The sequence below is a fragment of the Pholis gunnellus genome (genome assembly GCF_910591455.1).
Source record: "Pholis gunnellus genome assembly, chromosome: 22".
NCBI lineage: Eukaryota > Metazoa > Chordata > Actinopteri > Perciformes > Pholidae > Pholis > Pholis gunnellus.
Window position 1 is genome coordinate 8,699,753 of NC_136549.1, and position 144,179 is coordinate 8,843,931.

General features: G+C 44.4%; 3 protein-coding genes across 4 annotated transcripts; 1 reads left to right on the forward strand and 2 right to left on the reverse strand.

Moving 5' to 3' along the window:
- Positions 1 to 9,507: 9,507 nt before the first annotated feature.
- ppp1r3aa (protein phosphatase 1, regulatory subunit 3Aa) lies at positions 9,508 to 16,309 on the reverse strand. Its single transcript, XM_079184057.1, has 4 exons — positions 15,478 to 16,309; positions 14,514 to 14,572; positions 14,080 to 14,165; positions 9,508 to 13,474 (listed from the first exon to the last, which is right to left on the reverse strand). Exons 1-4 carry the CDS (start codon positions 16,254 to 16,256, stop codon positions 10,250 to 10,252), a joined length of 4,149 nt encoding a protein of 1,382 aa, XP_079040183.1. The 5' UTR covers positions 16,257 to 16,309; the 3' UTR covers positions 9,508 to 10,249.
- A 13,795-nt stretch (positions 16,310 to 30,104) lies between these two features.
- foxp2 (forkhead box P2) lies at positions 30,105 to 120,202 on the forward strand. Its single transcript, XM_079184058.1, has 18 exons — positions 30,105 to 30,199; positions 30,845 to 30,910; positions 62,662 to 62,848; positions 80,762 to 80,851; positions 90,262 to 90,399; positions 92,078 to 92,167; positions 94,127 to 94,304; positions 95,663 to 95,966; positions 97,891 to 97,995; positions 104,125 to 104,212; positions 106,033 to 106,116; positions 109,693 to 109,903; positions 110,938 to 111,041; positions 111,247 to 111,348; positions 113,824 to 113,945; positions 114,223 to 114,292; positions 115,252 to 115,577; positions 119,775 to 120,202. Exons 3-18 carry the CDS (start codon positions 62,672 to 62,674, stop codon positions 119,917 to 119,919), a joined length of 2,334 nt encoding a protein of 777 aa, XP_079040184.1. The 5' UTR covers positions 30,105 to 30,199; positions 30,845 to 30,910; positions 62,662 to 62,671; the 3' UTR covers positions 119,920 to 120,202.
- A 9,738-nt stretch (positions 120,203 to 129,940) lies between these two features.
- On the reverse strand, positions 129,941 to 132,683 carry LOC306714136 (uncharacterized protein). Of its 2 annotated transcripts, XM_079184088.1 has the most exons (9): positions 132,572 to 132,683; positions 131,581 to 131,622; positions 131,443 to 131,497; positions 131,104 to 131,193; positions 130,898 to 130,933; positions 130,649 to 130,821; positions 130,464 to 130,528; positions 130,209 to 130,309; positions 129,941 to 130,099 (listed from the first exon to the last, which is right to left on the reverse strand). In XM_079184088.1, the coding sequence occupies exons 3-9, from the start codon at positions 131,447 to 131,449 to the stop codon at positions 129,993 to 129,995; spliced, it is 579 nt and encodes a 192-aa protein (XP_079040214.1). In that variant the 5' UTR covers positions 131,450 to 131,497; positions 131,581 to 131,622; positions 132,572 to 132,683; the 3' UTR covers positions 129,941 to 129,992. The 2 variants fall into 2 exon arrangements, with proteins under 2 accessions (XP_079040214.1, XP_079040213.1); XM_079184087.1 differs by having other exon boundaries at positions 131,104 to 131,497.
- Between the last annotated feature and the right edge of the window lie 11,496 nt (positions 132,684 to 144,179).

Genomic DNA, 144,179 nt, shown 5'->3' on the forward strand with positions numbered 1-144,179 from the left:
TTTCCATTAACAGAAAAATCATCATCAGTATGTTGTCTGCGTGGGACTTCTCAAAGATAGACTAACCTGGCATAACAAGAGCAAATGGTTTGCTTTTGAGGAAAGATATTGAAAACTAATTCATAACATCCAGACAAATTGCTTGTTGTGTTGAACCCCTTTCATTAACAAGGCACAAAGAGAATTTGACGGGGATTCTTCCTCGGCGAGATAAAAACATACATCACTCTGTGAGATAAACCATTCTCAGATACGCTTAAAAATGAGCGGAATGATGAGATTACAAGAGTTTGGCTCCCTTGCTGTGGATTGGAGTGTTTTAAAAGTACGGTTTGTGTCTTTAGTGCCTGCATGTGTGCAATAGTACGCTTAATCATTTTCACAAAACTGAAACACACACTTCCACAGCATCCAATGAACTGCGCAGCGAAGAAATTGCTTTTTGTACCACAATTTAGAGGAAAAACAGTAATTTTATTATCTATTGGTCTTTTATAGGACAATATCATTTGTCTGTGCTGTGAAAGTCTGGTGCAATCTCTCTCTCTCATACGTACACACTGATGAGGTAACATATTTCTACACAGAAAACGTCCTCTCCTAGCGCCTTATTAACTCTGAAGGCATGGTTAGCAGGTCTCATGTTGTACTCTCAGTATGTGGCAGTGTGTGCATGCATACACCACAGCAGAGGGTGTGTGTGTGTGTGTGTGTGTGTGTGTGTGTGATCTCCTATTGGGAGTTCTGTTGCGAGAGCATTAATCAGACCCAGGGGACCTGGGGCTCAGACAGGGCCTTCTACAAGGCATGTGTGTGTGTGTGCTTGTGCTTGTGCTTGTGCTTGTGTGTGTGTGTGTGTGTGTGTGTGATGTGGGATGTGGAGCAGTGTTAGAATGACTGCTTTTGACAGACATCTGATGAGCGGACCCAAACGGAATCTGAATTTAATGAAATGTTTTTTCGCTTGTAATATAATAATTTTATTTTAAATGGAAACAAAGCAGCATCTCTATTCGTACAAAAAAAAATAAAAATGATTTAAGTCGCACACACTCACATGCGTCAAACATATTGTCATAAGACACTCACATAGAGGCGGACCGACACAGTCTTTCGCTGGTGATCTACGGTAGCGGAGCAGTTTGGATACACAGCGGCAATGTGCACTTCTCATACTTATCCTCCTTTCTTTACATCCTTTAGAATCCATCCATCTGTTCAACACCCAACATCTCACATATTTATCCTCTGATTTTGTCCACATTCTATTCCATCTTTCTTTCCCAACACTTGCCTGTTCTTTACCTCATGTTTCCACATGCATGTAGCTCCTCATAAATGATGCCTTTAATTTCCCTCCCCTGCCCTCTTAATCCTTCTCCTCCACCCCTGGCAGTCTGTTCCATCTGTGTCTCACTCTCATCCATTGTCCGTTGTTAACCTCACATTGCATGTATGTATGTGTGTGTGTGGGTGTGTGTGTTTACAGTAGCTATAATAGTCTTGTGTGGCAAGTCAAGAGGATTACTGCTGGGCATATCAGTGGGAGAAAAGAGAAATAGTGTAGTTGAGGAGCGAGGGAGGCAGGGATAGGTGAAGTAGGGACACAGACAGGCAGAAAATGAGAGGAAGTGGCTGGCAGCAAGAGCATCAAAGGGATGGTTGGTGTTACAAAAGCAAATGAGGGTGGACAAAATATTCCCTTTCAAAACAAGTCAATTCAACGTTACAGTAATTGCACCGCTGAGATTTTAGATTCTTCTTAAAAAAGCAAAAAATGTCAAAACACTTGTTGCTTAATTTGTCAGAATTTTCAATTGACTTCAATGCCACACACTGAAGACAGAGTGCAATTTCTGAGCCAGATGAAACGTATTTTTGATTTGTTCTGTCAGTACCATGATGTGATTCAATCCTACAAAAAAAAAAAATAGCCTGAGACGATTGCTGCGGGGTGAAATGCAAGGGTAAAATTAGGTAGCGACAGCGGCGAGAGAGGGTAGAAAAAAAAACACAAGTTGAAATGAGGAAAAAAGATTGAAGCCAAATCAAAAGAGAAAGACAGATCATACTCATTGTGTGACCTTTTCCTCAAAAAATGGAGAGACAGACAGAGTGAGTGAGGGAGAAGGCTCTGTGATGAAACCCATTTGTGTGAGCCCGGCTGCCAACAGTATGTTGGTTCTCAATATGGTGCACTCTTTGTGTAATCCTAACTGCCCACACACAGCCATATAATGCAGCACACTAGCAGAGACACACATACTCTACACATTCTGCAGCAATTCACACACCCATACCCCCACACGCCCACACGTGCTAAGGCATCGCTATGGGTGCAGGCACACACATGTGAAGTGCAGGCTTCCCACACATACACACACACACACACACAAGGGTGCACACAAACACACGTGCATGCGCTATGCGGGCACAAAACATGACACAGTTTACCTTGGCTCCAGACTCACTGAATGAATCACCCTGATATCTGTCCCTTCTGTCCAAAATGCTTAGCCGCAAAATCCCATTCTGCTGTAAAGAGCAGGCAATGAAATCATTGGATAATGTTCCTTTATGTCTCTTTGACTGGTCTAACAGAGGACAAGGGCATTATACAAAAAAAGTCATTGTGGCTTTTTCACCATCAGGTTTTCTTCTTTTTTTTACACTTGAATAAGAACCACAATTAAAGTTGCCAGATGGTTTGGGCTCCGCAACAGACATATGTATCTTTAGGCATTACAATGTTCTTAAGAGGCTCCATTACCCGGGCAGTTCCCATTTTACTAGCCTTAAAGGATCCTGAGGGCCTTCAAAATGAACAGACACCGTGAGCTGTGTCTGAGCGATATAAGCCTTTGTATGACCAACATCCAGGATGGAGGGAGAGAGAGAGAGAGAGAGAGAAGGAGAAAGAGGGAGAGTAAATGTGAGTTATATGGTTCTGTCGAATGTTGCTCTGACATTTAGGTCAGGCCAACGCTCTAAATGGCATGCAGACAGATTTACTGAGGGCTTTCAGAGAGACCGACTGCTTGTCTTCTGACTGTCAAACACTCAGGGCCTGCCTGGTCATCACTAAAGCTTTTCTTAACCCTTTGCTTCCTTTACCTTCCATGTCAGTTTCAAAATGTCTTTTTGTCCTCGACTGACCTGAAAGCACTCCTGAATAGCACGCGTGACTGTAGGAGGCTCTCTATGTGCCGCTTTCACATTCAAGTGCTCTGGTTTACTTACCAATTTGCAGAGTTTCGCATTTTTCACTCAGTCTTAATATTCTGTTCTCAAACGTTGGGCGCTCGCAAATGTGGAACAGCAAACCCTAAGCCCAACTAAAAAAGACGGACCAGCCCGAGATACGCTAACTCTTTCTATCACTGCAGCGATCGTGAATTAAGTTAGTTTAAGGGTAGTTTTTGCAGCTGGGTTAGATTAAGGGGAAAATATTGGAATGCTTAATATTGTATAAGCTATAACAGAGTGCAGTCAACCTTTTAGAGAGATATATCTGTCCTTGGGTTTACGTTAAAGCTCCCACCCCAGTTCACCAGACACTACATTAGCGTTAAGTCAAAAGTACAAATGCTGGTGAAAACAGGCCTTTTTATCTTGGAAGTTAATTGCTATGGAAACAGCTTCGGTATACTTTAATCTTTAGAGTCATTTATAACGTTTCAGCTTTGTTGTCTGTGGCGGCTGAGACTGGACTAACCGGAGAGCGATTGTGCAACGTTGTCAAACAAATAATGATGCTCATGCATCGACATTAGTCCCGTGTTCCTACATTAGTCTCATATTTACAACATCAAGATCTCATAGTGATGAGGTTATTGATAGAAAACCACTTTTTCTTTACTAGATGTAATGCAACATGTCTGAGGGTACAGGCACATTTTTTAAAAGCAGATATTCTTTGTGTTAAAGGGTGACCTTGTTACTTTAAGAGAGGGTTTCAGTGTTGCTATGCTTCGGAGTTTCTGCCCTGTCTGTCTACAGTGTGTCAACCGGTTGTCAAGTGAGTTGAGCCGCTCATGTGTTTTTCTGGCATCAGGAAAATAAGAGCGAATTGTCTCCTGATGTTTTTTTTACTTTTAACATTTGTCAAGAGCTAATGTTGCCTGACTAGCTTAAGTGATTGGTTCCATCCGGACACACGGCTCGCCTAATAACAAACACCTGATGCCACTGATTATTGCAAATTCTCTGCATGTTGAGATAGTAAAATACAAAAATGATTCCTCTTTCTGACGACATGCTAAAACTCTTGCTGTTGGCCTCAGTGTCAGCCCCAGGAAATATCAACGATAAACTGAGGTAAACCGGGCGGGCAACGCTGTGTTGTCAGGAAGCAGTTTGAGTTGGAAACTCCTCTTCTTCACAGAAGACAGTTTGGCACGTCACGGCAGGAAAAGCACAGGTGTAAAAAGATGCAGTTAACGACGGCTGGATTCCATTTAGCTGCCTGGGTTTCAGCTACCTGGTATTGTGCATACTGGCTCAACGTCGCACTGCTGTGGCTCACTGGGACAGAACAAAGCCACTGTTGGTTAGTAATTAGTAACGCACACGCTTTTCCTACAATGATGTTTGCTGTGAAAAAAAAGGCAAATAGTAGGCAGACGAGGCTTGGGATTGATTCAAGTCATTCATATGCATTTAGTCGTGGTGGTTTCTGCAATGCACTATAATCAGGAGGAGTGATCTTAACTGTAAATGGCAACATTCAGACTTCAACAATGTCTTCTACTTGTCTATCGTATGGAGCTAAATGAGAGAATCATAATTAAAAGGGCATTACTGTAAACCACAGGATAGGGTTTATACACTTCCTATATTGCCATCCTAAAACACGCACGCAAGTAAATCACTTTCAAATGTGTCTGTCTATGTCAAAATGAAGTATCTTAAAGACTGTGGAAGCAATGAGTGATCTATATACCTGAAGTAGCCGTATGTATTGGATGGATGTTCGGGTTGCTGACTACGTGTTTCCATATTTGTTTGCTTTTGAGAAAAAGTCAAATGTGGGTTTCTGGCCTTGAAAATATTAACGAACAACAGCTCGTGGCTACAATGCTTGTTGTCTTGCAGTGAACAAAGAACTGCCGGGCGCCGTGGTTTTCTACAAGGTTCAGAGAAAGGCCGCCGAAGGGAACATTTTCTCAGGAATGGCATGTCTCCTTGTATTAGTTGGCCGAGTTGCAGGACAGCAGAGAAAAACAGCTCAGCGTGATTCACTCTGCACTGCCAAAAAAGCCCCTCTTCAGCCAGCAGTTGTGATATTATTCGGTAAAATGGGGTGAGAGTATTTTGGCGACACAAAGTTTAAGGTTTAATACCATATGTATTGCTTTTGTCTCCATTCATATGGTGCTGGGCACCAAAAGATTCACCTTTGCACTCCTTCAAGTTCCCTCTCCTTGTCACGCTCTTCTCACTATTCCATGTTTGGTGCCCAGCCGCGACTAAATGTGACATAAGCTCATGCATACAGTTATACAGCATTCCTCATGAGTGAAATATCTGCCCCTCCTCCTCCTCCTCCTCTTCTGCTCATCGTCCTCCTCATTCGTTTCTCACACCTCCTCGTTGTGATGAAACAAACCCAGCCGGCAGCACTGAAGATGACAAACGGCACCGTCATCTCATGGTAATGCAGCAAAGCAAGCGCCGTGGAAAAAAAAAAAAAGCGCCGCCATTAAAGCACAAGATATATCACGGAATGTGTTCTCTAAAAGTGTAATATGTGTTTAAAATGCAAAACAAAGACTGCTATAAGAAAAAAGATATGGTCATGTTTTCTCTGCTTCTTTCCTTAAAGAGGCAAATTATTTAAACAGTAAACACATTTCTGAATGAATAGTTTGGGCAATGCACTGAAACACAGCTGTATTGGCCTTGCGATACCACTCCACTCGCCTTATTCTCAGATGAATATTGCAGCAGTCAGTGTAGTGCAATTAGTGTAGAATGGGAGGTGACGGTGTCCCACGCACGCACAGCTTTCAAATGCCAAGTGACAGCAACAGAATGCCTGGCTGTCTCAGTGATGCAAGAGCCAGCGGACATCTGGGAATGTCGAGTTGCTGAGGGTGGCGAGAGAAGGAGGCGAGGGGGTAACTAGGGGAGATGAAGCTGGCAAGGTTGCGAGAGCGGAAAAGAGGGCGCCGACAGAGAGGCTTTGCGATAAGGCGGAATGTACAGATGGGTGAATAAGAAGTGTCTCCCTAGTCTGGGGGTAAGGGAGAGTGTGGACGGTGCAGTCTGTCTGGTCTCCAATCTGTCAGCGGAGCGCCTCTGTTCCTCCCTCAGGCCGCACAACCGCGGCCCTGCCTCATTTTGCGCTCTCATCCACTCTCGTTCCATGTCCTCATGCACCCTCTTGTCCCCGCCAGTGCACTTCACTGCACAGTGATTTCGCCACGGGGATTAAAAAAAAGAAAAGAGATTGTCATGTGTTTGTCGCTTTCTTGTTTGGACTACTCGTCATGCAAAAAAAATAAAAAATGGCATCTAATGTATAAGGATTATGCAGATGGCGTCAGATGTTTGCTTGAGGTGATTATACGATTCCTGTATTATTTCAGTATCGACCAAAACCATCGGCTAGGATTTCTGGTTTTAGACTGTGTGTGTCTTTTGAAAAGTGGAGCTGCATTGTCATCTGCTGGAAGATACGCAGCATTGCAGTGAGGTTTTCATGAAAGTATAAATAAATGAATCTAATCCTTTGGTGTACAGTCAAAGTATATCCAAAGTGTGCAACAGTATCTTGACATGACATTTGAATTGTGGGTAACCTTAGTAGAAGTGGTATCCTCAAAAGAAAATTTGATTTTCTCTTTGTTATTAAATCCCCCCAAATTATCACAAGACAACTGCAGGGAGAAACAGTAGAGCTTTAATCTCTTAAGGCCGCAGGAAGCTTGTGTTGAATACTAATATAGGAATGCTCTCCTGAGAATATCTCTCACATGATGACCCTTATTATAGTTTGCCTGCATACGCACGTATACCGAGACACATACCAACACAATCCAGTATACACACTGTAATGTGAGAATGAGGAGAGCGTCAATGTCTGATGAGAGGCTCTCAGTTTAGTCACGACTTGTATCACAAGGTACAGTGTGATCCAGAGAGTTAATAAATGTGTCTTACTCTGCCCCCTCAATTACCTCGTATCAACCATGAGTGGAAGCTACCGCAAGAAGATTCTTGAGTTTTAGCACCCGTTTGACTTCAAATGGATCAGAAAAACAGTCCACGATGTGAGACAGCTCTCGAATAAACAACTTTCACTGGATGAAGGGCCAGAATAGGCATATATAGACGTAATTCTGACCTTTTTGATATTGCAAAAGCGGTAAAAAGGCAGATAGATAGCAGTTAATCGTGATTTCATGATGTGTGGATATTAAAGTCTTAACTATTTGTACTTCTCACTGCTATCTGGATTTGTAAATGTGCCACCTTATCCCTCTACCGAGTGCAGCCCTGATTCTGTTCATGTTGACGTGTGATTTAGTAGATAATACGAGTAGCCTTGCCCCTCACGGTAACCCCAGCTCATCAAGACTCAGTCCTTGTTTCTTACTTTCTTCCTGTCACTGCTACTTTTTGTGTGCACTCGCACTACAGTAGCCGTGCCAGGTTTGTACTGCATCCTCGAAGCAGTGCCCCGCGAAGATTAGCCTCGCCTTCACCAGTGCCAACATTGGCTTTTGGCCAGTTTGCTGAAGGTGCCAGCATGGGTTTGGAGCCAGCTTACAAAAGGTCAACATACCCCAGACGGGGATCGAGTGACTTCTGCTGAGCCGCAGTGTCACTCAGAGCGCCACTTTATCGCACACGGTGTCGCACAGGGTGACTTATCTGCTTGCAGTTGATAAGCAGATACTATGTAGAGCGACACAACAGCCTCGCCGGCACTGAAGCATCTGTGTAAATATAGTACCAGGACGAAGTGCATGATATTGTAAAATCCATATAGCTAAAAGTAGCTTAGAAACACTTGTCAGTCATGTTTTGTTGATTTGTGTGCTCGTTTAGGGTTGGACATGGCCATCCATCAGATGCTTGCCGGACGGGTTTTGTCATCAGTACATAGAAGATGGAAGCATACGTAAGTACACTCAACTGACAGGCACATTATAAATACACCCATGGATACATATGGATACATACAGACCTTTTTCCACCCACTCCACATGCTTGAAGATGTAGAAATGTCTGTTTTCGAAATGTGTTACTGAAATTGTATAATTTTTTTCCATTACTCTAACTCGGCAGTGGAATATTATTAACTTCAATTACTGACTTCGCAATGAACAGGCAATACACAGCGTGGGTGTAAAGTATATATAGCTACCAACACATTTGACTTATCATCAAGGTGAGCAGTTAATTAGTTATCTTAATTAAAAAGACCTGTGTCACTTAGAACACATTTTGATAACTGTATTATTTACAATTATTTTCTATTACATCCTAAAAATCCTCAATACCGTGTGTATATAATTCACTTCTTCCTGTGCACACTTGTTGCACAGACTTGCTTGTTGTCATGTGGTTATTTTCATGTTACAGTATGGACAGCATGCTACCTCATACCAGTACCTATGAAGGGTTTCCCAAATGGCATGTATCCATTTAGAAAGGCATCTGGTAAAAGCAGTGAATTGCAATGTGAATCGCCTGAAATGTGTCCTAATGTATTATTAACCTTGTTGTATAGTGCATTTAGTAAGTCACATGAGCAACATGAGCAGGGATAAAATGGACTGTTCGCTATGTTAATTTCACTTAATCCCAGCTCCTGTCAGCAGGCACTAAAAATTGAAACGATAAATGACTCCTTCGAGACAGAGGCAGAGATGGGAGCCTGGTTTTTACATTAAAGACAGCCTGCTAAGGTTCAAAGAGTTGATTTATCCGATACTCAACGTGTAATTCGACTGAAGCTTCCGAAGATTATATTCTTCAAAGATCATAATTCTGACCTTTTTCTTAATGCTACAAGTTCCTCGAAACAACTAAATTACCTTTTTGAAGCAGTCTCCAAATCCAAGAACGAAGAACTGCTGACTGTCCCTCCGGTCTGTGAAGGGTCTTATCTCAAAGTCAGTGACTTATTTTATGAGAAATACTGATAATAATAAAGAGTACGTGGCTGTTAATACACAGTCTGTGAACAAGTGCCAGGATCCTAATACTAAAACCCAGAGATAGCAGATAGAACATGGCTACATATTGGGCACAGAGAGATCTAGGATACTTTTTGCATTTATCAGTAAACATTTTGATGAGGAACTGGTTACTTCTTGTTTTGTGTAATGAAATAAATATACAAATTGTTTCTAAACTCTCTCTGCTGGCGTCATTTGTTATGAGTGGGGCCAACATGTAGTAAAAGAAGTACAAAATGAATCAACATATTTCACCAGACATGTGTAAATGTTGTAAAAGAGCCAAGAAAAAAGTTTAAAGTAGTTTTTCTTTTATTGAAGAAAAGCAAGGAAAGAGAAACATTTCAAATCTCCAATGCCCCACTATTGCAGACATCGTTTGTCTATAAGAATCAAAGACATACTAACTTTGTTCCATTTAGGTGCATTGTAAAGTGATATTGGGCCCATACAACACTGCAAATATACACACATCATACACATAACTGTTAACACTAAATCAGCATTAACTAACGCGTTCATCAATCTAATGTGAATTTCGTCAAAGAAAGAAAATCTTGGATCTGAATGTTCAGATGATCAAATTAAATTCAAGATTTGAAAAGAGACATTTTGTTGTTGATTTTATTAACACAAATGGAATCTCGCCTGATTCACTGATTCAGTGGTTCCCAATCTGGGGGTTGGGAACCACCACAACGGGTCGCAAGAAATATTTAAAGGGCCAGGATTTACATGATAGAAAACACACATTTCTACTACACCTAAGTGCATTTGTCATAATTTCCTCTCGTCATTTAAATAAAAACAAAAACAATCACTGAACTGGTAATAATCTGTAGACTTGCAACAAGTGACATTGGGTCACAAGTAGGAATTGCTTGGTTAGGGGTCACAAATCAAAAAAAGGTTGGGAAACACTGCACTAAGAAGAGCACTTAGAGTTAGAAACAACCAAATATTAAACACACAACCAAACACACGCTAGTGCTGTGGGTAGCATTTCGTTTTATTGCACACATTTTTGTAGCTTCCAATCTTATCTCTAAACTCCCGGACTATCCCTCCATCACCTTGTCTTTCATCCCTCGATGTCCCTTCCACTTATAAAACCACCAGCACAATGAAAACACGTAGAGCGCAAAGAATGCTGGGAAGTCATACAGGAAAACGATGAAGAAGAATCCAGCAACTGTGAGGATGCAGAGTAGACTGAGGATGTATGACACACTCCACCATACGACACTATTGGACTCTTTTAATTTGTCAGAGGAGGAACCCGGATGTGTGTGAGATGTACGGGCTGATGGATTAAAGCTCTCCCTGTGGGAGTCTTCTACTTGTCTGCCTGTGTCCTGACGGGTGACTGATCTTTCCTGTGTTTGAGTGTAGTTTTCCTGATCCTTTGGAGAGCTTTGGGCTGATTCGGTCAATGGCGGCCTTCTCTGAACAGCTACAATTGGGGTTAAATCTTGTCTGAGATGAGCTATTAAATTCAGAGGCTCTGAGAGGAAGTGAGTTTGTTCTGCGGTGGTGAGTGACTGACCTATCTCTTTTGGGGAGTATTCATTGCTCTTAGTGGCTACGGTTTGCTCTGGGCCTCGACAGAGACTTACATTTGGATCTGTTGGCAGATCTGTCAAGGAAAAAACGCCAGAATCAAATGCATCATTGAAGTCCTTCTCAAATGGATCGTGGCAATCTTGTGTAATATCAGGTACATCTGCCAGCTTGCCCTCCTTTCCATCAACAATATCTGTGTCTCTATTAGAGGCCTGTTCTTTCCGACCGAACACCTCCTCCCAAATCCTCCTGACCAAATCGTCTACGAATCTTTCTATGAACATCTCCTCCGATCCAGACTCTATCACTTCAAGTGCGACAGCGTTTTCTGCTGTAATAGGGTCTTTTGTTCCCTCTGACAATTTCCTATATTCAACACGTGGAGAGCCCTCAACTTCTGCTGACAACTCTCGTTCTTTCAATTCAGCTGGTGCATTCTCCGTCTCCCCCTGAGCGTTCTCCGCATTTCCCATCGACTCCCCCGGTACTTCTATTTTCAGCTTTCCAATACTCACCCTCTCATCTTTGTCTCTCTGACTCATATCTTCCTCTGTTCTTTCTAATGTCTCAGGTTGGTGTTGAAGCTCTGCTGAAGTGTCTCTCTTTGCAACGCTCTTCTTCGCCTTCGCTTCTCCTGGGCTTAATTCACAGCCTTCATCCTCTTTCTGACCCTTCATGTCATCCTGGGAATGAGTCCATCTCATTTTTACCACCTCCATGGGGTTCTGGTTGCATTTATCTGTTAGAAAAGGTCTGATTGTATCATGGTCACCTTGAAAGACCTTTTTCATTTCCCTTGATTCCACTGTTTGTCTTGACTGTGGTGCCGGGTTTATTCCCTGTTGCTTCTCAATTATTCCATCACAACTCAAACCTTTTCCTCCCTCACTCTGATCTGAGACTAATACTTGTTCATCTGTTTTAGATTGCACTGCATTTTCCTGTATTTGTGTCAGTGTTGAGTCCTTTGATTTCTCAATGCACTCCTCTTCCCCTGCTCTGATTGACCTTGACTGTTTAATATGCACTTCCGAAATTATTGACGTGTTTCCCCTCTGCCATGATGAATTACGTTGTAAAGCTTTGTCGTAATGTTCCTCATTTAATACCGGAATAATTCCCTCTTCTGCATCAATTGGTGACTTTATTTCATTGATTGCTGTACAAAAGCAAGGTTCCACCTCTGTCTTTTTAGATACTTCCATGTCTTTGTTACTTGATGCAACGTCTTCCCTCTCGGATTCCTCCAATTTGAATTCACTTGCCATAATTTGGCTTTGCCTGAAAGACGTTTGGCTTGAATTGGATTCACCTGCATTTGTCTGTGCAAGTCTTATTTCATTTGTATCACTCTCATTCTCCTGTAATGGATTTTCACTGTTTTGGTTCAGCCTGAATTCCTCATGTTGCTTTTCATCTGCATACCTCTGAGAGTTTTCACACTCCTCTGTTTTCCGTGGCCTAAATATCTCCTCATCTGTAGCCCCTTTATTTTCCATACAGCTACTCCCTTCCTCCATGCCTTGTCTGGATGCGGAAAAGACAAACCTCTCCCCATCCTTTGTCCCCTTTCTGATTGTCCCCCTAAATGCCAGCGTGTCATCCGTCACATTGTGTGCGGTACCTGTAACCTCCCCTTCTCTGCTGGAAGAAAGACCCTCATCCAGCCTCGCTCCCTGCGAGATCCTATCAACGGCGGTGGCATTCTGAGACTCGAGCATTGCCGTCATATCTGTTGTCTCTGACTCCCCTGAGCTTGTTACTAAGTCAGCTGTGTGTGGCGCTAAGGGCTCATCTCCTCCTACTCCTTCTGCTTTCCCTTCTCTTTCTTGCTCCCCGATCGCATGCTTGTGACACTCAGTTGAACTGTCAGGATAGCCCTCGGACACAGGCGTTGCCCCCCTGAGGCAAAATTCCCGGAGAGTGTCTGTTACAGATTTTGACGGTGACCTTTGGGATGCATCTTGTGTCGCTGTGTTGTCATCTCTTGGGCTGTCGACACATGCCTCTGCCGGCTGGTGGTCTTCGGCGTTCGCGGCAACATTAGCCAATGCTATTTGGCAAGTATCTGACAGCAGCTGACATAAAGCTGAGGTGTGCGCATGTGAGGTGGTGGGCGCATCTGCGCCCACCTGAAATTCATGCTCTTGACTGCTTGCTACATATTGAGCGTTGGGCTCTTTATCATTTGAGGGAGACACTAGCGCTGCTGTCTGCAGCCATTCTGACTCTGGAACAGCAGAATGGTCCGTACGGCTTGGCCCATTAAGAAATGCCTGCCATACGTCGCACACGGAGGTTTTTTTATCAGTGGTATCATCTGTACCGTTACCAAAGCTCCCCCACATATCACTAACAGAAGGTGTGTTCTCTATATTTTCCTCTGACGCTTTTGACAGGGTCATTTTAGCTCTTCCGGTCCAGACGTCGTCCATGTCAGCAGCCCCCCACTGATGGTCTTTGTCATTGTTCCAGTCCAGCGTAAGCAGAGGAATCTGGTGGTAGGTGAGCACCTGTGGACTCTCGTTCGATTGTTTCTTTTGGCGTTTATGGAGGAAGCCGGCAGAGTCGCCCCACGGAGTTGTCAAAGGCTGAGAAACCTTCTGGCCATTGGCTGAGTCATGTGAATAAGCCTTTGACGCTCGCTGCCTCCTTTGGGAGAGGAAGTCCTGCACACGTGCCATACGCGCCGCTCTGTGTCGGCTTTTTGTGCTTTCCACCTGTCGAAAAGGCCAAAGGTCAAGCCAAGGGTTAATGCTGGATCTAGTTGAACTATAACTAGATGCTACCAGTTTTGTCGGCCTTTAAGGTCACAAGCTACTTTAAATCCTCATGCTGACTTGATGATAAAACTGGATGCAATGGCCCATTCTGTTTTCTTTCATATGTAACAATACTGGGATGATGAAATGCATTGCAACACTGCTGTAACCTCAGCACATAAGCCTAATTGTGTTTACATCATCACCTTTACTGCACCTTTACAAGCAGGTTGCATTTATTATTAATAGTTTGCAAACTTCAGACATGCTCTCAAGTGTCAGGTCAGCTGACTTTTCAGATATCCTTTTGGGGCCCACTGACCACCGTGTAGTATGACATGCGTCTTCGCTTCAGCTATCATATCTTTGCAGAAACAACACGCATACTTTCTGACTTTATAGTTACAGTTCATGTCTGCAGCTGGAGACATGCTGACTGGCACGGATGGTGAGTTGTGTTGCTGTGAACAGTATTTACTTCTGGGTGAACTTCTCGGTGTTTCATTTTTTACACAGACTTCAAGAAGAGTCTGCTCCTCCAGAAGATGATAAATGAACCTCACCAAAGGTTTGTGTTCTTCCTGGTAAAGTAATGATTGTACATCTGTGCTGTTCTGTCGGTGAGCCTCCTCTGCGTTAAGTGTAGCATCTGCAAAAAACGAAAAAAAAAGAGACAAGGGTCAAAATTTGCTTGCACGCTCACATACACACACACTTAATTCATGCACATGCATGCATGCACACACATTTAAGGAACATTTAAGGAACAATGAACATTTTAAGAACACAATTATATTATTATGGAGGCTATATAACGTGGTGGTAAAATAAATACTGCAACCTGCTCATGAAATCCACTGGAACGGTGAACTCCATGACAGCAGCTAGCTTGTAGTTACAGTGAGGAACAGCACTCCAGGAAGGCCATCATGTTATATAGCCTCCAGAATAATATCTTTTTTTTAAGTGACCGTTGTTCCCCTTTAAGTATACACACCTGCAGCAGCTGTTGATGGGTTACTGGTCTCCCTGGTCTTTTCCTCTGCAGTTCCCATCCTATGGTTGAAAATCAATCAGAAATAACATTACATAAGCTAACAGATGTTTTTTTTTCATTGCAAAATGCAGTTTCAACTTTATGACAAAATGTTGCCAACATTCAAACAGGGGCTGAAATGAAACTCTGTTTTATTCCTGTTTGGCTCTATTTGCCTCTGTGAATGGTGATGCGTGGGATGGTCGAACCATTCCAGCTTTTCAAAGGATATGAGCATTTAAATTACTATAGTCTCATGAAATTGTAAAATAAACGGTCCTCTGCATTTTAACTGAGATCCTCAATCCCCTTTATTCTGCTGTTTTTCTTCGTCTCATCTGTACCGCACCTGCTAAGATTATGATACACAGTAAGAGGCGCACACTAAATACCTGGGATCCTTATTTCCATGCAGAGAGCATATGCTTGTACCAGCAGCCTTTGAAACTGAGACAATATAAATATTAATCGTGTGTAATGTGTTTGTCTGCTGTATTATCCCATTTCCAGAGCTTTTATTCTGCAGCAAGTCAGACCAGAACAAGGGGAATGAATGTCCCTAAAGCAGAAACAAAGCATTTTGTGAATTGGAGTCAAAGAGGAGAAAGTGAGCGGATCTGACTTTCTAAGCCACGGTGAGACGTCATGGAAACCTGGACAGACACCTGACCTTAAATGGGCAATATGTGTTCTGCAGTCCAAACATCCATTACTTAAAAGTTACATAAGAGCTTACTGTAAACACACAATTGCCCTTCCAACTCCCTCCTAATGAGAGAGAGTTTAAACTGGGTCAAATGTCCTGTCAGGGCAAATTAGTTATTTGGGACCTTTTCTTGTGACAAAAATAACTTGTGTGATGTGACTTCCTTCCGCAGAGGCATGTTTAAAAAATAAAAAACGGTTGAGAATTAGCTTCTCTCACCTGATAGCTCTGAGACAGCCCCTCTTGCTCTTGTAGCCGATACTCTTCTTTTGCACTTGAGGCCCACGCTCCTTTACGTGTCCTTTCCGGTGGCAGAACAGCACATAGTTCATTTCCTTGTTATTAGCCCAAAAAGTGCCCACTGAAGTTTCATAGCGTAGACATATCTCCACTCTGGTCCCCTCTATGTCAAAGGGAGGCACCAGAGTATAATTGAAGGTGAATCTGTCTGTTTTCCTATCACTGGATCCAGGCACATACTCCGCTGACAGGTCAAAGTAGCTTGTCCAGCGATCCAGGCTAATCCGGGCATTGACAGACTTGCTGTAGCACAGGTTGACCACCCTGATGAAGCCACGGAGTGTGGTGGTTCCCGGGAGGAGCTCAATGTTTTCGAGCTCAACCATCTGCTCTTGTAGCCTCTGGTCTAGCTCCTCCGGGGATGAGGGAACAGTAAACAGACAGGTTATGGAGAACTCCTCGAAGGGATGGGTCGCCTCATTTTTAGGGGGCTGGCTGACTTCTATCTCTGCTACTTCAGGGTTGTCAAACTCCTTGACTGACACCAGGTTTAGGCCAAATGCATCTGCGAATGACACCTTCCTCCGAATGACCTGTGGGGGCTCCGGTTCGGAGTCCTCGTCCGTTTCATCGTCCGTGGTGGAGCCCATCGGAGATGAGGCCTTCATCCCTCCCTCTTCCCGCTCCCCGTTTCTTTCACTCTCCTCCTCCATAATCTCCCCTTCCTCTTCCAGGCTTGTGCTGTGCAGACCCTCCATAATGCGCGGTGGTCTGAGAGGCAGCTGTCTGCCCGTCCTGCCGTCTGTCTGGCTTGGAGGGTGGCACAGACCAGAGTGCCCCTAGCCTGGCTGCAGTGATACTGTAGAAGGGAGAGCAGGGAGAGGACGTGACTTGACAGATGGAGTTCGGTTACAGCTGAACATTGTGAGTCTGAGCCAAGCCTATTAATAGGACGCATATAACTGGACTAGGGCAGGCCAGTTATCCTCTCAGTTATCCCCGCACAATATGTTTGCTAGTTACAAGATAAATAAAGGGAATTACAGCTTATATAAAGCACTTTAGAGTACAACTCGTGTCTAAACAGGTCCATGTTTGAAATATATTGACAGGGTGTCTATATTTTGCTTCTTCAAATGTGAAAATTGTCCAAGATCCGAGCTAATAATCTGTTTTTTAACTTTGTTGCGGCATAATAAAAAACACAATAATGACATGGCTGAGATGGGACTTTTAATCTGAGTGCGGTGGAACGATACGATGTCTTCTGGTCATGGTGGCAGGTGATAACCGAGACGGTCACGTAACCATATCATTTCATTAGCATGAGAATCCGTGCATGTAAATACACAGCTGGACAGCTTTATGTCAGATGGAGATGGTGCTTCTCTCAGGGTTTGCATGGAATTGGAAACTGAACTAACACTTGCAAGCAATATTCATCAGTGTGAACAATATTTTATTTGATTTAATTTGCTTCAACTTTATTTAGTAAAAATGCAGTTGGTTTTCCAGACTGAAATATCTCACCGTTGATCTCATTGCCATTCAATTTTGTACAGACATTGATGTGTGAATGAATTGTAGTGACTTTGGTGATCCCTCAACTTTTCATCTATAGCGCCACCATCAGGTCAAAATGTTGTTTAGTTCAGAGTTTTGGTTCATGACCAAATGTTAGCGTGCTAACATGCTAAACTAAGATTGTAATCATCAGCATGTTGCCATTGTGAGCATGTTAGCATGCCAACATTAGCATTTAGCTCAAAATACTGCTGCGTTCAGCATCACAGAGCAGCTAGTGCAGCGAGTTACTCGCTGTACAGTAAAGATGCTGTAATGTGTCACATATATTCAGTTACACACACATTGCTGTAAAAAAGTGGCTATCTTTATCCAAGAAACTTTTCAGTTATTGATTGTTCAATGTTAACTATTAGTAACACTGTTTTTTGGAGAATTTACATGTCGTGCAGCAGGATGCTGCAGTGAGTTGACCTGCAGTTGAATAATAAGCAAAGTTAAAGAAGTATCCCCGGCACATTGTCGCCATACCTGCTGCATGGGGAATGCTCTGGAGCTGATTCTGACCTCTGACCTCCATGTGCAGACAGCGAAAAAAGAAAATTCCCCGTTGAGATCGATAATGTCTTAAATTATTATAAGTGCTGGTAATGTGCTTGAAAGGTCTCTGGATTGAGTATCTACAGATCCTCTCGTATCAGTGTGATTGCAGGCAGCCTTCATTCTTTAGGTTCACTGCATCTTGGAACAGAAGACTGAGGATTGTTCTGTTCTTTGGAGCGAGTTGAGTTTTTGTGTGTATGTGTGTGCCACCGTCTCGGATAGGAAGTTCAACTAATCCTCGATGTGCAGTGTAACTATACCCCCAAATCCAGTATATCTTGTAAATAGACTTCAGGGCTGGTTATACAATCCTTCACAGGTAGGTGAGCAGCTCTTTGTCCTCAAAGGACCCTTTGTTCTACGTTTTTTAAGCCAAAGGTTCTCTTGTTACTTTTAATTGCAGTTTTGGACTTTAAATAGTATCAGGAATTCTCATTTGCAACTTTTGTAAAGGCAGATATATGTGAACAAGTGTTAAAAATGCTATATATTAAAAGTTACATACAAGTATTCAAGACACTGCCAACACCTCTATGCATACAGTCTGTAACACTGTAATAATATTCCAAAAGTAATCAGCTGCTACTGATTTTTTTTTAAATTCCATTTTAAGGGTTCACAATTAAACAGTAAGCTGACAAAGTATGAAGAACAACTCGCACGACAAAAAAGGTAATCAAAAGCTAAATCAACACCTCTTTAAAAGCAAACAAATGTGTTTGCTCCAATTATTTAGTGAATTCTATGTCTAATGTATATCAGTAGATGGCACTATGTGATCAGATTAGAAAATATGTCAAATTAGACGACACATCAGCCAAATGAATTTGATCTTCCAGTTTGTGATAATGAGTTCCAACTGTGCAGATTTGTGTTGGAGAAGAAAAAAAAAACATTCAACATAAAGAGAAAGGAGAAATAATAAAACGTCCCAGTTGTTTACAGTCCATTGTCTCATGTTACCTCGGACAGCCTGTTAGCAGAAGTGACCAGTAGGTGGCAGCACGCCACCACAATTCCACCAGACTCGTTTCCTCACTTACTCACTTCCGAGATACAGTTTCCTCCTACTTTTTATTTGATGGATTTTTAATTACCAATAAGGAACTGTTCCACAAACAAAAACACAAAAATCCAATAGATCAAATTATTGCGTGTTAGGCAATAGGCCTACGATACTTCTGTCCCATTTTTACTCCCCGAACAACACTTGTTTTTAGCACATTCATTTTAATTTTTCTCTGACAATTTTTCTTGAAAGCTAGGCCAGTCTTGGGACATTTTGGATATACTGAATAGTAACGGTGCATCATATTCCCATTAATGCCCACCAATGTCGGACAGTTTGATAAGTAAACCTACTGGGAAGGGATCACGCTATTATATGAATATGAATAATAGTCACTAAGATGTCGAGTATTTTTAATGCGTTTACAAAAATCTCCGGGGAAACACATTGGATGCAAACTGTGCTTCTTTCATTAAGGGAAACAAAATGCACAAATCACATTTAGCACAATCAGTCAGTATAAACATCGATATTGACAACATTAAATATAATACAAAAATGTTGACAGTAGAGAGAATAAGACAAAAATACACTTCTTACATTTTTAAAACGTGTCCCCCACCCTTTCTTTTTTTCAGTTGATAATAATCTGGTCATTCATTTCTTGACCGTGAACGTCTCAGCGGTTTGAAAAAAAAGAGAAGAAAAGAAAGACGAGACAGAAGAGAGCAATGCCTTTTAACTACAGTTAAATGTATGATCTCCCATTAAATAGATAAATAGGCCAAATTACCTCGTGAAGGTATGAGAGAGTGGATAAGAAAAAAAAATCCTTCAGTCAAAAAGTACATCTACATCTTCTTGTAATAAAGTATTGATTTAGCAGTGGTTTTATTGGACGACATTGAGAGTGAGTCTCAGGTAGTCTAAACGTATGTTTACATTAAAATACGCAATTGCGTCTGATGATAATTGTAATTCGTAAGATATTACCGTCATTGATCCCCCATCATTTTGCTGTATGCATACACGATCATAAATGCATTCATGTTTCACTGCAAACTGAATTATACGGTGGATGTCAAATATATTTAAAAAATAAAGGCTTATTTAAAAAAGTGTGCCCAAAAATGCCATCCGTGATGCTGAGGTTTAAATCCGGACTTGAAGGATGCTGAAGATATTCTATTTTGTTTCCTGCTTTACACAATCAAAAACATGTTATCTTAATATTATATCGACGTAATTCCCATTGATTCATTTCCCCAACAATGTTTAGCCTTCTCATTTCTTTTTTAGGTTTAAATAGAGTGTGTGAGCGACGTAGTTTACTATACAAATATAACACACAACTTCCTATCAGAATATCAGAATATCTTAAAGATTAGAGAGGAAAAGAATAGGTTGACGTTAGATCTCGGTCACTGTTGAGGAAGGATACCACAGACAAAGTAGACTTGTTGATATATTACAGGAACATCACGGGGATATTTATTGTTTTGTTTGTTTTCATGCTGTTTCCACTTGGAGGTTTTTGCAAGAAAGCGATGTGAAGAATAAACATTCTCAGATAGAGCAACGGGCGCACTCAGCCTGTCTTTCGGTCGGAATAAACCGTCCCGTTACTGGAAGGTTACCGGTTCACTCCCCGACAACAATGCACGACTATCGCGGAAGCTTCCTTGCCACTCAACTCTCAGATATGAGCGAGAAATACCACACCGCGGAACGTTTGAAAAGCGGGAAACAAACTTTTCCTTTTTAATAAATGACTTTTTGTTTACATAGCAGGTGGCCCTGACGTCACACGGGGTCGCAGTACGCCCAAAAATAACAACACACACCTCCGCGCACAAGCAAGTGCCTCCCCTGGGGGTGTGGGGTGTGGGCTGGGGGGGGGGGGGGGGGTCTAGTCCCAAATATACTTGCTTGCTGGGATACTGCTTGATGTGTGTTTGAATCGCAACGAGAAAAGAAAAAAAAACAAGCCGCGTCTTCCTCGCATTGCGCGTCATTCAAACAGGACTCGGTGTACTGCTTTTCCCTCTGTTGCATTAGTAATAACAGCGGCGTTGACGGGAGACAGCAGGAGAGAGTGTGTGTGTCTCCGACAGCGGTGCCCAGCGGAGGAATATTCGAGCTTTTTTTATTTACTCTGCAGCTTGTTGTTCATCTGCGTTATGGTGAACTTGGACAGTCACGTGTGAAGACATCTCTGCAAACACAGAGAACGGCGGCGACTCCTCACCTGGTGTGCCCCTTTTGACTTTTTTCTCCGCGAGGAAAATAAAAAGAAGGCTACCTGCCATTTTTTTTTGTTGTGGTAAGTTTTTCTGCCCTAGAGCATGTTTCCTCTCCGCACTCTTTAGACTTTTTTGAAATTAGGAAGCGGACCGCCGGCCACAAGTTTGTCCTGTGTATGTCTCGCGCTTTGCGACTTGACTTGCGACATCATTATTTACACGTTGCGCGTGGACTTCCTGTGTTTTTTTTTGTTTTTTTTAATTACCGAGCGGCTGTTAACATATTTCACCCAGGCTATTGTAGATCGCCCTTTTCATGTTGGACCTTTTAGACAGCTCTGTCCAGGCTTTGCCTGCTCTGATCGCTGCACGCTGACTTCTGAAAAGGCGAGTTATTGTTTCCCATCTGCACATTGTTTTAACATTTTCATCCAAGTTGTAAACGCGGCTTGCAAATTGTAGCGATTTGTATTTACCACCAAGTGATGAATGACATCTAAAACTAATTTTGAAAGAAGTTGTCAGAAATGTGCTGAATTAGGTAATATTCGGCTGTTGGTAACCTGACATTTTAATTTGATCTACTCACTTTGAACAATATACAATGTCAGATTACATCTGCAATAATGTTCCTGAAAACCATTTTGATATATATTTAGTGTGTGCTGTCATGTATTGGTTATTGTTAAATTGCAGTAATTACTTACAACAAGTAAACAGTGACATAATTATGTGTAATACATCTCGTTATTGTTAAATCCTATACAGATTACATATGGCATATTTTCTTATTTATTAAATAGTCCAGGAATTCTGCAGTTTTGAAATTCCTTCAGTGTTGTAGCCATGGCATTTTCATCTGTGACACACAAGGGTGGCATATAGTTTTAAAATATCTTTTCTTATCGGTCCTCTTGTTTTGAAAATAGCATTGTCACAGTTCCTTAAGGTCAAACCTCTACACAAAAAAAAATGAAATGCATAAAGCACACGATGCACTTATTTGTAATTATCAATGCTTCATCTACATAGTCAATAATCTGTGATTATCAGCAGTCAACACCTTACCGTGCTTGCTTGCTCCATTTTAATATTCCATTTTTGGTCCAGAACCAAACAGGGATGCTGGTAGAATGTATCAGAATTCATGATGATTGATCTAAAATCCTGCCTCATTAATCAAAGCAGTACAAGCTCATAAAGAGCTTCTGCTGAGTCTCTCTATTTCACTCTCTGTGTCTTGCCACTGTTCTCTTGCAATCACTGTGGCCCCAAAAAAAATCAATAGATGTAACTTCTTTTTTTTTTTTTTGGTAAAGAAAAAGGCTAACAAGGCAGTGAGGACTGCTGAACTCTTCGGGCCTGTCCTCTGATCAGCTTTCACCCCTGGATTAGCTGAAGCGACCCTCCTTGTTCCAGCCGCAGGGTGCACAGGTGTTCCCTCCTCAGTTATGCAGGTGTGGGCCAGTCCCCCCCCCCCCCCCTTCACTCAGCAGCTCTCACTCTTCAAAGGCCAGGCGGCAATAAATGCCCCTTGTGAAATATGTCATAGACGGTGCACAATCAGCCCCTTTGTTGAAGAGCCCCCCTGTAATCATTTCTTAAAGCATGTTTAAAACGGTGCTTGTGTACTTGCTGTCGGGGTGTGGGGGGGGGGGCTGCAGTAAGTAAGGTTACTTGCATTTTGTGAAAACAGAATGCATTTTTTTTTTCTCTCTCCCCAAGGCATTGGCAGAGCTGGAGAGAGAGAGAGGCTTGCCATTAGTCTCCCTCCAACACTGACCGTTGTTGGGAGCAGTGCACTTATTACCCCGACTCTCCCCACTCTGCGTCCGTCCTTTGATTGCTGCATTTATCATCGGGCAGTCGTGCTCTACATTATGGTAATAGGAAAATGAATGTCCTCCACAGGATTAATGTGTACACCCTGTCATACGTTTCAATCATTTATCAATATTAAGATTCAGCTTTCAGCTCAGTGAACACTGGTTGATGCATGATTTTTATCTTTAGATATGGAAATTGTTGCTTCCACCTGAGCTGAAGCGGGAAATGCTTTGCCATTTAATTCTTTTTTTTTTTTAATTCTGAGAGTCCTATGAAAAGGCAGTGCTGTGAATGCAGAGACTGCTCTCACTGATAAACACAGACTTCATGCAAAATGGCGACTCCAGGATCACATTCAAGAGTCCAGAAAGGGGATTTTCTGCACAGATCACATCCATTCTGTTCGGAGTCCGAGTACGTCTTAGGCAATGAAACACTTGCTCACTTTTGGATTAGCTTTTTTTTGAATTGCACCATCACCCATCCCCCAACACCTCTGTAATGAAACAGACTGCTCGCTCAGCCCTTGAGGTGTTACTGCATTTTTTGGGGGGAGAAAAATGGGTAAGAAAAACCAAGGGAGTGGTGCAGCAGCTTCACTTTTTTCGAAACATCTCACTGAGCCCATCCACGCGAGCTACACAGTGAGTTTTCAGATACCGCTAACTTGGCCCTGTTACTAAGCTTCAAGGCAATTAAATGGCAAATGTTCAGTTTTTTTTTTTTTTTTTTTATCCCAGTTAACTTCATAGAAATGTTTCCATGACAACCTCCATGCAAGTTAAAGCAACCAGAAGTGATCAAGTTCTTTTTTTTTTCTTTTTTTCCTCCTCCCCTTATCCCCCCCTCTGGTTCCCCCCCCCCCTGTAAGAATGGAATTTGTGTTGACAGTTTTGGCCTTTAATGGCACTTTTGTGCCGCGCAAAAGTATTTGTTTATGCGGATCATATACTGCAGGCTGTCGGCTTCGGAGAGATTGACTTCTCCAGATAAAAGAGTGCATTACATGCTTAAGAGGCCACCCCCTTTTGCACTGTAATTATCCACATCACGGTAATGATGTTTTGTGTGCCACAGTTACTAAGAGTCTTGAGACAGCTCAGACTTTTTTTTAGTTACGCTCTCTGGGTCACTTCTTAAGCCCGACTCGACTCTTGTTGTGAGGGAGAAACGTTGTGACTCTTTTGGCTGGAGAAAGCCGTGCAGGGTGGGGTCAGGGGATGGGGATTAGAAGAGGAGATTGCAGGCTGCCCACACACTCAACTATCTGAGCAAAGAGTCAGCCGGTGACTTATTTTCTTCACGCCGGCTCAATCGTTTCATCTCAGTTCACGATCACACGCGGAATTAGTTTTGAGTTCATTTTTACGGGTTCCGCGTTTTTGCCCGGCCAAGTTTTGAAAAGACTTTTTTTGCGGTTACGTATTTACTTAGACCGAAACAATCAAGTGTCAAAACATCTTGCACAGATTGTTTCTTGCAAATATCACCTCCTACGTCATCCTGCCTCCCTCCCAAGGATTGTAAAAGCCGCGAGATGTGTAGCGTTTGGCTGGTGCGCGTGACCTCGCAGTGTGTCAGATTCTGAAATGGAAAGCGACATGCATGTTGAGTTCGAAAGCAAAAAACGTTTGGTTTGCTGACACAGTATTTCTTCAAAGCTGCGTAAGATAATTTATGCCTCTTCATAAGGTTTAGAGTTCACCTCTTGGCACCGTCGTCTTGACGCTGACCTTGTAGTTAAAAAGTCTCCCGTTGAGCTGACACTCCAAGCAGCCATAAGCTTGGCCTGTGACACTAACTGACTTGTCGGTGTGTTTATCCAATAAACTATGTAGTCATTTGAATCACAGTACACCAACAGCAGCCACAGACTGTTTTTTTTCTCCCTCTACTGTTTTTTTTCTTCTTCTTCCCTTGTTGAGTTAACAATTGCATGTTTACTTGCTGGTCAGTGTGGTGTGAAGGCACGGCAGCTTTTATACGAGTCACGGTCAGATGAACAGTGTCCTGGTGTGAAAAAATGTGTTGGTTTTGTGAGGTCTTGCCCTGAATTAAAGATAGAGGGTCACTCATGGTAAAAGGCAAGGTCGCCGCTGCTCCGACCGCATTCAGCCGTCAGCCTGTCACTCGTAAACAGTCAAACCTCATGTGAGACAGCGCCGTGGGCTAAAAGCGCCGGCTAAAAGTCGACCTTTGTTGAGCGGGCCTTCATCAAGACCTTCTCTGGCATCTTTTAGCAGTGACTCCAGCGTTTGATTATTCGTGGTGTGATGGATTCTGGCTGCTGCACATTTGACAAAAAAAAAAAAAAAACCTTCTTTGGGTCAATCCCAACCGGATTAACGATCTAAAATATAAAGATGGGTTTTTAATGTATGCATTGGCTATAATAGCCGAGCTTCAGCCACAGACCGTTAGTATTTCTGACCAGGATACAGAGGCATCAATACTTAACGCTGTGGCTGTTAACTGTGCCTCACATCTCCAAAGACCTTCCCTCTTTACCCAGAGAGACCCAGAGAAGAAGAAAGGACAAAAAAATGTTTATTTCTAACATGTTGTGAGAGAAAAAAAACATTACGGGGGGGGGGGATTCGTGACAGTAAGAGTTTTTGACAGGCACATTAGGCTGCAGAAAGAGCATCCAGCTCGGGGCTGAGGGCATATGGTGCTGCCTTCTGCCGGCGTAGCTCTAGACCAAGTTACAACACTCGCGCAGGGTCACGACTGTCTCAGGTTTGTTCCTTCTCTCTCACTCGTCTAAATAAAAACAGGAGGAGAAAAAAAAAAAGGGGAAGTGTGGGGGGGTTGGGTGGTGGTGGCGGCGGCGGCGGCGGCAGTGTTGAGTGGGTTTGGCGGGCAAAGGGGTGTTGTACAGTAGCTGCATCTCTCAGTAAAGGACAAAAGGAACGCTTCCAGTCGAGCCCTTTGGGCCAGGTCGTAATTTGGTCCAAATGTGGAGGAGAGACATTTGACATTTTCGGAGATGCATCACTGTTAGTTTGGGTTGTTTCACGGCAACACAATTTTTTTTGTCTCTGGCATGGCAAACAGGGATTTGCATGAATCATAATAGCAGTTATCTGGTTCCAAGTATAGTATAGTGTCGTGTTTTCATCTCCTTTCACCATCTGAACACCCAGCGTGTGCTCTTAGAACACAACCCCGAATCCTACTCTAAACAATTACCTTGTTTTCACCACATTGGCTCTGTTGGGTTTTTTCTACTCTGTAATGTGGAGAGGATGGACTTGGATAATGTGTAGGATGACGCAGGGCTCTGGTCTGAAGACAGCGGATCGGTGGGAGGGTAATTACAGGCTACTGTGCAGCTTTCTGGATTTTCCCCGGATCACGGCTATAGGCCTCGAAGCTCAGCCTCCATTGCTCCTCTCTGAGAAGGAAATCAAATAGCTCCAACATATGGAGGCAGCAAAACAATGGTTTATTTTTATGATATTTGATGAGTGGTTTTTAATTTAGATTGTCACTTCTGGCAAGCAGCAGGGCAGATGGTGCAGACTTGAGTGCCCATTAGAGCCTAAATACCTCCAGGCAGCTGTTGGCCATAAACTTTTTTTATTTTAGTTTTTTCATGCATGCGTGTTTGTTCTTTTTTTTCCTCTGTGCGTTTTCTCTCTTTAACATGGCTTGGGTCAAGAGGAGTCAAACCTGTTACAACACCTGTTTCTACATATGCAAATCTGTTGTTTTGTCATTTCATTAGGCAAGGCGAAAAGACAAGGGTCCCTTGTGGTTGCGAATGCGACTGGCACCGGGCCCAGTTGGCATGCTGCACAGCAGAAAGATGCTCGAGGCGGGGTGAGGGGAGGGACGAGAAGTTGGGTTTCCGTGGCGGAGCGACTCAGCCGTTGGATGCCTTCACATTACAGCTCAATCCGGATGATGGGTTCCAAAAAAAAAAAAATTCCAAGGCCAAGTTGTCTTGGAATTGAGGAGGGGGGGGGGCCCCCATTAACCGTCTTTGTCTTTTCTGTAAAGAGTAGCGGGAAGTGAATGACGGAGGACATGCCCAGTAGCCCCCAAAAAAAAACTGGCACACGCGTGTCTGGCACACGCAACACGCCCCCTCTCCCCCTCCCAGTGTCCCCCCCCCCCCCCAACCTCCTCCTCCTCCTCCTCAACCCTTCATCATCTGGCACTCTCCCGCAGCGCTCGCCTCTTAACCACATGTGCCAGTGCCGGGCCTGCTCTTGCTCCAGGGCTAATTGTTCACTGGTAAACTGCATGCTTGTTGGTGGGGGTCTCCCCTTCATCCAGGCACACTGCTACAAAGCAGGGTGGTGGGTGGGTGGGTGGGTGGGTGGGGGTGCAGATCATGATCTCTCCATGCAGTTTATTTTCGCTGTATAAGTCTGAAGATTGTCGGTTGTAATCCAGCCTGTGCTCTGAATGCAACAAATACACCGTGAAATTAAAGGTTATTGGAGGAGCGTAATGCAAAAGCTCTGTTCGAGATTACCAAAGCTGTTTGCAGACCTGGGGAGAAGGGGGGGGGGGGGGGGGGCGGCAGCAAAGTATGCTGTTTCATGTTTATGACAGTCAGTCCAAGAAGCTCCCTCTGAGATTGGATATGGGTTTTATCATTTTAACAGATATTTATTGATATTCTTTGACTAGCCTGCAGTCCGGTTGTAAAGAAAAAGGACACTGCATTGAGGTTGATTTTGAAGGTTGCTTAAAGTTGATATTACATGTTGAATTTGTGCTCTGTTTGTTTTCTTTTCCACTCGTCCTGTAAATCTCAACCCGTGGCCGTGTCCGGTAATCCGTTACTTGTTCAAATCAAGTGCTATTGTAGTCAATTTCTGAGTGCCTTCCTCAGCCTAGACCAAAGAGTCAGATGGATGGATGGAAAGCCCTAGGACTAGTCCCGGTTGTGAGTTAATCTCATCTGATAACCGAGGCCTTCCTCCTCCTCCCTCTCCTGTCTCTCCTTTCTTTTCTCCGCCTCTCTATCTTCCTCCTCCCTCCTCTACTGTGGCTCGGTGGGTCTTGATTTGTAGTTCTGCTCCTCTCTCGCCGCGCAGACGGCATTAAAGCCAGGCCCCACAAGCCCCCTCTGATATGGGAGAGTTCATTAGAGATGTGCCTTTGATGGGCAGCCTTTTCATGTGACTACCGGTTTTTCAAATACCTTGATGTAGAAGCTTAAGAAGGCATTGTGCAGTAAGCCCTCCTTTTGATGCGACTTATTTAGATCTGCATAGTAAATCAGGGGGGAGTAAATAACCAGCCAACAGATGGAAGCAAGGAGATAAGGCGCCAGCGAACAATCGCATTTGTATTTTGTTATGATGTTGACAGCAGCTAAAATTCACTAATCTAGAGCCACTGATCTGCATTTCAAAGAAATCTCATTTAGCAGCGGGAAGGATAAAGTTCCTCTCATTGTGTCTATTTTATTGCATTCTTCACTAATTTATCTGGCCGGAGATTTAACGTGCAGGGCTCGGCGGTAGGAGCCGGCGTCCGCACGTTGCATAGGGGGTCTTAAATACTGTGAAAGCGGTTACGTCTAGACTGTGAGCTGAGGGTAATTACACGTCTGACCATGAATAGAATGAGTTTGAAGACTCATCTTTCTTCGGGCGGGCCTGAATTGCTCGACTAACACTGATAAGGAGCATTTGGTCCCCATAGAAATATTGCCAGTGACTTTCCATAATGCCCCCCCCCCCCCCCCCCCCCCCCCCCCCCCCCCTCCTTTTACAACACCAAGGATGGTATTTACTTTTAAGATAAAGTTATTGTGTACAGTAATCTGACTTGTTAGCATAATGTCCGCTTTCATCGCAAGGACCCTCCTTTTTCTGCCGCGTGGAAGTATTTGTGGTCCGGGTCTTAAATAGTTTATCTTGACTTAGTGCACGAACGCTTTATGTAAATATCAGCCTATAGCATTATTAGTCCTTCATGAATACTTGAATGCATTTGCCATATTTATAAGTTGATAGAATTTACCAGTGGTTTTGTATTTGGCATGAAGATATGTGCGGTATTTGTAAATCCCCGCGAATTGGAGGTCATACAGACTAATAGCATTCCTAATGCTTTTCCAGTGAATAAAATATGACATCTGCACAGCCCAGAGGTGTTGTGATATTGAAGTCTACTCAGCAGCAAATCATTTTAAGTAAAGGGGCATTAACTTGAAATAGTGTTTTGTATCTAAATCATATTTAAATCTGTTTTCTTTACTTCAAGGTACGGTTGACAGCTGTAGTCATCCCATGCTTGTCTTCTTGCAAAATCACATTACATCTTTGAGACTTTTGTTCATCTTATTACTCCAGTTGTTCACTGACATGTAGACACTAAATGCAAATGAATCTTACGATTGGATGTCATCCTAAACTTGGCAAACCTTTTCACGTCTGTTCCCCCGACTTGCAGCGCATTGGTCGGTGCCCGCCCCTTACCTCAAACCCTCTCACCCCATTCTGAGCAAATGTTGCACGGCAATCTGTGCAACATTTTCCACCAAACTCAAAACATTGAAAAATTATAGCAGTTGGCATGTTTTGTTTTTCAGCTGTGCTCGTTGAGCTGAGGGCTTTTTGTACAGTTCAGAGAGCACATTCCTTTGAATTCAGCAGTCGTTGGGTGCCTGTAGGGGTCATTGGAATTCTGGGAGAACGAAGGGGAGAAGAAAAAAAAAAAAAAAAGTCTCGGGAGGGGAACATCCAGGCCATGTCATGCCCCCCCCCCCGCAGCAGAATGTTGCCCCCACAACGCTCTTCAACGAGGGGGAATTATCTATTTTGTTTAGCCTATTGCTCTAAACTGCGACACATATGTGCAGTAAAACTGTCCAAAGTAATCTGTAGCTGCGGTTGTGGTTTTTGTACACTACTGCTGTAGATGTGGGATTAACACCAAAAATCATCAATACTAATGGTCTCTAAATTACACCGATGCCACAGCATGTGCACTTGGATGTAGACAGCTGAATGGACCTACAGTACATGAGCAATCAATCGTGTCAGTTTAATAGTGTGATTTACTTGGCGTTGAGAGCTTGTGCCTTCCAGGCACTCCACCTTTTAACTTGAGAGAGTGAGAAGTGTGTGTGTGTGTGTGTGTGTGTGTGAGGGGTGGGGTGGGGAGGGGGGTCCACAGCTTTAACTGTACTGTCTGCTGCCTGTTTGTGCATGCACACACACACACACACACACACACACACAAGCTCTCATGCTTCACAGCAAAATCCAGGTGCACTTTGTTGTTCCAAAGTTTATTGCTTTCTCCTACGAGCCATACAGACAATAGTTATGCAAGACACAATCTAGCCCACACATGTCCACAGCAGCACTGAACGCACCGAGGGAACATACAAGAACATCAAGTCGTTCATGAGTCGCTTTGGACTAATGGTATACCCTCCGATTTGTCTCACCTCAGATAGCCGACATCGCTGGACTTCTTCTGCTCCTGTGACGGACACCAACAGCAAGTTCTCTCCCTCAGGGTGAGTATTTGAACACGGCCCCCTCGTGTCCATCTGTCAAAAGAATCCTTAACCTTGAGAAAGATTAGACGAGCATTACCGGTGTCTTTTCAAGGATCAGCGTTCGAATGAACAGTAAACTACTGTGAACGCTCAAGATCATTCTTCTTTCCAAGTAGAACTCTTTTAAGGCATGTCTTTCTTTTCTTTGAATAAAGCGATAAACTAATTTAGCTTTTCTTCTGTTCATCACGACCCCGACTGTGTCTTTGGATGTGGTTTTACAGTATTGTTAGCCCTACTGTGTTTGGGTGATTGTATTGGCTAGTAGAGGTCAGGGGCGCCCCATTCCCCACTCAAATGTTACAAATCTTCATCTTGTCCACCTTGATAGAATTCCCCCCTCCACTGGGCAACCTTTCAGTTGTGCCTGTTTGGTTTTCACACCCCAAGGATTTTCAATCTACTCTAGCTTAGAAGTTATGATATGCATTATGGCCGGCAAATGTGGGCAAGCCTGGATTTACTTTGTTGATGTCTTGATTGAGATTTGTAGCCGAACAGAACAGAATGTGTACAGGGTTCTGGTGTGTATTACTCTATACTGGCTGTACAGTAATATGCTCATATTTCCAGTAAAAATATCTATTTGTTTATTTCTTTTAGGATGAAATATGCACACTCTGTGCCCGTAGAAGAAAGCAGACGACACACACTGTAAAGTCCAAAGTGGTAAGTGAAAGCCGTTTTCCTTGTCTTTGCATGCCTGGTGTTGTGTGTTTTTTTCCCCCCAGACAGATGTGTCCGCTGTAAAGAGCCACATCAGTCATAACTGTTGGTGAGGTTTGGCTTCAGAGTAACACAATCCTGGGTGCTGAAATGACAAAAACAGCAGAGCCAGGTATGAGACAAACAGACCTGTTAGTACACGGACCTAACTTCATTCAGAAGCGTTGACTAAAACGGCATCATTTAAATAGTACATGTACATTTCCGGCAGTGACTTCTCAAGGACAGCGTTGTTTTAGCTTAGCATCGAATAACAAACATGCATGAGTGGAAATATGTGGGTGATATCGAATATGATCTGTTAAACGGTTAATATCGAATGAATCCGACTCTTCGATCGATCCTGCATCTTTGCAGTTCTGCAAAACTAGGTCTTGATCAGGGATAGCTCCCTTTTTTTCCGGGCTAATGATACAAGGTGGTGTTTGTCACCAAGTCAGTCCACAAATGAGGGTGAGGAATCTAAGTTCACATAATGGGGGAATCGCCAATTATATCTCCATCATGACTAATGTGGCCATTCTATTGATTAGAGCTCTCGTATACACTCATGCATCCATGCCGCGCGAGTGCACACACACACACACATGCACACACATTTCCGAACACTTCCATGTAGTGATGGTGAGAAGAGACACTTTTAATTGTGTTGGTTTGGCAGTATATCAAGTAAACATGGCAGTGAATAATGGTCAAAAGAATGGTGTGTGTGAATGTTTTAATAGAATGACTTGCTTCTGGTATTCTCCATGTGCTGTCACTCAACAGTCAGTCATGCCTATATGAATTGTTTTAATTAGTCTGCGTAATTATTCCAAAGAACAATGAAACGTATAGTGACTTTATATAAACGAGTAATGTTTGGTTTGAAGCTGCAACTGTTTGCTTTGAGGCCGTAGGTTTATTTAGGTATTCTACTCCTGACCTAAGGGGGGAAATCTGTACACCATCGTGAAGAGCGCCTTTGAGCTACCGATATGATTAAAGTGTATGGGCAGGCGCTAAGACGCTGGGTGGCTTGGCTGTAGAACCAAGTCCACCTCCCCGAGAGTCCTATCTTTCCAGAGTGAAGCAGAGTCCAGATTTCCTTTTCCACCTAAAAGAGATTTAAATATTAGTTCTTAATTTGTCTAGTATTCAGTTAAATCTTCAAAGATGAACTCTTACTGCATATCTGCTGGCCTAAAAAAAAAAAAGTCCTTCTAATCATTGCAAAAAAAAAAAAAAAAGTGTAAAGTGTAATTGCCCCAACACTGCAAGCAGTACTTCCAATGTAGGCATATATAAAAATCTACAGCAATTAAATATATCTTTGGCTGCTTTAAAGAAGCTGCAGTTCGGACTGAACAGCCCTCTGCTCACATTTCCAGTTTGGAATTGATTTCTTGTCATAGATCAGAGACCTCTTGTCATTCCACTTCCAATCCTCAAATGGTTTCCCTGAGCCCTGCTAACTGTCGTCGCTGCGAGCAGGCAAACAGGGGGAACCTCCACGGATCTTTACCCAGGGCACTCAGAGCAGTCGAGGGGGTAGAGGCAGAAATCAAAGGGACTTGGATCATTCCCCATTGGCAGCCTCCATTGTCTAGCTGATGTGGGATTGGTGGAGAAGGTGAAAACTGCGGGCTGGAGTGTGGGGGTGGATGGAGATCAGGCAAAAGAACCCCCTTTTTTTCCCTAATCTTTATCCACCATTAACCCCAGTGCCCCAGTGTGTGGCTGAGATCAGGGCCATTGGTCAATCCCCCATTCACTGCCACCCAGAATATTTTAAAGTTAAGCCCCCTCGCTTAACAAAAAAAGTCTTACTCATCAAAGGTTTACTTTTCCCTCTCTCCCTCTCGTCCTTCCTTATGCTCTCAGTCCCTAGGATCTGCTGCCGTTCTTCATGCACCCCTCTCTCTCTCCATGGTCAACTGTTTTGTCTTCACACTTAGGCAAGGGGGAGGGGGAGAGGTTGGAAGTTTTTGGAAGTTCCCCAAGTTTCCATATTTCGATTTAATGAGGTTGGGTTTGGGGTCTGACAGTGCCGTGCTGTGAGCAAATTGGAGCAAAAGGGGATCGACCAATGAGGTCCTGCCCTTTGCTGATCTCTGGGATTTGGAGCCGTCCTGTTTTTAAATAGACTCCGGATTTGTACTTACATTATTTCCGCAGAGGAAGTATTTTTCACACCTGTGACGTATAATTTTCCAGCTTTTTTCTTCGCCGTTGAGAGGGCCCCATATGAAATCCATCACACGTTGAAAATATAACCATAACAAGGCTGAATTCAGTCCAGACCTCCGACTCTCCGTATGAACATTTCAGATTTCTCTCCTCTTTCGCTATACTATACCTTTTTCTTGGCAAGTGTCAGGTAATTATCTTGCACATGTCTGGTGTGAAAGAGAAATGACTGAGGGACAGAATAGAACGGCTGTGGAGATGCAGGGCAGACGGCGAGGAGTGAAGAGGAGAGATTGCATGGAGAGTGTTTGTCCAGAGTGCACAGTTGCCATGAGAATGGAGTTAGAAAGTGGGGAGGTGAGTATAGGCTCAGAATGAGTATTGCCATCATTTCTTAAGGAGAAGATAAAGAGGCTCAATGAATCTATCGATCCTAGTGGCTGCCTGTATGCTTCTTTTCTTTTTTTGTCTTTCCCCCGATCTATCTTTTAGCCATTTTTTTTTTTTTTTAAATACCAAATCTTCATGTTTTTATTTTTTTTTACAGAAGAATATGTGATTTGGGAAATTATACTGAGGGAAAAAGATACATTTCACCCCTAGCAAACTTAGCCTCAGCATACATAAGGCCATACATTGTTCTGTAGATGTACACCTCATATTAGAAATGACTGCGACATTAGAATTGACTGATTGCAAACACTGCATGCGCCGCCTTCATTTCTCCAAAAACGAGCGGGGGATCTAGTGTTTCACGTGTTATTCTTTCCGTGCAGTTTAATTGGAGAAAGCTTGGGTGCGGAAGCTGGACTTCGATGGCATCTCTCCCAACAGCCTGAGATTATTGTGAAACCCAACCTGAGGCAGGCATGACATCAGAGCAGCCTGACATTAGTTTGAACTCCTTATTTCAGGTGGGAAGAATTACGAGTGGCTTCACTCGCAGGTGATCGTGTCCAATGAATCGGTCGCACACAGTCGCACATTCTTCTCCCAAGGTCTAAATGCTGATTGTCTTGACAGATTGAACTCGTGTGTTATCGCCAAACTGTCACGCAGCCTCATTTTTTAGCCTGCACACACAGCCCTTTAGTTTATGTTAGCCCTTCACAGTCCAGTGTTTTATAGGGATATTGTCATTATGACATCAACTAAAGCTACACTATTTGAACCCCGCTGATGAGTTCTATTAATCTCAGCGATGGCATACTCGGTCTCAGTGCAAAGAACTACCTTGATACAAGTTGATGCTGAATTCTTAGTGTATGATACATTTCCAACACACAAACATGTTAATATTGTCCCATACACTATGTTATCCAAAGAAATTGGATTCTAAAGAAAACACCTCTCTGTTATTGTACCAAATCAACCTCAGAATTAAAAATGGTAGCAATGAGATTGTGGCTTCCTGTGGAGAGAAATAAGTCTGACTTTGTTTAAGTCATCGGATACAAAGAAGGTTTGTATGAATGTAAATGAGATTGTTTGTTCTGTTCCATGCTATGTGTATAGAATGAGATTTTGTTTCATGCGCATTTAAATGGAATGACAACAGCGCTCAGATGGTTTCACTCAGAATGGATTGTGTCAACTGCGCTTCCTCATTGGTAATATTTATTATGAAAATGACACGTTTGTATTGTCTTAACATTCTTAAGATTCCTTCATGAGATAGCGCCCTCCTCCACTGTAGCTCCCTCTTTCGCTCTCTCTTTCTTTTTTTTTTCTTTCTTCCCAGTAAAAGTTTCAAATCAAACCGCACGGTCACAGCCGATGAAAAAGCTTTTACTCCGGAGGCATCAAGCCAAGTCCTTTGTTCATAATGATCACTTGATCGCGGGCCTGAAAAGGGATACAGGCGGCGGCGAAATCCGACAAGAGCTTGGAATCTTGACTTCCTCGCCGCAAACCACAAGCTCAGACAGTGCAACTGTTACTACCTGGTTGGAGACGAAATGGGCAGAAAGCATCCCTGTGTGTGTGTGTGTGTGTGTGCGTGAGGAAAAACCTACACACACACACTCACACACACAGCATGCTCGATTTGGGTCACGGAGCTGACAGACAGTGGAATGTGAATGTGTGTATGTTGACAAACTCCACTGCACTCTGAATGGGGTTTGTGATTACACCTCATCATGCGTGCCGCATCGGTCCTGTCCCCGGCCCCCGATCCTTCTCCCTGTCTCTCTCTCCCCTTCACTCCCTCTCTCTCCCCATTTCTCCCTTCTCTCACCACAATGCCTCATGGGCAATCATGTGGTCACACTACCTGACTCGTTGCTGCTCAAGAGTGCAGTTGACAAAAACAGCCCGAGGCCCGTCATGTGGAAAAGATTCAGTCGGCACACAGCGTACATTCTACCCCCCCCACACACACACACACACACACACACACACAACCCCACAACTCCTCACTTTCCCCCACTAAGTAACCGAAGCACCGGGCTGTTTCCTTCTCCTGCTCACCTGTGAAGGGAAGTAGCACAGCTTTCCTCCGTGTCCGAGTGTGTGTGCAAGAGTGGATATTTTCGTGTTTGCAACTTTGCGGCCACAGTGCGTGGAACGCCGCTTTAAACAGCCGTGTGTGCACAAGCGCGTACGTGAGTGTGTGTGTGTGTGTGTGTGTGTGTGTGTGTGTGTGTGTGTGTGTGTGTGCCAACCCGTCTCCCTCCCACACTCTGAAAGACGCAGGCAGTTTCTCTCTGTCAGTTGAGTTGCACTCCTCATGTCATGTAACATAAAGCTGGCGGTCAGTGAGAGCTCTCAGCTGTCAGTCAGCTTGGTGGTCCTGGCCTGTCGAGCTGCTCACCTGTGTTTATTGGACAAGACCTGCTCCACACTACCCAGGGAGAGCACCTTGTCTCCATTCCTTTTCTTTCTTTCTCCCTTGCTCTCTCTTCCACTTTGTTTTTGTCTCTTCCTATCATTCCCTTTGTCTGTCTTCCTCACTCTTTCTCCCTGTCTCACAGCACAGCATCACTTTTTATTTAGCTTCTGCCTTTTATTTCTTCAAATCCACCACAACCTTTCCCCACTGGTTCTTCTCCCCCGCTGTCCTGTGCAGTTTATTTTCCTCTGGCTTTCTTCCCTGCTTCTCTCTCTTTTTTCCTGCCGTCCCTGCTGTCCGTTTTTATTTTGTATTATTTTGGGACCGCTTTGTCAGTCCTTCGTTGCAAAGCCGCCGCGTCTCTTCGGCGGCGGTGTTCATCTCTTCTCCGCACCTGGCTGAGCACACGCCGCTAGACGGCTGATTGAAACTCGTGTCTCAAAGTTGCTAATGTTCACTGAAGCATTATATTGTAGATAAAGTAAATAAACTAGGTTACCATGGGAGAAATCTCTGGAATAGACTGCAGCGATCGGGCAGATGACACACACACATACACACACACACACACATACACACATAGCCGTGCAGAGAGGCTTTCTCTTTTTCACATAAACAGGCGCACACACACACACATCATGGGAATGGCTGAAAAGGTGTCAGTGATGTTGAGGTGTGAGCGGAGCAAAGGGTCGGGAGATATTTTCTATGGCTCAGGAATTTCACAGGTTTAATGTTTTTTGAGGAGCTCTCTAAAAAAAAAAAAAAACAGTTGGATGCAAGGGGCCTGCAGTCAATGGGCTGCTTCTATTGTCAGTCCTTAGCATAAATTCAGTATATAGTATAACTTTTTTTTAATGCAGAGGTCATTTATTTTTTCCGCTTGGTGAATTTCCCGGAAGCCACACTTAACCAGACAGCTCTCACAGACGTTCAGAAAGTATTAAAAGGAAAGTTATTAACTTACCCACAGCCAAAGGTAGTCTCAATCATTTCAACTTCTTTCATTCACGTTCTCTTTAATCTGAACTCTGCCTTTCTTTTCAGAAGTTCTTTCAAACCGTTGTCAATCGGTCCAATTCAAAATGTTTTTTTTGTTGGAAAGATTCATTAGCTGGGCCGGTTAGCATATTGGTTAAATGCATGGGCGGCCTCTTTTGTGGCCACAGGGTTTTAAACCAGGGGTCCGCTGAATGATCCCCTCAGGTTGGCGTGCTGGCGAGGCGCCGAAGCCACACACCGAAAAGAACACGGCATTCATATTTCCGCCTGGTGTTATATGAAACTTCCCTTGTGTTTGCCGCGGTTCCATTTTGTGCCGTAAAGTGGTATAGGTGACATGGTAATACATTTGCATTGTGCCCAGTGATAAATACTCGACCAGGTCTTACTCACTCCGCTGCTTCCGAATGTGTCCGGACAGCGCCTGCATTGTCAAACGCACGGGGCTCATTCAAAACTCAAGTCTCCCTCCCTTCCGCCTTTTGTCAAATACTTCTGCGCGGGTGATAGTTTTCTCATTTATTTAGTGAATGGTCGGCGGGTGAAGAAGAAAGAAGAGTTTTTACATTATGGAAATGATGGAATGGGTTATAATCTCCCACATATTCATCACGGCAGACATTGGACCCTCGTGATACCGTCCTCCATTTGGCCATTGTTCCGGTTCTCTTTTTCGCCAACTTGTTCCCCTCAATGGGCAAAACAGGCTTTAATCCTGTCTCTCTTTGGAATGACAATGTTTACCAGCTATCATTCAATAAGGAGCCAGGAGCATGACACACATCTCTCTGTCATGTAATGCTGTGTGAATGTGCGAGACCCAGATTCAAAGGAACGGCATTGTTAGCCCTCTGAGGGACGGGATGGAAGGGTGAGGCTATAGTTCGACAAAGTGATCGGGACGTTTGTGCGCGTTTTTCCTAACCCGTAAAAAAACTCTCAATACTTTTTTTCATCTGAATTTCCTGTCAACATACATTACATTGCAGTTAAAACATAAGCCCCGAACAGGCCTTTGGAGTCCATACAACGACACACTGACATGGCAATGTTGGGTAATTATTGCCTGTAAGTAGGGATTAGGGTTATGGATGTTGACAGTAAAATGGCTCTCAGAGCATGCGGATCAGACACATTCTTGCAAAGAGTGAAGGTGTTTGTGCATAACACCCTCTTCTTTCACGTCGCCCCTTGTCATGTGTTTTACAGTTCACCAATAAATACGGGCTTACTTTTCCCCACTCACTTCTCTCTTATTGTGAAAGGACGCACAAGCAAGCTAATGAGATTTCTGAATATATGAAAGGAGGGAAAAGACAAATCCAAGGAAGCTAAGATGTTTGTCTGGCTTTATTTGTCCTCCATTTCCCTTTTCTCCCTTCCAAATTGTTTTCCCTTCAAAGTCTTGACAGCGATAGGGATTAGTGCCATAGCTGCTAACAATCATTAGTGTGTTTTCACCATTGTGTCATGCACTGTTTTCTACCCCCCCCCCCCCAGCCTTACCTCCTGCACGTGTCTCCTGCTTTCGTGCCAAGCAAGAAATGAAAAACAATCGCTGCGACCTCCAGCAACCCCTTCTGACGCACAGACAGTTAAATGGTTTGTAAGACGTTTAATTACCAAATGGTATAATCGTTATTCATCTCATCATTAGATGTATGATATTAAGTGAATTGCCTCCCTTGGGTCCCTGTGTTTCACAGATCAATAGATTTAGATGGAGCTTGAAGGGGGGAGAGGCAGTTAAAACACTTCTGAGGCCCCCGATATGAACATGTGCATTGTTTGTGTGGTGCGCCACGGTGACATTCCCTCATTTATTTATGCAATTAGCTTTTATATAGGTTTAATTATGCTAATATCTATGTCTGAACCCAGGAATGGCAGTATGTCACTCTTTCCTTTTAATGGATTTGCGGCTCGTGGGTTTATTTTGATGGTGAAAGGACATGAAACAATAGACAAGGTTACGGCACCACAGACTTCCCATCGGCAGAGTGCTTGCGTTTGCACTTTGGGACACTTTGTTGGTATCAAGCATTGTTTGAAGGCATTGTGGAGATTGCTAATGCAGCGTGTACACCTCTGAGGCCCAGTAGCCTGCAGCTTGATATCGCCTGTATTCCCAATGTGAATATGGCTGAGTGGTGATCGGGGACTTGCCGCACCGCAAGCTGCTATTCACTGCAGCCGGCACTACTAGCCGGAGTTAATTGTCCATTATCTGCTATTATCTAAGCTCTACCCCTCTCTGTCTCTTTTATTCTCTCTCTCTCGCTCGTGATTCTAGCCGTCACCACCAGTTTCGCTCTCTCAATATGCTGTGTCCACTGCTTTTTTTCCCCCCTTACTTACTCTAGCAACCTTATACCAGTGTTGTAGCCAAGTCCTGGCAACTGAGTTCAAATAGTAATAATGATTCCCTTTGTTCCTGAGGTAGCTCGAACATGAAGTCAGCAAAGCATCATTTTCTCTTCTTGTCTTATCGTCTCCCTACTCGAGTGGGAGGTGCTCTGGTGTCTAATATTCCCATCCAGAGTAAAGATTTGAAGAGTATTTTTGTCTGAAAACATATGCAGATGTACAGATTACATTTGAGTTACGCTTTTCAAAAAGGAATGTTTAATACGTGTTGGATTGATGACGTATCTGTTTGACAAGAAAAAAGATCTCGTGTTGTAGATAAATAAATACTATAAATTGGAAGTTTACAGAAGAAGACTCTCCTTTTAGATTGATCAGGTGATAGATCCGCTGAGGAATCCTCAGAAATTTCACTTGATGGCACTGTTTTCCTTTTTGCTCCGGCTGAAGCAACAGGGCATGTTTTATGTATGCCGGGCACAATGTGAAAAAAAAAGAGCCTGGCTGTGCCACAGATATGTGTGTCTTCCTTTCCCTTCCTGTCCCTGGGCACCGAGAAACACCCAGGAACACTGACAAACAATAAGATCATGCACTCTACGATTTAAAAAAAAAAAAAATCATTATGCTTCAGATAAAATCGTTGAAAAATCAAGTACATATTGGCACAGTTACTGCACAGTTGTTCATTAATTTTGTGGGTGTTTTGGAATATTTTCCTTCTCTTGCTCGATGCTTTTTTTTTTCTTTAAAAAAAATAAAAAAGTTTGAGGGCTTTATTCTGTATTTTATTTCTTGCCTGCTAGGGAAATGTGATGTATATTTTAATGTAAATTTTAACTGTCCCTATTCAGCAGTTTAAATTAATTAAATTGCATTCCTCCTGTGCTGCCAGGCGATGCTTTAATAATTACATCAACAAGATGATACAAATTATAAAGCCTGGAGTGTTTCTGCAGTTCATTTCAATCATACACCTCTCAACTGATACAGTTGGATCTTCACCTGCAATTAGTCCCCACCCCCCCCCCTCACACACACACACACACACACACACACACACACACACACACACACACATACACACAATGTAATGCATACATTATAAAGTGCTACACTTTTTTATTAGAGTTTAGAAATAAATGCAAAGTATTAAAGCATAAAACTCAGTTGAAAGGGAAAAATGGTTGCCCTTTGTCCATTACTCTCCCTGCTGTCCAACGGGGAGGGAGGGGGATTAAAGCGAGTTTAAATAGAGGTTGGATGGATGGATCGGGGGTGCGTAGGGTGGTGGGGGTCAAGATCATATTAAGAGCTCACAAAGCAAATGGTTCAGCGTTGGTCTGGTGGCCCTGCCTCATGAGCAGCCTCTAAAGACGCAATATATCACAGTGAGAAATAGCTGGAGCTTGTGTTTCAGCGTCGTGCGCAATCATAAATAAAGGTGTGCCGCGTATAATTGAGGCTCGTGCATGGGGAACGCGGCTGGAGATGAGAAATGGAAATCTGTGTACTGGTAAATAGATAATCACACAAAAGTAATTGAGGTTTTCAAACCCCAATCTAGTCTGCCAGCATGAGCTCGTTTGCATGTTAATCACGTCGGTGATTTCCCTTCATCACAGGGAAGTCCGTGCACACTTCCATAACCAGCTTTTAATTGCATTTAAAATGTCACAGAGGTGGAACACATGTAATTTAGCCAGAACTGTGTCCAAATTAATGGGTACTACTGAGACGCTCCATTGGACAGGGTTGGAAATGAGAGAGGCTGTCCATTGTTTGGGGTCTTTATTAGAGAGTCTTCCAGTCTCTCCACGATAACATCTCTTCAGTACATATCAAGACTTCAAAATTAAATCTGACAAGCATTTTGTGAAGGACTTACCCACTACTGTAGATGCCAACTTCTTGCGAAATAAGCCAAATGGACGGACATTAGAAAGGTGGGGGAAAGAAACATCAAAGGGAAAGACCACAAAGCCAAAGTGTTGGGTTTTAAATAGAGAAAGGAAGGGGGGAATAGTTTATTTTCTATCATCACCAGGTGTTCTGTGGCGTATAAATTACCAAGATGATGTTTCCATAACACAGCTTAGGGCACTCTAGAGAGGGGAAACCTGCAAAACAGACCTATTTAATTTTTCATTGAGGTAGACCATCAGGAGCAATAAGCCAATATTCCTCTTCCCCTTTTTTCCAGATGCCTTCCACACCACTGTATCTTACCAAAACCCAAGCCCCTCTTACCTCTTTCTTTCTGGGTTGTTTTTTTTTTTCAAAAAAAAGGAAAAGTTCTGCCGAGACCTACATGAAAGGAAGGAACTGTTGAAATGTTAATTTTACCATCTGCTGTAGAGGCCTGCTACCTTTTTTTTTTTTGTGTGTGTGTGTGTGTGCATTTTCTTTTTCCTTCCCCCCCCCTTGCCTTCTTTAATTCCCAGTAGTTCTGTTCTGTTTCATGAATGTGCTGCTATTTTGGCTGTTTGAAGTCATGGGGTCTTTGCTTAGCACGGCTTTGACCGGCTGGAAAATACAATGCCACATGCTGGACGGTGGAGGCCGTCCATTAGTTTCCTGTTAAAACGCCCGGTCCCTCCTGGTAACCCTGTTTCTTATACCAGTCCCAAGGCTCCAGTTCCGCTCCCATGCCCACCTCCAGCACACCGTCTGTCAGTCTCCCTCGCTGACTTAGTCTTGCCCTTGCTCTCTTTCCTTCCTGAGTGTTCGCGTCTTTGGGGACCTATTTAGTGTGTTTATCTTAATGCTGAGGATTTTAATCACTCGTTTACAAGACCCCTAGCACCTTTAGCTAATCAAAGTTCTTTTTCTCTCTCTCAGCACACATTATATTAGTTTTCCTGTAAGCTCAATAAACCCCCAGCACATCCAAGATAGAAATGAAATTCCTTGACAACTTGTGTTCCTCCATCTTTTTTTTTCTTCTTTTTGTCCCGTCTTCTCATCAGACAAGTTGACACATTTAAAAAAAAAAAAAAGCAAAAGCATATTGCCAAGTTTGCTGTGAAGATTTTGCCAAATGGAGAGATTCCATTGTGAGATTTGATAGTTGGCAATTAGGGTGAGACATCCTGTGTGCAGAGTTGCTTAGCATTTTTCTTGGCCGGGACCAGATTGTTTAGTCTGCTCTCATTGTGAGCTGTTTCTGAGCTGCACTTGACGGTTGTTTGCAGAGCGCTGGGGGAAAATGTGAGAGGGGCCAGTGCCTTTTTCTCTATTTATTTATTTTCCCCGTCCTTGGAGCTGGAATCTGATTTGTGTTCATGTTTCTCTATTCTCTCTCTGAGCGTTTTTTAAGTGTGGCTGCTGAAATCTAGACTCTGTATGACCTCACTGTGCGGCCTGTGTTTCATTAATGACCAGCCCTGTGGTTTGAGGGAGAGGAATATTTTTCATATGACACCGCCTTGCATTAGCGCGGAGCGGCAGCTGCACAACCACAAAACCATCCAATTTTGTGGCTTTTGAAAGGTGTGAAAAGTTCAGCTCCCTATAGCAAGCGTTGCATTTATAATTATTGTCGGTGTATACGTGTGCGTGTACGTGTCAAGGAGCGGAAACTACTGAAGACTTGTAAAAGTAACAACTCCACAAAAAAAAGTCACCTGCTAATGAAACATTTGTCTTTCATTCTCCGAAGGCTGGAGTAAATAGCGGCGATATATTTCAGAGTGAGACGTTTACACACTCCCAGGGTTGACATGCTACGCCTAAGAGAAGCCACCTAAAACAACACGCAGCCATTCAAAGTGGTGGAGGTAGCATTTTGACAGCTTGATTCATTTGGAATAAATATTTCATTTCAAAATGGTTTCATACTGTTTGGACCCTTAGAGTCCCTAATACAAGCAAGTCTTTTTAAGTCTTTAAAAAAAAAAGAAAAAAAAAGAAATGTTTTAAGTGCCACATCTGGCATAAGAGGTATTTCTTCGCAGATTGATTGATTTCCCAGGCTTTGTTGGAAGCAACTCACGCGAGCCGCACGGCAATTGACTAAAAAGCATTGCAACAATTCACAGACACACGTAGAAAGCCTCGGCACCCCTCCCCTCCAAAAAAAAACCAGACACTAGACTACTGTAACTCTGTTTTGTACCTCGCAGGATATTGAATATCCAAAAGGAAACCTCGGATTTGTCCTGTCTCAAAAACAAAAGAGCCCTTGTGCTGCCGCCCTCCGCCTCTCGCTCGCTCTCACTTTTGAAACCAAACCGTTGCTGTCACCATAACACAACAAACGCGACTCATTTGAATACATGAGATAGCTTTGAGCGTATTTCCAGATCATCCCGAGCCATTCATCACCGCACTCCCGTAGCCCTGGCAGCATTAAGTGTGGTGTTGTCAGCTTGAAGGCAGGAGGTGGAACAGGGAGAGATTGAGGTTAGTCACCAGGGCTCAGGGAGAGTGAACAAAGGAGAAGATTACCTAATAGTCCTGCTATGTATTTGAAGTGGAGCCTTGCTGTTTGTTTGGGGAGGTTCGGGGCTGGATGTGCACAGGGAGATGTCTCACAGGCAGCTGATGGGTACTTTTAAGCTGTCAGAAACACCCTCTTTGCCATTCGTCTTCCCGAATAGACGGCAACAGGCTACGACAGGGCCAAAGAGGCGATAGAGAGAGAAAGTTAATGATGTTTCCCGAGTTCGCAAACTCTCGAAAATGTTGCCTCCAAGTATAATTGGGTGCCTTATTGTAAATTAAAAGTCGTCTGTGACGATGGCTTGACAAGTGTTTGAAGCCACTGATGCACGCTCCACGCCGCTTATTTCGGGGCCCGGGTGTTACGAGATCTCTAATGAGTCTGCTCTCGACTTGTATGTTGTTTTGTAAACAACAGTCGTGCAGGTTTATCATCGAGAAATATAAGTTCTAATATTTTGCTCACGACAGAAACAAATGTGCGGTCACAGCACAAAACATCATCAACCCGGTGTAAACTACTTAATTACATGCCACGACTGCACACAACAAACTGAAACGGGGATACTCGTGCGCATCTAAGGGTAATTTGTTTTAATTTATTTGCATCGTTTTCCTAAATTAACCTCATTAAAGGAAACGTAGCGTTGGAAAGGTACACAGGTTCCTTGATTTAAGGTTGTGATACGTGCAACATATTGCGAGTTTTTCACCAAGTGATTCAATTTTGTGAACAAAAGACTTTTCTTACTTCGATTTCCTGAAGGCGTTGTTGGACAGTATGACCCAAACCAATCTGTTAAAAACTTTTAAAGTGGTGTCGCTGGATTTCTTTCTTTTTAACCCGTAAATTGCAGTCTTCCTTTCTCCGGTGATTTTGAACAAACAGTTCCAACTCTCGATTCTCTGAAATCCCTGCCAGCCTTTTCTGTTTTGATAAATTGTTCATCTCGCCCTATTTTCAAAGTCATCAGCGATTGCTTTTTTGCCACTCAGAGTACTGAACATGGACGGCTTTTAAAGGTAGTGAGTAGGTATGATAAGTGGCTCAATCCTTGTACTAAAGCATTTTTTACTGAAGATTTAATAGCTACTGTATAATGAATTATAATGTATTCTCTCCAATTGCAAATTTCCTCTAATATAGCTCTTCTGCCGTCGCAAAAAAGTCCATCTGAATATTATTGTGACCGGCTTTTTAAGAATACAAATCAATTGCATGGTTTTAAGTAGTTAGATTCATACTTTTGTCATAAATTTCCCCCCAATGCCAAATGAAATGGTGCTTGTACAACCGGAATAGCTAACCAATTTCAAGTAGTGACATCATGGTCAGCTCCGAGTCAACTATATGTTTTAGTGGAAAATACAACCGTTCAGCCGAACATTTCGGCCTAGTTTGAACTCATTGAAAAGCGGCAGGCTTATGAATCATCTTGCTGTTCCAATTTAATGGAACATACCTTTCAATGACAGCGTGTACCCGCACATCATCAAAGTGAAACTTCCAAAGTTCCGCTTAACTTGTTGCCGAAATAGTTTCTCGTTTTCAAGAAAATTGCAGCGCGCCAAGTCTCAAGAAGTGTATCGGGGAATCTTCCCTGAAGGGAAAAATTGCCACTTGCATACTTGTCTTTGACCAAAGTGAAGCCCTCACCCACTCCAGGGGAACACGCGCTGTTTAGGAAGATATAAAGGAGTAATTTTATTACTCGGTACATCTCCCCCTCAGAAGCCATTTCATTTCTCCTTTCAGCTTCCACAGAAGCCTTTTATTTGATCTCATATTCCAGAGTATGACGGGCTCAAACCAGTCGGACTCCGTTTATTTTCATTTGGAAAACACATTTAGTGTTGGTGGGGTGGCAGCGGATGGAAGTGGAGAGCGGGGGGGGGGGGGGGGGGGGGGGGGGGGGGGTTCGGATGTGGAAGGGACTGAGGCAAGTTTCTCTATCACATGTTAATGTCCTCCTGCAGGGATTTTATTTCCACTGTGCCTGAGATTGTTGGGAGCCAAAACTTTATATTTAATTCTCCCAATTTGATCAGTGTGACTTCCTTCAGTGTTATCAAGAAAAAAAAAATAAAAATCTTTCAAATATGTCCACTTCTACTCCTCTCCTCTCCACACAAACGCTTCCTTTCCAGATAACTGTTGAGTTTGCATCCATACAGTGAGACTGATACAGCTGGATACCCTTTACTCAGTGCTTTGAAACGGCAGATCATTGGCAAAAGTGTGCCATTTATTAGGCAGCCCCACTTAGGCAGCCCAGATGTAGCTGGTCACTTGAGAGCGAGACGTCCTCATAAACTTTGAGACGCTAGAGCGGCCACAACACAACCCGATTGTGGAGTCAAAATTAACCCCCATCCCCATCCGTCCTTTTAAACTCCACATCTTTGGCTGTTTACCAAACCCTGGACCAGCTGTCTGGAGGAGCTCAAACTGTATCAGAAGTCCTGCATTCCCTGAAACTCTCTCTCTCTCTCTCCTATTTAATAGTGTCTCTGTCTGTGCCTGCAGCACCTATACTGTATATCCTCTCCAGCCCTTTTACTGGGTGACAGCGCAATGAAAACATTTTTTTTGTGAAAAGTGTTGTTTCAGTGCTCCGGAAGTCCCACTCACCTAAATAGTTCCTCTATGTCTTGTGTGTCTCTCTGTTTTCTTTTTCTTTTTTTTTTGGTTTGGGGGGGAGGGAGGGGGGGGGGGGTCGTAGCCTCCACTGGGCTCAGTTCCACTCGATGAATTACCTCCAGATGTATTTCCTATCCCCCCCCCCCCCCCCCCCCCGCCGCCGCCTTTCGCCCCTCAAATTAGTGGCGAGTAAAAATTAGTTTTGAATTAGCCACGGTGTGGAGAATAGAGGAGTTTGAAATTTTCCATTTAATGAGTTTATTATTCTTTGCTGGAATGCCGTTTTTCCTGAATTAATTTGATCAGGGTCTTTTTTTTTTTTTTTTTAGGTGTTATTGGTGTCTAGTTGAATGGTGTTTTAGTCATGAATGGATAGCCACCGTGTCAGCAGTAAGTCAGAAGGCCCGGGGTAATCAGAGGACTCTGAAGTCCGCACTCCAGCAGAACGCTCCGTGCCTCGATAGCTTCTGGAGATGATTCCCAAACCATCTCCATTATCCAATTCGTGGCCGTTATTTAATTTGTCTGTCATCCCGCGTGGAAGTATTTTTCATTGCTACTTGCGAATGCGTCGGCGGGATTCCTCGGGCCTGAGATAGCGGTTGTTGCTCCGCATATACAGGTGTTGTGCTCTTTTGACTGCCAGTGGAGCTTGTCTTGCTGCCGTTCAACTGTGTAGTCACGGTTCTGATAATCTCTTTGGCAGAGCTGGAGCTGTGGGATCCTCAGACGCTACAGATCACTGTCATAAATGGGTTTCAGATTCATCATGAGCGTCTGAAACGACTATTGTATCGCTCTCTCTTTTTTTTTTTTTAGCTGTTTCCTTCATCTCGATGACATCTCAGTGTCCGGTAACATTAAAAAACAACAACTCAGTAGCGTGTACTTTCCTCTGAGAAGGAATCTAATTTAAACTGCGACCGCCTTCGCTGTATGATAATATCTACTACTGTGAAAAAAGGGAAGTTGTCTGCCGTGCTCTGCTCTTTCATCTAATTCCAATCTGCTGTATAACAGGTAAACTGCTGTGAGCCGCACTTGCTTGTTTAAATTTACCCGGCTCAGCCGAGCCTTTGATTTCAGCAACTCGTTTAATTCAAATGTGCTTTTTGACGAAAAGCGTTTTTTATTTATTTAGCCTTTTATTTATTTCATAAGGAAGTGGGGTTGGGCATTGGAGGCAGCTGTGGCGGCGGGATAATAAGAGGAGAGCACAGGAGAGCCAATTTAACCCAGAGTGTCTATCGCTAGTCTACCGGCTCCTTCGTTTCAAGAGGCCCGGTCAGCTTGAACTGTCTTGACTTCTGTCATTTCGATCTCTTTTTATTTCTCTGCTGTAATGTATACTTTAATTCCCGCCCGCCCGCCCGCCTGCTGTCTGCGTGCGGCAGCGGCGTCTGCAGGAGCAGCTGGAGGGGAGGCGCAGGTATCATTAAGCCTCGTGGAGAGGCACCAGCAGAACGCTGCTGAGTGCCATACGTGGCTCCTCGCAGCGCGTGTTGATATTTCTGGGGGCCAGCGAACGTACAGGCCTGGTTTATTTTCAATAGGAACCCGAGGCCGGGCTCGGCCGGAGAGCCCCCCCCCCCCCGGCTTCTTACTCGGGCTGTTGATATTGAGTCAAGCAAACACTCTCTCAGGGATGTCCTGTTGGGCACTCAGCCAAAGTCGCAAATGGAAGTCACATGTGGAGACTCCCAGAGGAAGGCAATTCACACCCATCGCTATATTTTTTTTTTCCTCGCACAAGTTTGGTGAAAAGCAACTACATACATAAATAATAGTTATTTTGTCGAACCGAATCATCAAGCCGTACATTTTGTCTCCCTCACTGATTTAGAAATTGTATATTTCCCAAAAGGACCGCTATTTCTCAGACAACAAACAGGATCATGTGTTATTGTGATTGCAGTAATCAGGCCCCCTCTTTACCTTCACTGCCTGCTCTCAGCTTTTTCGCGGTGAAATACGTATGCAAATATCTTTTGGACACTGTCATTATCAGCCACTTAATAGGCATTTCATTAGGGATTCTCTGGATGCACGGTGCAAAGGCAAGTTGCCATGGATACCCCGGTGCTTAAGTACAGTATATTAAAATGGTGCTGCCTTCCAACCACTTATATAATCACTGGTCCGTAATGGTCTCTGCTCTGTGGCCGTAAGCAACATATCGTGTGATCAACACTGCCCCGGACTAAAAAGAGCCCTTCCTCCTCACTAAGCCTTATTTGTTTTTTTTACTTACTTATTTGTAGGCGGGACTAAGTGGCTCATGAATTGTGCTTGTGAAACATTTGTGTGACATCTAATGAATGGTGTGTGTGTGTGTGTGCTCCGTTTTCGTATACGTGTGGAAACGGCGGTTATCGTTGTGTGTGGGAGTTGTTCGGGGCAGTTGAGCACATTTTAACAGACGGTAAAATCCCTTTATTCTGTCTGACTCGCTCTTCAATGTGGAGACGGGAGGAGGGAAGTCAAAAGTTAACATCACTGATGCTCTTGGCAATTTGGCTTCAATAAATACACAACCCCCGCAGTCAGAGAAAAGCCACAAAGTCTTTGTCTCCCTGCGCCATTCCCTTTGTCTTCTGTCCTCACTCCACTTGTGTATATTTAAAAGGTCACGCATCCTTTCATTTAAACGCACACTAAGCGTTTTTTCTCTTCCCAAGCTTCACTCATTTCTGTCATCAGCGTGCAACGTTTTGGGCTAATGGTTGTTATAGGAGTGATTCACATGGCTGAAGGCCGGGGGGCTGCCTCTGACTGACAGAGCTCAGGGCAGCGCGTGCACTTGGCGGTGGGAGTGTATAGGTGGCAGAAACGGCGGAGGGAAGCCGCCTGTGATGGGCGCTTGACTTTGTGTCTTGTGCCCCCCGGAGGCAATGCACTTCACTGTGGCTTTAATTGAAAATGAATAGTTAGTTGGTGGCGTGTGTGTGTAAACTGTGAAAATGATAGCGGTGCCGGGAGACGGGGAGCGACATCCGCTGCCGTCGTCGTCGTCGTCGTCGTTGCGCTGCATCGCAGATCCACTGCTCCCCCCACTGCTGCTGCTGCTGCTGCTCCTGCCAGGGTTGTAACCAGCTGCTGCCAGCCTCACCCCTCCCCACTGTACCCGCTACACATGTCTATCTCTCTCCCACCCCACCCCCCTTCTTCCTTTTTCTCTCTCTCTTTCTCCTTTCACTGTTCTGCTGCCGCCACATCAGGACGCTGGTGGGCCTGTTCGTCTCTGTTGACCTTGGCAGCGGGGAGAAGCGCTGGAAGAAGAGACATGGGGAATAAATACCTGAAGGGAGGAGGCACGCAATTGTCACAGATGTGTAGAAATAGGCATAGCGTTCCCCTAGTGAAGCGAATGTTTCTAAGGCCAGGGGCCTCTTGTTTGTCTTTTCCAGTGAGGCACTCTGAGTAGTTTATTAAAGGGGCTGAAGGAGCTTTCTAGCCCGAAGCCCTGAACGTTGAAAGAGAAATGGGAGAAATAACTGACATAATGTGGATGCTTAGAGCAATTAACAGCAGTTGTTTAATGTTAGCCCCCTTTGCCTCTCTCTCTCTGTCGCTGTGTGTTTTTTTTTTTCTCTCTCTCTCTCTCCTGCTTGCATTTGCTCTCTTGTCATCCCCCTCTCTCTCTCTCTCTCTCTCCCTTTCTCTCGCTTGCTTCAACTCCCACCGTCTCTCTCCCCCACTCTGCCCGAGATTGTTTAGTGTTTACCCTTCCCTGCTTCAGAGCTCACTAATGAAAATGCTACATCTTTTTGGTCCGTGTTTGTCTCTAAATAATGATATCACACGGCTGAAATATGCTCCAGCGGAGCCCGGGAGATAATGTGCTACTCATAGAGCCTTTTTAAATCACGCCAGTGCGCCGCTCAGAGCCGCGAGTTCAAGTGGTCTTTACCCCCGTGTTAGGGGCGACGTCTTCCCCTAAATAAATCTGTCATAGTTGCCGTGGGTGCCTCTCTTTTCAAACATAAAAGTTCTGGCACTCTCAATAACCTCTTGCTGTGGCTGCCCGTATTGCCTTTGTGCACGTGTGTGTGTGTGTGTCTGTTGGTGGGTAGCTCTGAATTTTATTTTAGTGTCTGTATTTGATTCTATGTACAAACTTATGTCGGCAGATGTAAAAAAACTCAAATAAATAAACAACAACAACAAAAAGTCCCCTCTTGCATTAAATCTCTCAGGCCCATGTGGCAGAGCGAGCTGGTGGCAGATGGACGGGCTTTCTGCATCTGCTGTGTGCAGACTGGGGGCTTTGTACTCCTCTCTCCTGGGGAAGACCGAGCCTTTCTTCTTGCCAGTAGATTCCTGTCTTTTGGAGCGACTAAGAAAAACATCTGTGGCATGCAAGGGAGAGAGAGAGAGAGAGCGAGAGAGAAGGAAAGGAAAAAGACAGAGAGAAAGAGAGGAGGGAATAAAAAAAGAAAATGACAAAAGAATTGGCAAACACCATTAGCCCTAAATGTTCCAGCTCATTGCCTGTTGTGCATTGTTTACAGAAGGGGAAAACACGGATGATACATCCCATTCAGCACATCTGAGCCCAGCCCGGCTTAATTCAGCTCGCTTCAGCTTTCGTCGGCTTCTTTAGCAGGCGGTGGGGACCGGCTGTTTTTTTTTTTTTGTTGCGGTCCCAGTTAGAGATACTGAACTAATTCATTCGGAGAGAATTGTTCAAATAATTGAATCCTCATGTAAGACATCTGCACATACACGTTTGCGTTGTATCAAGTGGTAAACCGAGCTTTTAAAAGACTGTGGCAGAAGGAGAAATGCTGTGAAATGTTTGTCAGCTTGTGTGTTTTAACTTCTTTTTATTCATTTTTTTATCGATACAATATTAAAACCAATATTAAAACCCTCTTCACTGTCTTGAGAATACATTTTTAGTTTAGCCAGGCGTATTGTTTCATTCGTAAAAAAGCATATTGGCAAAAAAAAGACTCAAAAAGCGTGGTCCTTGTGTTTTGTATAAGAGAAAGTGAGGGAGCATTAGGCTTGTGGAGGTCCCCCACCAGTTCTGAACCTTTGTGGTCTCCCTCCCCTCTCAGATTCCTCTACAAAACGGCTCCTCTGAACCCCCGTTATACACACACACACACACACACGGTTCCACCCCCCTCGCCATTTCTTTGCCAACTCTCGCCCACCCTCCGCCCCCTCCTCCTCCTCCTCCTCCTCCTCCTCCTCCTCCCCGAGACCAGCCCCCCTACCCCACCGATCAAGCCGCTGGTTTTTTGTGTACTATTGGTCCTCCGGCGTCAAAACAATCCAGTGGGGCTGCCTGACTTGTTTTAATTAGGCAGCGCTGAAACGGCAACTGTCTCTCAGACGTGACCAGGCAGAGGTGCTCTCCCCTCGCTCGCACTACTGTAAATACGGCTGTAAATACTTCTCCGGTGATGTCTGTCACAGGAAGCGTCAGCTAGTTTCTCTTTACTTTTTCTTCCACACCCCCCCCCCCTTTTTTTCCCCCCACTTTTGATGCTCTGATTTCTACCAGCGGCATTTCCCCCCTCTCTGCATTTTTGATACACACTTACGCTTCCAGGCTTCTGAGAATACTTCTTCAAATGCTTCTTACTGGGGAGAGTGGATTTCTCACTCATTGTTCCAAAGGTAGGTCATTTTGTCTGTGACTCTTGTCACTCTCTCTTTTGCAGTCTATTTATGTCTGGATGTGTACTTGTGGCATCGCAGCAGTGCTTTGTGATCGAGTGTTACTTGGTAACGCATGGATGTGATATGGCTAATTGTTTTTAAGAGCCCTATGCACGCCGGAGCACAGTGTGGAGGCTACCGACTGCCACTCAGCCCCCCTCGCTAATCCCATTCAGACTCTTTACATCCACACGCGCACACACGCACTTTGACATGCACACAATCGGAGCTGAAAAGAAAAGCAATGAGCGGTGCGAGACTGAAGCCTAGACACACATACCTTTGCGGCGAACGCACCTCTCGTATAGCGGCATCCTCCAGCCCTTCTCCTGCCTCCGCTTCCCTCTCGTCTCAGCGACGGCGCGCACATAGAGCAGAGTAGAGAGCCAGTCGGGCAGGTTGTGTGTGAGAGAGTGTGTGTGTGTGTGTGTGTGTGTGTGTGTGTGTGTGTGCACTTGCACAGGAGAGAGAGAAAGAGAGAGAGAGAAAGAGAGAGTGTTCAGAGAAGCAGATGTGCGATTAGAGCGCGAGCCGGGGAAGCGTGCAGCCGAGGTGCAAGGGGAGAGAGCCGGCGAGCATCCTGCAAGGAGTCCCAGCACTCCCCGTGTGAAGATCCCCTCACACACACACACACTCGCATTCACACACAGGACCCACCCACACACACACACACACACACACACACACAGGCGACCTACACACACACACACACACAGTTGCTCTGACACATTTGCACCCAAATTCTCGTGAAAAAATATTCCTCTTTATGCTTACTTGCAAAAAGTAGCTAATATAAATAAATACAATCATTTGAAGGCGATGGCCTAAATTAAAAGGCAGCAAAACAGAAGTCTAACTCATAATTGCTATGTCTCTCATTTCCAATAAAATGTGGTCTGAAACGATATGTAGTGTTTTCCAGTAATTGTGATATATTTCATCAGCGGCAGGCATAAGAAATGATGGTTTAATTATTTCCAGTGAAGAGAGAGAAAGAAGCCACCATGTCTCTGTCATAAATTTCCATTTTGTACACTGCCCCCCCCCCCCTTCCATTCACACTCGCGCGCACACACACACACACACACACACACACACACACACACTCTCTCCCTCCGCTGTCCCACTCTTTTCCTTCTCTCCCCCCAACTCGAGCCTCTCCTATCGGGCCCGCATGTCCGACCCGCACAGGGGGCCCCGGTCGGTAATTGCCCCGGTGACAACTGGAAATGATAGAATAATTGTCAGGAGAGGCGTCTGGGCTTTCTTTTTTTCTTTTTTTTCTTTTTTTTTAATGGGGCGAGGGTTGATTTAAGTATGCATGAATGGCACGGTGGTGGTGGTGGTGGTGGTGGTGAGGTGGCGAGAGGGAGAGTGGAGAGAGTGAGGGGGGGAACTGGGGCGGGGGCTGGGTGGCGGGTGTGGGGTGGGGGGGGGAGAGCTGGCTTGTTTATGATGCCATCCCCCATAAACACGGCTGAAGTGATGACACAGATAGTGTTGCCTCTCCACGGGGTGACACCAGTAGACTTGCGGCCGTTGCTTCTAGACTCCCTCGGCATTGGCAGAGGCAGGCACTCTGTTCTCTGGTCAAGCTCTCTGGCACTCCTCACCTTCAGGTAAAAAAAAAAAAGAAACAGAAAAGTCAGGCAGACTGTCCATCCATCCATCCATCCATCCATCATCCATCCATCCATCAATTCTGTGTCATCCGTAGTCGACTCAGGCTCTTGGCTGTGTTTAATGGTTGTGTTTTATTGCCGGGCTGTGTCTCCAGCTTTCCCCGCTGGTCGTCTCACTGTGTAACCGTGCAGCCTCGGTCTGCGGGCTCTGTTAATCTGCTGCTTAATTAGTGCTGATGAATGGCTCAGTTTGTGTGTGTGTGTGTGTGTGTGTGTGTGTGTGTGTGCGTGCCTGCATGCGTGTGTGTGTGCGCGTGTGCACGCGTACAAGTGAGCGTGCGCGACCGCTCTGTGTTTGTGTGTCCGTCGCGAGCGTGTGCGCGCGTGCGACTGTGAACTCACTTACTGTGGTAATTTCTGCTCTCGTATTAGCTGTGGTGTTTTTCAGACGTTGCCACTTGCTTGCTAAGCTAATCATTGATCATTAAAATCAAGAGGACGGAGATTTACTATTGCAGTTAAACAGAATAAAAGGGCACAGCCACTGTACAACCTTTCAAAAAGCTAATAACAGTCAAATATGAATCGGTTGCAGATATGTGTCTTTTGCGAGGGCAAAGCTTTTTGCTTGAAGTTTGACTTATTTGTTTTGTCTTCCGTCTCTTGGTTGTTCGGCGGAGAAAAAAAAGAATCTTTAGAGCAGATGTTTAGTTTGAAGAGAGGAGAGGTCACGAGACTGATAATCGGTGAAGCACTAATTATCTTTATCAAAGGCGAGTGGGATAATTTGTTTACTTAAATATTGATGAGGGTGAGCAAGGCATGGTATTGGGCTATTGTGGGCATATTATTAACATTTCATAGGGCTTTGTGCAGGAATGCGAAAGGGACTCCTCTTCATAATTTAATACCCTAATGCATAATGAGCTATGTGATTAGCTCACATGGAGAATTGGCCAAACTCCATTTTGAAGGCAGATAATTTACATTGTTCTCCAGAGTCTGGCATATAATAGGTTCTTTAGCGCAATAAAATTAAATGCTACACATTTTATATTTCAGCTTACAAATCCCCCTGGCAATAGTCGGTTTGGAGTCCCTCGCTTTTCCACGTCTGTCTCATTTTGTTGAAAAAAAAAATAATAGAAGCTGGAAGGGGGGGGGGGGGGAATGAATTTTAAAATTGTTTAACTAAAACACATGTTTACCTACATGTTTTATTTAGAATGCACACCGGCCAATTAACACTGTTCATTAGCGGAGCCGCGCTATTTGTTTTGAAAGTTTAACCAATCACTTTGTTATGCTAATTGTGATGTAATTTAATTTGAGTTCCCGTAATGATGATGCCGCTATTATCCACATAAATGATGCAGTTAAGCAGCACGGTTCTCATTTGCATGTGCTTGAAGGGGAGAGAGAGAGGCTGAAAGGAGCCGGCTCCCGTATCACTCTGCTTTAATTTTCCAGCTCTGTTCACTCCTGCCCTTTGGGTCTTCCTGGCCTGTCGCTGGCTATTGATGATCAGCACTTTTATCTGCATTTTTTTTTAATGACAAAGAGGCCTTTATTTGTCTGCTAACAGATTCCTAGAACTGCGGTGTTTAGAAATTAAATAATGGAAATATGAGACTATTAAAAAATGCTAATTATTTTTTTTTTCTTAGTCTGTGTATCAAACAGTAATTGAACAATTGATTCGTGTGCCCCCCCCCCCGTGACACACACCTACTACACACAGACGCACTCCCCTTACTTCACATCTTCATTGGCTCTGTTTTGGATTGTGTGGCGTGTGGACAGGGGCTTCTTGAATTTCACATTTCCATATCAAAGTGGTTTGCTTTGTTGGCAAGGGCTTAATTTTTAATCTGTTGATTCCATCACCATCTTCGGTTTGGACATTATTCAGATGTGGATTGAACAGTCGGGTGTGTTTGTGTGTTTTTTTGTTTTTTTTTTTAAATGGAGAGGTGCAGTCAAGCTGTCAGGCAGTACACAGTCAACCAGTCTCTGCATATTTTTTTTTGTGAAATCAATTTCTTAATGCTAAGAGCAGCGAGAGCGATCCTTTCTTCCGAGCAGTTTTGAAGTCCCCAACCGGGGCATGGGGGGAAAGTGTGACTAAGCCGGTGTTAAAGGCTGCCCATTATCTATTTTTTCGTGGGTCAGACTTTAGTAATTTTACTGTGGACAGATTATTTTGTCTCCTGACCAGTCCCCCCCCCCCCTCTTCCCCTCTTCCCCTGTTATGCGCCTAATTGGTTACATAAATCTTGTCTGGGTATGAATGAGGAATGTTGCGGTGTTGTCAACTGCAATCTTCACCCTTATTTACCAATTCATTAAGATCTATCGATGCAGGACTGCTGAGGGGGAATGACAACATAAATCAGAGCTGGAGACATAATGGCCCTAATCAACCAGAAATAACTGGAAACGTCACAATGAGCTATGTCTCTGTGTAGCTGCGCCGGCCGCCCGCTCGCTCCCTGCGCCTGTCCGCTGGATCTGCCGCGCTGTGGAGAGGACCGGAGACTCGGGCCATCCAACTGTGATTAGTTCCTCCGATTTCTCTCTTCTCCCCTCGACGAGTCACGAGACACAGTGTAAAAGAATTTGTCCATTTTTCTCCTTTTTTTTGTTTTCCCAACTCTTGCTCCATGTCAAAGGCAGCTCAGTCCCCGATCGCTTCAGCTCAGGTAGGGAATAAAACGTCTTTTCTGAGTGGAACACTTCCACGCATGGGGTCTATAAATACAGTGAGGATTGGAAGCACCCCTGCGTTCACCGGGCGCACCTCCTCTGCTCTTGGTAAAGATGATTGGACGAGACAATGAGGCCTCCCCTCTTTATAGGTCAATTAGCCCTGATTAGGTGGGCCGAGTTAATTAATGGAATTGGCAAATATGCAAATGAGAGCCGACTGATCAGCTTTCGTCACTGTCTCGCTCAGCCACAGCGGTGGGGCTGTCTCCTGCTTCAGCACAACGAGGAGCCCGATGTGTAACGTGCAAATGATATGGGACGAGCCTAAATGCAAGGGGGTAAAAAACGAGTTTCTCTCCTCCTCTTTTACTCTTCTGCTAGGGGCGTGCTGCGCTACAGTAATATGTTTAAGAAGTGCGGATTTATTGCTTTGTCAAGCCAAAGGAAATACACTGTAAATTATTATATTTCATCTTAAAATGTTCTTCCCCCTTTTTATGACGGAATGATTCGTTGTTGATTTTAATTTAACATTTTCACGTTGGGCCGACCGGTCGCTTTTTTATTATTCGTAATTGGAGAGCCCATGTACAACACCTGTTTTGTTGTATTTCAGAGCTGGTTGTATTCATGTAAAAATGAATTTGTATTAACATAGTATCATGCACACTATTCATGAGTGCCTCTTGCATTTGATTCTGAGACGACATTGTGCAGACTGTACAATTGAACATGCACTTTACACCCTTTCCTCTGGTTCTCTTTGTCATTTTTTCCCCCTTTCTGTACTCCACAAACACTGACTCTGACACACACTCCCACTCCATTCAGGGGACACTCACACACTGTGGCAAATAGTCTGTCTTTTATCTTATTCTCTCTCATCTCCTTATTGTAAATAGAAGAGAATTAAGTTCTGAACATTCTTGACTGAATGTCTCCTATCACAGAACTACGATTTATTGTCAGCTCAAATGAAGAATTGAAATATGACTGAGGTTTTCTCAATGTAGGGCTCATTGGACAGGAGATAACCACATTTGATTCTGTTGCTTTGAATAATGTTAATCCCGAAAAGTCCATTATTCATATTCATCTCTTTTCATTTGGCCCCACTCCTGATTTTGTAAATATGATTTCTTCAGCCCCCTTTCTTCCGAAGCAATCTTCATTCACCGGTGAAAACACTTTTGAAATTCCTCTATCGGAGAGCAGAAACCATTACCATACACAGGTTTATAAGAAGTAGTCATTAATGCTCTTTTATGGTGGCCTTTTAGTGCCAAAAAGGAAGCTTTTAATTCTAAGGCACGGCAGCCTGGCTTGCCTTACTTAATCCGTGGGACTGGGTTTTGTCGAACGTAGCTCTCCAAGTGGTCGTTTTTTTTTTTCCATCTCCGACTCTGAACTCGCTGCTTGAAGCCGAAGGCTGTAATAAACTGCATGTGGTCTCCCTTCGCTGTGACAACTAATTCAAAAAAATTACAGTACACACCCAAGTACAAACAAACATATGATCATAATCAACAGTTCTTTGAAGGCAGAAATGTACAGCACGCCAAGCAGTTTTCGATTAAGTTATTTTTAAACTTCTTTGCTCTCCGTTATTTGGTCTTAGATTACATTCATCATTTTCAAATGCAGTGGTTTTAAGCACCATCTTTTTCTCTCTTTTTTTTAGTCAGCACATATGTGGCATTTTGATTTATTAAGCAATCTGAAGTATTGGATATGTGAGCCCTTGCCCTTGCCCAGTTACTTCTTTATTTTGTATGCATAGTAACTTATGGCAATGATGAATTAATTTCACTCAAGCACAGAATCTGTGATTATTTTAAAATGGTGACCATATCTCGACTTGATCAGAGAGCTGTGAGGAGTCAGCCGACTGTGAAATGTAATTTCTATTATTATTTCTTTTATTTTGATCTCACAAACCAAAAGAATTCCAGCCAGCCACCTGAAATGCGAACTGATTATGAACGTGCGTCTGGGATCACAGATTTTTACAGGTCACTCTTTTCTCCTTTCTTTGCAATAATTCTTTTTTTTGCAACTCATGCATATAAAATGAGGGAATGGATCAGTGTTCTAGATCGAGACACAGTGGAGAACATCCTCACACTGAAAATGGATAGGCCACAGACTCTTAACAAAAAACAGTGTCAAAGCCCGCTGTGTGTTAACAACGTAACGTGTGTGTGTGTGGGTGTGTGTGTGTGTGTGTGTGTGTAAAATTCCCCCGTGTTCCCCAGACAGTGTTGGAGTACAGCAGACAGCTGTGTATTCCCATGAGATGGATGGCCAGTGTCATAGTGTGTGTTTACTGCACATGATAGAGCGGGAGACAGGCCAGGTAATGAGGCTACATTAAGGGCTTTTAGAGCTCGCAAACAAAGATGGAGGGCTGCTTCTTTTCCCTTTAATGATAGGTGTGTGTGTGTGTGTGTGTTTGTGTGAAAGAGAGAGAGAGAGAGAGAGAGAGAGAGTGTGTGTTTGAGGCGACGAAAGGCTCAATTCTCCTTACACCTTTGCTGTGTCACTTCTCCGATAGATAGGGCAGAAATTCTCCCAATCTCTGCGCCAGATGCGTCGTCGGGACAGTTTCTCAGATTCCGCACCTGATGGTGGAGACAGATTTGTGAAGTGCAAGATTTGGAGAGTAAATATTTGCCCAGGCTGAGGAGGAATAGCAAGCAAGGCTATGGTTGCACAAGGAATGAGACAAAAGCTTTGCAAATAAAGTGCCTGCCTTGTGTCTATCTCCCCTTCATCAGGAAATGCCTTTCTTTCTATTGAGCCTTCCACCTTAATAGAAATGTTGGAGCCATCAGCTTGCTTCGGCGACAGTAAATTTAGAGAGCGCCGGCGAGTTATCTCCGTCTCTCACTATCTTTCCACCACCCCCACAACCTAAACACTTAGTATCGCTATCATCTTCCTTCCAAACGCTATACATCTACAGAATCGCCAGCATATTACCACGGCAATAACAGCCTTCCTCTCTTTTTTTTCCTATCGCGATAATAAGTGGTCTAGGTTCTCCCTCATTGGAAGATGATGGCTTGAGGAAATAGCGTCAAATGGTGGGTGTGTTGAAATGCGGGACACCGGCAAATTCAAACGCACGTGCGCGGGCAAGCCGGCAGCCTCGCTAATGCAGCATTAACGCCGGATCGCAGCGAGGGCCCCGGTCGATATTGTAGCCGGGGGGGGGGGGGGGGGGGGGGGGGGTGCCGTGGCTCCTTCCGACCCAGTTGGTTTAGGACAGGCTGAGCCAGGGTCAGGGCTGGTATCCCTCAGGGAGAGGGCACAGGGCACTGGTGGACCTGTGGTAGGCACACACACACACATAAATATAGATACACACATGCATACAGTCACACCCTCAGGTGCCGAGTATTGTCACTATCTGTCTCTCTTGAGTATTGTGTGTGTGTGTGACAGTTCCATCACCCCCACACAGTCAGATCCGCAGTTCGGTCGCCCGCTCATCATTGCAGCCTGGCTGTGTTTCTAATTGACATTCTAATTGGCAGATTTGAATGCCGCCTTTAGATGGCTAATTAATTTATCTCACCGCTGTCATTAAGGTTAAAGCACCATCTGATCTCTGCGAATATACTTTGCATATATCTGCATTATCATTATGTTGCTGTGAGACGTATTGCACCGATTGTATTTTGGAGGAGGGGGAGAAGATTATGGTGTTTGGGCTTTTATTGTTTGTGTATTAAATTCAAATTATGTCTCCAGGTATTTTTATTAATTTAAATTATTTTACTTATAGCTGTGATTTCTAATTTCTTTTTTTTTTATCATATTCATATTTTGTACATCAGTAATCACGTGTGAGTGCATTAAAAGCACATTTCATTCGCAATTTTCCTTTGGATTTCCGTCGTGGTTTGCATTGCGTCTCAGATGTTATTAACAATCCTTATTTCCTTGCCTCATATATCTTCAAGTTTTCCGCACATCCATCGCTGTTCCCGAGAAAGAAAGCGGAAAAAAGAGAGAGAGAGATCCAGGCTCCATTAGAATGTTCATAAAACTGTAGTAAAGGCAATCAGACAGTCTTTCTCTGAATATTTTAAACATCGGGCATGTAAAATTTATGCCTAATTTGAATACTTATTAGCCGGCTGATCTCGGGCTGCAGCCTTGAGTTTCTTATGCTGAGATTCATCACCGGATTGGTTGTCACATTGTGCCAGTCTCCCCCCCCAACCACCACCACCACCACCACCTTCCTCCCTCCCACCCACTCTCCTTTTCTCTCTCTTTCACTCTCATTCTTTTCATCTGTCTCTCTCCGTCACACCCCGCCTTACCCTCTCTGCTCTCTCTCTCTCTCTCTCTCTCTCTCTCTCTCTCTCTCTCTCTCTCTCTCTTTCTGTCCCTCTGTCTTTTTTCTGTGTGTCTCTCTCCATCAGTAGTGAGCGCTGCGGTGTTTAACAGGGGCCTGTTTGTTCACAAGCACGCCTTGTCCTGGCCTCTTCCCTATTTACTTGTGTCCCGGGCAGCTGTCGCCCTGCTCTGTGTAACAGCTCAGCCCTGTTTGTTCTCCCTGCCTGGATCCTGTTTATCCTGGCTGTGGACATCCTTTAAGGCCTGTCCTGTATCTGCCCCTCGTCAAACACACACACACACATACAGGACGTGTACACACTTCTATTAAAACGGTATTTACTGGCCAAAGAATACACAAAAATGCTCACACGCACGCACACACACACACACACACACACACACACACACACACACACACACACACACACACAATCATAATCACCATTCGCCCCTCTTTTGTTATATGGAAGTGGATTAGCTGGCATTGGGATTGCACGGAATTTCCTCCATAACGTAGTGAAAGTTCTTCCAGTTGTTGTTTTTTATCCCCTTTTTAAAATATGAATTGTCTCAAATATCCCTTTTTAAATATTAGAAATAATTGTTTTTCCAAATAGAGAAGGAATCCATGACGGTGGCTTACAGTCTGAGTTGCCTTTTGTTGGGTCTTGAGTGTCATTTATTTATTGTGAGACTGTCGACTGATGTTGGGGCTCCTCTCTGCCCCAGTGAAGGTGCAGAACATTAAATGCAGGAGAAAATGATAAAACATTTATTACTGGAGAGAGAGAGGAGGTAATATGCATAATTTATGCTGTTTTTAGCACAATCATTAGTGATATTCGTGATAGATTTTTTCTCCTTTTCTTCCCTCTGTTTCTTCTCTCTCTTTCACCGGTTTTACATATCTATTAGATGCCGAAAGAATTCATTCAATAACTTATATTTATTTTTAAATTTGTTGTCTTGCATTTTAGAACGTCCACCATAAACTTTGATTGCAGCTCGGTTTAATAGTGTCCCGTTAAGAGAGGATTTTTTTTTTTTACATATATCACAAAATATATGAATATATCAGGTTTGAATAAAGAAGAGTGGATAAAGGAATCAATCCAATGAATGACATGATGGGCATCCTGCCTATGGAATCCTGTGATTTTATTTAGCCACAGCACAGATGACAAACCCATTATAGTGTTCATCACCAGCCCTGCACCATGTGATTTGGGGCCACCTCCTCCTCCTCCTCCTCCCCGTCACCAAATTTTAATTTTGCATGATTAGCTTTGCGTCATTAGGCAACTTCATTCAGACGCGACGCACTAAAAACCTGGCAGCCTCAAGACGTCAAATATTTTAGGAGTGCCCGTGCTTCTGTTTGTCTGTCTGCGTAGCCTGGCTGTGCTAAAGTGTGAGGGAGATATTAAGAATTAAGCATATGCTCATTTGTGAATCACATAATGACGCAGTTATATTTTGAATCCTAATTTCCTGCAAATTCATTTATATTATGAATATTGATGATACAAAAATAATACAACTTTTTATCTGAAAGCCATGATGCTCAGATGTATGCCCAAATTGTATGGATAAAAAAACATTTGCCACACTACCCCTCCCATTTTAAATAGCACCAGGACGTGCGTCTCTTTGTATTGCTTCATTTACACAATGAATGCATAATTGCTCCTCCTGCATCCCCCCCCCCCCCCCCCTCCCCTTCTCCTTTCCCCCCTCCCTCTTCTTTAAATGCTTTAATTTGCAGTGGGGGACTGAGGGCTTGATAATGGAAGCGTAAAAAAAAAAAAAAAAAAAAGAAGGGGAAAAAAGGGGGGAATTGTGACTAGAAGAGCCCTAACCGGTGCCTCTTAATCACTTCTAGGTTTTAAATCATGATGATGCAGGAGTCGGCCACAGAGACAATAAGCAACAGTTCAATGAGTCAAAATGGAATGAGCACCCTAAGCAGCAGCCAATTAGAGGCTGGCAGTAGAGATGGGAGATCAAGCGCTGGTGACACGAGCAGCGAAGTAAGCACAGTCGAGCTGCTGCATCTGCAACAACAGCAGGTAAGTTGTGTTTCTCCCCCGTCTCGTCTCTCTGCCGCTCGCTCTCTCTCTCTCTCTCTCTCTCTCTCTCTCTCTCACACTCTGCTTTCCCCTCGCTCTCCCGCTCTGCTCTCTGCTCTGCTCTCTGCTCAGGCAGCGCTGGGGTTTTTCTACATAGACACGAGGCACAGTGAAATATTTTGTTGTGTTTTGTATGTTTTTTAGTACAAGGGGGGGGGGGGGGAACAAACATTGTTTACTTAATCGGCTGTTTTGTGTTGTTGGTACATTTTCCCGGTAGCTTGTTGTGCCTGAAGCTGTTTTCTGCAGAGTGATGAAAATGTTTTAGTTGGTTTTATATTTTTTGTGGGGGGGGGGTTTGCATTGGCATTTGTAGTTGTATTTATAGAGAGCATGTTGCAGCGACATGAGGCCATGTTAGAGAGTTAGAGTATGTGTGTGTGTGTGTGTGTGTGTGTCAGTGAGAAAAAGAGGGAAATAGACAGAGAAAGGGAAAGAATGTGTGCGTTGGAGCGTCGTACGGACCCGTTTGGGAAGTGTGTATGTGCGTGTGTGTGTATGTCATGGCAGCGCTGTATCCACCAGAGGGCCTCCTAACTCGGCACCAGTTGGAGGCTCACACACACACACACACACACACACACACACACACACACAGAGACACTCTAACCACGGACCCACCAGCGGCAGAGAAACCTTTGACCGGGACACTTTTGAAAGACCTATTTGCAAGCAGTTCCCACAACTAAAAAGTAATTTAGATTTCTTTTTTTTAACCTCGCTGTGAGACTATTCCTTCTCCGACCGACTTGCTAATGTTATTGTCTTCTGTTGGATATTCATTGTATCGATTTCCCTTTCTTCAAGATAACTAACGGCAAATATGTGATGCTCTGTTTTCAATCGCTTTAACTTTTTTCTTTTTCTTTTTTTTTAATATCCATGTTTTTATTGTACCGGCTCTATTCTTCTCTGTCGGAGCAAGTTGAGGGGTGAATGAACTGTCGGGGGTTGTAGGAGGTGGTGGTGAGGGGGGGGGGGGGGGGGGTGCAGGAGTTGTGAAAGTCAGTCGCCGGCAGAGTAGAGGAGTCAAGTGTCTCTCGTGTCTTTTCACGGTGAATGATGGCTTTGACAGTTTGCCAAAGGAGCAGTGGGAGATGAGGTCAGAGGGCCATGCTTTGGGCTGGATGGGGGACAACGCCGCGGGTTTGTAATGATGCGCGCTGTCCTTTTCGTTTGATGGGAATTTTCATGCAAGCGTATATTCGCTTGTGTGTCTGTGTGTGTGTGTGTGTGTGTGTGTGTGTGTCTGTGTGTGTGTGTAAATTTGGAGGCAGCTGAAAGCCTGTGGTCAGTGTGGTCGGGGGCAGTACAATAGATGACGGCGTGTTACTGTGTGTCTGCATCTGTATGTGTGCAGAGGGGTGGGGGGGTGTATTTGGTGTAGCAAAATGAAGCATGTCCCACAGGCAACCCCCGACTCGCCCCCTCTTCCCCCCCCCCCCCCCGTTCCAACTCAACACCCATCCTCCATCCACAGCGCAACCCCAGTGGTCCTGCTGGTGGCTGCAGCAGCGGCATCACAGCGCTGTGGCCTTACCCCCCCCCCCCCCTGCCCCATTTATCACCACTCTGCCATTCTTCCTATACACACTCACCTGATTGAGGTCAAATTCTCTCCCTCTCTCAGTCATCAGTCTTTTACATTTGAAGGTGTTGGGGCAAGAGGACTGCTTTCTATCTGTGTTGATGCTCTCTGCAGATAGAGGAGGGTCAAATAGAAAGAGATGGAGAGCAGGATAACAAGGTAGTGTTCAACTGCTGTACCATGGGACCGCGCTTTAACGTTGCACTAGAAAGTAGAAGGAAACTGTTCCGTAAAAATGATTTTCAGAATTATTTGAGATTATATTTATAGATATTTTCATGCATTTTAAATGCTGTAAAATAAAACAAAGTGGAAGTGGAATTGCCTGCATCTACTCATTCAGAGAAGTAATATGAGCCAACGTGACTAAGATTAGTGTTATTGGCATAAGCAGAGAAAAGTGTACGTGAATGTGTGTATGTAAATGTTAACTCAACAAAGCTGTGCCTTTTACAAAAAAAAACCCCCCAAAAAACACGGGCCACAGCAGTGAGAGAGAAAAGCGACGTAAGCATAAAGTGTCTAGTTAAGTCTCTGAGATGGACGTATACGGCTAAGAGCTCGTAGTGGTGGGTGGGGTTGGGGGGGCAGTTGTATGACAGTGTGAGCCTTGTAAAGGGGCCAGCCCAAGCCAGAGACAGACACATTGAAATGAGCAGTCCAGCTAACAGGTCTCTGGAGGCTTTTTAAAACAGGGGCCCTGTGCTGTTAACTTCACACACACTTCCTGTGGCGTGCTCGCACTGCGTCCCCCTTGGAGAGAGAGAGAGAGAGAGAGAGAGAGAGAGTGCAGTCCAACGAAATATGCAGTTCTTTTATGCATTTTGTTAGCACAGCGCTGTGCTATTTTGCAGTTGTTAGCGTGCTCATCTGACGACGGTGATGTCGGCAGGTGTGTGTAAGTGAATGACAGCGTGCATGTGTGTAGGAAGCACGCATTTGTGTGGTCATAAATTCATGCGTCCATCCATCCTTTCTTTTTTTCTTCACCTGTGTGAAGCTAAAAAATTCCAATCCACGTCTGCTCTGAGTCCATTTTGAAGGGAGGCTGTTGGGTGTAATTTTCCATCCGTATTTGGAATGACATTGAGTGGTCCGGTGGGTATAGAAGCTCCAGTCTCTCATCACGCTGCTGGGGGGATGATTAATAATAAGCACTGATGAATTCTCCACTGTCCCTGTGGGTTCCGCCATTACCTAGCAGCTCCAAAATACCACCTGCAGCTATAATTAGAAAAGCAGCATCTTAAGGTCTCGTCGCCTCAATTTCGGCCAAAGGGCTCATAGGACACGGATCAAGACTTAAGTTACAGGAGCAATTTTTCCATATTCAAATATTGATCGTTTTTTCCTCAAACCAAATAAAGCACTTGTTTTTATTTGATTGCAAATCCTGTATACAATCTGTGATATTGTTCATACGGGTCGTCGTGTTCAACGTGAAAGCCACACACACACACCGTTATCCATGTATCTGGATGATAACCGTTGTGTCACAATTGAATTCCCAGCCCCTAATTTCTGCCAGGGTTTCATCACCCCCATCCCCAAGGTTGTCTAAATAGACCTAATTTGATTTGAGATCACAGATTAGATACCCACTGTATCTGATTGCAATTTGCCAGCTGCAGATATGTATCAGAGCAAATGATGAATGTTGCTCAGCCCTAATTACTATGCTAAAATGATCACTATGAAAGCTCCCATGTTAAAAAAAAAAAAAAAAAAAAAAAAACGAAGAGCAAAGAAAAAATGTGCTGAGCTCACATTACCGCTCAATTTATCATTGGCCGTGGTATCTAGTAGTTTTGTGTTTTAATATTATATGCTGCTATGTATGTGCACGGGAGCTATATGCATTGATCTTTGGATCTATACCATAATGTCCCATAATGAGGCTGTTAGTTGATTACAGTGGTCTGTAGACTTAATCCTGCCAGGGTTATCAGTGGGATTGATGAGCCAATACTCGGGACCGCTGCCCCTTCTAAATGGGCTCACTACTGTACGGAGTGTATTGATACTCGGAGCAAGATGGAGGCGCCGGCTTATCTATTGTGGCCCCGGTCAGGGGTTTCAACCGAAGACCTCTGGATAGCTGTGGGGCCCACCTTCTGTCACTACAACCTGCTACTCATCCAGATCACTGACTCATTAAACTAAAGACATAATGAGAAAACGGCCGCTTTACGGAATTAGAATCTTTTGTCCCAAATCATACGTTGGATTCCTCTGCTATTGGTTGTTTATGTGGCGGAGGCCGACCTGTTTGGTGAACCGGTTAGCTATGGCATTGCGGTGTTTTCCTGAGGCGCATGATGCAGCGAAATGCAAAACCATCCACCCCCATTTAAAATGACTGCAGCATTTTGACATAAATTACAATAAGTGCGCGGAGGTGCCATCTTACTTCCAGGCTATACCCTTGTCGCTACACCAGAGCTATGCAGTGGTCCAACTTGAGAGTGACAGCAATTAACCTGCCTTCCGAGCTGTTTAGCTGGAGGAAATAGAAGGGATGAGAAATATGACAGCAAGTGATGGGTAATATTTAGGGTTTAGGGGCAAATGAAATTCTCCCCAAAATGAAAGCCATTAGGGAGAAACTTACCCCACAGACAAAGGACAAAATGACGGGCTGTGTGTGTGTGTGTGTGTGTGTGTGTGTGAGAGCTCACCTCCCTCTTTTAACAACCCAAGTTTGTTGTTCAGTGTCGTTAAAGGCCTAAGATACTGACACACGATGTTCACCTATCACCTCTCACACACAAACCCCCAGCATCTTCCTCTCCGTGCCCTTTACCTGCCTCCCTGTCATTCTCTCCGTTACATATTTGAGACACACTCAAACACACACACACGCGCGCACACACACACACACACCTAAGATGCAAATCTGGGCTTTGCCCTTGAGCATAATTTAAAGGCCTAATCACCCAGACTGTCCCTTTGGATGGAAAGGGGAAGGAGGGAGGGAGGATGGTGTCTCTCATTTGCACCCTTACACAAAGAAGCTCATTAGGTTTATCTTTCAGGCCGGAGATTGCCCCACTCAACTGTGTAAATAAGACACTGGCCTTCGCCTGATGCATCAATCACCTCTCCGGACAGGAGACAGACCTCCGCTGAAATATGAACGATTTCATAAAGGAGCCTTTTGTTAACCGTCGTCATCTGTGTGAAGATAAGGGTTCTCTGTAAAGGCGGGAGAAGCATTAGGGAAGCATGTACTGTATGTCTTTGTAAAATTATTTGCCCCTTTCAGTGAAAGGACCGCTCTTCCCTGGCAATCCTTGTGTCCCGACTTTATTTACAATGGAAGCCATCCTTCTTTTTGCTTCGAGCCTGTGTATCGGCAGACAGTCCCCACAGAATGGTACATACAGGCCTGAGATATATAGGCCTGTAGTTTCCCCCTCTGCGATGACACTAAAGATATAGGTTGTGAATGACAGCATAGCTACTGTGTGCCCACCCTTCCCCAGACAAAACACAGTATTATTCTATTATCTGTATAGACGCCACTTCTCCCTCTGTCTCCCCTTTACTCCCTTTTTTTTTTACCCCTCCGTCTCCTCGAAACCTGGGCTGTCCATCTATGTTTAAGACACATTACATGTGGCCTCCTGGAATTTACAGTGGCGCTCTCCCAGTAACTCCATTTCGCACCGGAGTCCCCCGAGAGGCACGGCGAAATGTCAAGCTGCAAGGCTTGAAAGAGAGACGAGGAGAAAGGGACGGAGAGAGCGAGCAATAGAGGAGAAGAGAGGATGAGGGAGATAGACAGAGTGAAATGTGCCGGACATAAATACTTATGGCTATTTTATGCTCAAGCAGTCGGGGTGCTGTGGAGGAGGCAGTGTGGCCTACAAGTCGAGGGGCAGCACGGGTAGACAATACACACTACCGTTCATGTGTGTGTGTGTGTGTGTGTGTGTGTGTGTGTGTGTGTTTGTGTGGTTACAGGATATCAGATCAATGCCACAGAGGTCACTCGCTGTGATAAGCTCCTTTTTTCCCCGCTCGTATGACATTAAATTTATAGTAAAACAGAAAGCGCATGTAGATAAATATTGTTCTGTATTTTAATGGCAAATAACATTTAATGGAAGCCAGTTGACATCATTCAATCTAGATTAGGCCTTTTGGTTTGACCTGACAACGTTCTTTTTTCCCCCCCTTTTTTCCCCGTGTAGCGCATTAGCCCGGTGATAAATGAACTGGGTCAGGGTTAACCACCTCAGTCTAAATAAGAGGCAACCATTCAGAAGCACACACTGTGGCCAAATAGTCCTGCAGTCTCAAGCCAACCTCATGCAGGCCAGGATCAATGGCCACTTCACAACTCATTTCCTTTTACGCCTCCCTAACTGGCCCGATCCAGCTCTGGGAAATAAATGGCACTGGATCTATAAGTCCACGCACACAAACACGCACAGAGGCATGCAGACACACTCGTGCAAACACACACCTGCACATGCCCTGAGTGGACTTGAGCGATTGCTCCGGCTCAATACCCTCCACAATAATTTATTTGCAACCTGCCTCGGTGGTGAACGGCGCATCATCTTTCTTGGCCTCACAATCGAAAACAGGCATTCTGTCATTGTTTGTTGCCACTCCCCTGTTGTTGGCTTAAACAGAGTGCCAGTCGTTAATATGGTCGGGGTGGAGTGTTACTGTCACCCACCGCCTGAAGATACACGTGTAAATGGCTCTGTTTTCCTCTAATGTGGAGTTAACAGGAGGATAGAGAAAACACGTGTGGAGGGGGCTGCTTTCACATGCATACAAGGTAACGCATTGCTGTCTGCTTTTCCTGTAAATGGTTCCCTCCCCCCCCCAAAAAAAATAAGGCAAGTGGCTTATAGTCATTTGATAGGCCACGACACCGCTATCCATTTAACAGAGCTTAAAAATCCTACATATGCATATGCCGGGGTGTCTTAAGCTGACAACCAAAAGACAGGATTTGCTAGAAGGCAGCTTTGGAGTGTTGTGAATTTAACAAGCATGTCTAGTATTACAGTTCCTCTCCGCTTTAGCCATGAATAGTAACAAATCAGACTCTGAAACGCATGCCCGATGGTTTGTTGTGTGTACACCCCCCCCCCCCCCCCCCTCCCCTTCTCTAACTAATATTAAAATGACTTCAAATCTGGTTAAGAAGATGACGAGCGGAAAAGTAGCAGCATCTTTGATGTCACCTGTGCTCTCTTTCTCTAATGCGCCCGGAATCTCGACTAACAGATTCCAGTTTTTTTTTTTTTTTTTTTTTCTTGCGCTTGTTAACACTCTCTGTTGCTCCGATTACCTTCATCCCCTGACCCATTTTTGAAATATATAAATGGCTCTATCCCTCCTCCCAAGTTGTTTTGCGGTTGTAACGCTTACCAGGCTGCAAGGGGAGATGCTTTTTTTACGCATTGCCTCCGAACACTGTATGCATATGTAAGAGAGCCAGCCGGGCTCTCAGCCCTCTCCTCTTCGCAGCTTTTCATACAAATGCAGTAAATAAGCTCAGGCCGTGGGGAATTGAAGGCTCCAAACAGACGAACTGACTGACATGTCACTTAGCGCTGGCTTTGGCTCTCTTCACTGCAGGCTTTGCGGCTGAAGCTGCCGGGTTTTATTGTGTGCCAGCCAAGGTCAGGCCCTCACTTTGCTGTCATCTGTATCATTTTCAACTTTGTTACAATGTCAGACATATTATTCGATATATATTTTTTAAATGTGGGGTGGAAATAGAGCAAGGGGGTTTGGCATATATTTCAGTCTGGAGAGGTGATTCATGAAAAACAAAAATCCACTTATAATCAAGCCCTTTGGGAGGATATACTGATCGTTTGTTTTGGGGGCAGATACAGAGAACGAGATGTACCCTCGCCTGAGGTTAATGATGGAAGTCACACTAGGAATCCTTTTTGCAGCAGAGATAGACAGGCCCGCCCGCCGCTCTCCAGCCTATGGTCCCGCTCAAACTGCCTGCCATTCCTCATCAAGACCTAACCGCTGCTTATTTACCCACACTGTGGGACTTAACTCGCACGAATTGATCAGTGATAGCACTGGAAAGCTGCTTGTTCCGCCCCGATAACGAACGACGCCCATGAGCATATGCAGAACATGCTTTGTGGGCTAGGCGCAGCACTTCAAGCTTGACTAGACACTAAGCTGATATTGGTTTCACGCTTGAGCCCGTGGTGCAAAAAATCTTCCAATTGAAACCCAGAGATTTGATTGTTTCTGCGTATGCATTTATCAGAAGTTTACATGATAAATATACATTAGCCTGGTGGCTTGGCCATGCGTGGTATTGTTTCAGCGATACTATTTTTCATGCATTCCTTTTCCACCTGTTTGGACTTCATCATCCAATTTCGGGTGTGAACCTGATAATCATAATTTGCACAAAACTTCAAAATGGTTTGTCGGAGTTTCGGTCGTCATTAAGACTTTCCCGGGATTTTTTGTCGGAGAGGAAAAACTTCTTTGTTGGCACAAAGTTTGAAGTGTGTGAGTTGAGAATCCCTCTCAAAGTCACTGAAAATTACATGTATTCCTTTTCTCTCGTAACATATTCTTTGTGTTAGTAATGTGCCAACTAGCCTGCGTCTGCACCGTGACATAACTCTCAGACGCAGAAGTTGAGGTCCCTGCAATATGTGTAAAACAACCCCCCCCCTCTTGGCCCTAACTTAATTGTGTAATGCCTTGACTGCAGTCCTAAATGATATGTCATTTATCTTTCATACAAATTTCAACCAGAGGTTTTATTTTCTTAATAACCACAGTAATTGTTCTGTCCTTGTACGGAGTGCTATGAAGGGGAGCGATCATGCTTTTGGCACATTTATCAAAGCCCAAGGGAAGAAAAAAAAAAAAAAAAATGCAGAAAGGAGGCCCCCTTTTCCCTCACATAGACGCACTAAGTGCGCGACAGAGTGATACATTTTCTTGTTAGGAGAAATTACATCCACTAACTTGAGCTACTTCAGCATGAAATTGAAAAAGAAGCATTTCTTGTGAATTTCCATTCTTGATTCAATGAAAGATGTAGATTAGCCCTTTTTGGAAAAGGGCGGGGAGCACGAATGAAACTAAAGAAGTATGACTCCGCTCACGCCGGCTTGTTCTCAGAAGCGTGATATAGGATGCTGTTGGAAAAGGCTTTGTTTATGGAAGTAAAGCTCAGTCAGGCTGGTGGCAGATTAAAGAAAAAAAAAGGTTTAACATCTCTCTCTCCCTCTCTCTCTCTCTTTGTCTGTGTTTGTGTGTATGTGGTATACATTTATGTATTCACACAAAAAAACTCTGATGCAATTTTCCATTTGTATCACTGGGACTCTCCAAGCCTCTTCGCCTACCTTACCCCAGTCACAGTCTGTGCTTGTGATAGCTCCCCTCTCTCCTTCTCTTTCTCACTTTTCACACACACACACACACACACAAACACACATTTGCGCACACACAAACACATTTCACCAGCAGCCTGTTCTGGTGAGGGTGGTGGTGGTGGGGTGGAACACTGATTGATAGACGCTGGGTGTCAGAGTGGAATGCAGATAACTATATCTTCTACAGCTCACTTAAAGGTCAAACACACATCGCTGTAATTGGAATATTCACAAGACAACCGCCGAGGTACAATGCCCGGGTGGAGGGAAGAAAGGGAGGAGGAGCAGCACAGGAAAAGATAGGTGTTACATAAGCAAAGCGACTGAGAGAGGAGAGAGGGGGGAGCGAATGTGATCCGTCCACTGGCCCTTCCACAGGCAGACGTAGTGGGTATGTATTAAGGTGATCTTTAGGGGAAGTGCGGCATTCATTGAAAGATACGCCACCCGCCATGGAGAGCAATCCTCCTTGATGCAACTCGGGGCTGATGGCAAGACAAAGCAGTCCCATAAAGTTGTTTAAACTGTGTGATGGCCATCGTGTGAAGCCATACACAGTTGTGTGACTGTTAGTGGGTATCTATAAGCTTAAAATAATTGTCTGAAGAATAAAGAATTTGGGGAATGTCCTGTTTACAGAATATGTTTTGTGAAGTGTATGTCCCCTACAGCTGCAGGACAAATCGAGCCTTAGCTGGTGCAGTGGCTGAGGTGAGGTCATTTTTACAGCTAAGGTCAGGGTGGCTCTCTCATCGACCCCAGAACAACAGAGTAACAATTAGACTCAGCACTTAACCTGAGCTCGGCAAGACGAGACAGACTTGACACTCGCACTATTGACTTGCAACAGCAGAGCCCCCGAGACGGGGTCTGATGTACACACATGCACCAAGCGGGCACACAGGCTCGGTCTGTGTGGATTCTAAATGACATCAGCCCCTCTTTAGTCAATTTTGGTTTGGAATAAATATAGATGGCGGTGACGCTCAGTAGCTTTCCTGTTTTCCTTAATCATTGTTTTGTGTTCCCCCGTAGGCTTTGAGTGTATATGTGATTCATCAGTGGTTTAATGGAGGGTAAACACTCTTAAATGCAGTTTACCTACCCCGGACGCAGCAACCTTTTATTTACCACTATAGGCCCGGTCTTTATGTTTGTGCGGCGCGTCTCCAAATGCACTCGTTTGTGTCAGCACATTCATCCCTTTTTTATGCATCTATTGGTATTGGCATTCTGCACAAGACAAGCTCCTCCGCGGCGGCTGCTAGTTGTCTGCTTGCCACAGTCAGATTGCCAGTCGCCTCTGGCCATGTTTTTGGAGTGGGAGCCTCTTAATAAGGCCTTGTCAACAAAGACAGACTCAAGCTCTATGAAAAAAAACAACTTCATTCTGTGTCTGATCCGCTGGCAAGAATGCCGAGAGAGCCCTAGTCTTTTTAATAGTAGTGTTATACTGTCACATTCACAGTATGTTGTTGCAGCGTGTTCCTTTACGATATCGCATTGTTCACTCACATTTACAATGTGTAAGTGTTGAGATAATCACTGGACTATGTCTGTATAAGCAGCGAGGTCTAAGCGAAGGAGGTGTCTTCCTCTCGTCCCACAATTCCAGCTTTCCCCGCTTTGGCTCAGCCGCTTTTCCAAATGAACTGCGGCTGTGGCCCCCGAATGCAACGCTTCATATCAGGTATTCATCCCGCTGTGTGACCTCCACTCGCCTGGAACTGTGAAAAGGAGAGGGATCATAATCACCTGAAGAGGAAATCAAGCGCTTCAGGAGAGAGAAAGAGTGTGTTACAGAGAGAGAATGTGTGTATTAGGTTGTTTTTTTTGTATGGCTTCGGGGTTGGGGGTTGGGGGGGGGGACTGCACAGTCGAACACTCATACCTCATGCCAGCTTTGCTTTTGCAAAGAGAAGACTTGACCTCACATACAGACACACACACACAAACACACACCTCCCTTCGTCCACCCACACAAATACCTTCCCCCGGTCTCTCCTCTCCTCTCTCTGTCTCTTTGTGATAGTATTATGCTGGTAGCTCTCGGTTGTCGGGCTCTAAAGGCAGCAGTAGATAAAGAGCGCCGCTGAATGAAGTTGCCGTCACCTTATCTAAAGGTAGCGATACAGCACAGGTCAAAGTTAAGACTTTGCTCAAGCCACCAGCAGAGACGGGGGTGACGGGGGGCGTTGTGGGGGGGGGGAATTGAAGTAATGCAGCATGGAGGAGATGTGCTGAGACAATGGACAGAAGAACGGCTGAAGAGCAGAACCAGTTATGACATCTGTGTGACTAATCGGCTAATAAGCAAGTATTCTGTGTGTTAAGTCACGACACATGTCAGATTATTTTGGAAAACAAGTCAGGTCTTTCTAAACCTGATAAAAAAAAAATGGTCAAAATTATCATTATTTTTTGAAGTAGCTGAAAACAATTACTCTCCCTTGCTAGAACAGATAGAATATTGTGTTTGCACAGAATATCCATGGCCGATAACAGCGGGGAGGCGAACGTTAGCGGGTTGCAGTGAGCGGCAGGCAGGCCTGGCTCCTTGCTATTGCTGGCGCGGTCTCCCGACGTCTCGGCAGACACGAACGTATCGGCACATATGCACATATATTCAACTCCCTCTCACAGACATAAACACACACTTTGTCCGTGATAGGCAAAACAGACACGTGTTTTGTTTACGTTAGGGGGGAAATTTAATGCGAGGTTACACAATGGAGCTCGACATCCCCAAGCCCCTCCTACCGCCGCCGCCACTTTTCTCCCCTATACGAGCTTTCTTCCTGGGGTAGGAGCGAGCGAATTCATCTCGGCAATCCTCCCGGGAGGGTGTAGCTATGCAGCTCTGTTTACTGTGGCAGAAAGTTAATATAAATTTTCATCAGTGGGGGAAGTTTACACATATGATTCTATTTGTCCTTCATTATTAGCACCTGAGTCTGAGGCTGGGTAGGCATAATTGTCTACAGACACAGGCCAAATAGATGCAAGGGAAAGGCAAATAAGCACACCCCAAAATAATTTGATGCTTGTGTGTTACAATCCTCCACCCTAGGAATTCTTAATCTAGAGAATCAATAAACAAGGGGTGAGAGACGTGGGAGAGAAGGGGTAAGAGAGACAGAAGGATGAGAGGAAGAAATGAATAATGTGATATGAGCTATGAGGAGGCGGGAGGGAGGGAGGGAGGGAGGGAGGGGGAGGGAGAAAGAAGTCGAGTTGAATTCAAAGTGCGGCGAAGAGGTTGGAAAGGAGTTGAAGAGAGCAAGCGATCGATACGGAAGGTTTTCTTCCCAAAAACAGCGATTATCCACTCCGGAAAAGAAAGGAGCCCACGACTGTAAATGAACACGAGCCAGATTTTAATTTTTCGGACGAACTGCTTCACATGTAGAGCCGGTGGAAGCTGAAGTAGCTGAAAACACTGAGATAGAGGTAGCAGAGTGGGACACAGAAGCCCATTGTTCTGCTGGATAGCTTTTACCTCCGTCCTGAGGCCCGAGCAGATCCTCTATGGTCTTCTCCCTCCCGTTCTCCCCCCCCCCCCCTCCCTCGTTCACTGCAGACTGTTGATTTATTGAGTCATACATTAAAATGCTCATTACTCCTACATACTTTCCAAATTCTCCTTTTCTCCCTTCATTCTTTCTCTCTGGTTTCTCTCCTGCGTGATATTTTCTCACGGAAGCACCATCTGAGAAATCACCCATAGGTTTCTGCTGCTTTTCTGGATCGCCCACTTGCTGCTTCGCGTGCAGTTCCCAGAGCCAGACAGTCCAAAGTTGAGCAATAGGAAGGGAGCCTGGGTGAAGCTGATGCGTGGCTGATTTAGACTTTTTTCATATGCTTATCAGTCAAGTAAATACACTCTGTAATGTGCCCTTTCTGAAGCAAAAATCTTCTTTTGGAAGGCGCTTTCACATTAGCTTCAACTTTCCATTTTGCATTTTCACACGAAAAAGTCTAATCTCAGTCGTTTCTTATTATTTCCTCTCCATGTGCTCAACCTAGCAGAGGTGAAGCCAGGTGTGTGCATTGTGCTCCGTGTGGGTCTGTGGAGGAGATAGGGGAGTCTGGAGCCATTGTTGAGGCACCGGTGCGTCATCGCCAGTTCTGACCTTTTTACAAAAGGATAGCAGTCTCTCTTCTCCTGTGGCCGAGTTTCTTAAGGTGAAGGAGATCAATAGCAGCCACAGAGCCTGAAAACGCTTGTGACTGCATTACTTTAGTGAGTTGTTAATTTGAGTGTTTTAAAGATCATCACTAAAAGTCATTACCCAATCACTGATCTCAGGTTTTAGCTTCGTCTCAGGACAGTCTTTGTAATCGCAGCGCCATCCAGCTGTGTTCATTCTACTATTCTTGCGTGAAACCAGTTTTAGGGGCCGCTGCTGTTCCGACGATGTTTTCGCAAACTCAGGGCCCCACTTTTGTATTCAGACATTGCATGGGACATCTTATCCTCCCCCCCCCTTCTCTTCTCATTTGTCTATCCTCTCCAACCAGCCCCTCCAAATCCGTATCCATCCATCCATCTGCCCTGAATCCACTTATATAAGAAGATAGCGTGTAAATATTTTGGTGTGGAGTGTCAGCGCATATCTCCCCCGCCAGCGGGCCGGCAGCCTCGGTCCAATCAGCCATGTTTGTTTGTTCAGCTTAAACTGTTTGTGCCTTGTTTTCCGTGGCGTGCGACTCCCTCCAGCCTGAATAAAGTGTCACACTTTTTCCTTCCCCCCTCTTTCGCCGTCTGTGTTTCCTGGAAGCGAAGATAGATAAGCCCGGTGATGCGTGTTGTGTGTGAGTGTGTGTGTGAGTGTGTGTGGGAGTTGTCAAAGCTGTCAGCACAACTGGAGTTGTTCTGGCCTACAGCCTAGTGTTGAACAGCAGCCCTTTACTCCCCACAACAAACACATACGCACCGAACACAACATCTGCTCTGCACACCACACGTGTAAGAACTGCGTTACCCCGATGCAACCCATTTCTTCTTGATCAACAACTGATGCGCCGTGTTTACTGCTACTTTCTGGAACATGGCCAGGTCCTGTAGAGGCCACAGTGTTGTGAAGAGACGTACCTGTTGAGGGCAGCTTATTTCATACTGCTGTCATCCTTCCAATATGGGCTCTATCCCCCCCCCCCCCCCCCCCTAATAACAACAGCTCCCTATGTGACCTACGCCAGGAAAGTGATCCGCACTGTCCAAACACAATGTCACAGCCCCTCAGATATATCCAATTCCAATGTCATGGCTGCATCTCGTGCATGCTCCAGGTGGATTTGAAAGAGTGACATTCCTGGACGGATGGCTTATTTCTTGCACGCACCCCCCCCCCCCCCCCCCCTCCCCCATGTGTGCAAATAAGCAATCTGGAGATTTGTAATGGTTTGGGCCCAGTACTGCAGGACCTGTTAATGTATTTCATGCTTGTTTAAGATCTTTGCATGCTCCTTTACAAAGGTGCATTGTGATAGGTGCTCCTTATTACCCTGCTCTGTACAGTCTAAACACTGGGGCTGGGACACTGGAGGATAGTGGGAAGGGGGGGGGGGATGAATGGATGGCTGATATGTTTTTTTGTTTTTTTTTCCCTCTTCCCCTCTCTTGTCAATCTCCTCTCACTCTCTCCTTTTCTCTCCCTCTCCAGTGATCTCTGCATGCCTATTAACGTAGCGGAGGAATGCCTGTGTAAACATTCTTGTTTCTCAGTCCGTTTCGCATAATAGTTGCCTGTATCGCCTTTCTCCTGACCTCACTATCTGAAACCAATTACACCGGATCCATTTGGGCTGAATCTTATTTTCATAAGGATCCCCGTGTCCCCGTGGTCTTGGTCGCTCTGTGTGTTATTTTCCCTCTTATTTTTTTTCCCTCTTTTCCAACCTCAGTGATGGATATCAACATCAAATATGCCTCTGAGTGCCTTGTTATTTATATAGCGGGGGCCTGGCTCTCTTTCTCTCTCTCTCTCTCTCTCTCTCTTTCTTTCTCTCTGTCTGGCTTGCTCTCTCACTCTGAGGAATGTGTCACAGTGTGCTGTTTATACAATGTGTGCATTAATAGACCGGGGTTGTCATTTTTTCTTGCATAGCAACCCAGGTTAAATAGGCGGTGCGCCCGCACTCGTCTGTGTTTTTGTGTCCGCTCCGGCAGCTCTTCGGCAAACTTTTGATGACTTTCCTTGGCATGTTGTGCTTGGAGATGAGCTCCGGCTTTTGCCGTCTCTGTGGAGTGGAAAGTGGGAGGCACAAATTGGTGCTTTTTACTCTAATGGCTGAATACTCGGAGCCAATGTAAGTGAGCGGACAGGACTTTTCTCCCTCACCTTCCCTCGCCGTCGCCGACTCTCAGAAAGATGGCTATAACCCCGCTTCCACAGAGGAAGTGACAGGTAGCTTCAGGCGCGACGCGCCACTCTGGAGAAGTTAGGCCGGTGTTGATCAGGTCTGTGTTATGCTTGGAGAAGTACTCTTTATGCAGTCTTGAGCAGACTTCTTTTCTAATAAGCCGCGTGTCGTTGATCTCTGTGCTTCACCCCTGTGTGTCACCTCTCATACCCGCACCTCCCTCGATATTTACCTGGCTTGGATATTGGAAGCGCAGTTAAAAACATCTCTTTCTTTATACTCTTGACCCTGTGTAATATATCGCAGGGCTCTGTTGACTTTGGATATAACATAGCGAGTCGTTATTGATTCACACACGAATAAACACTTCCTCCTGACAGCCACCTTGGTTTGAGCTCATAGAGCAGCCTTCCCTCCAAACATGCCGTGCGCAGGACTCAATAAACCTTATAATTGCTTTGATTCACCAATCATGGTGAGATTAATTAGGCCCCGTGTTTTAATTAGCAAAGCGATTGGCTGCATTCAAGGAATTTTGTTTTGTCTCTCGCCTTCGGTGGGAGGAAGCCAAAGTCGAGCAGTGTTTGATTTCCCCGTCCCGTTTTTTTGAAAAAGTCCAAGCGCAACGAAGCGACGCGGGGGCTTGTGTGTGCCTGTCTACTGCACAGGTGTTGATGTGTAGCTACCTTTTTAATGTGTGCCACCACAGGCAACCTCGTGCGTGTGTGTGTGTGTGTGTTCTGAAAAATCCATGGCTCAGCTTACAGATGTCACATTACACACACACACCCACACACACACATATAAACCGGTGGCGACTGGGATCCTCTTACCAAGGAGACAGATCAATGCAGTTAGGACCCAGTGCCAGTGTAATGTGTTTGTTTACTTTAGTTCAGAAAGCCTGGCTCCTCCTGAGCACCCAGACAGACAGCCCCCCCAGCACCACCACCACCTCGTCAAGCACCCCCCCAGCTCTGTCTTTTCATAATTGATCAGGAGGTGGCTGCGTTCCCTGAGGGGTTAAGACGTGGCAACTTTTTTTTTTTCTTCCTCCTCCTTCTCATTTTTTTTTATACTGCCTCTCTCTCTCTCTCTCTCTCTCTCTCTCTCTCTCTCTCTCGCTCTCCCCCCCCCCGTCTTCTCCTCTTGTTTGCTCAGGATCTCAATGTACTAGTTCAAACATTGTTCCCACCAGCTGGCAGAGCTGCGCCATATGCACGCCCTGTCAAGGCAGCTGTTGTCATGGATACTGGCAAGCGCCAGCAAATAAAATGAGCACCCCTGATTCCTGAGGAAGTGTCACTCTCCATCTGAGTTTTATTTTATTTTTTTCTTATTTTTTTTTGCATCCCTTCACTCGTCCCCTTCTTTTTTTTCATCAAAAAAAGAGAAGGAAACACCTGTGAAGTTGTTGTGTTGTGTGCATATGTGTTCCTCCTCTCCCACTTGATGCTCGTGGGCCTGAAGAATACAAGGTGTACGCGGCTGTGTGGAAGCAGCAGTAGCAGCTGTGCACAATGTTCTTTCCTGCCAGATTCTTTCATCCATCTGCTCTTGAAGAATCGGGAGTGAAGCTGCTAGCCCAGCTGCCGCCGTACCTGTGAAGCTGGAGCTCGCTCCTTGCGCACGTTCAGTGCACACAACCGGGGGGGGGGGGGATCTTAAATCCCATCAAACCCTAGAGAAATAAATTACACCACATCCCCAACCTCTCTGATTCTCAGCATCTCCATGTCTGGCAAACACATCAAACGGCGTTGATGACAAATTTTACAATTTACAATTTTCCTTTTTTTCTTTACCATGTGTAAACAGCCGAGAACTAATTCCATCAGACGGCGAAAGGTCTCTCTTTCTCTATGTACCTGTCCATGTTTCTATCTATCTATCACCCATTCCCCTGCTCATGAGCGTCCTTAATGCATAGTGTGAAACCTGGGCTGCTAGTTAATTCACTCGAAATCTGATGTTGATTTTGTCAACTTTAATTACAGCTCCCAGGGACACTTCACATGGCGCTGCCTCTACTTCAAATTGATATTATGAATATGCAAATGTGGTGGTAATTTGCCGAGAGAAGTGGGTATTTCAGTTGAGCACACACTAGACAGGTCAATTCTACCGACGCTCTGTCTTTCTTTTCCTTTTTTCTTTTTTTTTTTTGTTCAGCCCCACCACCCCCTCTCCACCCTCTTCTTCAGGGGGTGCTCGAGACAAACTGTATTTATCCTTGATCACAGCTCGGTGAGTTGTTACTAAAACGCATCTCCGACGCAGCGTTAACCACGTCGGAATGTGTTGCGGAAAATACCAGGTGATATTTGACAGGGTTTTCACTCAGAGATGACTGTTTTGTCTCTGAAAATGTGAATTATCTCTGCTGTCAGCTTCAGGAAATGTAATAGTTTATTTAGTCTTGTCCTCCCTCCTCCCCCATCTTTCTTTCTCCTTTCTTTTTTTTTTCACACTGTCTTTTGTCTTGTGTTTCTTTCTTCCCAGGCCCTACAAGCAGCGAGGCAATTACTCTTGCAGCAACCAGGCAGTGGCCTGAAATCTCCAAAGAGCCAGGACAAGCAGCGTCCACTGCAGGTAAAGCAGCTCCCCGTCTAATCTCTTAAGTCCATCCATAATACATGCTCCTCCGAAAAGAAGATTTCCTCTGTTCCACAAGTGTGTTTGATTTGCCAACGCAATCCTCGGACCTGCCATTTGAAATCCTAAAGCCGGACGAGCCAGTCCCCCGGAGGCTAAGCGTCGCACAAACACAAGAAAAACACAACGCAGACGGATCTCGGAGAGAAAAGTTTCAAGTGTACGTTTTATTTTGTCAGCGAGGCCTCCCATCAAACTGAACAATAACCAATCCGTGAAGTGTATCCAATGTAGGACGACAAATAGTTTGATCTGTATGCTGCTCTACAACGGATCCATAGAATTGTTGACAGTGGGAGATCCAGAGGTTAGTTATTATTCGAAAGACATGTCAGCCTAACTAGTGGGTTACACAGACAGCTAATTTTAAGTGCCTGCCATTTCCACTCTTCACAACTAATTTGCCTTATTGATTCATAGAGCTGTCTATTTCTGTTGTCAGTGATTTGGAAAAGGTCACACTTGTACACACACACACACACTCACACAAGAACAGTTGCACACCGACGCCACAGTCACACATATCTACACATTAACACATCCTCCTTCCTTCTGGTGTTAAGATATTTCTCACACTAGCGAGTCTTTTCATTCTGCTCGTTTAAGTCAACAAGACAGTTAGTTGCTTCCCCCCCCCCCCCCCCCCGTCCTCAAATTACGTAAGGCCCCTTGACATCTGCTCTATGTTTTTATTATTAGTATTTTTTTTTTTTTAAATTTAATTTATTTTTAGCCGTTTCAAATTGAAGTGTGGGAGTTGGTGCCCTCCACTCAGCTAATAAGTACTATCAAGGAGCAATGGTTTAACTCATTAGGGGCTCTGTGCATTTCATTAATGTCAGGGAAATTGGCGTTAACCTCACCCAGTTGATATTTTCACAGAGTCTAACAATGGCGACACCTTCAATTGGAGTCACACCCCTGTGTACCTAATTACGTACGGGCGAGGAGATAAGGGTTGGCGAAGACTCAGATATGCTTTTGCATTTAAATAATTCAACTCAACCCCATCAAGAGTGTTAATATTATCCGTATATTCACACTCGTGGCATCAGAATTATAAACTTGTTTTTTAAAAGGGTGTTTATTTATTTGTGTGTCTATTTTCTAACTATTTAGCTGTAAAGCGGTAAAAGAATTCCTAATTGAACGAAAGCTCTCTGCGGCTTACTGTCGGGGTCCATTGCACTTCTTCTATTTGAGGTTCTGTATGCCAGAGTGAATTGATTCAAACAAATGGGATCCTGATCTGCAAATGCCTGCATAGTCACCAAGTGCAATACATACATGGCAGGAGGAACAATATTGGTTGAGTGCAGTGTGGGTGCATCATAACCGCCCGCCCATGTCCAAGCCCCCCGCCTCTAATAACACCAGCAGATGGTAAATATTGAATATTTACATTTGCTTACTCCGTCCTTGCCTCGATATGAATCAATATGAATCGGAGGGCCCTGCCCGATCGGCCCTGTCCTCGGCTCCCAGCTAATACATCTGTTGATCCAGCCTTTATTAACATCCTCACCTCTTTGTTCCCAAAAAAGTCTCCATGCAGAGCGTCAAAGGAGAGGCACTGCTGACTCCCCCCCCCCCCCCAGTGATACACACTGGCAAACAGGACTCAGTGCATTCTGGCCCAAGATCATTGTGACAGTGGGAATATGCTGCTGTGTGCCCTTGAATCCACTCATTTCAAATGACATTTTAGCCTTAATACTCCATTGTGCAAATATCAGTGTGAAGCAGAAGAAACTCCGACTTGATTAAAAAGCCTTGTTTTGCTATTCTTATTGTTCTATTTCTTTCGCTCCTGTCACTAACCAGTTGTGTCTTGAGGGAGTTTACACAATAAAGCTGCATTATTTACCTGGATTATGAGGCCACAATGGGTGCTATCGTGCAATAGTTTATTAGCGTCACGGCTCGGCAAAGAGTGAATAGCAATCAAGCTGCGTGTTTTCCACCAGAGGAATCAGGCGGATTGATCCCCTTGTATGATTAGCAAAGTAGAAAGTGGGAAAGGGATTAATATTACCATGACATCCTGCTTATGGTAGAGATACTGATAAATCCTCTGCCAGTCTTTTTTTTTTCTTCTTGTTCTCCCATCTTTGGTATTTAAGAGCGGGAAATGATCCATAGATCATGGCATGTAAATTATTTAGTACACAAGCATCTAAGTGCCTCAGCTTGCAGTTTTAATTACGCGTATTAGCGGCTAAAGGCTCTCGCCTGACTAATTCTATCCGCTCGCTCATCGCTGCTCCTCAGGAGTTGATGATGCGGAGGCAGGCAGCTCTGGCATTCACATGCACACACACACACACACACACACATGTATAAAACAGCCCCACAAACACACATACAAACACGCACACAAGCTGCTTCTCTACATTTGCGTAATGTGACAGGTCTATTATTACACAGTAAGCCCATGGGAGCACTCAATAAACACCTATTTCTCCCTGTAAATCCCCCTGCCTCCGCCATGCTGCTTACACGGCTCTCCCAAGGCACACAACACCCTCTCGTCTCTGCTCCTCTCTGTGGCAATATCCCCCCTCTGAAAGGCATTTATACACTGACATTTGGAATACAAATAAAGAAACGCGGACAAGGAGAGGCGGAGAGGATTACAGTGGCCTATGAATCTTGACAGTTGTTTCGCTCGCGCGCAAGCGTACATAATGCATCTACACATAGCCTGCACTCACAAACGCGGGCACAATGCAACTTAAAGTTTCCCCCATTGCTCAGAAGTGACTTTGTGCAACAACTTGTTTGTTCGTGGCTCAGGACAGGACAGGATTTTAAAGCGGCTTAGCGCCGTGTTTGGAGGAATTGCTCGAGATTAATGAGAAATCCCACAAAATAAACTGCAAAATGTGCAAAACTTAGCCGACTATCTCGCCACATCTGCTCCTAACATGTTCACCCCCGAGGCTCCCATTGTGACACAGCCACCACCTCTATATGTCATGGGGCACATATAAAACAGCTAGAACGACCCCCCCCTTTGACAGTGTGAAGGTACCCCGCGACCCCTCCTCCCCGTTAGTTAACATCCAGTTCAAAACCTACGACTGCTGCTTGTCCCCCTTTCACACAATCGTGCATGTGAATACCTTTTTACAAGACTAATAACATCGGCCCCATCTGTGCTCTGCTCTAACTATGAATGTTTAAATGTGTTATACTTAAAGGTTTTACGGTTTGTGTATGGATCGGGAGAGATGTTGCTTTAGCCCAGTTTTCTGTAATTCTGCTGCTTCCTGCCCAGGCCAGTCAGATTGGCTTGTGGGCGCTGGGCCATCCAATGGAAGTGTCACACTTTTAAAGGTCAGGTCCACGCGTTCTCACCACTGAGCGAATATCACCTCGATAGCAGAACTCATCTGCTTATTGGCTTTCATCCGGAACACACGCACGGATGCAGCGGAAAGGGCTGCGACGCTAGGCTCGGGTATAGGTTAGCTGGCTCCAGCGTGCGTGGCTAAAGGATGGTAGTTCACATTTACATTTATGAATATATCTTTCCACCCGCATCCCCTCTGGTTGGATCTGCAAAAAAAAAAAAGAGGGAGAAATTATCACTGCGAAGGTAAAAAAAGGGGGAAAATATTATGTTATTCATGAGGAAAACTTCTGTTGACTCTGAGAGAGAGAGAGAGAGAGAGAGAGAGAGAGAGAGAGAAAAAACGTCAGCACATTTTAAGTCAAACACCCTTGGTTACTGCTTTTGTAACCAGAAAACAAGATTTTTTTTTCTCTCTCACTCCCCATCTCCCTCCCCACCTCTCTCTCTCTCTTTTTTTTTTTTTCTCTCTCTCTGCGTTTACAACACCTACAGGACAAGATTGCTAAATTGCGAGGACAGAGCAGGTTCATCATTGTGATGCAAAAGAAGTTGGAAATGCAACCCCAAGGCGAGGTAGCTGAGTTTGGGGGGGGGGGGGGATCAAGAGAAAGTGAGAGGGAGGGAAGGATAAAGAAGAAAAAAAAAAAGTAGCTCAGACCTTTGATGTAGCAGCAACAAATTTACCTTGTGACAGAAGATACATGGGTGCAATAAACGAGTTATACCAGCCCTTACACATGCAATCAGATGATTCCGGCCAGGGTGTTAATTGGATCCTAACCGGCAGATCTGATACGCCTGGGCCCCGGTGGTGAGGGGGGGAAAGCCTTTCCAAGTGATGAACTATAATTCACTGAGCTGCTTGAAGCACTTGTAATTTACTGTGTGTCACTGATGAAGAGGCTGATCCAGTGGAGGCCATATTACCTGCAACATCAGAAGGAAGTGTCTCCCCCCCCCCCTCCCCCCTCCTCTCGCTCTCACTTGTGCTCTCTCTCTCTCTCTCTCTCTCTCTCACTTTCTTTCTATTCCAGCACTCGCCTCTCTCTCTGCACTTTCTCTTTTTAATTCTCTCCCCCTCTATCTTGTCGCTCCCATTTACTCTTGAAATATGTGCACCTGCAGGGAGGAATCAGTCGGGAGTGAATTGTGCCAGTTTAATGATAAAGGTGTAACAATTTGCACTGATAATGACACAAACAATGTGCGCGAGCAATGTCACACATCTACAACGTTGTACACCACATTTCGAGGGGGCTTAATCAATGACTATCTGCATGTAGAGATAAATCAATATGGAAATTGCGCTAAGCCTGTCCCAATCTCCTCAGGCTTTTTATCAGAGGCTTTTGCATGATGGGTCTTTATGTTATGATAAATTGCACTTCCCATGCACTGCTGCCAAACTGCTATGGAAATTGATTTCGGAAAAAACATTCTGTAATCTACTTAGCTTCGGTCCTGACAATCTGGAGTATCGATCTCCCGAAAGCTGAAGACACAACATGCGTTTGAGCGGCTCCGATGTGATTTCACTTCGTAAACACGCGAGTACTTCTTGCGGACCGCACACTTGAACTTCACAGCGTAGGCCCCCCAGCGAGGCTAGCTGCCCTCTAGCTTCGGTGGTCCTCGAGCGGAGGAGTCCCAGCTATCAATAATCGCGTGGCCATATTTGTCAGTAATTGGCTCTTAAATGAGCAGTGTCAGCTGAAAGGGAGTTGAGAGGTCAGAAGTCCACAAGCTATGAGGGGGGTCTGAGTTAGGGCCCCCCCTGGGAAGCTCAGGAGATTGAGATGAAATAGGGGCGGGTCACTCCCCCTTTTTTCTCTCCATTTCTTTCTCGCCCTTCCTGTGTGTGAAATGAAGCCAGTGGTTTAATTAGCAGTGATTCTCCCTGCCAAGGATCCACAGTAATTACCGACTAGGACCCTTCCATTTCTCATTGCAGTTATCTTTAGCAGTGTCTGTAAAGCAGCTCAGTCCCCTGTCCAGTGCCGTACAGGAGCAACCTCTGTCGTCGATAACCGCCCCGCGTTCGTTGCCCCCGCGATGTTTATGGCCGACATCTAATCACCACTACCCCCCCCCCCCCCCCCCTCAACCTGCTTATTACTGCTAAGTGAATTGTACAGAAGGAAATCAAATAAAAGGAATTCCTCTCTGCTGGACTTTAATTGTTTAAGTTTGAACTCTGGAACACCACTTATCTCCTGCTTTAGGTAATTTGACTCATAAAAACTCATTGCTGCAAAGATAAAGTGCCACACAGTGGAGTGGGTGTAATTGCTGGAAGTGTATTTGTCCATGAGTCCAGATAGCAAGAGGCAGAGAGCTGTGTTAGCCAGCCCAGTGGAGGTGTGGCGTTTCCTATTTAATGACCGAATGCCCAGTTAGATCAAACATAACGAGAGACTTGGGTGCCCGGCTTTGCCTGGAAGAGATACCGGAGCTCTCCGCGGAAGAGCTTGACCTTTTTTTGCGAGACATTGGACAGGCTGGTTACAGCCTGCGGGTGTGACAAGAGTGGCGTAATGATCGGCTTGTTCTGGTGAGGGCCCCACCAGTGTTTTCACATCAGGAGCCAATTTAAAGGTCCTTTGTTGTGCTCCGCAACTTTGAAGGCAAACCACACGGCTGCAAAGTTTATGTCAATACAGCTCATCGTTCTCTTTATGACAAGGCACATAAACAAAAGAGGGGTTAGAATGGTGTACACAGTTTAAAAAATGTGTTTTTTTACAAATGTTAGCAAAGCAGGGGTTACATTCAAATGACTTCATTTGGCGATTGTAATTTGAAGACTACCCTTTCCATCCAATTGATCTCCGTTAAAAACAGGAGATGCACCTTCTCTGTTATTAAGTTCCCCAGTGGGCACATCAGCTGCAGCTAATTTGAAACGATTTAATAAATCCCATCAATATTTTTTTTTTGTGCGCTAGATCTGGAAATATATCATTACAGTGCAACAGAGGCACGGAACCAATTGGGTATCATGGTTCCTCTTCTGTGAGCGAGAGTCTTCTCACGGCGCCTGGATGTTTACGCCACTGCCATCGTCGAAGTAAATGCTCATTAATTTTATCCCGCCGTGGCAAAATCATTTCTCGGAGAGGCAATTCAGCCGCCTGTTCCTTTCAATTCACCGCTCACGTCAATCAAGCCCCTCGTGCAGTATCCTGCAAAATGGAGGTGTTATATTCCTGCAATTATCATGTCATATACTCGAAAATGTAAATGAACGTGTGTGTAAAATTAAATTTATGGGTTGTCAGTGAAGAATAAGAACCAGGAGAGCAATTACTTATCTGCTTTCATCTTGGAGCCTCCGATACGTCAAGCAGAAAAGCATGCAGTTAAACGCTGGAATTAGCATTGTGCTGCACTTCACAATGGACGTGGGCCAGTGCCTTTTCTCCCCTCTCTTTCTTCCTCGTGCCTTTTCTCCCTTTTTCCTTCCCCTCTTTTTTGTTTGGAGCACTGGTGAAATGAAGATGATTATCACCTATAATGTCTCTGAAAAGCTAATGAAAGTGTAAAGGGAACTTCCCAGTTTTCATAGCCAGGTTGTTGTTTTTTTCCCCCGGCTGTTCTTTGTTGAAGTCTTGTTTGGTTTCACTCTTCACTCTTACATTATTCATTTGCTGGTATCTGACTATGAAAGCTTATATTTCACAACTTACACAATGAGGAAACGGTGTGAAGTACAATTTAATTTAATTCCACTTTATATATGCGCGTGCATACGTCGGTGTTAAATCCTACATGTCTAAGCCTGCATCCCTTTTGTGAACCAAAACATCTTTGTGCTAGCATCCAATTAATAGTCTTAATGAGTGCATCACTCATGTTGTTTCTCAGCTGCACTCGTCCCATTGTCACGGCATCCAACACAAAACCAGGAGTGACTGCGGGGGTAATTACTTACCTAGCAAATGTACCTTTAAGGGTTAATAACATTGAAGGTGTAAGCAGAGCATTTGCATAATTACACATGGACTGTTTAATTTGCAACTTTTTGACGGCTTTTGTTCACCACTTCGCGTATTGTGAATGCATTTCCTTCTGGCACTCTTGCATAGAGGAGTCCAGAGAAGAAAAGAGATGTACCACAACATCCTCCTCCTCCTCCTCCTCCTCCTCCTCCTCTCCCACCTTAGATGGAGTCCCTTCTCTCTAAGACCCTAATGAACAATGGAGGCAGGATTTGTTTGAATATGAATATGAATGTGCAGCGGGGCCGGCTGGAAGTTGACCTTCAGCTGTGATTTTCAGTTCATCAGGATTAGTCAAGGCGGGCGATCAGGAGCCACTAATGCATAATGACTTCTAAAATGAAAAATGTGTAGTGACCATGCAAATGTCTCGGCTAATCAAAGAGGGGGGAAAACCTGGGGTGGGGAGTGGGCGTTGAGGAGAGGAGAGCTAAACAAGGACGTGTCAAGGCCTGACAGAGAGAGGGAGCGAGGGAGGGAGAGAGAGAGGGAGGGGAGGAGAGACATGCATGGAAAGTAATCAAGGCAGCTTGATTAGCTGGCGATGAGGACAGGGATGTCTTATTGGCCCCTTGACACACCATATAGGCTAGCTACTGTCATGGCAGCTCCATGCCAAACACTGTCGCAATTAACGTCAGCGAAGGTGTGACGACGTGTTGATATTTTAATTGTGTTATAAAGCTTGTCTTTCACCAATCTTTCTTGACAGGATGCAACATTCAGCTCTGAAAAGAAAAAATGTTACATTAGTACACTGTTGTGCCAGAAGCTGATTGAATTACATTTCAAAGGTCATATAGGGAAGAAAGAGGCGATTCGAGCCACTTCAATCACGCCAGCGGAGTGTTCGTACGTAAGGGGGAATCAACTGGTGAACCATCGCTCACTTGGGTTGATTTTATTTTCCACAAAGCACCACCCGAAAAGTCAACAACATTTTGACGCGGTATTTTCCATTCCCCCACAAAAGTTGTTCAATTTTTAAGCAGCTGCGAGGAGCTGAAACTCCATAATGGGACCGTTAGCCCACACTCCCCTGTTAGAATGTGTGCACACTGCACGCAATCAAAGCGCGGAGAGAAAACGCATCCTTCCTCTATTGATCCGCTGCCTCTGAAGTCGCTTGCGCTGCCGCCTTAGAAGAATTTGGCGGAAACACAGGATATGCATCTTTTGTTTTGTTTTTGGCAAAGTTCTTCTGCTGCCGTTTGGCGGCTCGTATTTTAATGATTACCTCCCGAAAAACGACATACATTTTTTTAAAATGGCATGTCGGCAGAGAGCAAGACACAACTGTGCTTTTGGCTGCTTTTGTGAGACTATAAAACTGAAAAAAACGTCACTGCAGTAGGCGTCGAGTAAACTGCCCTCTATAGACACAGAAGTGTCCATGTCTCTTTCCTTTTTTTGAAACAGATCTCCCTCCCCTCCGACATAAATCTATGTTCAGGGTGAAGCCACGACCCACCTCGTCATGTGGCTGACGTGTCCACTTCATCAGTGTAGTTTTAATCAACTTTATAGTTGTGCACTCACGCTGTTTCACCATAGCAGCACTGATAGGCGTGCTAAAGTGGGGGAGTTCAAGGGTCCTGCTAATTAAGGTCTACGTCTATTTAAATCCTCTACTTTTCCCAGCGGGGCGGAGGCAGAGTAAAAATAATACGAGCAACACAAAGGCACAGCACCCATCTGTCCTTCAGCATCTCCTCAAGGCTGCCAAGCGTCACGGCCATGGGAGGCCTGCTCTCCCTACCTCTCAGTCACCAATTACTACACTCCCAGTAGGTCCACGCCAGTAGGCCTGACGCACCTCTCTAATGCTCTATTTTTCTATATATCTATTTCCCGCCTATGTTTTCGTTGTTTACCCTTCTCCCTCTGGTTTTTCACACACTTTACGTCCCATGCGTCTCCTGTCCATCACCCCACTTTCCGCCTAACGTTCTCTCTCTTTTCCCGCCCCTCGTGCCCTCCTCCCCGTCCAGGTTCCAGTGTCAGTGGCCATGATGAGTCCCCAGGTGATCACGCCGCAACAGATGCAGCAGATCCTCCAGCAGCAGGTGCTCTCCCCCCAGCAGCTCCAGGCTCTGCTCCAACAGCAGCAGGCTGTAATGCTGCAGCAGGTACAGACAACACTCACGCTCACGCTTGCATGCATGCACCCCGGTAGACAAACATTTTTTTTTTGGCACAAACACATGCAGACACACGCGCACGCCTGGATGCGAGCCGTGCCCCCCATCGCATCTACACACATGTCCTTGCAAAGTGGCACACACACATTAACTTCCGCTGACCTGGAGAGACACACACGCAGAACGACTTACACACATCCAAATCTAGACCTGCAATTACGCGCTGCTTCGTTTAATCCTTAAAACATTGTCATCGGGCGTTGTTTTTGTCCGACGTGTGTGCAAACGGCCACATAAACACACCATAGCCCCTCCGCACCCCTGAGTCACTCCGTTGCTCCGCTGCATCGCAGCCACCAGTCGCTCGTGCCGACTCATAACGGCCCTGTGTCCTTGACACGCTTTACCAAGAGGAATCTGGAATTGACGTACTTGTCCACGTCACCCCTAATTAATTGTCTCTCGTGTGTCGCCGGTTCAATTCCCTGACAAGCATCCATCAGGGAGTGAGAGAGTAGGGCACAGTTGGGTTGAACACTCGGAGCTGAGTGATGGGTGACAGATGATGTAATATTTGGAGTCAGCTTGAGAAAGCACACACTTGGCACAGTCTGGTGTCAGAGTTGGAATGCATTTGTCAGTCGTTGATTTGATTAAGGGAAAGAGAATTGTTTAATTAAGAGTGTCAGTCATTCTGATTATTCCTCTTCATTAAGAGCACCCAGACTCTAGATTTGGTTTCAGTGCAATACATTTTTCCACAGCAGCCCAGGGCACTTACAATGTTCAGTTTGCCTGTTTTTTCACGTGGTCAGTCGTAACATAGCAGTTAAGCATCCATAATCCTAAATCACAGGCTCACGACCTGTCCTCAGTCGGCATGAGAATGAAGTTCTATCATTGATTTATGTTGATTAAGTGACTACAGCAAGAGTTTCAAAACAGGCTCAAAGGGCTTACTATTATTGTCTATAAAATCATATGGGTATTTATATGGCAGTTAGCAGAGAACCGGACCATGTGTTCCATTGGCCTGTTTCATGAACGTCTCTTTTCAGGCCAAAAAGCCATCTTGAAGATTATATGAAATAAAACTGAAATCACTGTGTAAATAGCCGTCGTAGTGTGTGTGTTAAAGGTATCAGTTCAATGTAGCGGACCTGTTCCTGAGAGGGTTCATTCTGTTCATTTCAGCTACTCCAAAGGAAGCCAGTGCACTCTGGCAGCCAAATGCGTAGTTAATATGATGAATTGTTGCCCCCGACAGAACTGTGGGACTATTAAAAGTCCATATGGAGAGGACTGTGAAAGACAGCAAGGATACAAATGCCAAAAGCAGTAGAAAATGTTATTTATAATGCGAAACAGTATATGCATAACCAACATGTGAAGTCCAGCTGGAGCTGAAGAAGCGCAGGCTTAGGAGTAAATGTCTACTTAATTATTAGGCATCTACATTGAGTTTTATTTTATTTTTGCATGTAAATCAATTTCAATTGAATACAGCAGCATTGTTTAGGGTTACACTGCATTTGAGGCAGTTTAGAGATGTGTACTTAGACAAATATGGATTTACCCATTCTCTTACTCTTAACTCTTTCTCTTCTGTCTCTCGTGTGTGTGTGTGTGTGTGTGTGTGTGTGTGTGTGTGTGTGTGTGTGTACAGCAACACCTGCAGGAGTTTTATAAGAAACAACAGGAGCAGCTTCATCTGCAGCTTCTCCAGCAGCAGCACCCTGGCAAGCAGGCTAAAGAGGTATGTGCACCACATGCGCACTTATTGTCACCTATGATCTTTCTACACAACCGATGATTGAAAATGAGCACAAAACCCTCGGAAATTTGATTATTCTCTCCAGATGACGAATTCCTTGGTTTTTATTTGAACAAAATCACTCGCTCGCTCGCTGATTTATATAATATACATATAAAGGAGACCAGAGACAAAGGGTCCTCGGTCTAAACTCGTTCGTGAAGTGTTCCTGCAAACGTACAAACACGCTAAAGTCACAGCGTACGGCGCCCATAAATCACATTGACAGGCAGCCGGTCGTCACGACAGACGCGGCTCCGTCTCGTTCTCTTTGGGCTATCAGAGAAGAAGAGACGAGCAAGACAGCCTTAGCCGCATTTCGCATAGTCGCGTTTGAGCGTCAACACGGCACTGAACCCTGAGAGGCAGTCCAGGGCCACAATCAGGCAATACTGTACGTGTGGAAGCAGTTAAATTGATCAGAAAAAAAGGTAGCACACAACACACACTCGGCCTTTCGTTTTTTTTTTTTTATCTCTCTCTCTGTGTGTTGCACCTCTCCTTGTCTCCTCATTATGCTGCCCCTACAGGAAGCTGCAACTGACCTCCCGGCGGCTTTGTTTCTGTTTGGATTTGTGAATAGAGTTTTTCAGGGGCCCCCGCCATCAAATATGGAATAGAAATTGCTCCCTTATTTCTCTTGAGGCAGGGCAAGTGGGGGGGCGGGGGGGGTTGACACACTGCCTTCCTCCATCACTCCATTATGCAGCCTGTTTTCCAGTGAGCGCATCACAAGTTTTACTCCCCGCCCCCCCCCGGTGCTTTTGAACGTCCACCATGATACTGACATACAGAAAGACGTAAGCATACCATGCTGTGTGCACATACACATGTATATGGAGAGGAGAGGAGCGCAAATACTGACAAACTCACAAAATCACAGCCAAAATGTGACCTTTGTGCATCCTCTCTTTTGACATCACAGGCGAGAAGGACTGGAACGTGTTCCATCAAATCTAATAGTGTGCACTTATAGCCAATTACTACCTGAGTTTTCAGATTCAAAGCTTTTTGTTTCCCCCCCTAAAGATTCACTGCCTCTCTGACTTGTTTAGCTGCGGTCACTGAGTCTGATGCTTTTCGTTTTGTTGTTGTTTTTGTTTTTGCACGGGGCTTACGCAATTGGCTGTCTGGCCCAGCGATAAACAACTCTGTGAGGCAGCGAGGAGAGCTTGAACGGGGGAGGAAGTGTGTGTGTGTGTGTGTGTGTGTGTGGGGGGGGGGGGGGGGGTTGGGCGATGTGTGTGCATGCGTGTGTGTTTGCACTTGTGTCTGTGCATTCACACGCATGTGATGCTGTAAATCTCTCATTCTGCCAGCTCCCTCTGGCCACATAAGCTGTAACAGACCATCAGTGAAGGCGAGACAATTAACTATCATGGGTGTTGGAGGGGGGTTGTGGGATGGGGGATTATACCAGAGGCTTAGTATCATACACAATCACAAGCCACATACACTGATGGGCTTGAGAGCTGGTACATCAGTCTGTTTGTGTGCGTGTGTGTGTGTGTGTGTGTGTGTGTGTGTGTGCTCACAGACATGGGCACACAAAGAGAGGAGAAGGCAACAACACCGTGGTACAGCGCAACAAACTGGAGGGAAGACTAAGTGAGCACAAACAGAGAGGGAGAGCGTGCGGAGAGACAGAAGTGAAGGCAGAGAGGTATAGCTAAGGTCACGGCAGAGGCGAGTGAGCGCAGACTCTCTCCACGCACAGCGCAAACACCGCTCCGTCTTCTCTCTCCTCTCCCACTAGTCAGTTGTTAATTTGTCTGTAATTTTCCCCTCCCTCCTCCTCTTCTCTTCGCTCCTCTCTTGCTCCTCTCCTCCTCCTCCTCCTCCTCCTCCTCCTCCTCCTCCTCCTCCTCCTCCTCCTCCTCCTCCTCCTCCTCTCTATAGCAACAGCAGCAGCAGCAGCAGCTGGCCGCCCAGCAGCTCGTCTTCCAGCAGCAGCTCCTGCAGATGCAGCAGCTCCAGCAGCAGCAGCACCTGCTCAACATGCAGCGGCAGGGCCTGCTGTCGCTGCCCGGGCCCGCTCCCGGCCAAGCCGCCCTTCCCGGACAAACCCTGCCCCAGCCAGGTAAGAGGAAGAGGAGGACCGGAAGGGAGGGAGGGAGGGAGGGCCGTGGGAGAGAGAAGAGGCAGTGGGGAGGAAGAGGGAGGAGGGAAAGTAGTCGTGTTGTAGTCTGGAGCATGTGACTTGCAACAGTGGTGGTCACATGCTTCCTGTGTTTAGCCTGCAGGTGTAAGTTTCTGCTTCTTTTCACGTCATCGTCCCTTCCTCCTGTCAGATTTCCATCTTGCGTCTCCCCGTCTGTCCCGTTCCTCTTCTGTCTTTCCATCATTCCTGTTTTTGTTTTTTCTCATTGGTATGCACCTGAGTCCCCCCTGCGTTATCTCTAAGTATGTCTGTATGTCTGCTTGCCCCTCATTGGTATGCTCTTCTACCATCCACTTTGTCCCTAACTCTCCACATGATCGTTTTGTTTAGTCTTCCATTCTTCCTATCTCTCTCTCTCTCTCTCTCTCTCTCTCTTCTTGTCTGATTGTGGCTTTCTTTGTCTACTTCTGTTCCTCTCTCAGCTCTGCTCTGCCTATGTTTGTGTTTGTTGTTTTTCCCATCTCTGTTTCTATTCCCCCGCTCCCCAGCCCCCTCCTTCCTTTCCCCGGTTGTTGTTGTTGTTGTTGTTGTTGTTGTTGTTTACTGCCTTCACTGAGAGCCAGGGAGAGGAGAAATAATAAAAGGACAGAGAGAGAGAGAGAGAGAGAGAGAGAGAGAGAGAGAGAGGGGAGAGCAGGCTCCATTTTCTTCTGCTGAGCCAAGTAAACACCTATGTTTGTTGTTTACCGGCAAAATGGCGCTGAGAGAAAACAACAGGCGGAGGGGTGTTAGAAGGAAATCAAAGTAAGTGAATATTGCCTGATTAGTTCCCAAGCTGAAAACAAGCGGTTGGGCAAAGCTGGTTTATCTCAGATAAACACGCGCACACACTCATTGCAATCGAGGTTTTGTAGTTCTTCCTCGTTGAAAAACACACACACACATCTTTGACACTGAGGACTACGTGAGTGATCGGTCAACAGGTTTAAATCATGACTTACAGGGGGCAGAGAAGAAGAAGAACACACTCGGGTTCATTGAGCAGTGCAGTGTGAGTTCAAATGCAGGTCTGCAGTGAAGCAGCGTCGGATGATAGTCTCACTGAGGGCAAGGCCGTGAGCCAAGCAGCTTTATGCAACTTTTATGGCTGTTGGATAAAGTTTGCAGAGTTTAGGCTTTAGCTTTTGTCTCTTTAGTTGAGCAGCCGTATTGATACAAAACTGTATACATTTGATTTGAATTATCTCTTTTCTCAACCCCTTTTTCCTCTCCTCTCCTCCTGCTCTCCTCTCTGTCCTTCCCTGTCTTGTCTCCTGTCCCCGTCTCAATCCTTCTAGCTGGCCTGAGCCCAGCAGAGCTCCAGCAGTTGTGGAAGGATGTGACCGGCGGCGGCGGCGGCGGCGGCGGCGGCGGTCACGCCATGGAGGACAACGGCATCAAACACAGCAACAGTGGCTCTGGCAGCGGCGGGGGTGGCGGCGGCTTAGACCTCTCCACCAACAACTCCTCCTCAACTACCTCCTCCTCCAATCCCGCCAAAGCATCGCCGCCCATATCTCACCATTCCATTGCCAACGGACAGTCCCCCGCCCTCAACCACAGAAGAGAGAGGGAACGGGAACGGGAAAGGGAGCGAGAGAGGTAAAGCATTTGAAATATCACCCCCAACACCTCACCCCCACCCCCACCTTTTCGATGCAGCACCAAGGAACGAAAGCAGAGAAGATGAAAAGTTTGCAGCGGCTTGTTTGCTACCCGTCACACAAGCTTGTTTTTCTTTCTCCTGTGCCATGATTCAACGCAGGAACACATCAGAACGCCGCACTCCCATCCAGAGTATTTGTCTTCGTTTAAAACAACAGCATTGTCGCAACGGGGGGAAACACGATGTTTTGTTTGTTTGTTCAATAGTTTATTAGTGTCTTGGTAATATTAAAAAGGTAACAGCCTTGTTCTCCCAGGGGAGCACGTGTGCCATTGAACGCACTTAGCTTGCACACAGATATCAAACGCGGGGAGAGGAAGCCATGCAGGCAGGCAGGCAGGCGCTCTTACAACAAGCCTCTCTGGCAGGCAAGACAAGGTAACCTCCTTGTACATTAAGTATTTAGTGCTTTCTCTCTTTCTTTTTTTTTTCTTCTCTCTTTTGAAAATTACCTTCTTTGCTTGCTTGTCATGTAAACAGAATACGTGATGCCTTGAGTGGCGTTTCCAGGATGTTTATCCTTGTGATGGCGTCTTTTATAAATGCACCCAGCACCAAAACACTGACTGTTCACATATCTGCCTATCTGGCCCATGCATTATTCAAAGGCTTTTCTTGGGCGATATTATAATAAGGACTTAGGGTAGCAGTGTGCGTGTGTTCCTGTGTGGATGCTGGGTAGAGACTCACACTGGAGGTGGAAGTGCTGTGTAATTGGTTTAAAGTAGATGCTATCTCTCCAGCACCACTAAAAGGAGGCTTGAAAAAGATACCTTTAGTAGGACGACAGAGGGAAAGACAGAGGTAGGGAGGGGATGAGAAGAGAGGGAAGAAGGGAGAAGAAGAGAGAGAAAAAAAAAAGACGTTTTATCTGCCTCTGTCCCGAGGGGTGTGTGGTGTCTCATAATGATCGAACAAGGAGTATTGTCAGGAGCACTGCTTACTAACATGCCACGGATCGATGTGGGGAAAGCCCCTCTGTAAAACATAGTGTGAGCTCTGCCAGCACTAACACACACACACACACACACATATTCTTGGGCCACACAAAGGCACGCAGGCACATAGTGGTGGACCACACGCATACATGCACAGGCCTAACCAACAAGCAGACAAACGCACACAAACTGCGCGCAGCGCAACACACTCTCGTTCCCATTTTCACACAGACAGACGCACACACCAGTGCCAAGCCTAAAGGTTAAACTGTCATCTTTAATAGGATGTGCTGTCTAGGCAGGGTCGTAACTTATTTGGGTGCCATTTGAAAAACGCCGGAGCACCCCTGCCCCCACTGTCCTCAAAGAACATAAGTTACACAGAGTATTAATCTCCTGATGAAAATTATATGGCTTGTCTGGATTTTTAATGTTTACTTGAAAGCGTCCGCCCCTCCTCCTCCTCCTCCTCCTCCTCCCCGTAATGGCTTTACAAGATGGGATGGTGGCTGTGGTGGAGACGGAGCTGCAGATCCTTCTAGATTCCCATCGGGGATGTTAGCTCACACACTAGCCTACGCTGCCTCTCAGTTAATGGAGTAGCCTATAGTGGTCTTTTTGACTGATTGGAGATGACACACTGTATTATTTCTCACATCCGAGTGTTCAAAGGTGTCCCATTTTAATCGGCCAATATATTTGTATGTTTCTCTTTCACTCTGGCCGAACTGACCTGTTTGACCCCTTTCTTGTTGATTGTCACCTGACGTGCACAGAACTCCTCAAGCCTTTGCAGATGCTGTCATGGACTCGATGCTACCCTCTCCTCCTCACTCCCCTGAACCTGCCTCCCTCTTCTTCTCCTTCTTTTTTGCTTTCCTGTCGGCTCATTTCTTGTTTTCTCTCTTGTCTTTTGCTTCAGTTCACTACATGAAGAAAGTGGAGGGACCCACCCCCTGTACGGTCACGGTGTGTGTAAGTGGCCCGGCTGCGAGAACATCTGCGAGGACTTCGGACAGTTTTTGAAGTAAGAGCGTACTGCAGTGACATTTCTTTGGTGTCTGTACATGAAGCTAGTATCTATTTTATTGTGGAACACACATAAGTTACCTCCCCCCCCACCTCCACACCACACCACACCACACCACCTTTCTGTGGCTACAGAGTGGCCTGACAAAGAAAGCATCACCGCCTTTCAAAGAGCGCATTTTGACCTTCCAGACAGCCGGTTGACAGGGTTCAGCTCGAGCAGTGCAGGATGCACCCCAACTCTGATCCATAACAAATCTCCTTCCTGGCGTGGAAGGGCCTGATAGGTTTGTGAAAAAGCGTCAAAAGCTAATGGCAACTCGCACGGCCGCACACTTACCTCCACAACAAAGGCCCCCATTCACTGTTGTCATGGTGCAGGCGCCAGAGCGAATTAACTCTTCATGCTCCATCAACAATTTAGTTAATTAGCTCATTTGTAATTGGCCGGCTTTGTTGCCAGGATGTTAGTGGGGGGACATCAAAGGAAGAAGGTGTTTGCAGCACTGCCGATTACAGGTTATCACATTGCCACTCACCAAGAACCTCTCTCTCTCTCTCTCTCCCTCCCTCTCTCTCTCTCTCTCACTCTTACACACTATCACTCTTTCCCTGGCTCCCTGCTCCCACACAGAGAAGAAAAGAAAGGGAAAGCTTTAATTTGAATATTCTAATTAGATTTGTAATTAACTGTGAAATAACGATCTGGCGAGTGTTTTTCACGGGCTGTAAATGTCCATGTGAATTCGCATAAACTATTGAAATCAGGACATTGTTCGGGCGTATTTTCCAAATTATGCATTTCTCTACAGTAGTGACTGTAATAAGTTGCAGAAAGCTAAAAAAAAGAAATGTACTGATACAATAAAACTAGTCCACCCATGGGGGAGCCGCTGCAGGATTTAGGTCAGGCTTTCACTAATTCTACAGCAGCTTCTAAATTATAGCTAAAAGGTGTATCTGTGAAACGACGTGACTCTAATAAAAAACTAGTGTTTACCAGTATTTTGAAAGACGCAGCCAGACATGACGCTAAGCTGCATTTTCACACTCTATCAACACATACAGCACACTCAAAGGAACAATAACAGTGATGGATTTAAATGAATCAGAGGTGAATATATATACAGTATATCCCCAACTATTGCCTGACAAGTGTGTTTGCTTATCCCCTTTGGAAAATCTGTCACAAGTCAATGCCAAAATCCGTTTTCTTCAGGGAACGCAGCACATCCAGCTAGTATAATTTTAGAAGCCATGCTTATGAAAAGCCAGTTGGCTGTGTGCACGGCATCGTCCAACCTGGACCACACGTCCACAAGTCCAGGTAGAAGACTTTGCCTTGCAGCTTGGGAACAAACGTGAGTGTGTGAGGAGGCAAGCCTGTGTCAGATTAGCAGGTTTTCTGATTTCTTGTCCTATCACCTCAGTACACTTACTTAAAGAAGACATCCGGCTGTCCCTCCGCACCGTGCGCTCTGTTCACGCGCGAAACAGAACCTAAGTCTGTGTGCGCTGAGGATACTGCGTCTAGGTAGCTTAGCATGGTTGTTTAGGCGAGGGGCTGAGACGCACTGTATAAAGCGATGTGCCTGTGAATCCGGTAAGCTGGTAAGCCAGTGCAAAAAGGATGCACGGTTGTAAAGGCAAACTGAGCGAGCGAGAGATGCAGACAGAGAGAAAACGGGTAGATTTCAAACTTTAAAGCGAGAGAGCACAGGTTGGCAGACGGTTTTGTAAGAACGCTTGCCAGAACATTGGCTGCTACAAAACAGAACAGTGTCTTGGTTCAGCTCCCCCAACCCCCCCCCCCCCCCACACACACACACACACACCTACACACACACATCCCTGCAAGTCAGAGGCTGGCTCTATACTGTAACCCAGCCAGCACATGAAAACAGGCACCAACAAAGAAGGCAGACTCGTCATCAGAACAAAGATGGCTGCTCAGTGGCGTGCCTTGGAGCAGTGATTGTCGGTGTCAGAGGGAGTCCTTTTATGTTTCCGGAGATGCCAGTCGGCTACACACACACACACACTCACACACACACGCAGGCAGAGTTTAAACGGGGTTACATAAAGCGGGTGTCAGATTTAGATGACAGTTTAGATGTTGGTAGTTGTGTGTGCGGGGAGGGAGGGGAGGGGAGGGAGGGGAGGGGGGTGCCCAAGTCAAGCTGGCGTCTCGTAGCTCGCTGTAGGAGCTCAGCTCAGCGGCGGTGACACGTTTAGTCATCCGTTGTTTTGTTGCATGAGGAAACTTGTCAGGATCAGCATTTAATAGCTCTTCAGTGTGCTTTTAAGTGTTCTCACCTGGAAAAGGTAGCCGCGAGGTGGCTGGCACCCTGAATTAGCTCTCTGAAGTTCAAAATGAAATAATATTGCTTGGGAATGTTTCTTGAGTGGTGGGTGTTGGGGGTTTTGTGTGTGTGTGTGTGTGTGTATTTGCGTTAGAAACAGAAGAAATACAGAGGGTGAAACATGAATACTATTAGTGCATGTGCTGGAGCTATTTGTGCGCCTTTATGGGAGACACAGAAAATAGAGAATGCAATTAATGCTTGAACATTAAGCCACTTCATCTGCACCATTTTACATATCTGTATAAAGCCATGCCTGTACAAAACCTTCTACTTACTTACTGCAGCTTATGTAACGACTACTACACGTATTGATATAAATCACTCCTGTTTTCAAGCTTCTCTAAGCTTAAAAAACCCAAAACTTGTTGATCACATCCAGATTGTTGTTTTTCTTCTTCAACACATACATGTCGTGTCCCCCCTCTTTTTTTTTGGCCTTTCACCTTGGATATCAATATCCTCCCACCTCAATAAAATACAATCTTATCCAGACATAAACAGATAATTGCTCCCACACACACACACGCTTAACTCTTCCACTCTCTGTCACCCATCTGCCCTCCTTATTACTGGCAGGAATGCCGGCTCCATGTTAAAATGGCAAGCTCGGCCGCTAACGCGAACCACGGTGTCTGTAACCCACTGCTAATTAAACCCACAAGGCTGTAGCCAAGTGTATCCGTCTCAATGTAATGTACACACACACACACACTGTGGAGGCAGGCAGGCAGGCCCCTGGCCCCTGGATAGCTGAGCTCCCCTCTACCCCTCCACATGTCTGCTGCACTGTGACAAGACCTTTAAAACGGAGGGCATTACTTATGCACCACCACCATGGGGAGTGTGTGTGTGTGTGTGTGTGTTCATGTGTGTGTGTGGGTGTATATGCTCTTGTTTATGCATGCCAGTAGGTGTGCAATGTGTGTGTAGTTACATATGAGTGTGTATGCATTAGTTTGAATTTGGTATTGGTGTGTGTTTGTGTGTCACGTGCACTGTAGACAGTTTGGGGGCCTAACTTGCTGTTCTCTACTGGGCCTATAGCCCCTGATGATACACACAGACAATTAGAAAAAGTGTATCATCAATATGTGCTGGCTTGAGTAGATTTATTATTGGGCCCTGAGTGGACGTTGATGGCCTATACATATTCATATGCACAGCTGTGGGGGAAAACCTTTGAGATGTTTTGTTCCCTTCTCTTAAGCGAGGAGAGAAACTGCAGCATCCAATAAAAAAAAAGGAAAAAGAAATCGTTATCAACGTCTGTGTCTCACCTCTCCCCCCCCCCACACACACTCTCTATTTATCACTCTCTTTGTCTCTTTATTTGCTCTGAGTTCTCTACCTTTGCTACATCCCTCAGTCTCCATCTCCATCCCTTTCTTCCCTGTTCACACATGGTCTCTTCATCACACGAGTAATTCCCTCTTCAAGGCAGAAATCGATGTTCCTCTAAACTGTCAACATAAACAGGAGCCAGCCAGGCCTGACAGTGAGCCCTCGACCTCTAGGTTTAACAGATTACACCTGGATGCTACAGTTAGTTATGAGTCACTTTGACTCTTTTGTTTTTCTATTTCCTCATGCAACTTTTGTTTGTTTTCACCTACAAATTATTTAGATGTGATAATAATTACAGGACCAGCAACCAAAAGGCAGCGAGGATCAGAGCCACAGTGTACTGACATTGTTCGTATAAGTGGAGCAAAAAAATCATACAAGAGTGATGGGTTGGAGGGAGATAAAATAACACAAAGTTTCAGTAAATAAGGCATCCTTTCATTAATGTTTTCTGTCTGCCCACCCCCCCCCCCCTCCCTCTCTTTTTTGTCTTTGTGCGGCATTATTAATGCACAGTAGGACACACCGCCATTTGAATATTTCATAAATGCATGTAGTAATCCGGCTGTAATCGCCTTGCTAACTGGCCAGCGGTGGAAGGTGTGTGTGTGTGTGTGTGTGTGTGTGTGTGGAAGTAAATAACTAGCTGGAGCACCGTCGAGAGGCCTTATCGCGATCACACGCAAACACACACACACACGTTGACAAAATGTGAGAAAAACAAGCAGCTTGTCGATGAGAGGCAAACTTAATAAAGATCCCCCCCCCCCCCCTCTCCCTTTTTTTTTTGTAATGAGGTATCTTCAGGGACAGCGAGCAGACCGCTCTGTGCTTTTGAAGCAGCTGTAATTCATGACACACGCCATACATCAAGTGCATAAGATAGCATTATGGGCAGTGAAATGAAAAGGGTATTTGCAACATTAGTTCCCTCATCCTGCGAGGGACGTGATTAAATGATTAATGTAATGCTCCCTTTTTGCATGCGCATTCTGAAACAGCAATTAGGCACAGGGCTGGAGAAATCCACCAGTTCGTCCCTCCCCTCTCTGCCGCTATCTCTCATCCATCCCACTCCCCAGCCCCTCCTTTCTTTTCTTTTTTTTTTTTAATGCTACCTCATTCTTGATTTATAATGAAAAAAAAAAATTCCGAGCATTCGACCTGAAACGGTGACAAAAGTATAAGCGGGGATGAGATGGAATGCTTTTAAATGTGTGCAGTGTAATTGAAAGGTACAGCGCGATTGTGATTACAAATGTTCTATTCAGCTTTTGATTGGCAGGCCAAGAGAATCCGGCTCAATGAGTTCTTGTTTTGCACATTGCAGATAAACAAGAAGTGAGGGGTGTGGAAGAGAATCGAGGAGTATGTGGTGCGAGTGTGTGTTTCTGTATCAGTGTGTGTGTGTGTGTGTGCCAATCAGTGTTTGCGCAAGTTCGTGATAATGTAAGCGAGTGTGTGTGTGTGTGTTCTTAGATAAAGCGAACGCCAGGGAGAGAGAGAGATTTTGTACTCCCTCTAATGCACTGGAGGCAGCGCTGTAAATGATCATTGAAGGGTCTGCAAGCTAACCTATAATTACTGGAGATAAAGTGGCAGCTCTGGCATTTCATAAGCATGCCTCCTCAAAGCTTGCTTTGTGAGTTTGTCACCAATGATCATTTAGATAGAGGCTCATTACCCAGCATCACAACACTTTAGAAACCCCTTTTCGCCCCATATTTGCGCGCTCGCTTGTGTGTGCATATGTGTGCTTTACCGGGGAATAAAGGTCTATCTTAATGGCGAGGCTCTTTTGTTTCCTACAGACGAAATCCAATCAAGACAAAAAAAAAAAAAGAAAAACCCTCATTGACTGTTATGGCTGTCTGGCTGCCTTTTTCCCTTTTAATGAGGCGAACACACCAGATACGTTTAATATGTCTGCTGCTGGATAATGCACCTTCAGTGGGAAGAGCTGCTTTTGTGTGTCAAATGTTGCCGGCGTTAAATTGTGTGTATTGTTTTCGGTAAACGAAGGAGACAAAGTCGTTCTGCTGGGCAAGCATCTTTTATTCTCTGCGGAAAGCGGCGCTCAGGGTGGCGCTGAAGTTAGCCATTCTCAACTGGCACGGGCCCATTGTCATGTAAAACATGGCACCACACACACCGTCATGTTGCTTCTAATTACCTCATTTCAGAGTGGAACAATGGTTCCTAACAGTAGCCTATAGATAATTGTCCCAGTATAGAAATATTATCATTAAAACAAAACAGTGGTGAAGTTGATACTGTAATTATCATCCTCCGCCATTTGGATCATGGTGAAAATGAATGGAGTTTGCTGTCTTCTGCTAGCTTTGACATGTTTGATAGATTTTAATTTTCTTTCTTTCTCTCTCTTTCTCTGTGTCTGTCCCTCTCTCCACCTCCAGGCATTTAAACAGTGAACACGCCCTCGATGATCGGAGCACGGCCCAGTGTAGAGTCCAAATGCAAGTCGTACAGCAGCTGGAAATACAAGTAAGTTTCCTGTCGAGTAACACAGAGCGAAAACACACCTCAGTGCAGATTTGGAACAAAGCTATATGTATCGTCACATGTTTGCCATTGTCCCGTTCTACTATACAGTGAACTCATTTCTCATTTAAGTCACATATCATCCAGTCAAAACAAATGTTTCGAAAGTTATGCGAGTGAGAGAAAGGCCATACTGTGGTCTGCTTAATACTTCCCGACAAGCAGGACCTGCTGAATTCAACAAAGCCACTAAACAAAGGAATCCTCAGGCCTTACAACCAAAGCCATTATGGCTGTTTTAATTGAATTAAGCGTGTGCTTTATTTTCTCTGCTTTCTTTTTTTTTCTCTTTCCAATTAATAGCGAGGCGCATCTCTCCCGGTCTGCTGTGTTAATTAACTGCACTTTGCACCTGAAGAAAGCTCAAAAGGAGGGAACTATTTTCAGTAGGTGGAGCGTGACCTTATTAAGAAGTCATGCTGGCTAGATAATGAGAGCGCTGATTGAGCGACATTATTACTCAGCACCGCCGACAACCGCTCCCCTTCCTTTAGAAACAAATAGACACGTATGTTTTTAAACTCGGCTCAAACAAAGTGCCAGCTGGAAAATATTCAGTCTGCCAGTTGAAACCGGGCCATCGTGCTGTGCACGGTAGCGTATTTTGGGTCAGATATAAAGTTGTTATCATTAAAATGAGTTCAGTGCTTAATAATTGAATGGTAAAAGGGTTTACGTTCTAAAGAGAATCCATTTGGAACTTGTGTTCTCTTCCTAGTAAAGCCAAGCGTTTCCTCAACCGCACACTTGTTTTCCGGTGTGATAAACAGTTTATATTTAATTGTTCGGCATCCGGTCTTAAAAGTAAATCGATTCTGTTGGCCTGTCAAAAAAAAAAGGAGTCGAAAAAAAAGGATTTATGTGATTTTATTTCATTTTCTGTTTTTTTTGTCATTGAAACACAAATCTATTGAAGCTTGTGCTCTACAGTGTGACCAATTACAGTGCACTTGTGTTGTCTTGTCCTGTCTCTTCTCTTTCCCCCCTTTTTCTTTCATTCCTTACTCCCACCATCCCTCTCTTCCTCTTTTTTTTTCCACGAGAGCCGTCACTAGTAATGAGGCCCAGCTCCGTCTGTGTGTGCACCTCTGTGTGTGTGCACGCCTACTCGCATGTGTGTTTCTCCGTGTGTTTGGTTCCTCTGTGTGTGTGTGTGTGTGTGTGTGTGTGTGTGTGTGTGTGTGTGTGTGTGTGTGTGTGTGTGTGTGTGTGTGTGTGTGTGTGTGTGTGTGTGTGTGTGTTAAGGGTGTGTGGGGGGGGTTGAGCCTTTCACTTGGTCCAGTCCCTGTCACTCCCTGTGAATTAGATTGATGATAGGCGATGGCCGGGGCCACTAACTGGACCGGGGAGGCGGGGCCGCCTGGCACCCTGTTTGGAAGACCCCTTCACCTCTCAGCAGCGGCTGGCTGCGCTCCATCCCCCTAACAGTGTCCACAGGACTTTGAGCAGACACTCAGCACCACCTAATTTATGGCCCAACTAGCTTGTTACTGTCAGAGTCTCGCTGACCTAAATTTTTGCTATTGACAAAAAGATGAAATGCTATTTGTTTGGCCTGACCTGTCTACACCCTTTCCCCCCCGACCTCTTGTTCTCCTTACATCCCCGGCAGAACTCTTTCTCGCTCGGTTTATATGAAACGTCTTCTTTCTGTCTACCACCCCAATGCTACGCCTCATGTTATTTATTCTCGTCCTTCTTTCTATTCCTCTCCTCTCCTCTAATCTCCTCTAATGTACTCTCTTCTTCTTCTCTCTTAACAGCTTTCTAAAGAACGTGAGCGTCTTCAGGCGATGATGGCCCACTTGCACATGCGGCCCTCGGAACCCAAGTCATCTCCCAAACCAGTGAGTGCATATTGCTCTGGCCACCGTTAACAGACTTGGCTGTGAATGAGGCCCCCGCACAGAAAATGAACAGTTTAACCACGCGGCGGTTGTGTGAGCGACAGAAGATGAAAGGGGGGGGGGGGAATGGGATTTGTGATACAAAGTTCTATCTGCTTCATATTGGGTATTGTGCGCCCGTGAGAGGACAATAGAGTTTGCAAGTGTATTAGATGGCAGTGGAGTCCTCGTCTAAAATACAGGGTCATTTCTTTGTGATGGATATAATAGCCAAAACAACCTGTTGGATGCTGATGACTGTTTGGCTCGGTGGCCGCGGTAGCACTCCAAAACGGAATGAGAGAGGAGAAGCTATGTCATTTTAACAACAAACACCTGTAAATTACAGCCGAGTGGAGAAGATGGTGTGGTGTTGACATAAATACCAGCAGTGCTGCTGAAATTGGTTGCATTAAAAAAAAAAGAAAAAAAGTCCAAAATTGTGAAAGGGGTCCTAGAAGAAGTAAAAAGATGTCATTCTGCGTTTTCTTTCTCTCGCCTTTTACTTCTAGATGGAATGATTATGAATACATTTCTCCCAACCGGCATTTGAATTTAATAAGATGATACATTTGAGCAAACAGTATTTCTTTCCAGTTTTAGGCGTTTTTTTTAAATACTTCAGAGCAAAACATTGTTAGCGTGTTTCTGCTGCTTAGTAAGTGCCTACTTTCAATAGAATAATTTTCCTCATCACCTCTCATCAGAGAATGTAGATAATCACAAGATAGCATAATTATCCCATAATTCCATCAGGAATCAAACTCCCTTTTTATTATTCAATCTCTCGCTCTCTCTCTCTCTCTCTCTCTCTCTCTCTCTCTCTCTCTCTCTCTCTCTCTCTCTCTCTCTCTCTCTCTCTCTGTAGCTTTTTTTTTTTAATCTTCAAAACTCCAGCAGCTTGGTTCCATCCTCGCCCAATAAAGAATTTGCAGCCTATAATCCACGCCTGAATATGAATGAATGATGCTAATGAAGTATTGCATTACATAAAGCACACATGAAAGAGCGGCTAATTGCATTTGATGGTGGGGGCAATTCAGACAGAATTCTTAAACGAACAGTTAAGTCCTCAGTTTTAAGGCTCCCCCGCTTTTTAAGATGAAGATTTGGCGCGGCGAACAACATGCATGTGTGTGTGTGTGTGTGTGTGTAGCACAAGTGAACAGACATAACAAAAGAGAGATGGTTGTCGGATTTCAAATGACAGCATGGATTTACGCCCGGTGAGAATCACAGGGTGCAGGATAGAAACAGCTGAGACATTTGATAAATATGAGTAGTCGTGTGTTATAAGTCCGATTTTTTCATTAGTGAAGCTCACGAAACAACCAATGCCAGACGAATACAAGACACCGGCGCACTGTCTCCAATATGACCCCATTTATTCTCTGAATCACACTTCATTAAATGCTACCTTTTGGCCATGCCATGGATGGATGAGAATCAAAGTTAGCAAGGCTGCAAGTTGTGAATAATAATCTCTCTCTCTCTCTCTCTCTCTCTCTCTCTCTCTCTCTCTCTCTCTCCCTCAACCACTATGAAGTTAATGGCCATCTGCACATTACATCCTTAATATTAATAAATTAATGTTAGTGGTCAAGTATGTGTGGTGTGTGTGTGTCTGTCAGAACAAAAAAACATAGTTAACCGAAAAAGACTGACCATAATTAGTAGTTTTCTTCCGGTACATGGCTGTAGTTATTGTTTAGGTCGATGTTTTTGAGAATTGGCTGTGTATATACATTCTGACCTATTGTGTTACTGTTTAATGTTATTGTCTAATGTTCTGCACCACCCGCCGTGACACATTCCTTGTATGTGAAACATACTCTGGCTAATAAACGGTTCTGATTCTGATTCTGATTCTGAGATGTATTCATAATACTTATATTACTTATATACTATATTAATACACTTTATTCATGTAGCACTCTTAACGGTGTTACAAAGTGCTTCACAACAGGAAGGAAAACCAAACGAGGCAGATAAAATGAGAATAAGGCCAAAGGACATAAAGATGGTAAAGGTCCGATAACTGGGAATAAAAACGGTACAAATCAAAAACTTTCACAAATAGATGTTTATACTTTTCTCAACTGTACTCAGCCGAGGCCTGTATATATATATGCAGCCAGCCCTGGTCCCAGCTCATTGTGTAGCAGCTCATTACAGCTAAGTGGGCATATAATTATCATCTGAAAAACGCTCACACATCCACTGGAGTCTCTCAAACTTGACATTTCATCGTATTTATCAACACATGCCACAAATGACCGCCGATACCTTCTCCTCAGCCTCGCTCCTCCATCTCTCCGCGCCTTCGCCCCCCCCCCCCCCCCCCCCCCCCCCCCCCCCCATTCCCTTCCTTCTTTCAAGTCGCTTTTAATTCAAACTCTCGCATCGAATGCATTCCACTTGTAGACTCACAATTAAGGCAATTTGGTCTGAATATGTAACGATGTCATTACCATTCCAACTAAATTAGCGCAGAGACTAAAAGGTCAGTTAGGAATTTTCCAGTCGGTTAGAGCCACTCACATGAGATTTGGGTAGCGGGCGGCAAAAGTGGTGGAAAAAGCCGGACGATTACCGAGCCCGGTTGGCATCCGTGCCAGAGGTGACGAACACTCTCTGGTCCCTGATGTTGAAGGAGTGGAGGAGACAAAGATTCTTTTGTTAAAAGTGTCTTTTTTTTTTTTTTCCACCTTAGAGAAAGAACATGAACCTCTACTAATTGTTATACTTCCTCGTGAACTGGAAGTCTCACTGGACTAGGGGGGGGGGGGGGGAACATCGACTATAACTGTATTAATGACTTCCAGTTGTGTTGTTGATGATGTTTTATCAGATTTAGTCTCGTATGAATGAGCAATCAACCGGGTTTATCCAGCAGCACGGTTATTACACTCTCTCTCTCGCCACACAATCCGTTTACTGGTTCCAATTGTAAGAGCAGGATCTTTGGCCGAGTGGGCTCAGAGTCGCTGCCAATATCTACGACAACGGCGCCGCAACAGCAACTTCCTACCAAAGTACAACATGATGTCACGAGTTGGGGTGGTGGTTCTGCACCTGGCTCGGATAACCCTTTTGTAGCGCGCAAGGTTTCACCAGCTCATTGCTCCGGTGTGGAAGGAGTATGGGTGATTGTAGTGGGGGAGATAGAGAGGGAGGGAGGGAGTGATAAATAGAGAGATAAAGAGAGATGGGGCCGGGATAACACGGAGGCTGATCGTTGGATAATCTTGAACAGCATGCTCTAATTAGAATTCTTATGATACAATTTGGTGGTTGTAATTAGTGGAGATGGGCTGGCTCCTCTCCACGAGCCTTGTTAGTGGAAACACAGCTGTGTTAGAGAGGAGGAGAGCAGACACTCTGCTCTGTCAGAGAAACCACGAAATAATGCCACCCTCTCTCTGTCTCCCTCCCTCTCTCTCCCTCTCTCTCTCTCTCTCTCTCTCTCTCTCCCTGCTGCTTGCATCTGTCTCGTTCTCACCCTCCGCCCGCGCTTTATCTTCCTCCAACCCCCAGCTCAACTTGGTGTCCAGCGTCACCATGTCCAAGAACTTGCCCTCAGCATCGCCCCCCAACTTACCTCAGACACCCACCACGCCCACAGCACCGATCACACCCATGGCCGCCATGCCCCAGGTGCCATCGATACTGGGAGGAGCAAACATCCCCAGTATGGGAGCCTTGCGCAGACGCCACTCGGACAAATACTCCATGCCTCTGTCGTCAGGTAGGACCAACTACTCGGCACTGAACACGACACAGAAATATGATCACACGGGGCAGAAAGTTCACCGTCAAGCAAAGTTTGACAATATGCTGGATTGCATGTGAATCCTTAGAACATAACAATATAAAGGTTTTGTGTTGTGAAATCCTAAATTGCTTGAATATGTGAATTGAGCCCGACGCTGAGACAAACACACAGACACATGGGCCTATTAGATGTTAATTTAGCTCAAATTCTCATTCTGTTCCTGAATTTGATTAAAATTTCAATTCAGAATTTGTTGACTTGAACACTTGTTTTTTCCATTTTTAAAAGGAATTTCTATTATAATATAATGACATAGAAAATTGCAAATTACCTCAACCCTGAACACTGCACTATTAATAGTACTCAACCCATAATTGCGTTGCAGTGCTTTTTTTTTTTTTGCACACATAGACATGCATGTACACTCGCTCACACACACACACACACACACACGTACACTGACATAAACACACACAACCACATGGGCTTGTTGGTCTTAGCAATGTGAGACGTCTGGTGGGTTTATAAAAGCAAGCCTGTGTTTAATCACTCTATATGTAAATAGACAAGAACTTCCTCTGTGCATAAATATTACATGAATGTTAATTAAGTTCAAATAATGGTGGAAAAATACAATATTTATTACATTAAGACATTCCGTGTATTAAGCTTAGCATTTTAAACGGTCCGTCTTTGATGTTTATATTTACTCTCTCTGTGTTTAGTGTGGAGACGTATAAATTATTCAACTTCACCCTAACTAACTACACGGATCTCATTTTATGGACGTATGCGTGTTTAAGATCTCTCACGAGAGAGATTAATTAAAAATGCATTTTGTTAGACATAGAAAATGCTGATTTGATGTGCCCCCTCTAACCCCCCCCCTCCCACCCTACCCTCTTTTTCTCCCCCTCCTCCCCTTTCTCTCTCCCCCCCTTTTAATTTGATGTAACCTTGAGTAAATTCAATACCTAAAGGACTAACATTTTACCCAATTATTTCAGGTGGTGACACAGTATTTATTTTTCCAGAGATTGCCCCAAACTACGAGTTTTATAAGAACGCAGATGTCAGACCGCCATTTACTTATGCAACCCTCATAAGACAGGTGAGTGGGAAATAAATTAACTTTGCCTGATTAGATTAAAATTAATTGCTGCATGAATCATGGCAGCTTTCTCAATCCGTTGGTGTGTGTGTGTGTGTGTGTGTGTGTGTGTGTGTGTGTGTGTGTGTGTGTGTGTGTGTGTGTGTGTGCGCGTCAGTTACGTGGTCTCGTTAGTAAACCATTATTTGATGTCATCTCATTTCAGGCTATCATGGACTCTGCCGACATGCAGTTAACGCTTAATGAAATCTACAGCTGGTTCACACGCACGTTCGCCTACTTCAGACGCAATGCTGCAACTTGGAAGGTAACCCCAATGTACCCTCCACCTCCACCTTCGCTATGCCCTTTCACTCGTCTTCCTCCCGCTCAAGTCAAAAACCGAACCTTAAGAAGGCACATATTTACCCAGCGCCCGAGCGATTAATACCCCTCTCCCCTTCTTCCTCACCTCTCTCTTGAATAGAGGCCATTGTTCCTCTTATTTATTTGTTCCCTTCATTCCGCCTTCTCTGCTTGGCGATGACAGCTGAAGGAATTGTTCTGCCTTAGCTATCGTTTTCCTAATTTGGGTGCAATTAATAGCGGAGGCTCGGCGTCGAGAGGAGAGCGCTGTGATGCACTAATTATACAGCAGCCACTCCATCATCAGCACCTTTTGTTAAGAGAGACACCCCACCTCCTAGTCCTGAAACCACCTTCTCCCGCATATCATTGGTGAATTAGTAAGAAAGATGGCTGTTTGCCTGTTAACCAGCTCTCGGCTATGTGAAGGGGTGTGGGCCAAAGATGCACGACTCACGGGAACTCACATGTACACAAACACATGAACTGTGTCTGAGAGTGGGTTTAAGGGTGTTTTCATGTGGAACTAAAGACAGGGAGGGAAGTGAGAATTGGCCTGTCATGGAGGCAGCACTCCTTATTTACCCACACAAAGGGCCCATTTGTATATCTGTCCCTACAACTTTATTCTCCTGTCTTCCTCCACAAAGATAATAAAAAAAGTCTTTCCCGCAGCACATGTTTTAACCAGAAGTGTGTCTGCCTGCTGATAAAGAAAGCCTTCGCCGAGGCGTCAGTGTTTTGTCCCCGTGGCCCCTGCGCGTCATTCGTTAGCCGCCTTTAGCCTTTGTGGCTGAACGGAGGACTGGAGGGAAAACCCGACCAGCCGCTCATCAGTATGCAGGACGTGGCGCCGCAGCACTAGATTTAGCAAAGTGAATTAATTTGGATTTGGGATGCAAATGAGCACATGGGCGTGTGATCACCAATTCAGGAGGGCATGCAAAAAGATCGGTGCCCTTTTTTTCCAGTTTGTTAGGTACAGTGCGCGCCATGTTTTGCCGCGTCGTAATGTTGTGACAAGATATGTTCTCAGAGGTTTTTTGTGGCTGTTGTTTGCTGCACACCATCTCCAAATGTGGGGTTTTGTTTTCCTTGCTTTCCTGAGGGAAAAAAAAAGCTCCTCTGTTCTCGTGATAAAATAGCAATGATATCACAATGACATGAGACATCTCTCGTCTCCTGACTCGCACAAAAACCAAGGTGATCTATTTACATCCACATCTCCACAATTCCCTTTGTAAGCATTAGTGGGATGATCAGCGTCATTTGATGAACGGACAAAATTTGTTGTTTTTTAAAAAAGAGAGAAGAAGAAAAGAAATACTGAAATGAAAGGTAGTTTAATATCTTAGCTTGGTCTCAACAGCTCAAAAGAACGACCCCCCCCTGTCCTCTCTCTCTCTCTCTTTTCCTCTCACCCAGAAGCTTATTAGTTCTAACTATATAGCATGCATAATAAAACTGCTCATTTGCTCATTAATATTAAAATTATCATATTCAGAGCCATGGGCATTAAGATCAATCAAATCCTGGGATTTTCAGGTCAGATGCGAGATCTGCTTATGAGTTTTTTTTTTTCTTCGTTTTTTTTTTTTTTTTTAGTCCCCTTTTTCTTAGGGAAAGAGCAGTACACACCGAGCTAAGGCAGATGATAAATATGATAGCCAGGGATATTAAAGCCAAGGTTATTATTTGTAGAGTCTGATGCATGTTTTAATTATGGCCTTATGGTCATATTAATTTAAGAGGGCTTTTTTCAATAGGTTTTCCTTCTTTTGTAATTAATGAAAACACCTTACTGGTTTATTGTGTGAAAGATTTATGCCGCTTTAATTCAAACACAGCGTTTCATAATACATTTGAGAGGTGAAGTGTCATTTAAGCATGCATTCAACACCCGGTGTGACACCACACGGAGAATATTTGGACGTATAGATGTCAGACACAGTTCACCTTAATCCTCCTTATTCTTTCAGGCCCACACACTCTCTTTCAAACACACACACACACACTGACACAAGGGCCTCCTGATGACTTGTCTTTTTTTCTTGCAATACTGTCATCTTTTAAGCGATGTGTCCATTAAGAGAAATGCTTTTCTGGAGCAGAAAGGGTTACTGACATCACCATTATCAAGGCCGGCATTACCACTTCTGTCACCACCATAAGCCATTCGCTATGCTGATTACCTCCTTTTAGCCTACTTACTCTGATTGATATGTACTGTGTGCAGGACTTGTAAGAGCATTCGCTCTCACTCAATTTTTACTAATTAAATCAATGGTGCGTGAATGTTAAGAATTTCTTCAAAATGCAAGAAGAAAAAAATCAATTTCCAAGCCTTCTTTTTTTTTTTTCTTCTTGATGGTTAGTGAATGAATGCGACTCGTTTTTTACCTCATCCCTCTGACCCGTGTGTCCTGTCTCTCTGCAGAACGCCGTTCGCCACAACCTCAGTCTGCACAAGTGCTTCGTGCGCGTGGAGAACGTGAAGGGGGCGGTGTGGACGGTAGACGAGATGGAGTACCAGAAACGCAGGTCGCAGAAGATCACAGGGTACGAATCCTGTCACCTCTCCTTAGATCTAGATCTGAAGGTCAACGACATGTAGAGGATCAGAGCGCCCAAATTCAGTCCTCCTCTCGGAAGCTCCCCCTCTCTCCGTCTCCTTTTCTGTCCAGTTATTTCTTACTTCTTAATGATATGGACTAGTCTTTCTGCTGTGCCATTTGTTCTTTAGTTACTCATATTTGATATATTTCCATGACGTTATTACGAACAAGGCAAGTTACAGGTTGAACTCATTTCCTTTTTTTTGTTTGAATGTATCCAGAAGCCCATCACTTGTCAAGAACCTGCCCTCCAGTCTTGGCTATGGAAGTGCACTAAACGCCAGCTTACAGGTATGAACCAAAAGCTCAGACTCACCAGCTGCCTGTTTGTTTGACTGACAGGCACGACTACCGCCCGACTGATTGACCGAATGTGTGACTTAATGAGCATGGTTGCCGTGAACAATAGGGCTCCACATTAGGACACACACACACACATAAGAGAAAGCCAGTTCTTTTTGTCCTTATTCTCAGGTTTCTGCCTCTTTCTCTTTCTCTGTGTTTCTGTATCTCTTCTCTTACACCTTCCTCTCTCTCTCTCTCTGTCTTTCTCTCTCCTCCTCCTCCTCTCTTCTTCCTGTACACCGTCAGACTCAGAAGGCCACCCTGTGGTCGAATCAGGAAGCAACTCCCCCCCCCCCTCCCCCCTCTTTCTTTCTGTCCTTTTTTCCCCTTCTTTTTGCTGTGGCAGCCACCCCCTAGATTGATAGTGGCATGTGCAAATGCAAGGGCATGTGCATTAATATTTATCTAAGCTGTCATAAATGATTTGGCTTCACAGGGTACGCCGGACGAGGTGCTCATGGCAAAAACTTTAAAAATGTAATCACTGTATATAACTTTAATGCGCAGCAGGCGAAAGTGTCAGGAGCTTTTATTATTTTGAGGTAAGGTTTTGGGGGAGTTTTTTTAATAGCCACACCACACAAGGGCATATGAATGGCAGCTGGTGGGGAGGTAGTTGTCAGCAAGGTGTCACATGGGGGGGGAAATAAGCCAGCAACAGAGTAGAACAACTTGAGCATGAGACAACTGCGTTTTAATAATTACTCTGTTAAATCTTACCATTCTCTCTAGCTGATCTTTATGCTTCCCCTCTCTCCCTCCACACGCCTCACCTGCCTCCGACCCTTTACGCTTTTGAACTCTCTCACCCCTTCTGACATGGCTACGCCCACATTATCCTTCCTCCATCTTCCTCCAAACTCGAATCCTCAAATATTCCTTCTCCATTCCCCTCCCTCCTGCAGGCTGCCCTGGCTGAGACCTCCCTGCTGGGGACCCCCGGCCTCATGAACAGCGGCTCCAACGGCCCGATGGGAGGCAGCTGCCACGGCCTCCTGGGCGGAGATCCGTCCATCCTGACGGGCTTGAGTCCACCCGGACTGCTGGGCGGGAGTCCGCACGGAATGCTGGGCGGGAGTCCGCACGGGCTGCTGGGTGGCAGCCCCCCAGGTATGCTGAGCGGCAGCCCCCCCAACCTGTTGCACTCTGCCCACGATGGTTACAACGGCTCACTCGACCACCTGGACACCAACGGACACGGCAGCCCCGGATACTCCCCACCAGTACACATGTGAGTTCCAAACCGATTACTCCCGCAACCGATACTCCCATCCAAGCATGAATGCAAAAGATAACTACTGTTTTTATTTTATTTCTTTCAAACAATGTATTGGTGTTCATTTGATTACTATAAAAAAAAAACAGTAGTCAAGTGAGAATAAGAATGTAAACCATCATTATCCTTTAACCCAGAATCCCTTCTTGAGATAATTGTGTCACACATCCTACATTTCTTTACGAGGACCTATTTGAGAACGCAAGCACGTGTTCAACCACCCACCTCCACTCCTACACTCGCTGTCCTTGTGCCCTTTGTTAGTTTAATTGCTTGATATTTAACCCACAGTACCAGTATGTTCTTCAGTATGCCATGACCCGGGGGCAAGGTTCAGTTCCCAGTATCTATCGTATCAGACTTCTCTCTCTGTCTCTGCTTTGGTTTTATTTTAATGGCATTGTGCTAATACCTGAGGTGAGCCTGACGTTTGGGATAACAGTTGGTTCTAACTCTATAAATAGGCTCTATTACACATTCATCTTTAATTACACCACCGTCTGCATTATAGGGTTTTAGCTGCTATATTTTATGCAGGACTGTTCCTATTAATATTATAGTGTAATTACTTTAAAAATCTCTCCTTTCCCCCCCCCCCCCCCCCCCCATCTCTGTTTTAATGGAGCTGAGAGAGAAAGAGAGTGTTTTTAAAAAAAATGAATCTCATGTGAGTTTCAGGAAATGTCTGAAACAACCTGAGCTGTGGCGAAAGCAGACATGCAGGGAAACGCACACGCTCACGAAGGCACACGTGACAACAAACAGAAATCGCACATTAATGATTCTCATCCACTGTCCGTCAAAGCCCATGTTGCAAAGTCGGGCGACATTAGCTAACCACTTCTGTAATGGATAAAGGGTGCACTCAGGCTGCATGCCCCTCTCTCTCTCCGAGTGTGTCTGTGAGAACAGAAAGAAAAGTGTTTGGTTAGCCCTACCAGACATCTATACGTTAATCTATTTGGACGTGTTTACCCCTCTCTGAAATGGGGTGTTAAGTGGAGCAAATCTGCCCGGCTCGAGACAGAATCCCAGTGTTACCACTCCCCCAGGTCATTTAACTTTTAGTAACCGGACAGCGTTGACTTTCTCTTTCTTGCTTGCTCTCTCTTCTCTCTGGCCACGCTGCCTTGACACTGACATGAGTGGCTGTGGAGGATGAGATGCATTCATCCATCCATCCCTCCCCTCCCTCCCCTCCCTCCATCACCGCCTGCCTTTACACAGCCACGACAACCTCAAAATGGAAGAAATGTGTTTTCCATGACTGGCTTTTCCAGGATGTTGTTTAAATAATGGAGTGGCTTGTAGCACTAAACTAAATAGCACATCACCTTGAAGGCCTTTCTCAGGAGAGGACTCCTCAGCACAACCAAGTCAGTCCAACAATTAGACAAACCTCTCCTTCCCCGCAACGTCTGAAGGTTAATGCTCTCTGCTTAACCGCAAACCAGATCGCCCCAGGCCATGCTGTGTGTGTGCGTGTGTTTGCGCTTGTGTGTATGCGTGTGCAATACACTCATGTAGACCCTAAGGGGTGAAGCTTAAAAGAAGTGCTGTATACCAGGAGAGACTCTGCAACTGTAAAATCAGCGTGAGCGCATTAGCAACTCCACACGAAATGAGAATGACCGGAGTAGAGCGTTGGTTCCTGGAAACCAAACTTCCGGCTGGAGTCCAATAAAAGCAAATCAAATCTATGTAATATCACTCTATTTCATCGGCCGCGTCTTGTGCTGTCACATCAAATTGTTTGGTGTTAGCTAATGAATCACAGTGAGGTGTTATGAATATCTTTCGTTGGCCCCCTCAGTCCTCACAGCCTCCCTTTAATGCCCCCACTCCCCTCGTCTCGTCCCGTCCCCCGTCCCCCGTCCCCCACACACACACACCACCTCTCCTGTCCCCCAACCTACCATTAGGCCCGTGGACTAATGACCTTATTTGCATCCCTGACATACCTCTGCATGATTGCTGGTGCTAATCTCCAATTGATGTGAGAGCAGGCATCTCGAAAGCACGCACACACAAACGCAGAGCACGGCGTATTTATTACGCCGCAAAGTCCAGCGTTTACTCCTGAGCGACTCAGTAATGGCAGCCAGCCATTAAGTACTAAATGGCTCATCCACATATTTTAATAAAGTGTCAGAAAGCTCAGGCCTGTGAATATGGTCCTGCATATTTTTCTTCAAAGCCACACAAACAGCTTATGAGCTGCATATTCGAATAACAGAGGAGATCTTTGGTACGCGGTATAGAAACGTTAATAAATGGTGTATAGCACACTATGACGTGGTAGTAAACGGATTCGTGTTTTATTAAAGTATTTGTTGACGACTTTAACTCCTCCTGTGGGCACCCATAATTTGAGGGTGGTGAATAAATACAATGGATGACAATACAATACAATAATAATCAAAAATGCCCTTCTAGTTGGTACAATCATGTTATACTGTATTATAAACCCTTTATTATAAAACATAATAATAAAGAGTTTAGGTACAACATGCTGCTCATGAATCCTGAATAAAGGGAATTAAAGTCTTAAAATGTACCTTTATGCGATTTTATCGTTATACAAATATTTGCAGTATATTTCAATGTGTCTGGATTTTTATATCAAATGTTTCATTATTTAGTCTATAGATTTACATAAAAGAACAAAAATGAGTACAGTTGGATTTTACTGTATTTCACAAAACCACGACAGAATTGAATTTACTCCGTAATAAAAATGAGTCTTTTCATTCAGTCGGCCCGGTAGTGTCAGGTCACAGTGTTTCTGTTTGTGTGTGTGTGTTTTTCCTCTCGCTGCCTCCATGAATCTGAGGGGCAGAAACAGAAATATTCATCGCTCCGCTTGCATCCCGCTAAGATCAGCCTCTTCTTTTCATCCCACCACATCAGAATATTAATTTACAGTGTTTGGTTTGAATATTAAAGTCATCTGTACCTTTTTAAAATTCTCTTCAAATTCAAACCCCCCCCCCCCCCCCCCCCCCCTTCCACTGATGAAGGCAACCCAGGAGAGAGAGGCTATGAGACGCGTCCTAACGCACCACCACTTGATAAGTCTCCCTCTCTCTCCACTCCCCTCTTTCATAGTCTAGGGGGATTTTCTGATGCATCCGATGCGTCAGAAATAATTAGGTTTTGTCAGATTTATCATCGTGGCACAAACCCCTCTCCCCATCCAGGGCCCCCAGATCATGTTATGCCTTGTTTGTGTGTGACAGCATTATTATTCTTTTTACTCGCCCAACACTTTTTTTTTTCCGCCCACTCCTCTGTTGTTCTGAGGGGAGCGGCGTCCTGCTCGCGGCGCCGCTGCTGCTCCCTGCCCAGCGCTTATTGACAGTGGCTAAAGATATTCATCCATTTAGAGTTAAAAACATGTATCATGGTGTCCGAGCCAACTGCCGGGGCTGAAGTTGATTAATGGCAGAACCTAGCTGCCGGTTTTTCCTCTTGAGGAGCGACATGCACAGCCCCTGCATATTAACGAGTGGCTGCGCTTTCTATTAACTAGATAAAAAAGCCTCTCCTCTGCCTTTGCTCCAGGGGGCTTAGGGATGAGAAATTCTCCATTATTTATCATGTGGCCTGTTTTTTTTTCCCCCCCTCCTTTTTTTCCTTTTTCATGTATTTCAACCTGGTGTCATCAGTAAACTTTTAAATGCCAAACATGTCTGGAACATCACAGCTTATCGGCCTTACAGGGGCCATGTTTTTCATGCAATTTTCATGCGCTTACTTACAGTAGACGTGAGGCATCATGTCGAATTAGTGTCTCGCAAACAACACGGTTGTTACTTTCACTAGATGATGCATGTAATGGCTGTTATCTGCCTGTTTTCTGATACAACAAACTATTTTTCTGTGAGCTGAACACCACGTCGTGTATTCCATGTGCAGAAAAAGGGGCTTAATGACCAGAAACCCTTTCTCGCTTTTAAATAATATTATCTATAACGGTAATAATTAGCTTTTATTTTATTTTCTTGCTCTCTTAACTGCTAACAGCTGTACATTTAGCAGGTAATTCAAAATGACATCAATGAGGTCAAACAAGTGCTATCGGCTGCAGAAAATGTCCCGTCAAACATGTGAAACTCTAAACATTTCTCGTCGATGTGCTTGTGTCAATAGGCTTCCCATTCACGTGAAGGAGGAGCCACTTAACATGGACGAAGACGACTGTCCGATGTCACTGGTGACGACAGCCAATCACAGTCCAGAGCTGGACGATGACCGGGAGCTGGAGGAAGGGAACTTATCAGACGACCTGGAGTGACTAGGATACAGTTTTTGGTCAACATTTCCCTTCACCCAGCCGCACTGTTTCTCTCACACAAACCTTCTGCAAGACTACAAACCACTCCACAGTCCAAGCAACCACAGCTGACTCTCTCTTTGTCTCTCTCACCACTGGGACTATTTATTGAGCATGCAATCCGGATGGAGACCGGTCCGAAGGAACTCTTTGTTGCAGCCCTTTGGGATCCCCACACATGACAGGCATGAGATGTCTGATTAGAATTAACTCTTTGAGACCTATTTCATTAGACAAGGCGTAGCCACACACAGTACAAGGATGATGGACTCATGGATGGGGGGGGGGGGGGGAAACATGAAACAAATGAGCAAATCATGTTCCGTTGAAAGCTAGCGGCCTCATATACTGCCAAAAAGGAAGACGTTTTATGTTTGTGAATAATCCAACCCCCCAGTAGTTGTTCGTGTCTAGAGACAATTGCTGGTTCAATTCAAGTTGTTGCTCTGTTATCATTTGCACAGGAGTAGTCTCAGAAATTTGTGTCACTGCCTGTATGTTGCTACTATAATGAAAACCAGTATATTATTTTTAGCTTCTTTTTTTTCTTTTTTTTTTTTTACCATCGTTAATTTCAAAATCTGATGTTAGACACCAACAACTGTAAATGCCATTCCCTGAATCACACCAGTAATGGAAATGCGGTACCAAGACTGTTGTTGCAGCTGTCCAGAAAAAATAGTGAGAAAAAAAAAGAAAAAAAAAAGTTGGCTTCCAGTCTTATCTGTTTGTGATTAAAAGTTAAAAAAAAAAAAAACAACTGGAAATCAAGTTGGGGGAAATAGTAGTTTGTATAAAGCACCATTTACAAAAACCAATGCATTTGCGCATAATTTTCTTCTTGCTGTTCTCCTTACCTCCTCGTTCTAAAGCTTTGTCTACCTGCAAACAGTCACAGGCAACAGCTAGAAACCAAAGCCAACACTAGCAATGGCCAATAGCTTATAGACAGAAGCCACCAAACTCCTCTTGGTCCGTCTTCTGTGACTTTAAACTAGTACAAAGAGAAGCTTTTGTTTCCGCAAACTACCTTCGAATAACCTCTGGGATTGTTTCATTTAGCCCTATACAAAGATGATCACGAGATAGAGAGGGGGGGGGGTGGGGGGGGAGCAAATGCTGATTTTGATGTGTAATTTGATAACTCATTGAACGTCCACTTTGGAGATTTTCTGCCAGACGTACTGTAGGTAAAACGGTGATGTGATATTTGAACTGCAGGCATTTTTTTTTTTGGTGATTTGACTGGTAGAGAGCAGCTAAACTGTAAAAGTGGATCCTGACCAAAACAAAACATTTGTGTATTCAATGGAAGTGCAGAAACATTGTGTTGTTGTGAAGTTTATTTTCTTTTTCTATTTTAATTTGATTCACTTTGTTTAATGCATAACACATCACACGTCATTGTTTTTTTTCTTCCTTTTACGTTCTTTAATTTCTGACCTGGTGAATATGTAATGTTCTAAGTGGGACTGTCAAAATAATGTCACGTCTTATTTCCGTGGCGGTTTTTGTTTCCGAGCTGCGTCGAAACCGAAACTGAAAACATCGCTAACCAAACATGAAAAATATCTAGTGAAGCCAAATAAGTCATAATTTTCAAGCTGATATGAAATGGCTCGGTTACCATGTGAAAGCAAATAATAATAGCCATTGCAGAGGAGGATATCTAAGGTGAAAGTTAAACCTTTTCTAGGTGATATTTGCTTTAACGTCATCGAGTACCCATCGTGTGGTTCGTAGCTTCTAAACTATACAGATGTGCAACTGGTGTAAGCGCTGATGCACTCTGTATAGGTAACCAGCTTTTTATAACACACTTGGTATTTAAAGAGACTAGAGAGAGTTAACCTGGAGACTACGTCCCATCCTTTCCCTCACGGCTAATGTCATCTAGAAAAGTGTTGTTGCTTTAATGGTCATTTCTGTTTTCAGTAAACCAAAGTTACACAAAATTCTGCCTCCTCTTGTATGGGATAACAAAATGCTAAAACAACCACACACACACACACACACACACACCCTGTCAGAGACGAGCATACACGCAGGCGAAACAGACACACACACATACACAGACCCCCCCGAGCTTTTGGTCTGCCGACCTTCTTGTTTCGGTTAACTCTCCAGCTGCAGAACATGTATGCTGTCAAAGAACCGACGAGTGGCTTTGTATTGTGCTGTAACGACCAAAATGGAAACACTGTGCATATGTTGTTTTCAAGCGTTGTGCCAAGTCAAGGAGTTGGCTGCGAGAGCTTAACACGCAGACACGTGCAGTACTGTACAAACACGCAGCATGTAAATACACACACACACGCACATACACACACACGCCAGTTCCACGTCAAGAGGGTACTGGGCCCAGGAACAAAGCTTATCCCTTCAATACTTAGCTGGAGTCAGCAAAGCGACTTGAAGACGACGTTCTTAATAATCTTATCACACCAAATAAAAAGGACGCCGCGTCTTTCAAACAAAAAAAAAAAGAAGAGAGAAAAAAAGGGTTCTCCCACTTTACCCAAAAAGGCTTTCTAAAAGCTTCTACCTCTGCACAACAAATTCAGAACAATTATGACAGATTGCACGAGTTATTAGAATGCCACAAGAGCTGTTACACTTTACAACGCTTGTCTCCCAGGACGTGGCTCAAACCAACGTTTACATTCCCTGCGTCAAGATACGGAAGATTTGCATTGTAATAGGTTGTCCTCAAACATTTGTAGAATGATAATGTATAGATTACCTGTAAGGGAATATTGTGTTTTAAAAATGCATGTCTAAAAATCATTTGGTGGACTGGAAACAAGAATCAATAAAAAGAATAATAATAAAAATCATCGGGACGATGGCCTAAATGTACGTACAATGCATAGGAGTGCGTTACCTCAGATATACTGTTTTGGGAGGGATACAACCTGTCAGCCACAGAATGCATATTACCTGTAGATTTGCATGGGTTTTGTATAAATTAAGTTAAAAAAAAAAATGTCTAAAATAGTTGCTTGCACATAATACCAGAAAGACCTCCAGAACTGCGATCTGCTCCTCCACTAGATTTTAGGATTGTCTGGATTTTCTGGGTTGATTTTGTCTGTATTTTGATAACTGTGCATACTTATGTAAAAAAAAATGTTGGTGGACCCATAAATTTACCAGACTTTTTTCTAAGAGAAAAAAAAATCTCAGTGTTTCTTTTCTGACTTACCTGAATTTTTACTGTTTCTCTCTCATTGCTCGCTAAGAATAGCAAACCTGCTTTTTCTGCATCTGCTTTGCGTAGCTGTAAGGCTTAACCTAATGTGTGTATTTATTGCTTGTACCTCTGTGCATACTTTATGAAGCATTATGTCTGGCAGTTGAGTCATGTATCCTTTCTACTGCTATCCTTCTCTAATAATTGGGAATATGATCCCCCTATGTATACAGTAAATTGGGACTGTAGCAAACATATGTTTATGTAATTGGTGAAAACTTTTTTTTTTTTTGGTTTGTTTCATTTCCTTTTGATCGAGATTCAACTACTTTTTTTGATACTTTTCATTACTGTGTACTGTGTCCATACGTTAAAGGTTCTCTGACATTAGAAGGTCATGGTTGAGAATTGTAACAGACGTTATTATTTTCTGTATTCATGGCATTTCACTGCTGAATAAAATAAAGGACCAAAACTTGGAATTTGAAAAGCAACTGTCTACCTCCAGCATCAGAGACTAGATCACCCCCCCTCCCCTCCACTGTTACACATATATCTTTTATTCTACAAAGGCACAGGCATGAAAATCTAGCACACTTTTAACATTTCAGGAGCTGCTACTACGGAGATGTGAAGGAAAGGGTTGGGAAAAAAAAAAAAAATTAAAGTTTAATGTATATGTTACAAGGCTTTGTTCGGGCTTCCAGCACCTAGAGTCTTGTTTAGAAGAGTGGGACAAGGCCCTGCATTGCCCACCCCTATGGACCCGTAATGGGTTTAGCCTTTGTATGATTCGAGCCCACTGCTTTCACCACAAGCATGTCCCAGTATGCACGGCAGTACTGTTATGTACTTTTGAAATACTTTTGTAAGAGCGACTCACCCAGCTATAGGCTTCATTTCTGGGCTACACGCTGCAAAAGTGGTTTTTGGCACAAACCATACTGTAAAGCCTGTTGTCATGCTCATGTAGAAAATTATTAACATCAAGGTACTGCATCATGTGGAGAAAACAAAGACGTATAATTTCATCAGACATTTTTTTTCATCCATCTTCAAGACAGCACTTTCCCCTCGACACTTCAAAAGAAGAAAAAAAAGAACAGGAAAAAAAAAAAAAACACGCCTTTTAGCCTTTCGATTGATGGATGTTGACCGATAAAACGCTATGACAGGCCGTGTGGCTAAATCAACTCCAGCAGGCCTACCGCACCTTGTCGGTCATGGAGCAGCCACACGCTGACACCCTCATTGAGATTCAAACTGAATCTACCATGACCAATAGGTTGCCCATTAGCTCGTCTGTATGCCGGGAGCCTTCTACACGTTCCAAAGGGTGCTCTGGGACATCGTGGGACCCTTTGAATCATGTCCGTTGGTCATTTAATCGTAACGCTGATGCGTGTTCTTTTTCCTTACCATATGACGTCCCATGAGAGGTCAAAACAACAGCATTTTTCATAAAGGCACACAGACACATTTCTCGCCCCCCCCCCCCCCCCCCCCACCCCCCACCCCCCCACCCCACCCCCCCCCCCCACCCCACCCCACCCCACCCCACCCCACCCCACCCCAATGACAGTTCCAGGCATCAGCCATGGCAGGCCCCTGTTATCTCCTCAGCAATGGCGTTCCAGAGCATTAGCTAGCTCGCAAGGCACTCGTCTTCCGTGCTATTTATGCACTTGGAAGTGTTTGTGAATTCAAGTGAGGGATCGCATACGGAGTGCAACAAGGGCCGCTGTGTACTACACAACATCAGAGGGAGCTCCGACATTAAAGTGTGAGAGCGCCTGCTATAGACCCTTCTTTCAAAGGCCATGAAATAATAATGGGTTGTGGTTAGAGAGGTATCCGTGAGTCACACTGGCTGCTTTTCATAAAGTGGAGTTATTTACAGTACGATGAATAAAAGAAAGGGTAGCTGGTGGTGCAAGTCTTTTCCACATGAATGCTGGGGGGAAAAGAAGTCCCTTTAATATACAGTGGCAGTATACTACATGAGAGGCTGGGTAACAGAGAATGCACTGAAATTTGAGTTAATTTTTCTTGAAAAAGCGAGTGATTTGTAAGCTTTAATGCAATAGTTTAGCATATTTGGGAATAAACTGACTTAGTTTGCATGAATGATACCGTTGCATGTTGAATGCGGGATCAATCTCCTCGTCTGACTCTCTGGATAAAGTGCACGTTTTAGGCAAACTACTCCTTTAACTTCCTGAGATGTAATAGCTATCTCCTCGGTACAATGGTAAGAGGCCAAATGGCTTCCATCCTGCCCTTCTGAATTAGATCCTGGCATCATTCATTTCATCTCCAACACTGACCAATTAGGTCAATTTATGAACCGTCCCCTTGTGGGATTGGGTGGTAAATATCTCTAGTCTTGCAGTTTATTGATTAAGAGTGCCAACTCTCTCTCTCTCTCTCTCTCTCTCTCTCTCTCTCGCTCTCTATCTGTCTCTTTCTTCCTCTCTCCACCACTTCTGACCCGACGATGCGTGTCGGCTCCCTGGAAGACCCTCGCCCCCAGGCTGCAAAATTGCCTGCTAAATAGTCCGAGGCAATGGCAACGCTAATTGAGATCATCATTATTATAATTGCGAGCCCTGAAAAGCGCGTCTTAAATAATTTGCATTGGCTCTCAAGTTGATATTGGACGCAGTGCAAAAATAATTGCATAGCTCGGAGGCACGATGCTCGGTTCGGTGGTGGGCGAGGGGACTCTTGTGCCCGCTTCCCCCCCGCCCCACCCGGCTTCCAGTGACCGCCCACCCGGTGCCGAGTTGGGTGCCACAAGGCGTTTCGCTCCATGTTAGATGCCTTCAGAGGAGTAATGTGTTTGTCGTGTCAGCAGCGGTGGAGGTTTTGGTTTGAGTTTGTGGTTTAGGCGGGTCCGGTTTTTTGACTACGTTTATGTAAAAAAGCTTCTTTGTCGTCTCGTCAGTCAGCAACATTTCCACTCAAATCAGAAGATTTTCAAATAAGAACTCAAATTCCCGTGAGATCAGGCTGCTTTAATGCCTGTCCCATGTGTTGTGTTCTCCACTGGTCACTGTGTTTTTGATGTAAATCGGAATCCACCTGCCCCGTCGCTACATTTCTGATTTCCCACTCTGTCGAAAGGAGCTGCTGAGATAGACACAAAAAAAGAAAAACTGTGTGACCCCGATACATAAAACTTCACTCATCATTACATCAGAGGGACCTGATGTAAAGGTACTTTTCACTTTGTGTGGATGTGATGTGCAGGCACCGGTGTAATGTATGCAAGAGAAGCGCCTATTTCTCCAACTGAAACAAGGGATTAACCCAACAAAATGGTGAGAAACTGCTGATATTCATGAATTCTTGCCTGTGGCATTATCTACCCATACACACACACACACACACACACACGCACACCTATCGGGTTCTCTCTCCTCCTGTCTCAGACACACACACACACCCACACAAGCACAGAGAGACTTGACAATGAGACTAATGAATATGATACGGTGACATGATATAGCTCATTATTTGTTTTCTTTATGCTTTACTGACAACAACAACAAGCCTTCCAGGCCTGAAAATTGGCACATCAAACAAGAATGAAGGGGTAGAATCAGATTAACTAAATCCTCTAAGAAACAACGCTCCCCTGAAACACACTCTTTATCGCCTGCGTGTCCCCTCTCTCTTTTGCGTGTCGTATCTCTCCCTCGTACTTTCTTCCCCCACATGTAAGTGGAGATAAATCAAGCTGTTTGAGGTGGATAGCGTGCAGGTGGCTGAAGAGGTTATGCCAAAAAGGAAAAAATCCAAACTATCATCTTTAATCCATGGTAATCACCTCTGGCCTTAATCACCAATTCATAATGGAATTTATAATGGGATTATTTCAATTACCTACCACCACCGGCACCACAGAGTACTGCAATTAAATTAGGACAATGCGATGGTATGTCTTTGTCTCAAATCTCAATATGTTTGTGTTTCAGGAATCTGGTGCCTTTTTGTTGGGGTTTGTGGAACTTCTGGAGGAGAAGTTTGATCTTGTGAAAAAGCAAGATTTCTTTTTTTTTTTTTAAAGAAACAGGAAACCTTGGGAGTTGATCATGTGGGGGTTAGGGGTTGGTAAAGAAAAAAAAAGAAATATCTAGCATTAGAGAGGAATGGTGGGTTAAATCACTTACTGAGGATTTTTAATGACATTTCAGTGTTCCTCGTATAATTACTCTTCATCCGAGATGGTCCGTAATGCTGTTGGACAGTCGCGGTTCAGGCTCGCTAGCTCGCTTCATTAGCGTGTCATTCCTATTTCACATCAGAGGCTTTAATTGTAATGCTGAATATGCACAGCTCTCCACAGAAGCCTAATCAAAGTGGATCCACTTGTATTATTAATATCAGAAATCAGCCCGCTTGCTATTTTTTTATAAATAAAAGAATACAGACGCATAAATCAGCTGTCATTTATTAGCATGGCCCTGGCATATCCGCCAGACATGCAAGAAGAGCAACCCACCCCACCTCCATTCCTCCCTGCATCACTCATCAAGATTTAAAAAGAAGAAAAGACAGGGAGGAGAAAAGAAGAAAAAAAAACTGCATTAAATATGCATACTAATTCTGCCATGAAGTAATCAGATTACAAGGCAGGAAACAGCGGGCGGCAAAGAAAATGTGGACGCCTGGCAATAGCAAGGGGATGGAGAGGTTCAAGGGGAGAAAGGAGGGATGGACAAATACAAAGAAAAGGTGGAGAGAGGAAAGGAAAGGGAAGAAGGGAGGATTAAAGATTTACATTCAAACGCAAATGCCACAAGAAAAAGACACCACAGTGCAGAAGAGACAGCGTCTTTGAGGACGGCCGGATGCAGACTAAAGAGACCGAGTGTGGCTCTGCACAGGTTGTGCTGACCAACTCAAAAAAAACACAAAAAAAACCCAGCTGTGTTTTAATATCCTGTGGCAGTGGGAGTCAAAGTGCTGCGAACCGCTAATCCACGTAAGTGGAAGGCTTTGGTGCTGATGCAGATGGCACCCAATACCTGCTCTGTCTCCGAAAGAGAGATACTGACGCTTTGAGAAATTAACCTTTACTTTGTGGAGGAGAAAAGAAGCTTCCTTTTCATGTGTATGATTTATTTATTTTTTTGACAATGACAGAATAAAGTGCAATGCAATGCGGTAGCTTATTTGCATTCAGCATATAGATGGATTCTGAAGGTCTTAATTTAAAGATAATAGATAATCAAGGCAAAGAAGAGACATTTTTTTTATCACCTAGGGTGAAGAAAAGAGGTTGCAGTAATGTGGAGGAGACAGTGGTGGAGGAAGTATTCAGATCCAGTATGTTACAATACTTCTTTTACAGTATTTAGATTAGTCCACTGGTTCCCAAACTGAGGGGTCAGGATACCTCTGGAGGGTCACAAGATAAATCTCAGAGGTCGTGACTGATGACTGATGGGGTAGGAAAGAAGAAAGATGTCGCTAGTTGCTATGGTCGGCCCTGCTCTGATCAGTTCCACCTGTCCCTCATCAGTCCTGCTCACCTGTTCTCACTCCCCTCGTTAGTCAGACGCTATTTGCACCTCCTCAGTTCTTTTTGTTCTTTGGTTTTGCGTTTGGGTCACTCCCTTCCTGTCCTGCTGCTTGCACCCTGACAGTTGTGGAATGGAACATAATATGTCCCTCTGAAATCTAGTGTAAAAGTATAAAAGTAGCATAACAACTAAAAACACTCAAAGTGCAAGTCCCTCAAGATTGTACGTAAGTACAACACTTAAATTAAGAACTTAGATACTTTCCACCACTGGGAGAAATGCTGTCATTGTACTATCAAAGATAAATGCACACAGGGTTAATACATGTTGACGGGCTGGGAATGATATCACATCATGCAGCTGTGACGCCGAAAAAGACAAAAGCGTCATGAAACAAAATCCAAATCTGTTTACATCGCGACACAAAATGCTTTGTTTTGCCAGAATAAGTCGCAGCCCGACAACAAAAGTACGCGCCACGAGACAGCATTGTCACATTTGATGTCGGCATAGAAGGAAAGTTGAGACGCCCAGTGAGCATTTTTCCGTTGAAAAGACGTTCAAAAGACGTCTACGCCCACCGTTGAAAAGACGTTCAGAATTGGTTCAAAAGTGAAAGTTTTTTCGCCGACTATTCATAGACGGTGATTGAACGTTCACGCGTAGACCAGATTTCAACGGGATTTGCAATACTACAATTTTTCGTCCTCTACATTGTGCTAATAATAGTATATCCTCATTTTAGATGCTTACTAAGAAACCACATCCACATTTATCAGTTGAAAGCCAGTATCGCAAATCCCGTTGAAATCTGGTCTAAACCTAAACGTTTAAACAACGACTATATATAGTCGTCTAAAAAACGTTCACTTTTAACCGTGTTTTAAATGCCAAAATGCATACAGTAGGCTACTTCTGGGTATAGGATGACAACTAGACAACCCACAGCACATTAAAAGTTACATACTTATTCATAATACATTAACATTTTTCACTTAAAAGGACAACACAATGCTTTTGATGCATTTAGATTTATTAACAAACAATGCATGAACAATATAACACGAAGTATTTTTAAGCAAAATGAAATGGAACAATCTAAAAATAACATGAATTACATTTATTAAATAAAAGCACAATAAAATGGAACAATAATATAACAAAAATAAAGCTAAATAATCATAATATATTAACATTTGGATCTATTAATGAACCATATAAAAATAACAAGAAAAGCACAATAACATATTAAAGCTGAACAACTATGGAAATAAAACTAGTGTGGGGTAAACATAACGTTTTTTTCCGCTTCAAAAGCCACCCCCACCGGACCTCCCAGGAGCCTGTTTGAGATGGTCTGCCATGGCTCTGTCAACTGCTGACTCTGTGGCACTTTGGTCGGACCGTATGACAGCCTCTATAAAATTAGGAGAATAGCATTATTGAATATAGTAGATCATGAAATGAGAGACTTTGACTGTACAACCATTCATTAAATGTATTTTGCATATTAGAACATGTATTACCTTTAACAACGGCGTAGACTTCAGTTTCCCTGAAGGCCCTCTTTTTCTTATGACCACCTCCTTTCATATTGAAAGTGGCCATTAATCTGTTTGTGAAGAGTCTGTGAATAAGAAAACGCATAGTGTCACTTAAGCTGTTTCAACTGTTCAGTAATGCTCAACTGTTTAGAATGGCTCCATAATGTCCATGCCATATACATTTTATTTCCACTTCTTTAGTTGTCAGATATTACCGTGTTGGTATGACGTTCATACCTGTCCATGATTTTATTTGTGGCATCTTTGATATTCTTCCCCCCCACTTTGGCCAGCAGATGAACCTGTTTAAAAATAAAGGCGTACAATCTATTGCTCTGTGCTCTTAGAAACCGACTTCAGTTTTTTCATAAATGTTTAAAGCTTAAAAAGAAATTATCTTTAAAAATCTTTTCTTTTTTTACCAACAATGCCCGCTGCTCAGCATTTTGCAGCTTGCCCTCCAGCTCATCCAGCTCCTCGTTGTTTCTTAATGTTGGCACCTGTCTCTCAAGTCCTTCGTTCTCTACCCCTCTCCCAATTCTTTTCACTTCCTCAATGAGGTCCACCAATTTTCCCAGCACCACCCTCTGGAATTCTTTAAAAAAAAACATTAAATGGTCATTGATGTAGGTATTATAGACAAATCCCTCAGCCTAAAAGCTATTACTTACTTGCTGTGGACATCGGAAACAGACTTTTCTTGTTGCCTGGCGAAATTGATGGACAGATGGAAAAGGAATGTTATGATACTGTGTTGAACATATCAGTCAAGTATTTTGTTGAGTCATACGAAGTTGAAAGTCAAAGAAATTAGGAGATACTTTCAGGTCTTTATTACAGGGCAGAATGTAGTACTTTGTTAGTGGTTAAGCCTCACCTCTTTGTGTTTGTGTCTGCGGACTTCTGTGCCCATGGTCTGACAGTTCTGGGCTGATGGTGCTGGCCTCTAGGTGAGTGCGTACAGAACCTAACAAGAGTAAAATCATGATACATTAGCATGAACAGTGTGGAATGTCAATGAAAAATGTTATTAACTTCAGAAAAAGACAGAGTGTGTAGAACACCCCTCGAGTGCAGACATGGACAAGTCCTCTCGTAGAGACGTGTTGGAACCCTCATTAACAGATGTGTCGGATTCCACGTGTGCAAAAGATCCCTCCTGTCCACCATCAGTTGTGTTGGAAGTAGCTAAAGCATCAATTTTGGCTTTTCGTACCCTCCATTCTTTCAAATAATTGTAATCCATTATTGTTTGAGCAGACGTTTAATTACTGTAATGTAAAATGTAGTTGTGTTAGATTCAGCTTGTGCGGAGAATTGACAAATTCAAGTACATTTCATGTAGACAACTTACGTTGTCCATGTTGTCCATGTGGGTGTTTGACAGGGAAGATGCCTGTAAATAAAAATATTGTTACAATTAGTACATTGTTAGGTAGAATTACATTATTATATTACCAAATAAATATAATTGGAATCAGTTACAGAGAAAAATACATGCAATTAACTAACAGTTTCTTATCAAAGTGTTGGTGATTACAAAGGGGTTACACCCAAATTGACTTTTGCTAAAAGGCTTAGGCTAGAATATATGTAGAAAAGATCAATCATTATAGTAGCCCTTTATAATTTTAAATCAAGTTATATTGAAGAACTTTAATACAAGTTGGATAGTATTAAATGTTGATCAGTGTTGTGAGGTTTACACTGCCTATTTATGGTGAATAAAACTTTTCAGCATTATTGTCCAGTTAAAAAAAGTTGTACAAAAAATAATGAAAATGTACTCACATGTAATAAGTAACGTGTCATTAATAAAGTAAATACAGCTTACTTATTACACTATTAACAAGATAAATATTACTAGCTATTACATTTATAGAGTAACATTCTCAACATTGTGCATTACACTGTATTATACTGTACATTTTTTGCTGTTTAGCATGCAGCAACATACAATGTTTTGGCCGTATTGGTTGCAAAACAGGCCTTGTTTACTTCCTCCCCCATCCAATCTGTAATTAGCCCCTCTCGCGTTCTGCAGTGTATTTCCGATGCGAAATGGGCTTTAAAAGTACTTTATAGGTAACGACAGTCCACGAAGCCAAATGCATTAGTAACACCAAACATACACATACTGTACATTAAAGTCTGGGAGACTATTTAAGTTTACTTTTTACGTTTAATTTGTATCGTCGCAGCAGCACGTGCTAAGTTGGCATGCTAACGTTACAAGCTAGCACAAGCTAGCATGCCAGAACGAGCAGCCCATCCAGTATCGTGTGGGCAGCATAAAGTGAAAGAAATGGTTATAATTTAAGGTTTAAAATAGTCAATGTACTTACAAAGTATGTGGAGCGTTAAGCCTTGGGTTTAGTAGCCCGTTTCTCGATGCTCTGGAGCCGCAACGTGTCTGCTGCTGTTCGTCTCTGGCGGTGCAGTCGAAGCTCCAGACTGTGGCGTAGAGGACTTGCGCATGCGCGTTACAGCTGTAAGCAAACTGTCTGATTTAAAAGTAATGTATTTAACGGACCAGATGATGATGTCCTGGGAGCTTCTTGTTGACAGCACAGAGTTTATAGTTCCATATTTATGACGTTTTATATGAAACATTAAATGCGTTGAAATCGCGTCTTCGTATAGACCACATATCAACGGCCAGCATAATATCATTTTGGAGAAATAAGTTTAAAGTAACCAAAATCGCGTCTCTTTCAACCTACAACTGAACACACCATCAATATTTTAAAAGAAATTGGTGTTTTGTGACACGTTGATATTGTAACCGTAATTTAGCCGGTTGAAATGAGGGTGAAAATAGGTCTAAGACGTTCAGACCCGATTTCACCGCGATTTAAACCAAATATCAACGTTGAAATCAGGGTTAGTGCTCACTGGGCGGCTTCAGGTGCATGAGACAGACATGAATAATGAATTAGACATTAATGGGGAAGACAGACATTAATTAGGCATTAATGCGGAGACTCCTCTCTCAGAGCCACATCCTTCCACCCGGAAGGGTGGAAGGATATAGCTCGGCCCACGCCCCACCCCACTGCGTGTTCTCTGCGTGGTAGCGGCAGACGTGAACACTCTAAATTGAACACCACTGGAACACTTCAAATACTTAGAGCTGGTGACGTTTTTTTGGTCTGCCACACAGACGCACATTCCGACGCCGCTCGTTGTTCTGTTCTGTGAACGCTTCGCCTTCCTTCCTGACATGAATCTGTTTTCCAGAGCTCGCCGTGTGCTGAGGCAAAAGGGGGGGGGGGGGGGGGGGGGGAGAAGAGTGTGTCTCTCTGTACGGCTGCGACATGCAAACAGGCCGCTGTGGCTGCCAAATTCAGTGTCAACATGTAAGCGGGGAATTCACCACTGCTTTGAGACGGGGTTTGTGTCTGTGTAAACTGTACATTCACCGGCTGATATGAAAAAAAAGGGGCTGTATAAACAGAAACGGAAAGGGAAGAAAAGTACTGTAAGGAGAAAATTACTTTCCAGTGTACTGTATACGCTATAATCCTGGGAGAAGGCAGGCGGGGAAATGATAGTGGCGGTGGGGAGGAGGTGTGTGGGGGGGGGGGGGGCAGTGTTCAAGTACAGGTCAGCTCCATTACCTGAGTCCAGCATGTCTCTCTCACATCCTGAACATACATATATAACCCCAGCTTGATGATATTCTCTCCCAATCTCGCTAGTTTCCATTCCAAACCTCTTTGATCTGTGATTTGCATTTTAGTGCCCACAGGGCGAAAGTTATTTGGATGAGAATTATTATTTTTTTCCTCTCTCTCCCCCCGCTGCCTTCTTTTTCTGCATCTTCTCACTCACCCATTCACCATACCTGCGGCTTGTAAACTCACACCTCCCTCCCTCCCTCCCCCCCTCCCCTTTCCTCCCTCTTTCCCCAGCTCCCTCCATCCCTCCCTCCCCCCACTGCCGCGACTCTCAGGATCTCCTTTTAATATCAGCCGTGCCCCCAGAACGAAACAAACAAATTAGTCTGCAGGTACAGGAGCGAGTTACAATCTCGGTTCCTCACCTGTATGTGATCCTTTGGGTGAGAAGCCGGCCCTCAACACGGCCCCCAAAACTGCAAGAGCATGGCTACAGACAAATGGGATGAGGTCGACCTTGGCAGTGGTGCAAAGGAGCTGAGGACTTTACTGAAGTATGTTATGGTAGTTTTAATGTACTTTTTCCTCTATATTTCATGTCACTATATTTCTAAGGGAAGTCATTTTAGGGAATTTACTCATTGGCTTTATTGCTGAGTTTAAAAGAGAAGATTAACCCTGCTCTCATGGTTGCACGGTACACATGCTACGTCTGGGCTCGCTTAGCTTAGCACAAACACCGTAGCTCCTATAACGCCGCAGTGTGTTGTTTTTACTTTTTGTACACTAAGCTGGATGTAATGTGTGAATTAATGAACGTTAGAGGGTTTTTGTTCTTTTGTTGCCTTTGAACTGAGCCAGGCTAGCTGTCTCCCCCCCCCCCCCCCCCCCGTTTCCTGTCCTTATGCTAAGCTAAGCTAACCGGCTACAGGCAGTAGCCTTGTATTTCGCATATAAACATAAAAGTGGTACACTACCAAACTTCTCCAGCAAGAAAGCAAATGAGTGTCTTTTACAGAACGAGTTCACTTTAAGTACATCCTGCTGATGACGCGTCTGTACTTTTTACTTACTTAAGTGGAAATTTGAATGCAGGACTTTTACTTTACATAAGTGCATTGCAACTTTTACATCTGAACAGTTCTTCCAGCGTGGGACATTGGACCGCTTTCTCTTCCAAAAATGCATCTTCCCACGTCTGTGGACGAGCAGCTTCATCGCCCTCTAGACCAGACATCCGTCACAGCAAGTCTGCTCCTCGCTGGCTGCGCATTTGATGTTTTTTAAACAATTTCTGTTTGTTATCATATCAAAGAGGAGGCGTGCGGCTATCAAACGTGCGAGGTGCACACTCTCAGCCGAGGGGCCTTCTCAGCCAGCCACGCTGCATTCCTTATTCTATTTTATCTCTCTTGGTTTTTGACTAATGTCAGTAACAGCTACCGGTAATAAAATGCTTGTTAGAGTTTGTGCCGTTGCCTCGGAGCGTCGGCTTTGATACATTGTCAGGCCATTTGCCAGTGTTTCCTGATTACCTTGCCACCGACTGCATGTTTATTGATTGGGAGTTAATAAAGCGAGGGCCTCCACTTATTTCGCCCTCGCTCGCTTTGCAAAAGGTGAGGCTTCCTTTGATGTGGAAGCGATACATTGTCAGGCAACATAAACGCATGTGTTGTAATGTCAGCTTCGCTCCTAGCCACCTTTTGTGCATCGCGTGTGCGGCGCGGTGGGTTTTTTTCTTTTCACTTTGACTCTTATTGTCGTTGGAACGAATTGAAGGTGCAAGAAGAAGAAAAAACAAATGGTGCCAATTACTCACATTACCTGCAGGCAGTCTGGGCGACTTTATTTCTGCTGTCTACAATGTATCTTTGCATCTGGGTGTCTTTGTGTGTTAGTGCTTTTATGTTTTTTTTTTTTTTTTTTTATGTGTAGGATTCACTGCAAGCCTGTCATCTTTGGATCTGTTTATCTGCTGGCTTCTGTCCCCCCCCCCCCCACCCTTTCTATACTGTCTGTCCCCATGACAGTCAATATGGTGATTCCTTCCCTTACCAGCTGATTGTATTTTGTCTCCGTCCCTTCTCGCTTCTCCCACTGCTGTTTACCCTGGCCCTTCCCCAGACGCAGGCCGCCTTACATTATTTTCCGTCCTCTTCCTCTGGCTGTCTTGTATCCCCCCCCCCCCCCGCCCGACCCCCCCTTCTGAACTCCACTGAGCCAACAGTCGTGTCAAATCAAAATAACATCTTTAAAAATTCAGTCAACATTACCCCCTACAAACAGCGAGGGCCTCCTTGTTGCCTATTCATGTATTCAGGTGTACATTGTATCATGGCGGAGATGCATTCGGGAGCCCAACATGGCAGTTCCATCAAAATTTGATGCATTCATACATAGTCACTAGTAAACTCTGTTTGTTTGCAGATAACCGGGATGTTTACCGGGGGCCGGGCGGACAGGTAAGCGGACGGGCACATGCAGATCGGTGTCTTATCAGACAAGTGGCGGCCCTGCACCTGGCGGCCGTGTAACCCCTGCGAGGTCCCCAGTGGAACGTGAGCCTGTGGAATATGTCAAGGTTGCCCCTTTTTTTTTTATTTTCTCCATCTTTCTGATGCTTTCTTCCCGCATCCTCTCTGTTTCTGTCTATATTGATGCCTGCTTGTATTTTTGTTTGCAGTGCTGCGACATGTGTGCCCCTCCTCCTCCTCCTCCTCCTCCTTCCTCCCTCTTCATTCCCTCTATCTCTTCCTCTTTCCTCTCTCTGCTCTCGCAGTATTTACATCCTTGTTTAGTGTCACATTCTTGGGGTCAAACCGCAGCGCTGTAGCCTCAGGCTGGCTGCCAGCCGTGTGTACCATTGTGTTTGCTGATCACTTTTGCTGTCTATCATAGCCCAGCACCTTTCCTGCCCATATATATATATATATATCTTTTTTTTATTTGTTATGATAAAATACAGAGTTCTAGTTGAACAGGCGGCTTGATCTGGAGTAATGTAAATTGAGAGCAGCCTTCGTCCCCTCGACATCCTTCCTCTGCCCCTCTCACTTCCTGGAGTCCCCCCCCCCCCCCCCCCCCATGAATCTCTCCCCACTCTCTCAAACTCCACTGTTCTCTTCCTTGGAACCGTCCCAAAACCTCATCATGTCAGAATGCATTATGAACGTCAAAACATTTCTGTTTACAACATCACAGTCGTGTCAATTAAATCTGATAAATTATTCAAACATTTATCTTCCCCTAGCATGCCTGGGGGATTTTTAATCAAGCTTCATATTTGCTTTAAATTAGCACTGTCAAGTGTGCATTTGTGTAAAATCCCTGGTATCATTAAAGATTTATCAATAGGAAATCTGTTTGGGTTGATTTTACTGTTAATTGGCTAGGAGGCGGGGTGTGGCTTTACACTCGTCTGCAACAAGTGCCTCTGAGTTGGATTAGAGCTGCGGAGAACAAATATCAGCATCCATGGACAGAATTACATGAGCTGCAAGTGTGCCGAGCTCCGTCAGTGAAAACCTGTACCACCGCTGAAAAGAGCTGGCCATTCCAGCTGCATAATCCTCAACAGTTTAGACAATATTTATCCTTAACATTTATTTTTTTTCATTTGTAGTTCGGGAAACCCTTTCACAAAAAGTTGCTTCAATGCATCTCCCATGAAAAATAAAAATGAATGCAGTGTTTTCGGACCCCTTTACTTTTTTTTTATTATGTTTAAATGTGTCCTCTTATTAATTTGTCCTCAGTTCCCCATTAAAAAAAAGCAAAACTAAAATTCCAGAAAATCCCTGCAGTATTCCTACACTTTGCTATGGTACTAGAAACTCCCATTTGTTTTGATCATGTGATCACGCTCAGAGACTGGAATTGTGTCGAGGCACGGATCTGGGCAAGGATACAAAAAAAAATCCTGCTGCATTGAAGGTTCCCAAGCGCACAGAGGCCTCCTTAATTCTTCATTCAAGATTGGCCAGACGGAAATTTCTCCTCAGCGAAAGGCGCATGAAAGCCTGCTTGGAGTTTTTGCGAAAAAGAAAAACACCTCGTGGACTCTCAGACTGTGAGAAACAAGCTTCTCTTGTGTGGTCATGAGATTGAACTGTTTGGCCCCAAGTTTGGCCTGCGAGCAGCAGGGACTGGGGAGGGCGGAGGGGAAAGCTGGACGGAGCAAAGTACAGCCATATCCTTCATGAAAACCTTGTCCAAAGCACTCACGACCTCAGCCTGAGCCAAAGGTTCATCTTCCAATAGGACAATGACCCGAACACAACCGCCTAGACAACACAGGAGCCACTCTGTGAATGTCCTTAAATGGCCAAGCCGGACGTGAACTTGAAGAACCTGAGATCTGCAGAGAAAAATGCAGGAAAATCCCCAAGTCCAGGTGTGTAAAGTTTGTCACATCATACCCAAGAAGACATAATCCTGGAGCGCATTAACCACATTACTGCAATGTCCTGGGTTTGATTCCTGACTTGGGTCCTTGGTTCCTGTTGGATATCATACACTATATCGCAGCCTGAACATCTGCCTCGCATTGTTGGATATCTGGCTTGTACAGAGTACACATTGAAACCAGGTTATAAAGCATACTATCTGTGTACTTTTGTTTTGCTTGGTAAAATTCCCACAGCCTAAATTGAAGTCCGGAGGTGATTGTGTATGTCTACAACGCAGTAAGTCTAGCCAAGTGTTTCACTTGTTTGCCTCTGTGAACATGTAAGCTGTCATTTTCATTAGCGCCGCTTTCTACATTGGGGTCTGCACAAGCTCCCAACTCAGCTCCATCTTAAACATAAAACTCAAAAACCAACACACTCTCCATTGTTATGATTCATGTCCACTCAATGTCAGTTTGTAACGTGCACATGTAAACACGCGGGGGTGGCTGCTCAGGAGAAGAAACTCTTGAGGCTTGATGTTTTTGTTAAAGATTTGATTCTTCAGTTGGCTACTTAAAACTTGTTTTTTAAAGTTAAACTTCAATCATTTGACTATATTCTGACCGTGTGCGTTGTATGCATGTCAAATGAATGTTGACAAAGTAAGCACTAAACTCATGTTTGAGAGAAACAGAAATGTTGTTTTTGCTCTGATTTAAACAACCACTCAAATTCAGATTATAGATATGTTTTTTTTTTTCATGTATTACACTTTAAGAGTTAAACCAGCTTGTGTATAAAACTAAACTAAAGCTAAATCAGCCGCATCAGCATGTAATCTCCGTAACATTTAAGAATAAATCAGCTGGTATAATAGAATGGTAAGCCCGGCCAGATGGCAACCACATGTCTGTCTAAAGTCTCTTGGAGGTTAGACCGAGGTCAAAGAGCAGCCCTGTGATCCTCGCGCAACCCCACTCCCTCGCTCTCTCCCTCCCTCTATCGCCCAATTTCATTCTCTCTTTTATGTCATTTGCGCACTTTCCCCCACTTTCTTTCTTTCTTTCTTTCTTTATGTTCAAGTTAAATATCCCCCAGCAACAGATAAGAGGAAAATGGCAGCGCAGCAAGTGTTCAGCATTCTCTTGTCCTCTGTACGGATGAGTTTCGGTGCAGTTTTGCACTGTTTTGGGGGCATGTTTGAAGCATTTCTGAAGCTATATCAGAGATGACATGTTTTTTGCGCATATTTTTCAAACAGCTTCCTTTTGTAATGCAAATGTCTGTGACTGTGTCAATAAGGAGGAAGGCGCAGGCACATGCTGAATGGATAGCCTGAAACTTTTGGTGGGGCAGAGTTTTGACTGCTGTGAAGGATTGTAATGTTAACTGCTTGTGATGGGGGGGTTGTTTTAGGGCTTCACTGATTCGACTCAACCACACTCGCACATGATTTACCAATAGGCTCACACACACACACACACACACACACACACACACACACACACACACACACGCGCGCGCACACACACTCACACACATCTTGTGGGTTCTCACGTTTGTGCTCCAGTGCTCTCCATCAGAACTCGACCCCCAACACACACACACACACACACTACGCTTCCAGGCCTCCCCACCGCCCAAAGAACCTGCAGCACATCTGTCTGCGCTGCATCTCCTCCTCCTGCTCTGCTCCTCTAACCGTGGCCAGGTGTTTGCCCACAGCCACACAGCTCTTCATCTCCAGGCCGCCAGACCGACGCTGATGTAATTGCTCTCTCCGCTGATCCATGAAAACAGAGAGAAAAGGGGGGGAAAGTCGCAAAAGACGGAGAGAGACAGTCTGTGTTGTAAAGTCAGACCGACCCGAGAGCTGGGATTTTGTTACGGAGAGGTGCGGGCGGCGATTCTGGCGAGGAAGAATGTGTGTGTGTGTGTGTGTGTCACTGTTTTATAGAGGGTGGAGTGTGAGGCTCTCTGTGTGTGTGTGTGTTTTTTATGAGAAGGTCAGGGAGAAGTTGGGTGAAATGTGTGTAGAAGTTGTCAAGATTATTGTTTGTGTGTGTGTGTGTGTGTCTCCAGGTGTGCACGGAGCCATCTGCACGCATGACCTCTCCCAAGAGAGACAAAGCAGCTCCACAGTGGGACTGTCGCGTGCTTTTAGTGGTTGTGTTGTGAGGGCAATTTCGATTAATGTATTCATGATATTTATATATTTAAATATATTTATAAGGGGTTAAACCCACAGGGGGAGGTGGCTTTCCATTTTCCTAATGACATGCAAATGGAGTGTAATGTTTTGTTCTGTCTCAAGCCCATTCTAGAGAGTTCTGCGGTGTTACGGGAATAACACCACAATCTGTATATGTGTCCCGAAGAGTGGAACACATCGCTGACTGCACGAATGGCAGTACATTTGAAGTTTTTGGCCATTTGAAAATTCAAATATTCCCATTTTTTCGTTTACATTTCATCTGGCGCTCTCAGCCAGTTGCATTGGAAATGCATGTAACGAGCGCTTTAATCACCCGCGTTACATGCAGTCAGTAATCAATAATTACAAGGGTGTCCTGGCAACAGACCTAGCAAATTATTAATGTGTCCTTTTTGAAATGATCATGTATTCCAGAAAAGCTCCAAGGCTCAGAATGATTCACGTCATCTAATTGATATAACTACTAGCATTAAGTGATAACACCACGTTCAAATTCCAGTCTGTTAGCTCTCCAATATTGCACACAGGTATGTTAATAATGCTGCAACCACTGCAGTGCATCATTTAAATTGTACAATTTTCCGCTCCGCAATAGAACTAATTCATCAAGCATATCCTATTTGTTCCGTCATGAAACAAACAACATTAATTTAATAGTCAGAGATTGCAACACTTAGCAGGGACCCCCTGGAGTTTTGAATGAAGTGTTAGATTAGATTAATGTTTCCTCCCTATGTGGCTAACCTGCGGCACGGCGACGAGACGATACTGTATCAAATTAGAGAATCAGAGGGGAAAAGCCTCCTGCTGTTAAAGATCTAATTACTGCAAACACAATAAACAGCTTGATTGTTTTTAATGTATGCTATTCTATCTTTTCCCCAACAACACAACACGGGCGCTTTACTGAAGTCTGAAAGCGCGTTTCACTGTGCACAGTAGACTGATATTCTACTTTGCTTAATTAAGAATAAATTGATAATTCTTTGTGTTATTTGCAACTTCTTTGACCTACTACCTATCTTTGTTCATCTAGAGTGAAGATAATGAATTCTTCCACGCACACTTGACATTTCAGTATAACACAGCTAATTTATATCAAATTGGAAAAATGGGAACTATTTTCACAACATACTGAATACAGTGAAATATTTGGGGAAATATGCGGACTAGCTTTCTTGCCAAAAGTTACGTGAAAAGATCTGCCACTAAACCAAACAGCTAAGCAACTGGTCTCTATGCGAGCTTAGTTCAGCGTGAAGACCAGAAACGGGGTGGAACAGCTCTGCTGCCTCGGTCAAAAGGTAACAAACTCTGACTGCCAGCAACAGCACTAATTTGTCATGTCAGTCCTGTAAAACTACAACCAGGTGACACTCAGCTTAACTTTGACTAAGACTGAAAAAAAGGGGGAAACAAAGCCTCCAGGAAAAGCATGGACTTTGAAGCCAGTTTTTTGTCGTGGCCCAAACCATGGAAATACAACTTCAGGGTCTGTCATGTGATGCCAGTAAGAACACTTAAATTGCCCAATTAGGTCCAAAAAGTTGTAAAACAGCAAAATTCGGAGTCATTTTCCTCAGCATAATGAACGCTGTTCATGTGAGCGAGCCAAGACCGAGCAGTTGGGAGACGGGGTTAATAATGGAAATGGTAGTGCGCTAGCTCTATATATGCCCGGCTTGAAATTCTATGTTCCCAGAATACATTGGTCCCCAGTGGTGTAAAGGACGTCGCCCTGCAACGTTACCAGAACGTTCCTGCACAGTAACCGTATGAAGTTCTTTAAATGTTGCAATGTGACCTCAAAATAACCAAAATGGAACGCTCCCCTCCGGTCAAACAGGGCGCTTTGAAGTGCAGCATTGTCATAACAAAAAGCGGACGTTTTAGGATAATAAGACAATTTCCCAAGATGTCAAACTCTTCCTTTAAGGTTAATGCGTTAAAGCTCTAAACTTCTTTGTGTTGAGGTCAGACTTTTCTCAGGCTAGCATGTGTCTTGCAGATTGATTTTATCTGGCAAATGTGTTCAACATTCCTTCAGTTGAATTCACGCTCAGACATAATATGTGAAGGGTTTTGCTCAATTATTTTTTTCCTTTTCTTTAGGTGTGGAACATTTTTTTTCTTCTTCGTTTAGTGGATGTCACTCTCTACAGATGTCAGATTTCTCATTCAGGAAAAAAAACCTCTTCATTTTCATAAAGCGCTGAGCGAATTCTCTGCTGACTCAGCGTGAGAAAACATTTGTCTTGCAACAAATTGATTCTTGATCGTAATTCATGTGTTCACTCTTGAAGTGTGTCCATGATTTAAGCCTGCCTCTTTTGTATGTCCAACTTTAATTAATTAATGTCATTGCTATCATTGCGGTCCAGCTGATTTGGTTAGTTCATCATTTACAGAACTCTCTCTCCAAATCTCATCCTCTCCAGCAATGCTGACATTTGGAGAATTCTTGATTAACATAATTAGACAACTTTGATGGGAGATTTAGAAAATCCCCCTTTTCTCCTGTCCTGACTTGTTTCCATGCACGTCTCGTTAATGCTGGGAGTCCATGGATTAGATGTGACATTTATAAGGGCATATTTAACCGAAAGATGTACAGCAAATATCCTCAGCGCATAAAGATTAAATGCAGACGAGTTAGTATTTACTGCATGTAGAGCGCCGCATCACTGGCACACACTTTTTTGACCTTTCATAACTTCAAGTGTCTTATTTTCTATTTGAGCGTGTTTATATGAAAAATAACAGCTGAGGATGAAGCGAGAGAGAGAGAGAGAAGAAGAAAGAGACACAGATAGACTCTGGCATGCTGTTATTTCTCTATGAAGGAGACCACGGAGAGCTCCAGTGGTTTATTGATTTTCAGAGCTGCTCTGCTCACATTGTTATCCCAGGGTGCTGAGTGCTGTTCATTGGACACACGCAGCACCTCAGGCTGTGATCCCTGTCTGAGAAGCCCCAGCTCTCACAAACACAGGCCCTTCCCACGGCACAGAAAGCCCAGCGCCCCATTCATACCCATTCATGCCTACATCTCAATAGCTTCCGCTGTGGAGGTAGCAGGCAACCATTTGGGGAATTAGGGGCACCGTGGCTCATCTTTGAAGTCTACTCTGTGTGCAGAGGAAGGATGGGGAATATGCTCCCTTTTTTTTCCAGATGAGAGAATTAGACCGGTATTCCACTGCGTAATGTCGAGCAGGGGGGGTTTGTGCTTTGGTGGAGTTGAAAGGTTCAGATCAACAAGGCAAGCTCATTTACTTCCAGACTTATTCTCGCAGCAGCTGTTGGGGAGGTTAAATGAGTTTGGATAAGCAGCCACTCTGACATTTGGGATGTTTACCCAGCCTTCTTAAACTCATGCTAACAGGAAAAAAAACAACCAAAAGATGCATCGCCCCCACCCCGCTCTTTCCACTAGGGAAAAAATTACACATCCGAGCACTTTTCGTATTGTCCACTATTCAAAGCAGGCCATCCGAGCGCCGTTGTGAAGTGATGCCACGGCTGCCACTCACCTTTAGCTTGGGTTTGTCTTTAATTATTGTCAGGGAGGAACACAGAGCCCAGCTCATCAGCTGGATAAATATTTGACCGCTGTTCCATAAATTGGCATCGGGGGTTTATTTTAATGACGCATTCTGTCCGAGCCAGACATCATGCGCCGAGCGATGCACAGTGAATTGGCTCTCTGCAGGTGACCACCGCT

What these genes read in the sequence shown, in the direction of transcription:
- ppp1r3aa (XM_079184057.1), bottom strand. Translation starts at nt 16,256, where the DNA reads ATGGAGGGTCTGCACAGCACAAGCCTGGAAGAGGAAGGGGAGATTATG. An exon ending in CCCATCAACAGCTGCTGCAG is followed by an intron (nt 14,166 to 14,513) that starts GTGTGTATACTT and finishes CGTTTTTTGCAG; the next exon opens with ATGCTACACTTAACGCAGAG. An exon ending in AGGAAGAACACAAACCTTTG is followed by an intron (nt 13,475 to 14,079) that starts GTGAGGTTCATT and finishes CCTTTTCGACAG; the next exon opens with GTGGAAAGCACAAAAAGCCG.
- foxp2 (XM_079184058.1), top strand. Translation starts at nt 62,672, where the DNA reads ATGATGATGCAGGAGTCGGCCACAGAGACAATAAGCAACAGTTCAATG. An exon ending in AGGCTGTAATGCTGCAGCAG is followed by an intron (nt 90,400 to 92,077) that starts GTACAGACAACA and finishes GTGTGTGTACAG; the next exon opens with CAACACCTGCAGGAGTTTTA. An exon ending in CTGGCAAGCAGGCTAAAGAG is followed by an intron (nt 92,168 to 94,126) that starts GTATGTGCACCA and finishes TCTCTATAGCAA; the next exon opens with CAGCAGCAGCAGCAGCAGCT.
- LOC306714136 (XM_079184087.1), bottom strand. Translation starts at nt 131,212, where the DNA reads ATGATTTTACTCTTGTTAGGTTCTGTACGCACTCACCTAGAGGCCAGC. An exon ending in GTTTCCGATGTCCACAGCAA is followed by an intron (nt 130,822 to 130,897) that starts GTAAGTAATAGC and finishes TTTTTTTTAAAG; the next exon opens with AATTCCAGAGGGTGGTGCTG. An exon ending in ACAAATAAAATCATGGACAG is followed by an intron (nt 130,310 to 130,463) that starts GTATGAACGTCA and finishes TCTTATTCACAG; the next exon opens with ACTCTTCACAAACAGATTAA.